Source organism: Orcinus orca, chromosome 2 (genome assembly GCF_937001465.1).
Source record: "Orcinus orca chromosome 2, mOrcOrc1.1, whole genome shotgun sequence".
In the NCBI taxonomy this organism is placed as follows: domain Eukaryota; kingdom Metazoa; phylum Chordata; class Mammalia; order Artiodactyla; family Delphinidae; genus Orcinus; species Orcinus orca.
Genome location: NC_064560.1, coordinates 146,867,210 through 146,989,105, shown reverse-complemented (window position 1 = coordinate 146,989,105; position 121,896 = coordinate 146,867,210). Strand labels below are relative to the sequence as shown.

At 35.4% G+C, this 121,896-nt stretch overlaps 3 protein-coding genes across 9 annotated transcripts in view; 1 reads left to right on the top strand and 2 right to left on the bottom strand.

Moving 5' to 3' along the window:
- Positions 1-390: 390 nt before the first annotated feature.
- TOGARAM1 (TOG array regulator of axonemal microtubules 1) lies at positions 391-82,486 on the bottom strand. Of its 3 annotated transcripts, XM_033428425.2 has the most exons (21): positions 80,258-82,486; positions 65,422-65,578; positions 61,889-62,023; positions 55,420-55,725; positions 53,873-54,135; positions 51,666-51,898; positions 48,758-48,858; positions 44,968-45,120; positions 34,071-34,169; positions 31,831-32,003; positions 31,201-31,345; positions 27,567-27,720; positions 22,471-22,576; positions 20,160-20,395; positions 19,598-19,756; positions 16,367-16,493; positions 15,022-15,140; positions 7,890-8,079; positions 6,103-6,322; positions 2,150-2,236; positions 391-1,524 (listed from the first exon to the last, which is right to left on the bottom strand). In XM_033428425.2, exons 1-21 carry the CDS (start codon positions 82,301-82,303, stop codon positions 1,271-1,273), a joined length of 5,463 nt encoding a protein of 1,820 aa, XP_033284316.2. In that variant the 5' UTR covers positions 82,304-82,486; the 3' UTR covers positions 391-1,270. The 3 variants fall into 3 exon arrangements, 2 of the variants coding, with proteins under 2 accessions (XP_033284316.2, XP_049562840.1); XR_007476030.1 differs by lacking the exons at positions 391-1,524; positions 2,150-2,236; positions 6,103-6,322; positions 7,890-8,079; positions 15,022-15,140 and adding an exon at positions 19,248-19,366 and having other exon boundaries at positions 16,366-16,493; XM_049706883.1 differs by lacking the exons at positions 391-1,524; positions 2,150-2,236; positions 6,103-6,322; ... (1 more) ...; positions 15,022-15,140; positions 16,367-16,493 and adding an exon at positions 19,243-19,366.
- Positions 82,487-82,737: 251 nt separating this feature from the next.
- On the top strand, positions 82,738-105,962 carry KLHL28 (kelch like family member 28). 4 transcript variants are annotated; one of them, XM_033428429.2, is made up of 6 exons: positions 82,890-84,585; positions 97,234-97,304; positions 98,657-99,555; positions 101,833-102,276; positions 104,245-104,453; positions 105,584-105,962. In XM_033428429.2, the coding sequence occupies exons 3-6, from the start codon at positions 98,657-98,659 to the stop codon at positions 105,745-105,747; spliced, it is 1,716 nt and encodes a 571-aa protein (XP_033284320.1). In that variant the 5' UTR covers positions 82,890-84,585; positions 97,234-97,304; the 3' UTR covers positions 105,748-105,962. The 4 variants fall into 4 exon arrangements, with proteins under 4 accessions (XP_004270054.1, XP_033284320.1, XP_033284322.1 ...); XM_004270006.4 differs by lacking the exons at positions 82,890-84,585; positions 97,234-97,304 and adding an exon at positions 82,738-82,873; XM_033428431.2 differs by lacking the exon at positions 97,234-97,304.
- A 15,141-nt stretch (positions 105,963-121,103) lies between these two features.
- Positions 121,104-121,896, bottom strand: part of C2H14orf28 (chromosome 2 C14orf28 homolog) — a 9,346-nt gene continuing 8,553 nt past the window's right edge. For both annotated transcript variants that reach the window (XM_004270005.3, XM_049706896.1), the window contains one exon: positions 121,104-121,896. This exon is cut by the window's right edge and continues 1,359 nt beyond it. The gene's annotated coding sequence lies outside the window, so the exon portion shown is untranslated.

The window sequence follows — 121,896 nt, the reverse complement described above, 5'->3', positions numbered from 1 at the left end:
ATATCAATACATTAGAAAACTAGTCAGTGACACAGAAGTGAAAAAGAATGAAGGTAGTTCACAATGGTAATAAAGTGATCTTAGAGTAAACTACAACATAGAATCACAGAATTTTAGAGCAAAATGGAACCTTAAAAATCATCTAGTCCAGTCCTCACATTTTAGAGATGAGAAAATTGAGGCCTAAATCTGGCAAGTGACTTGCCCAAGGTCACAGAGTGAATTTTCTGTAAAGCTAGAACTATAACCCAGGTCTATTGTTAGGTCAATAGAGATAGGTCAATATTGTATCAAGTATAACAAGTGAAAATGATAGGTCAATATCAGAATACATATTTTCCCCATTTTAACAAATATGGAGTTGGAAAAATAGGACACCTCTCACACATCTACAGAAATAAATCCTTTTATTTTATAACATTCCTTTTCGTTTTTAAGATGCATACAGTACTTGTTGCCCAAGAATTCTGAGAAAAGCTATAGAACACCTGGCACTATATTTGAGAATTACACAACTGGGCAGCAAAATAACACCTTTATAAATGTCAGGACATATAGAAATAAAATTTAGTGTTTGCACACAAAAATAGGAAAATTACATTCAACACGTTTTCTTAAACGTGCATTTAAAATATTTAAATGTTTTCTAAAACTTTGGTCGTCATGCTTTATTATAACTTGTTAAATTTCACAATTATATAGATGATTAAACCCAAATGGTAAGCAAATATATCACATTAACACAGCAGCAAAAGCAAGCTAATACTGCACAATCATATTAGCAGACTGATTTCAGAAATACATGTTTTTCACAAATAGCACACAAAACTTTGTGATAACATAGTTCAGTGACTTTTCTTCCACTTCATAAAATAAGGCTGAGTAATGAGACATAGCAAAACATGATTACATAATAAACAGTATATTTTTAATTAAAAGTCTAATTGTACATATAGGGCAACAAATTTCAGTTTCTACAAAATAGTGCAAATGAGCAGGACTTTTCTCAAAAATATTAAAATTGGATTCATTCCACATGCCTCAGATTTCATGAATATTAGATTAGATTATTTTAGATTTTTGTGTGATGGGTGCAAATGATAGGGTTGATATAGGACAGATGTGTACTCATAGGCTGCAAATAAAAAGAGCTATTGACTTAATTTACGGGATGAGAAGTACAGGCACTGAAAATCTAACTTTAAAAAACTTCCATTTGTCATCATGTAAACAGTTTTGTTCATATTTCATCAAAAATTCGTAATTCATTTCAAATTGTCATATCAAGCAATTCTTCTAAACTCTTTTTTATATGTGATGGTTGAGATGCAGCCTGATTTAACAGATTCTGACCCATCTGTGTAAAAAGTGCTTTTGATAATTTAGCTGTGGCTGTGCGTATATTTCCTCCAGCTCCAGGCAGCGAGCCACTATTTGTCATGTTCCCTAAGAGGTGCCATAAAACAACCAACACTTTCTGTTCTGTGGCATGGGGCTTCCTTTGATAAAGTTCCGTAACAATATCTGAAACACAAAAATATGGTAAACAGTGAGGTTAAAAAAAAGAACAAACAAATTCGAGTTCTGAGAATTAAAAAGCATATAAAATAAACGAAGCTTCTTCCCTATGCCATTTGCCCTGAAATGTTTGGTATCTTAAAAAAAAGTAAAGTCAGAAACTTTGCTCCCAAAGATTGGGATCTTCAAGTATTAGAAATCTATATATGACAGGCAAAAGTAGTAAAGACAGAAACCAAACCAAAAATTCATCACAATGTTTTCCAAATGTAGTTAAATCAAGACATATACAGTTTTAACTCATGGACCTTTTATTAAATACATAATTTGAAATAGTAGTTTTCCATCTGTACCAATATTTGATTTTAATGTCTTTTTATTTATCCTGTTTATTTCTACTAACAAGAAGACTAAACACTTACTGGGGAAAAGAGGAATAAAATTCTTTTGAAGAAAATTTTTGGGTAAAAGTCTTAAAAGGTCCTCTTTCGGATCATTATACAATTTATTTCTACTTCTTGGATAATGATATTGAGTTTAGTAGCTATCCTAAAATTGAATTGAAATGTCCATCAGTTTATCCTTAGTCAATAAATTATTTCTTTAGAAATAACAATTTAAAAATATTTACCAGCAAGCTTTTCGGTCATATCCTGTTTTGCCTTTCCATTTAAAAACTGGGCTTTTGTGCAAAATGGCTGTAGAAGTAAGTAATTATCTAAACAAAAAGAATAACACAGAGGCACATGTTTAAAGAGTTACAAGATCTTATTTATTTTCCATTACACAGCATTGAAAGGAAAAAAATCCATGCAAGTGAATGCAAATGTGTTAGAAAGATTTAATCTACATAGTTAAACACTTTTTTAAATTCTCTATAAACCTTAACAGAGTAATATTCTTACAGCAAATGAGAAATAAAAATAGCTCACAGAATATTAAAGGAGCTGTCATACAGTATAAAAAAGAAAAAGAACTGCCCATCTCCTAGGCATCTTATTCCAAATGATAGTACATAGGTTTATCAGAAAAAAAAAAAAAAAAGAATTGAAATTTTGGGGATAGTTTTTACCTTTACTGATTTTTTTCAAATCTCTAATTTCATAGCTTCACAGGAAGTTGCAAAGACAGTACAGAGAGGTCTTGTGTACTTTCACCCAAATGTTACATCTTACATGATTATAGTACACATCAAAACAAGGAATCTGACATTGGTACAATATGTGTATATAATTCTAAGTCACATGTATAGATTTGTGAAACTATCAGTACAATTAAGATACAGAACTATTCTATCACCCCAAAGATCTACAGTCACATCTAGCCACTCCTCCTAAACTGCCCTTAAACCCTGATAACCACTAATTTGTTATCCATCTCTGCAAATTTGTCATTTTGAGAAAGTTATACACATGGAATCCTACAGCATGTGACCTTTTGGCACTGGCTGTTTTTCACTCAGCATAATGACCTTGAGATCCATCCAAACTGCTTCATGTATCAATAATTCATTCCTTTTTATTGCTAACTAATATTTTATGGTATGGATGTATCAGTTTTTTTCACCATTAACACACTGAATTATATCTAGTTTTTTGCTATTACAAACAAAGCTGCTATGAACAATCATGTGCAGGTTTTTCCATGGACATAGGATTTCATTTCTCTGGGATAAAGGCCTAAAACACAACTGATGGGTAAGTACATCCTTAGTTTTTTAAGAAACAGCCAAACAATTTTCTAGAGTGGCTATGCCATTTTATTTACATTCTCACCACCAACGTAAGAGATCCAGTTTCTTTGCAACCTTGTTAGCATTTGGTGTTGTCACTATTTTTAATTTTAGCTGTTCTAATACTTGCTGTGGACTGAATGTTTGCATCCCCACTCAAATTTATATGTTGAAACCCAATCCCCAGTGTGATGGTGTTTGGAGGTGGGGCTTTTGGGAGGTAATAAGGTCATGAAGGTGGCACCCTCACGAATGGGATTAGTGCCTTTATAAAAGAGACCCCAAAGAGCTCCCTTGCCCCTTCCACCACGTGAGGACACAGCCAGAAGATGGCTATTTATAAACCAGGAAGAGGGCCCTCACTCAACACCAAATCTGCTGGTGCCTTGATCTTGGACTTCCCAGGCTCCAGAACTGTGAGAAATAAGTGTTTGTTGTTTTTAAGCCACCCAGGCTGTGGTAGTTTGTTTTAACTACCCGAACAGACTAATGTAATGATTACTTGTGTAATGATTATGGTCTTAATTTGTATTTGCATTTCCCTAATGACTGGGGATGTTAAACATCTTTTCATGTGTTTATTTGCCATCCATATAAGTGTTTCTTCACATCTTTTGCCCATCTTCTAATTAGATTTTTTTTTTTAATGTTGAGTTTTAAGACTTCTTTACTTATTATTTATTTATTTGTTTATTTATCGGCCAGGCCGTACCGTACGGCTTGCAGGATCTTAGTTCCCCGACCAGGGATCGAACCCAGGCCCCCTTACAGTGGAAGCCCGGAGTCCTAACCACTGGACAGCCAGGGAATTCCCAAGGGTTTTTTATATATTCTAGATATGTGTATTTATCAGATATGTGGTTTGCAAATATTTCCTCCAAATCTGCAGTTTGTCTGGGAGGATAATTGGGATGATGACATAGAGGATGACTTGTCCAATTAGTTACGAGCTACACTATAGAAATATGGTTCTACTCTATGACATAAATCACAGCAAGGTCCTTTTTGACCCACCTCCTAGAGAAATGGAAATAAAAACAAAAGTAAACAAATGGGACCTAATGAAACTTAAAAGCTTTTGCGCAGCAAAGGAAACCATAAAGAAGACCAAAAGACAACCCTCAGAATGGGAGAAAATATTTGCAAATGAAGCAACTGACAAAGGATTAATCTCCAAAATTTATAAGCAGCTCATGCAGCTTAATAACAGAAAAACAAACAACCCAATCCAAAAATGGGCAGAAGACCTAAATAGACATTTCTCCAAAGAAGATATACAGAGTGCCAACAAACACATGAAAGAATGCTCAACATCACTAATCATTAGAGAAATGCAAATCAAAACTACAATGAGATATCATCTCACACCAGTCAGAATGGCCATCATCAAAAAATCTAGAAACAATAAATGCTGGAGAGGGTGTGGAGAAAAGGGAACCCTCTTACACTGTTGGTGGGAATGTAAATTGATACAGCCACTGTGGAGAACAGTATGGAGGTTCCTTAAAAAGCTACAAATAGAACTACCATATGACCCAGGAATCCCACTACTGGGCATATACCCTGAGAAAACCATAATTCAAAAAGAGTCATGTACCAAAATGTTCATTGCAGCTCTATTTACAATAGCCCAGAGATGGAAACAACCTAAGTGTCCATCATCGGATGAATGGATAAAGAAGATGTGGCACATATATACAATGGAATATTACTCAGCCATAAAAAGAGACGAAATTGAGCTATTTGTAATGAGGTGGATAGACCTAGAGTCTGTCATACAGAGTGAAGTAAGTCAGAAAGAGAGAGACAAATACCGTATTCTAACACATATATATGGAATTTAAAAAAAAAAAATGTCATGAAAAACCTAGGGGTGAAACAGGAATAAAGACACAGACTTACTAGAGAATGGACTTGAGGCTATGGGGAGGGGGAAGGGTAAACGGTGACAAAGCGATAAAGAGGCATGGACATATATACACTACCAAACGTAAGGTAGATAGCTAGTGGGAAGCAGCCGCATAGCACAGGGAGATCAGCTTGGTGCTTTGTGACCGCCTGGAGGGGTGGGATAGGGAGGGTGGGAGGGAGGGAGACGCAAGCGGGAAGAGATATGGGAATATATGTATATATATAACTGATTCATTTTGTTGTGAAGCTGAAACTAACATACCATTGTAAAGCAATTATACTCCAATAAAGATGTTAAAAAAAAAAAAAAAAGAAATATGGTTCTAAGATGGAGACCTCATAGCATCCAGAACAAGTATGAAGCAACCTAAACTTGAATTGTTTACTAACTTCTAGGACAGAGAGCCCAGGATGGGACACTTAAAAAATATGTTTATTTCATTATCTGCTTGGATATATTTTTGTTTTTGTAACACAAAAATAAATATTTTCATGTAAAAAAAATGAGGTCTTTTGCAAAGTAAATGTTTTACATTCTGATGAAGTCCAATTTATAGACTTTTTTTGGATCATACTTTTTTCTTTTTTTTCACCAAGCACAGGTCCTAAGGATTTTCTCATGTGTTCTGAAAGTCTTACAGTTAAATTTTACATTTAAATCTGTGATCCATTTTGAGTTAATTTTGTATCAGATATGAAGTTGAGGTAGAAAATAAGAATTGAAAAAGTCAAAAAGAAGGGAAGAGAAAGTCAATTTAATGGGATGGTATTTAATCACTAAAAATAATTAAAACTTTTACTGAGAAAATAAAAAAAATTCTGTCACAACATGAATTGACAAAAATTTAACAGCTAGGTTTTCAGTATTAAAAAAATTTGTAGAATCAGAAAATACGAAAGTAAAGCCAAAATAATTTGAATGCCAAAGTAAGATTTCTTACCTACATGCTGACTCAGTGCCTGAACAACATTTGTGGCAGCAGCATAGATGCCTGGATTCTTGGAATTCAGATTGTTATCTACTATTGCTGGGATGAGCATGTTGATTATAGGAGATAAGTTGTCTCTAAGCAAAGGAATCATTTTGTGCATTGTTTCTAGAGCCACCAGGTTTACTTTACTATTGGAATCATGAAGTCGAGATTTAAAAGCATCAAAGATCTGGAAGTAAATTGGTAAATTATTTAAAGTGAAATAATGTTGATATCTATTATATTTAAATTCCTTATGACATTTCATAGTATCCATCCTACTAAAGGAGAAATGTACTATTTAAAAACACACACACATCTTACTTAACTTGAACTTAGATAATAGGAACTTTATAAAAATGTTGATGCTAAATCTAAGTGTCCAGTCTTCTTATAGCAAAAAGAGAAGGCTTCAAACATCACCTAAAAAGACATCCTACTAAATTAAGGTTGAGAAATTTGGTTCAGTACACAGATAAGTAATTTACTATAAATGTGATAAAAATGCTGTTTTCTGAAATGTACAGGTTTAGCTAACTTTAAAAACTTAAGAAAAGTTTCTATTCTTTTCTCTATTTGTAACAGAAGTAGACATGTCCGTTTTACTACAGAGATTTAATCTAGTTTCAGTTTAGGTTTCTCATGAGAATTTTAGATGCAATTTCAGAGTTAAGTTTTTATTATTACCTCTTAACCTGAGTACTTAAACAATTGTTCCTTGCTCTTTTAATTCTTAGCTTTCATAACTTCAAGATATAATAAAGTGAATGCTAAGCAATTCTTTACCTATATCAGGTGAGGGAAGAGCTATTCTGTGAAACCAAGACTATTAACTAATAATTCCTGATATATATAGATATAGATATATGAAAATTACTCAACAGATATCAGAAAATGTAACTTTCTGATTCCCATGACATGGTAACATGGTTCTTTTCTTCTGAAAATTAAGAGACACGACCACTAGAATAGAGTTGTTATAGTATGTTTGCCAAGTTTAATGAACCTAATACAAATTTAAAATGGAATTTAATGAATAAATTACTAATGGGATTAACTGAACTAAACTCTGATGAAGCATAAGTAATCTATACTCTGGTACCACTAACATTTATTAATTTACTACTGTCTCCCTTTCTATTGCTTCTTGTCTTCCTATACAAATTATAAAATATAAATATATATTTATAAATATATATTAACATAATATATAAAAATTAGCATACGCAGATTTCTAACCTACATATGAAAACTTTTATTAACTATTCCTTAGTAATATCAACTCTCTTAAATGCCCTGGTTTTTAAAATATTTATTGATTAACTCAGCAATTTTTTTTTTTTGGGTCATACCTCATGGCTTGCGGGGATCTCAGTTCCCCGGCCAGGGACTGAACTCAGGCCATGGCAGTGAAAGCCCGGAATAATGACCATTAGGCCAACAAGGAACTCCCTCATTCAACATATATTTACTGAATGCCAGGTTCTAAGAGCTCTGAGAATACAGAGCTTTCAAGGAGTTACCATCTAGTGGGACGAGTCAAACAAATAAACCTATTTTCTTACCTTTTTCCTCAATTACTTTCAATTGTTCTAGAATGCTTTTAACATTGCAAAACCTAAGCAGTTCATTCTTTTCACTAAGTTTAACACTTTACAGTAATATATATATAATATTAAGAAAAAGGGCAATTTTTTATGCTAATGAACCTTATAAACCACAGATTGAAAATGAAAATTAATTTTGACAGTCCTTACCTTCACAATGTTTCCAACAACAAGCTCTTGATTGTTTTCAGTATCTGATAAAAGCTGCTTAATCCCATTAATACGATCACGAAAGTCTTTTGCATTTAATAAACCTGTTATGACTTTAATGTACTCAGCACTTTCTAAGGAATTGCGGGGAACTGATTTTCTGGTGATTTCACGAATTTCAGTTACCTCTCTAAAGTGAAAGAAAGGTAAAACACAAACACAATGAATAATTCTCATCATGTATTCATTTTTGAAAAATTCAAAAAATGACTTAACCCATAGCCACGATACCTGTGTTGGGGGTCCCTAATATCTCCCCTGGGTTTGGTGATTTTCTGGGAGAACTCAGGATTCAGCATGTAGCTTTACTCATGGTTAAGATTTATTACAGCAGAAGGATATAAAGCAAAATCAGCAAAGGGAAAAGGTGCATGGGGTAAAAGTCTGAAGGAAACTAGATGGAAACTTCCAAGAGTCCTTTCCCTGTGGAGTCACACAGTATAAACTTAATTCTTCCAGCAACAAACTGTGACAACACATATGAAATGTTTTCTACCAAAGAAGCTTATTAGAGGCTCTGTGCCCAGGATTTTTATGGGTAGTTGGTCATGGGTGGTCCTCTGCCTTGGACATACCAAAATTCTAGACTCCCAGAAGGAAAGCAGGTCTTCAGCTTTAACCATACTGTTTGCCTAAATAATAGAGGCACAGTAAATTACTCTTATCAAGTTAAAGAATGGGGGGGAAATCCTCCTGAAATTCTAGTTTCCAGATGCTAGCCAAAGGCTAACCTCACAAGCTGGCCTTTCCAAGGATACCAGTCTCAGGCCCGATATGTCAATCCTTTTCTGAAAAATAGCCATGTGAATATGCCTGGGAAAATTAGAATCTCAAGACCAGTGGGATTTACTATTTCAATGACTTAGTATTAGTAACAATACATTAAAAGAATTATAGACAATGACCCAAATAGGATTCATCCCAGGGATGCAAGGATGGTTCCACATCCACCAGTCAATCAATATAATATATCACATTAACAACATGAAGGATAAAAATCATATGATCATCTCAATAGATGCAGAAAAAGCATCTGGAAAATTCAACTTCCATTCACGATAAAAACTCTCTACAATTTGGGTATAGAGGGAACATACCTCAAGATAATAAAGGCCATATATGACAAGCCCACAACATCATACAACAGTGAAGGGTTGAAAGCTTTTCCTTTAATCTCAGGAACAAAACAGGGATGCCTACTCTTTCCATTCTTATTCAACATAGTATTGGAAGTCCAAGCCAGAGCAATTAATCAAGAAAAAGAAATAAAAGGCATCCAAATTGGAAAGAAAGAAGTAAAATTATCTCTATTTCCAGATGTTATAATATTTTATATAAAAAAACTCTAAAGATGTCACCAAAAAATGTTAGAACTAATGAAAAATTCAGTAAGGTTGCAGGATACAAAATTCACATATAAAAATCAGTTGCATTTCTATATACTAACAACCAACTATCTGAAAAAGAAATTAAGAAAACCATCTCATTTATAAATGCATCAAAAAGAATAAAATACCTAGAAATAAATTTAACCAAGGAGGTGAAAAAGCTCCACACTCAAAATGAAAGAAATTGAAGAAGACACAAATAAATGGAAGACATTCCATGCTCATGGACTGGAAGAATTAAGATTATTAAAATGACCATACTACTCAAGGCAATTTACAGATTCAATGCAATCCCTATTGAAATAACAAAATTAGAACAAATAATTCTAAAGTTTGAATGGAACCACTAAAGCCCAATTAGCTAAAGCAATCTTGAGAAAGAACAAAACTGGAGGCATCACATTTCCTGATTTCAAACTATATTGCAAAGCTGTAGTAATCAAAACAGTATGGTACTAGTTTAAGAGAGACCCATAGATCAATGGAACAAAGTAGAGCCTAGAAATAAACATACAATTAATTTATGATATATGGTCAATTAATTTATGATAAAGGAACCAAGAATATACAATGGGAAAGCATAGTCTTTTAAATGGTGCTGGGAAAACCAAACAACCACATGCAAAACAGTGAAACTGGACCCCTATTTTACACCATACACAAAAATCAACCCAAATGGGTTAAAGACTTGAATGTAAGACCTGAAACCATAAAACTCCTAGTAGAAAACATAGAGGATAAGCTCCTTGACATCAGTCTTGACAATGATTTTTTGGATTTTACAACAAAAGTAAGGCAACAAAAGTAAAAACAAACAACTGGGACTACATCAAACTAAAAAGCTTCTGCGCAGCAAAAGAAACCATCAACAAAATTAAAAGGCAACTTACAGAATGGGAGAAAATATTTGCAAATTATATATCTGATAAGGGGCTAATATCCGAAGTATAAGAGGCACTCATACAATTCAATGGCAAAAAAACAAACAACCTGATTAAAAAATAGGCAGAGGAACTGAGTAGACATTTTTCCAAAGAAGACACAAATGCCCAACAGGTACATGAAAAGGTGCTCAACATCATTAATCATCAGGGCAATGCAATCAAAACCACAGTGAGATATTATCTCACACCTGCTGGAATGGCTACTATCAAAAAGACAAGAAATAACAAGTATTGGTGAGGATGTGGAGAAAAGGGAACCCTGTGCACTCTTGGTGGGAATGTAAATTGGTGCAGCCACTATGGAAAATAGTATGGAGGTTCCTCAAAAAAATTAAAAATAGAACTACCATGAAGAACTCCAACTGCAGGAAAGGGAGTGAGGCAGCCATTCACTGTTTTGGAAAATAACAACTGGGTGAAGAGGCCTCTAACTATGCCTCACCAGGGTCTTTAAAAAAAAAAAACTACCATATAATTCAGGAACTCCGTTTCTGATTAATATATCCTAAGGAAATGAAATCACTATCTCTAAAATATATCTGCATCCTCATGTTCACTGCAGCATTATTTACCATAGCCAAGACATGGAAACAACCTAAGTGTCCACTGACAGATGAATGAATAAAGAAAATGTGGTATATACATATACATTCAGCCCTAGAAAGCAAGGAAGTCTTGCTGCTTGTGACAACATGAATAGATCTTGAGGGCATTATGCTAAGCGAAATAAGTCAGAGATAGATAAATACTGTATGATCTCACTTAAACCTAAAAAACCAAACTCATAGATACAGAGAACAGATTGGTGGTTGCCAGAGGCAGGGGTTAAAGGGTGGGCAAAATGGGTGAAGAGACTCAAAAGATAAAAATTTCCAGTTGTAAGATAAATGAGTTCTGGAGATGTAAAGTACAGTATGGTGACAATAGTGTAGATTTGGAAGTTGCTAAGAGAGTAGGTCTTAAAATTTCTCAGGGAAAGAAAAAGAAATTGTAACTATGTGAGGTGACGGATGTTAACTAAATTTATTATTGTGGTAATCATTTCACAATATATTTACATATTAAATCATGCTGTATACCTTAAACTAATACAATGTTATTTTTCAATTGTATCGCAATAAAATTGGGGGAAAAAAGAATGAATGAAAATAGTTCATGGCAACATTATTAATTATACAATGTATAGACTATTCAAAGCAAATATTACAATAATGTATTGTGGGGATTATAGTATGTAGAAGTTAAATGCATGACAAAAATAGCATAAAAGGGGCTTCCCTGGTGGCACAGTGGTTGAGAGTTGCCTGCCGATGCAGGGGACATGGGTTCGTGCCCTGGTCTGGGAAGATCCCACATGCCGCGGAGCGGCTGGGCTCATGAGCCATGGCCGCTGAGCCTGCGTGTCTGGAGCAACGGGAGATGCCACAACAGTGAGAGGCCCACGTACCGCAAAAAAAAAAAAAAAAAAAAAAAAAAGATGATAGGCTTAAACCCAACCATATGAACAATAACATCAAATATAAATGGTCAAACATCCCAATTAAAAGGTAGAGATTGTTAGACTGGATACAAAAGCAAGACCTAATCACATACGATCTACAAAAAACATACTTTGAAAAATTTATTCTGAAACTTGATAACTGGGGATTTATAGCCAAGATTGAGAGGGTCAGTGGATGGAAGATTACTAAGAGTAGACATCAAGAGTAGGGGGTTTCTTACTAAGCTGGTCTAACAAGATTTTTGCTGAAGACAAGCCGGATACTTATATATCAAAGATGGAGGATGAGGAACCTGCTCAGATATCAAGGGTGATAAGTATGAAGGGGTAGAAGGAAATGACTTAGCAGGATTCTTAACTAAGACTAGCTTAGGCAGGCCAAGGACATGGCCCAAGGATGAGGCCTGGTGTAAAAGAGGGCTCAGAGGAGGCTGTCTAAAGTTTGTCAAAGAGAGACTCTTTGTCAAATAAGAAACCAGTTTACACCTACATGGAAAATAACAAGTATTGATGAGGGTGTGGTGAAATTGGAACCCTCTTACTATTGCTGGTGGGACTGTAAAATGGAGCCACTTTGGAAAACAGTCTGATAGTTCTTCAAAAGTTTAAACACAGTTATCTTACTACCCAGCAATTCCACTCCTTATACCCAAGAGAATTGCAAACATGTCCACAACAAAACCCAAATATCCATCAACTAATGAATGGATAAACAAAATGTAGTGTATCCATACAATGGAATATTATCTAGTTGTAAAAACGAATGAGGTACTGATATATGCTACAACTTGGATAAAGCTTAAAAACATAATGCCAAGTCTAAGGAATCAGTCACAAAAGACCACGTATCATATGATTCCATCTGTATGAAATGCCCAGAATATGCAAATCCACAGAAACAGAAGGCATATTGCCTAGGGCTTGGAATGGGGGGGTTGCAGGGAAATGATAGTGACTATTAATGAGCATGGGATTTCTTTTAGAGGTGCTGAAAATGTTCTAAAATTAACTGTAATGATGGCTGCACAACTCAGTGAATATACAAAAAACATTAAATTGTATGCTTTAAATAGGTGAATTATGTGTTATATGACTTACATCTCCACAACACTGTTATTAAAAAAAAAAGACATATCATGTAAACACTATTACAATAAAATGGTTAATACTAGACAGAGTAGACTTCAGGAAAAAGTGAGAGACTTCATAAGGATAAAAAGGTCGTTTCATCAAAAAGTCACAACTATCCTAAATACCTGAACATAAGCACATTGCATCAAAATACATAAAGAAAAAATGACAGAACTTAAAGTATAAATAAAAAAATCCACTACAGTTGGAGATATTAATACTCCTATCTTAGCAATTAATAGAACAAGTAGACAGAAAATCAGTTAGGGTATAGAAGACTTGAACAACAGCTACAGAAGGGCACACCCCATGCAGAGAAAACCCAGCACAGAGGAACTGAGGCCTTGGACATGGAGGTGAAGATGCCATGAGAGAAGAAGGGAGCTAAAGTGCAGTGAGAAAAGTGGCCAACTGAGGAAAAGCAGGACCCTAGGAGGCAAGAAATGGGGCAAAAAGGGCCCGCAGACTAATGAAGTCAATCAGACTGAGAAAGGTATTGAGGAGGAGAAAAGAGCTGAGGTGGCAGGTGAAATGAGCCCCTCATTGGTAAGGTCCTGGAAGTAGGCCCTATTTACTGCATGAAGAAGTCAGCGATTTCCTCTAGAGTCCTCATAAATTAAATAATAATTCATTCTAAAATAATTAAAAGAAACATAAATACACATCTTCTCTCACATTTTGTTTTGAAACTTTTGCCCCAAAGTGGTTTGGTCCTTCCAAGCTATAGAATAACGTGGCATACACAGTCTCTGCTCTGGAAGCAACCTAGTTCCTATAGTATATTATTTCCTCTAAAGAACTCTTTTAACATTTCTTGCAGAGCAAGTCTAATGGAAACAAATTCCCTCATTTTTCGTCTAAGCAAGCCTTTGTTTCTCCCACACTTTTTTTTCTTCCAATTTTATTGAGATATAATTGATATACAGCACTGTGCAAGTTTAAGGTATACAGCATAATGATTTGATTTGCATATCTCATGAAGTGATTATCACAATAAGTTTAGTTGCACCTAAAGAAACAGAAAAAAATGTTTTTAATAAATAACTTTTCTCCTTGTGATGAGAACTCTTAGGATTTACTTTCATATATAACGTACAGCAGCATTAATTATATTTATCATGTTGTACATTACACGTCCCTCTGTGAAGTACACTTTGAATAACAAAGTTCCAAAATTCCATGGATTTTTATTTTTTGTAAAATTTATTATCCAAAGACACACAAATATAGAAAATATGAAAGATACCTATGTATCTACTCATATAATTTTTAAAGTAATGTTTAAAATATATTTTAAAATATACCAGAGATCATAATAATTCTGAAAGATTTTTATAAGTTATATAATCAATCTATTAAATATTGCTAAATAGCTTAAACAGGTTATGCAATTACATATACAATTATATTTATAAAAATTTTAAGAGTAGTTTTTTTTCCTAGTTGGTGATATTATGTGATTGGTTAAATTCTTTTTTTTTATTTTAAATTTTTATTACATTATAGTTGATTTACAATGTTGCATTAATTTCTGCTGTACAGCAAAGTTTATCAGTTATATATATACATATATCCACTCTTTTCACTTACTTTTTTTTTCTTTTTTTCTTTTTATTTTTTTGAATTTTATTTTTCATACAGCAGGTTCTTTTTGGTTATCTATTTTATACATATTACTGTATATGTCAATCCCAATCTCCCAACTCATCCCACCACCACCCCCCCGTTAAATTCTTTTAATGTTTGTATTTTCTCAAGTGTTTTTCCCCCTTAACCATAATTATGTATTACTTTTATAATCAAGGGGGGAAGTAAAGCCTATAAATTGAAAAAATTAATCAGAGTTGTCCAACACTGGTCAACTATTGACAAGTTCAATAACACTAAAGTTTTACTAATGTTTAGCTCATGTAAAAGCAAGTTGCTGTGAATATACAATTACCTTATTAAATCTAACTACCTCACACTTTCTAAGTCCTTACCAACTTTTAAAACTCCATTAAATTTTGACAAATACCCCTGGGATAGTTCATGAAAACATTCAAATAGACTATCATCACTATTAGGGAGTAATTTCTGTAATAATGTGGACAAGCAAACGCTTCTACCTTTCAGCTGAATTGAAAGCATCTCTAGAAACAGATGATGACCTTGTATTTCCAACACTGCCAGTATGAGATCGTCTTCCTTTTGCTGAAGGAGTATCTAGTGGTATCTCTCCCAAACCCTATAAGAAAGGCAGTGTAATAAAAGTCTTAAAACTTGTAAAGTGAAAGAATGTGTACAATGGAATTTTCATAGCAGTCATTGTTGATCTCTTATGGTTGAAAGCATTTTAATAATCTGCTATACTTGTGCTTTAAAGGGTTTCAGATATGTAAACTATCTTGTAATTAGTAGTAAATTAACAAAATATGTACCCAACTACTAGGAAATGATATTGGCTTGGTAAAACTGTTTAAATACAAAACTTAACATCTATGTTTTGTAACTACTCTTCTTCAAGCTTAAAATCTATACAGAAAATATGAACACATTATATAAACAATGAATTCCTATGCAACACTAGTATGAAAATAAACATTTCGAAAGAACTATTTAAAACCTCTTTTTTTTCCTGATACCTGTACTTGAAATAACTCACAGATATAATCTGCCTCATTTTAGTAAGACAATCTTTTTGCATGGTTATTTTGATAAATTCTATATGAATTAAGCTGAAATCTTTAATATCAATAGGAAGAAAAAAATGCTCTAAAATGTTTACCACAATACATATTTGAAGTAGTATCCCTTCATAAATGAATCCTTTGCCTAAGCTTACCAGAGAGGAATAACATAAATTAACACAGAAAAATTCTACATTATTAAATTAAGCACATTTTTGCAAAAAACAATGTGTAAACAGATTACTTTTTTATAAGACACTTTTCACATTTCATTTCACTTGATATTCCCTCAGTCACGCATTTTACAGACATTTTTGAATCCCCATTATCTGTCATGATATATAAGACATGGGGCTTCCCCTCAAGGATCTCCTTATCAACACTCCACAGTGTGGTAGGAGCTCTAACGGTAGAACGTACAAGGTAAAGTAGGAATCAATTGTAATAAACATCATTATCCTCATTTTATAAAAATAAAAATTCTGGGTTAAAGAAATGATGTGCCTAAGATTATATAGTTGCTAATTCTGAGTTGTGATTCAAACCTGTCTTGTAATTCCAATAAACCACACTACATTCTACCAAATATCAAGCTTCTGTTCAATAAACATCTACTGACACTATGAATGTCTACTCAGTACTGCAGTTGTTGAAATGCTACTGTAGATATATTCTAAATGGTTAACAGAAATAATCAAAGAAGTAATTATTTCTATCCTTTACCTTCCTCAGCAAATGAACTTTGTTTTTAAAGTTGTTTATAAAATAAACTTCTTCTACATACCTTTTGCCTTAAGCTTTTAACAGATTCCTTAATATATGGCAAATCTTTAGATGGGACATACTTTTCAAGCATTTTATGAAAGTTAGGATGACACATCATGAGGAAAAGCATCTTTCGGCCATAATACCTATGGATATTTAAGAAATACATAAATAATTCTATAAATCTTAACAAGCTCAGTTTCTGTCCTTAGATACAATTTTTTTTCCAATAGAAAAAACCTATCAACATCAAGATCATCATCTCTATTTTAAATAAGTCATTGAAATGTAGTTACACTAACTGGATTAGAAAACACAGCATTCTCTTGCCACCCATCTTTAAAAAAACATGGCTTCAAATCTTTTAGCTATGTGTCAGATCAGAGCCAAAAGCTCTGACTATTTTTCAGGCACCCGAGGGTCCATATCAAGGCTGGCATTTGGCAGAACTATGAATTAAGAGAACTGTGTCTTTGTCCTGGGCTCCTTAGAACTATGAATTAAGAGAACTGTGTCTTTGTCCTGGGCTCCTTGCTCGGTGACCTTCTGCTGCTCACTTGCTGGCCAGATGTTCTGGCCTGAGACAACCTTCCAAAGGTTTTGTATTGCCGACCCTCTCTCTTTTCCTTTTCCTGCCAAAACTTACCTGGGTTTCAATTCTTCAAAAACCTATTCTTTGCTACTTAAAGTACAACCAAAGTTAGTTGGTAAATCGTGGCTGATATATTAATGAATGTCTAATGTTCTCCAAACTAGGTTTTTTATGCTATATGAATTTTAAAATAATTCTTTTAGGATAATACCTTAAGCCAAGATATCATTCTAATGGGTAAATGATATGGTGGAAGTGCATACTGGAGATATTTTTGGATGGGGTGGTCGGTATAGTACCTCATAATAAAAATACATTATTATTCTTCAAGGAGGCTTGGCCCTAAAATAATTACAGTTATACTTTTACCTACAACTTGGAATTATGACACTAGAAAAACTAGGGAAGGCAAGGCTTTTGTGGGGGAGATGAATAGGATGATCTCAGCATCATTTATATCAACCAGACTCCTTCAAATGTAGTGAAATTACAGAAAGGGAGGTTAATAACAAAGAATAAAAATTACTTTTCTTGCCCCACAACCAGAATAAGGTCAACACCCGGATAAGTAGCTCCTAATCAGTTATAGTTTCAAAGGTGACTCTAAAGTTTATCCCAGAATGTTAAGGACTGTAGGTCTATCATAGGCCTTAATGATATGGGAATGGCTAAAGCAAACAAGTAAACATGCAAAAGGGACACAAAGTGTAAGAAATACTAAAACTGGAAAGTTGTAATTATTTTGTAATTTTAAAATTTCAAATAAGAATCTAAGAAATGACAAAATGGATTAGAAAAGTTACTATGCCATTAAGGAAAGGTTAAGATGTACACAAAACAGCTATTGTAAATTTTATTTTGTTCCTAACTACTCTATTATGATCCAGCCCTCCTAAATTGTTTTGAACTTTACTGTAGTATGTAGAACTTCTAAAATGGTTCCCCCAAAGATGTCCTGCTCTAATTCCTACAATTTATGAATATGATGAGAAATAACTTCCAGGATTATGTTATATGGCACAGTTGACTTTAAGATAGGGGGATTGGGCTTCCCTGGTGGCGCAGTGGTTGAGAGTCCGCCTGCCGATGCAGGGGACATGGGTTCGTGCCCCGGTCTGGGAAGATCCCACATGCCACGGAGCGGCTAGGCCCGTGAGCCATGGCCGCTGAGCCTGCGCGTCCGGAGCCTGTGCTCCGCAACGGGAGAGGCCACAACAGTGAGAGGCCCGTGTACCACACACACACAAAAAAAAGATAGGGGGATTATCTGGGTGAACCTAATCTAATCACATGAACCCTTAAATGCAGAGAACTTTCTGTGGCTGGTAGAAGAAAAAGAAGTCAAAGAGATTCCAAGCATGAGAGGGATTCAACTTGCTGTTGCTGGCTTGAAGATGGAGTGGGTTGTGTGAGAAGGAATTCAGGTGGCCTTAAGGGAGCTGAGAGAGGACCCTCGCTGACAGCCAGCAAGGAAACAGGGACCTCAGTCCTATAATCACAAGAAACTGAAATTGGTCAAAAACCTGAATGAGTTTGTAAGCAGATTCATCTATAGAGCCTCTAGATAAGAGCCCAGCACTGTTATTACCTTGATTTCAGCCTTTTGAAACCCTAAGCAGAGAACCCAGTTGAGCATGCCAGACTTCTAACCTAAGAACGGTAAGCTAAAAAAATCTGTGTTGCCTTAAATCACTATATTTGTGGTTATTTGTTATGCAGCGACAGAAAATGAATATATCTACTTTCTATGTTAGCTTTTGGCATAATGACTTCCACAAGATTAACTGTAGTTACCTAAAGTACTGAATATCTTTGTCTTAAAATGTTAAAAGTTTGATATCCTTCTTTACTTTTTAGTCTCCATGAAGTCAGGATCCTACCTTCTTCCTTTAATCTATGATCATATATAACTGCCATAATTTTTAGATTTTGTATGGGACATTATAAATATCTGGTCCAACCTTACTAACTTGATAGACGAGGAAACAGAGGCTAACAGAGGTTAAGTAACTTGCTTAGGGCAGACAGTGACTGGAGCTAGGAGTTGAACCTAGGCTTCTGACTACTTCCAAAACTTCTGTCAGCATTACAGCTATAGTACCATCCACATCTTAATTATTTTGTTATCTTTCTCTGATTGTTCTTAACCTTCATAAAACTATTCTTCAAGTACAGACAGCAATCAGAAATTCATGGAATTTTCTAAGTGAACGTATCTCATGTTATCCATTTTGCTTCCTGTATTTTTCCTTGATTTTACCAGGCTACTTGGAAAATATATCATTTTCCCCTAAAGGCATTACCTTACATTTGCCCACAATGAAGTTCTTCAGCCACTTTTCTGCCCACTCATACAGTCTTGTGCCATTTTCATGCAGATCATCCCTGTGACACAGCATCTCACTACCCAGAAGTATGTAGTGTCATCTGTAAATTTGGAGAATTCACTGTGCACTCCCTCAAGACCATTTACAAACTGGTTAAATAAGATCATCCCCCAGCACTAATCCCTGGGGATCCCACTTTTCCATTTAGAAAAACGTTCATTCTTCTTTAGCCTTTGTTTAAGCCCTTAAAGTAAGACATTTAAGCCCTTAAAGTACGCCATTTAAGCCCTTAAAGTAAGAGATTCAGCAAATACTATTAGCAGCTACTCACCTGGTTTCTGGTGAGCTGTCCTGAGCAAATTTAGCAGCAGCTGGTAATATACGGTCAGCCATATCCTTTGTTCCAGATAGAATACGCTCTGGTTCCATAAATTTTACTACATCTGATAAGTGCTGGGCTGCACATCTTCTTACCGCAATGTGTAAATGGCTACAGGGAAACGTGGTCAATTAAAATAGAGTTGATGTATAAACAATTTTTCAAAGATATACCTTAAAAGTCAAATGATTACTCCTAAGCCTCAGCAATCATCCTTGCAGGCTAAAATGACAAATTATTTGCATTAGCTATCCCTCCCCAAGAAGTTAAAAACAAAACTCATAATCACTGACATTTATTTAGCTCCAGATGTATGAATGTAAGTAACATTAGAATAACAATATTATCCTCTGTATGCTTAGTACCTAATATGATGTTTATCATGTAGGAATTATTTAATACATGTTTTTTGACTGAAATAACATTGAAATTTGCTTGTTTTTTTCCTATACCCCAGATTACAAGCAACTGTATTTTTAGTTTAAGGACATGTCCAGATTATTTTGAACATTACCTTTGTCCTCCATTGATAAGAGAAACAACTGCACGTGCAGGAGTTACATTAGTGATCATAGCTCTCAATGCCTTGTCAACATCTTCTCTTATAAATGTATTTGATTCTCCTGATTTATGCAACAAAACTTTTACTGTATTATCTAGTTCTTGATCCATGCTCTTTTTCAGGTAAGTGAAAAGGTCACTTAAACAAACCACAGCAGCACGAGAAACTCCAGAGCGTAAATTTTTCACCTAAAAAAAATTAACATTGTGAAGAATTAACATTGTGAAAATGACTCTACTACCCAAAGCAATCTACAGATTCAATGCAATCCCTATCAAACTATCACTGGCATTTTTCACAGAACTAGAACAAAAAATTTCACAATTTGTATGGAAACACAAAAGACCCCAAATAGCCAAAGCAATCTTGAGAACGAAAAATGGAGCTGGAGGAATCAGGCTCCCTGACTTCAGACTATACTACAAAGCTACAGTAATCAAGACAGTATGGTACTGGCACAAAAACAGAAATATAGATCAATGGAACAGGATAGAAAACCCAGAGATAAACCCACGCACATATAGTCACCTTATCTTTGATAAAGGAGGCAGGAATGTACAGTGGAGAAAGGACAGCCTCTTCAATAAGTGGTGCTGGGAAAAATGGACAGGTATATGTAAAAGTATGAGATTACAACACTCCCTAACACCATACACAAAAAGAAGCTCAAAATGGATTAAAGACCTAAATGTAAGGCCAGAATCTATCAAACTCTTAGAGGAAAACATAGGCAGAACACTCTATGACATAAATCACAGCAAGATCCTTTTTGACCCACCTCCTAGAGAAATGGAAATAAAAACAAAAATAAAAAAAAGGGACCTAATGAAAGTTAAACGCTTTTGCATAGCAAAGGAAACCATAAACAAGACGAAAAGACAATCCTCAGAATGGGAGAAAATGTTTGCAAATGAAGCAACTGACAAAGGATTAATCTCCAAAATTTACAAGCAGCTCATGCAGCTCAATAACAAAAAAAACCCAACCCAATCCAAAAATGGGCAGAAGACCTAAATAGACATTTCTCCAAAGAAGATATACAGATAGCCAACAAACACATGAAAGAATGCTCAACATCATTAATCATTAGAGAAATGCAAATCAAAACTACAATGAGATATCATCTTACACCAGTCAGAATGGCCATCATCAAAAAATCTAGAAACAATAAATGTTGGAGAGGGTGTGGAGAAAAGGGAACACTCTTGCACTGCTGGTGGGAATGTGAATTGGTACACCACTATGGAGAACAGTATGGAGGTTCCTTAAAAAACTAAAAATAGAACTACCATATGACCCAGCAATCCCACTACTGGGCATATACCCTGAGAAAACCATAATTCAAAAAGAGTCATGTACCAAAATGTTCATTGCAGCTCTATTTACAATAGCCAGGAGATGGAAGCAACCTAAGTGCCCATCATCGGATGAATGGATAAAGAAGATGTGGCACATATATACAATGGAATATTACTCAGCCATAAAAAGAAACTAAATTGAGTTATTTGTAGTGAGGTGGATGGACCTAGAGTCTGTCATACAGAATGAAGTAAGTCAGAAAGAGAAAGACAAATACCATATGCTAATACATATATATGGAATCTAAGAGAAAAAAACAAAAATGTCATGAAGAACCTAGGAGTAAGACAGGAATAAAGACATAGGCCTACTAGAGAATGGACTTGAGGATATGGGGAGGGGGAAGGGTAAGCTGTGACAAAGTGAGAGAGTGGCATGGACATATGTACACTACCAAACGTAAAATAGTGGGAAGCAGCTGTATAGCACAGGGAGATCAGCTCAGTGCTTTGTGACCACCTAGAGGGGTGGGATAGGAAGGGTGGGAGAGAGGGAGACGCAAGAGGGAAGAGATATGGGAACATATGTATATGTATAACTGATTCACTTTGTTATAAAGCAGAAACTAGCACACCATTGTAAAGCAATTATACTCCAATAAAGATGTTAAAAAAAAAAATTTCCAAAATGTACATTTTGCTGAAATTCTGAAAGAAAATCAGTAATAATGACTTTGAAACCAAATTTACTATCAAAGTAATGTGCTTTAAATATGTATTGTATTATTTCCTAAAAATATCAACATTTTATCAATTTTTTCAAATGTGGCAAAGTAAGGCATGAGTTACTTTACATATAAGCCTACTGATTTCATTTAGTACAGCTTTTCTAAGGTCAAATAAATGTGGCATATTTATACTTTGTTATTCAAACAATCCTTAACTCAGCTGAAACATAGGATTACCTCTTGAAGTACTGCAAAATTTGTTTCATGCAACTTTGTGTTCAATATTTCAGAATGAAAAGCAGCTAAGCATCTAATAAAGTTCAGTCCCTCAATTTTCTTCTCCCTATGGGAAAAAGAAAGAAACAACAAAATCATGCATTAAATGGGGCTCAACTGGAACAGGATCTCAGATTTCTTCTTTTGTGTGTATGGAATACTGTCAACGAGAAGACCCTGGGTATTTTCCCTTATCATGTAGGAAGCTCAAATAAAAAGATATGGAAAGTTTTGTTCACTCCTATAGTTCTCTTTCATGATCCAGAACATCTTTTAAGAGCCAAAAGCACTATTGACAGTCAAACTAAGTTCATGCTTTATAAATAAAAAGGAACATTTCTCCACCAGTAAGAATGTCATATTCTTTTTAGAGAACAGAAGGGAAAGGAATGGCAAATCAAATGTGAGGGAATCAGTAAAACAAAAATGGAAGGAGATTAAGTAACTATGTATTACTTTGTTGGTGAGTATATAATCCAAGTGCAGAAAACCATCAAGAGATGTTTCTGTAACTTGTATTTCTTTTTCATTATCTTACCTAATGAGCCAGATGAAGGGTAGGTGAATACTAACAAGATGGTAGATTCAAGTGGGATTGGGATATAACATTTTAAACTTGATGGTTTCCATCTTATATGTTTGAAAAATGCAAGCTGAGTTTCCTTAGTTGGTAATATTGATGGTGGTTATTTTTCTAAGCATTTAAATCCCCTGAATAAGTTACGGAAAATAGGGAGAAAAGACCTAAGATTCCAAGGTGGCAAGAGTAAACCTATTTAATAGCTGTCTGGTTCAAGATTTTCATTTTTTGATTAAGCATAAAACTGTTACAGTTACTGTTCAGATGCACAAACAACCAGATTCTGTACACAAAGTAAATAACAGAAAGTGGAGTCAAGAGAGAGGAAAGCAGAAAAAGAAATTAAGAAATAGTGGCTGAAATTTTTTCATCAAATCTATAAATTCTCAGATCCAAGAACAAATCCTAAACAGGATAACCATAAAATAAACACAAAATGGAACATCATTATCAAATTACTAAAAAGAGTGTTGAAGGGAATATTCTTAAAAGCAGCCATAGAAAAAAGGGCAAATTACACACAGGAGTAACAAAGATAACAATGATAAAAGACTTTAGCTCAGAAATATGCAAGCCACTGAACAAAATTTAAGTGCTAAAAAGAAACGGACAAAAAATCAACTTAATTTAAGGAGGAATATACAAATCTTAAACTATAGTTGGAGATTGCAAAAGCCCAGTAACTGATGAAACAAATAAACAGGAAGTCAGTGAGGATACAGAAAACTTAACACTGTCAACCACTACCAACCAACCTGATCTTCTTAACCTTTATAGAACACTACAAACAACTTCAGAATGCAGATTCTTTTCAAGTTCATGTGAAACATGCATCTGCATGGTTTTGACATCAGGGTATACTGGTTTCAAAGAATGAGATGCGAAGTATACCAGCCTCTTCAATGTTCTAAAAGTTTGTATAGAATTTCTTTCCTAAATGTTTGGTATAATTCACTAGTGAAACCATCCAAGCATGGAGTTTTCTTTGTGGGAAAGAAACTCAAATTCAATTTCCTCAATAGATATTGGGTTATATAGATTATCTACTTTTTGAGTGAGTTTTGGTAGATTCTGTCTTTCAAGGAATCTGTGCATTTCGCTAAGTTGTCGAATTTATGGGCATAAAGCTGTTTATCATATTCCTTTATTATTTAATAGCTGTATGATCAGTAGTGATGTTCCTTCTCTCATTCCTGATATATTCATCTGTTTCTTCTCTTTTTTCTTCATCAGTCTGACTAGAGGTTTATCAATTTTATTTATTTTCTCCAAGAGCCTGCTTTTGCTTTCATTTATATCTCTATTGTTTGTTTTCTATTTCATTGATTTCCATCATGTTGTTTATTATTTTCTTTTTTTTTTTGCTTATTTTGGGCTTCATTTGCTCTTCTGTTTCAGTTTAAGATGAAAGCTGAGGTCACTGATATAATGTTTCATTCTTAATTTTATTAAGTTCAAAATATTTTCTAATTTCCCTTATGATTTCTTCTTACAGCCATGGGTGATTTATAAGTATGTTACTTAGTTTCCAAATATTTAGAGATTTTACAGGTATGTGTTCCTAACTTCTAATTTAATTCCACTGTGGTCAGAGAACAAAATTTGTATAATCTGAAACCTTTTAAATTACTTGTTTTATGTTCCAGAATATGGTCTTTCTTGGTAAATGTTCCTTGCAGACTTGAAAAGAATGTGAATTCTGTTGTTTTAGGTGGAGTGTTCTATAAATGTCAGTCAGGTCAAGTTGAAAGTCTTCTATATCCTTACTAATTTTCTTTCTACTAGTTTTATCAATTAATGAGAGGATTGTTTGAGTTCCAACTATAACTGTGGAGTTGTTTATTTCTTTGCAGTTCTACCAGTTTTTGCTTAATGTATTTTGAAGCTCCATTATATGGTAATATAATTTATATAATATTATATAATAAAATATGGTTCAGGATTGCCATGTCTTCTTGATGAATTAACTCCCTTATCAATATAAAATGGCCCTCTTTATTCGTGATGTGATAGAATTCTAAGATGGCACCGTGATTCCTGTCCCAGGTGTACATGCCATGAATAATACTCTCCCCTTGAGGGTGAATATGATGGGATATCACTTCTCTCAATCATGTTACATTATATAACTAAAGGGATTTTGCAAGTTGTCCTACAGCTCACCGATCCTCTGTTCATGTCTTTCTTCTAGTTTCTTTAACACATGGATTAGAATTATAACTATAGTTATAATGTCTTTGTCTACTAATTCTATCATCTATATCATTTTTGGATTAGTTTCAATTGCTTTCCTTTTTTCCTTTTCATTATGGGTTGTATTTTCCTGCTTCTTTGCATGCCTGGTAATTTTTTATTGGATGCCAGGCATTGTGAATTTTTATCTTAGATATTTTTGTATTCCTATAAATATTTTTGGGCTTCATTATGAGATATAGTTAAGTTACTTGGAAAGTCTGATCCTTTCAGGCCTTGCTTTTATGCTCTGTTTGGAGAAACAAAACTAGTCTTTAGCCTAGGGCTTATTCATTCCATAGATGAAGCAAAACTCTTCTGAGTACTCTACCCAATGCCATGTGAATTATAAGGTTTTCCACGCTGCCGGTGGGGAGAGAAAGTATTCTTGCCCTTGTATACATCCCAGGGAACATTCTTTGTAACTTCTATGAGTGGTCTTTGTTCTGGTTTCACAAGCATGCCTTGACCAAATACTCAGCTAAACATTTGAGAATAATCTTCTGAAGGTTCTTAGAGTTCTTTAAGGAACTGTATCCTCCTCTGGCATTCTGCCCTGTAAGCTCTAGCTATCTTGGCCTCCCCAAACTCCCAGCTCTATCTCTATCTCTGCTGGTATCTACATGGTTTTCCCCTCCCTAAGCTGTGTAGGAAGTTAGCAAGGGCTCACCTTTGTTTCTCAGGGATCACTGTCTTTCACTGCCTGGTTAACAATACTCTGAAAACCATTGTTTCATATATTTTGTATTATTTCTTTAGTTCTTTCTGATGTGAAGGCAAATCTAATGCCTGTTAATCTATCTTGGCAGGAAGTGGAATTTCAAGAGTTCTGTTTTGGCCATGTTAAATTTAAGATGTCTATTGGCATCCAAGTGGAAGTCAAGGAGGCAGTTCAATTACAAGTCCAGAGCTCAAGAAGATACCAGGGATTCAGATAAGCATTTATGAGAAATCAGAGTACGGATAGAATTTAAAGCTATTGAATTGAATGAGATCATTTAAGAAAGGGGTTGGCAAACTATGGCTCACAGACCAAATCTAGCCCCATCAGAGTTTACTTCTATAAGTAAAATTTTTATAAGTAAAGTTCACTGAAAGACAACCGTGCCCATTTGTTTTCATACTGTCTAAGGCTGATTTTGCACTATAACAGCAAAGTTGAGTAGCTGCAACAGAGACAAGTGGCCTGAAAAGCCTAAAATATTTTACTATCTGGCTCTTTATAGGGAAAGATTGCCAGCCTGGATCTATGGGATGAATGTAGATAGAGAACGCCAGTGGATTAAATTCTGGAGCACTCCTCAATTTTGAAATCAAACATTAAGTACTGAAGCAGGAAAAGAACCAAGAGTCTCAAATTTTTCCAGGGTGAAAAGAAAAAAAGTATATGAAGAAGGGAGTGTCAACTGTGTCAAATGATGCTGAGAGGCTAAGTATGATGAGGACTAATAAGTGACCAGTGTTTAGCAAATGGCCACTTCTGCAGTTTTAGTGAAGTGGCAGTCACAGTGGGGAGGGCTGAAAGCCAATCAAAGAAGGTTGAGAAGAGAACATGAGGTGAAAAAGCAGACACAATGAATTAGCCTTTTTGAGGACTTTTGCTAAAAAGGGGGGAGAAAAGAAATGTGAAAATGTGAAGAAGATGTGCAGTTTCGGAAGGAGTTTTAAAAACAGGAAATATTATAGCACATTTTTATGTTGATGAATATGAATCTAGAAAAGAAGCAAAACTGATGATGAGGTATAGGAGGTGGATGCAGAGAGAGATTGAAGATTGACTAGGGGAGGAAATGGGACAAGGGGAGCCAAGAGATGTTCCAGCTGAAGCAAGTGGAATGCCACTGTCTTTTTTTTCCCCTTGAGTTATTGGCTGGGTTGGCTGGGTGGCTGTTGTAGCTGTGGTAGGAACAGATAAGGATTTTCAGGATTTTTATAGGATATATTTCACAGAGAAACACTTGGAGAAATGATGAGATTTATACTTAATACCAAAAGGTTTGCATAATCCATAATAAAGCTAACTATGTCCTTATGGTATGTAAGTTATAATATAACAGGTAATACAGTGTTATTAGGACCAGAGTTCAGCTACATTAATAAGTTGGAAAAAACTCAGACTGCCTAAGAAGTAAAATAATCATTCCTAAGACTATTTTAATAGGAAATGTTTCAAGGTTTCTAAAAATAAACTTTCAGAAAACTTTTGGAACTCAGCTTAGTTTTAAGTTAAGGATGGTGAACTCACCAATCCTCATCAGCTAAAAGCCTCAGAGCTTCTGTCAGTGCTACTTCTGGTTTGGAAAATGGCCGTAGTTCTGATGAATCCATTATTTCTGGACTATGAGTGACAGAAGGCATCCTTTCTTTATACTGTGGAATGGCTCCAGGAGATGCTTCATCTAAAACAAAGAAACATACTAAATAAAGCATCGAATAACTCTGATACAAAGGGGTACAAATAATATTCTGACCATAGACTCTATGAATATTTCTTATAGAAACTAGTAACTATTAGTTTAGTCTCTAACAAAATTGTAATACCTGGATACCAAAGCTATTTAAAACTATACTTTTTATATACAAAATTATTAAATTACATTTACTGTAAGTATATAAGTGGTTTTGCAGTCATGAGTCATATAACAAAGTCCAGCTTTAAGAGCTAAAAGTCAGTAAGAAGCATATGATCCCATTTTGTAAAAACATGTGGATATATACCTGTTTCACTGTACAACCGATAACAGAAATGAAGCTTTGTGACAACTGTATATAAATTACCAATTTTTGCTATTGTTATTGAATTAATGGTATACTAAAAATCCTAAGACCATGTGTAGTAATGTGGTCGATGTTTCTTCCATAATCAAACATTTACTTTCCATTTTCTAGATGTAAGGCATTGGCCTAGATATTGGGGAAGCAAATCATCTGAGTGCTCAGGGTAATACCTTGAGGGCACTGCATAATGTAAGACACATGCAGTGAAGGTGTTAGAACGGAATAGACCAAAAAGATAAAATAGAATGTGTAATGGTTTTTGTAAATGGATAAAGGTTAGTTATTTTTTCATGTTAAGAGATAACTTTAAAAAGGTAATATTAAGCACTAGAAAATGACTATAATAAAAAGTATTTATCAACCATGCTGTTCTTAAGAAAATGTTAGATGAAACACATGAGATACACAAATATAAGAAATTACACTTGATGCTGTATATTAATTACATATTCAGATGCAATTAAAATCCAAAGGCAAGATATTAATGATATTAGTTAACACTTATTAAATACTTTGTGTTAGATGTTGTGATAAAGACTTTACAAACTTTACTACATTTAATTCTCTCAACAAAGGTGATGGATATTCTCATTATCTCTAATTTGCAACCGAGAGAAAATAACTGAGTTTTACAGAGGCTAAGAAATGTATTCAAGGTCTCAATGCTAATGAGTGGCAAAGGCAGGATTTTCATCTAGGTCTACTATCACCCTAGATTTTATACAAAGAGGTCTAAGACAGAATCCCTGCTTTCCAAACTTTATCACATACCCGATGAGAAGAGACATGCAAAAAGATGAATATGGTATTCTGGATTACTGTAGTGATAAACTTGTACCAGTTTTTGTTAGAGTAAATCACATACGAAGAAAATTATATGACAATTAATGAATATGATAAATAGACATCATTAATTTTTTTTGATGATTCAGATGCACCCTCATTAGGTTTCATATGTAAGACTGACATGTATTAAAAAAAAAACAACCCAAAACTCAACTTTGGAATTTTACAATCCAGAAAGAATAGCAAATAACAAAATAGCACTACTAACTGTCATTTATTGACATCTTGCCTGCATTGTGCTAAGTGCTTCACTTACATTATCCCATTTGATTCATTCAACAACCCTATGTGATGGTTACTATTATTCCTACATTACAGGTGAAGAAACTGTTGCTAAAGTTTTAAGGATTCCCTCTCTATATCTACTCCACCTCCATTCTCATGAGAGAATAATTCATTAGGAAGAGATGCAGATAAACACCAAGTTATCAACCTTGGGGTTATACCACTATTTCTACTGTTTTTACCTGAAAAAAGTGAAAAAAAACAAAACAAATACTACTCTGGAAAAGGAGGTGTACAGAGTATCAATCTAAAGCAGTGCTGCCCAAACTAAGGGTTTTTTGTTTAAACATCCCCTCCTGAAGCCTGCTACTTTTATAAAATACAATAAAAATGTTGTGGCAAGTCTCTAAAAGGTTACTCTCACTGTTTGTAGTTATCTTGTAAGCATATTCTTCTGTTCAAAATATAAGCATGATTTCAAGGAAGCACTCTCCTTATACTGCTTAGAAATAAAATCTGCAAAGCCTATATTATAGGCGAGAAAAATCACAAAATTAGTTGATGTCTCTAGCAAGAATGAATATGAAACAATTTATGATTTGCTACTCTTTGTATGATTTGCTACTATTGGTACTTCTATTCCTACTGTTAACTACTGACTTAGGTAAGAAGTTTTGTGGGTTTTTCTCCCCCTAGATTCTATGACAGTAATAATTAGTGAAACTATTTAAGAATGCTGAAAATAGGCTTAAATGTCACAAATGCCTAGATTTAACTGGTACTCAGGGCCGTGTTTAACCAGTAATTTTACAGGCTAACACCTCTCATCAGGCATACTCTCAATAATTACTAACTTTGAGGATACAGAATTTTTAAAACATTTTCTACACTTCCCGCATTATTAAAAGAAATACAAGCTAGGAAGAATTGCAAACATTTATCTAGTTCAATTCTCTTTTATATTTATCTTTGGGAGAGGTTAAGTATGTTGTCTAAGATCACATTTATAAATTTACGTTTTCTATACTTCTTGGGTTTTTTGTTCACACCTAGACTTCAGACCCAACATCAATTTAAGAATGTTTGTTATAGTTTATACAGTTTATTCCTTAGAAAAAAAATAACAAAAATAATAAGCAGTAATTTTTAATGTTTATTATAGTTCACACAATTTTTCATTTCAATTTCTGATTTTCCTAGCTGTTGCTATACCTAAGACCTATTCAATATTTTTTAAAATAGCACAGGAAACATGGAGCTTAATCTTGACCAGGTATAGAACCTATTAAGTACTCAATGACTAGCTGAATAAATGATAAATGCAATGATTTTTTTAATCATGATCTAATAAACCAGCTTCACAATCTCAGTTACCTTAGCTATAAAATGGAATACTACCCTCAGTGAAACAAGAATATTTGCAGGGAACAAAGACGAGATCTTTGAGATAATCTGGGCCTTTCAGATGGTTTAGATATTTTACATGGCCAGAAAATAGAGGCCTGTTTTCAGGTCACAAAGCTAATTAAAAGGCAGAACTAATATTAAAGAAGCCAGGTCTGTCTACTGACTCCTACTGGTTTAGTGTTCTTTCCATCACAAAATGCATTGAACCACATGTGGTCTCTTCAACTTAAATAAGCATTTGTGACATTACTCCCTATATTTAAACATATCTTACCTGAATCTGAAAACACTAAAGATGGTGACCTTTTTAAACTGGCCTCTTTTTTTCAATGGAGGGCTGAAGGCAATGTTTTCTAAAGGAGAACTTTCATTTTTTTCATATTCCCACCTCATCCCCCAAAATATTTAAGTCTAGAAGGGAGAAAAACAATCAATTAGCTTCCTTTTTATAAGAAACAATACTTATTACAATAGTTAGAAGTAACTGGGTCTTTCAGATTTCAGTGTTGTAGTTCAACATATTCCACTATTAGCGATATATCAACCTCAGTTAAACTATAGTACATTAGTTTTAGAATATTACGAGTTAAATAAAACCACAGCAAATGTTAAATTCCACTTACTTTCAGATGCCATTTTCTCAGTTCCTGTATGTTTCATTCGTTCCCAAGGATTCTTCTCACAATCTTTAATGTCAAAAAGTTCTTTTTCCTCTTTTCTCTTTTGTCTCATCTTGTCATAAGTAGATTTTGAAATAGAAACTTTAATCTGCAGGAAAAAGTTGAAATATCCGAAATCATTCAGGGAGTCTGACATTTAAAATAACTATCTTCATCTTAGATAACTGTAAGTTATACAAAATAAACTATACATTTCTTAGTCCTTATTTCAGTAATTCTAAAACTGAATAGAATTACCTAGTGCTAATCTCCAAATAAATTTGTGCCTGAAGATACTAGTTTGTTACTCCTTGAGGATATCCTAGGAAATTGTTGAATATATACATACACATACATATATGTATATAAAGTACATGTAGAGCATAAAGTACACTAGATACTTTATGCCAGAATGACAGCATATTTGGTGGGAAAGGAGAATAACCTATCATTTAAATGATTAAAGTTCAGGAATTTCAATTACACTGAGATTTAAAAAAATTTAATCAAAACACTTTCACTACCCCAAATCTGATATACACAAAACAATGATGCATCATTAAATTTATCCTAATAATTAGTAAATAACCTTACATCTTTTTCATTTTCAACATCAACACATGATGGAATACTCTGTTGGACTGCTCTTCCATAAATCCCTGATGGTGGTTCAGTACTTTTAAGTGAAAACGTATCCCCATTTTCCACAGAAGATATCACTGATTGGCTGCAGGTTGCTGGTGCTGGGACTGGACTTCCAAATACCCCTGAAAGCAACCAACCATCAAACTGTCATTAAGTATTTATGTGATGTTACGCTGGACAGCAAAGTTTTAAGACAAGGCTCTTGTCTTCAAGAAGTATACGATATAGTTAATAAGAAAAACATGTTAAATAATCACAAAATATAAAAACACTCTAACAGGATGATAATATGAGGTACCACAAGATATTTCATGATAATATCAAATGAGAACACCGTGTTGTAAGTTCTGAGTTCACAAGAAAGAACGGTTGGGTGAGCTGGGGGTTTAAGATGGTTTCAAAGAGCAAGGATTTGAGCTGGGATTAGAAGACACAAAGAATTTGGATAGACAAGTGAGGAAGGAGGGGAGGACGTCCTATGAGATGGGATGCTCATAAGCAGAGCTGAACAAGTAGAAAGCATGTATGTGGAGTGAATAAGTTTGGCTGGGCACAAGGCAAATAGAGGAAAAACAGAAAATAAGTTTACAAGGGTAGGTTGGAGCCAATCTGAGGAGGGACTTATTTTTTATTATATATTTCTTTTTAAATTTTATTTATTTATTTTTGTCTGCGTTGGGTCTTTGTTGCTGCGTGTGGTCTTTCTCTAGTTGCGGCGAGCGGGGGCTACTCTTTTTTTTTTTTTTTTAAAGAAGATGTTGGGGGTAGGAGTTTATTAATTTATTTTATTTATTTTTGCTGTGTTGCGTCTTCGTTTCTGTGCGAGGGCTTTCTCTAGTTGTGGCAAGCGGGGGCCACTCTTCATCGTGGTGTGCGGGCCTCTCACTATCGCGGCCTCTCTTGTTGCGGAGCACAGGCTCCAGACACACAGGCTCAGTAGTTGTGGCTCATGGGCCTAGATGCTCCGTGGCATGTGAGATCCTCCCAGACCAGGACTTGAACCCGTGTCCCCTGCATTAGCAGGCAGATTCTCAACCACTGCACCACCAGGGAAGCCCAAGCGGGGCCTACTCTTCGTTGCAGTGTGTGAGCTTCTCATTGCAGTGGCTTCTTTTGCTGCAAAGCACAGGCTCTAGGCACGCGGACTTCAGTAGTTGTGGCACATGGGCTCAGTAGTTGTGGCTCGTGGGCTCTAGAGCACAAGCTCAGTAGTTGTGGCGCATGGGCTTAGTTGCTCTGCAGCATGTGGGATCTTCCCGGACCAGGGCTTGAACCCATGTCCCCTGCGTTGGCAGGTGGATTCTTAACGTGATTTTAACCACTGTGCCACCAGGGAAGCCCTGAGGAGGGTCTTAAATTAACTTAATAAGACTCTATCAAGCAAAGAAGTTAGGAAAGCTTTCTGAGCATTTCATTCTATTTACCAAAAATAAGATGTACACCCTCAATGTCTATCATCATATTCTAGTTTCTCAACTAGAATTGAAATTAAAATTAAACTAAAATTAAATTGAAATTTAAATTAAATTTTAACTTAAATTAATTTTAATTTAATTAAAAAATAAAATTTAATTAAAAAATTAAAAAGGAATCTAGCTGGGTTGTGTTAATGAACTTGATGGGGAAATCCTTTCACAATGTATATGGATATCAAATCATCACACTGTACACTTTAAATATCTTACAATTTTATTTGTCAATTATACCTCAATAAAGTTGGGGGAAAAAAACGCTAGTTTTAAAGGATATTTGCAAATATGTTGTTCAAAGGTTTCCTAACTCCCCTAAAATATATAAGAGATATTAATTAAGATTTGTCTAGTCTTTGCATGGGAGACAATACAATTATATTAATTTATATTGATGACAAAGTCGATCAATAAGGACTACTATTTGAATTTAAACTGTGGTAAAATGGTCTAAGCTATCCTAAAAGTGTCTTAGAAGTACCTAAACTCCACCTGTCACATAATACATCTCTGAAAATTACTGACATGAATTTACTGTTGTTTCATTAGAGGATAGAAATGTCATGTTATGTATTCACTTTTAATTCTTTCAATTTAACGATTTTTTAAAAAGAAAGTTCTATTCAACACCTGAATCACACTCTTCTCTATTCTTTATTGATATGCTTTGCTTATACGTGAAGAACATATTCAATTAAAAGCTAAAAAACTTTGAAATACCTTTTCCAACAACTACTACTGAGTCTTCTGATAAGGTATTTGTAGACATGAAGTCAAAACTGGAAATTTGGTGGAAATTTGATGATGACCCTGTAAATCCTAAAGAAACAAAAAAACCCACATTAAAAAATACATATTTATATAGTATTTCAGGATATCATAACATGATCTTTTAAAACTGAAAACTAACTTCATACAAAGAATTTACAATTTATATATTTACGCATATTCATTAACTCAATATTTATTTATTTATTTATTTATTTATTGTTTTTGCGGTACGCAGGCCTCTCACTGTTGTGAACTCTCCCGTTGCGGAGCACAGGCTCCAGACACGCAGGCTCAGCGGCCATGGCTCACGGGCCCAGCCACTCCGCGGCATGTGGGATCTTCCCGGACCGGGGCACGAACCTGTGTCCCCTGCATCGGCAGGCAGACTCTCAACCACTGCGCCACCAGGGAAGCCCAACTCAATAAATATTTATAATTAGAATATCTGGTTTGTCCATTGTATATTCTTGCCTCCCTTGTCATAGATTAATTGACTGTAGGTGCATGGGTTTATTTCTGAGCTCTCTATTCTGTTCCATTGATCTATATGTCTGTTTTTGTGCAAATACCACGCTGTTTTGTTTACTGTAGTGCTGCAGTATTGTTTGAAGTCTCAAAGGGATATGCCTCCATCTTCATTCTTTTTTCCTCAGGACTGCTTTGGCAATTCTGGGTGTTTTGTGATTCCATATAAATTTTAGTATTATTGTTCTAGTTCTGTGAAAAATGCCATGCGTATTTTGATAGGGATCACATTATATCTGTATAGTTTGCTTTGGGTAGTATTAACTTTTAAACATTAACTCTTCCAATCCAAGAGCACGGGATAGCTTTCCATTTCTTAAAATCATCATCAATTTCCTTTATCAATGTTTTGGAGTCTTCAGCATATAGGTTTTTCACTCATTTCATTTCTTCATTTTGCCACACCATGAGGCATGTGGGATCTTAGTTCCCCCCCCAGTGATCGAACTCATGCCCCCTGCATTGGGAGTGCAGAGTCTTAACCACTGAACCACCAGGGAAGTCCAGTATTTTTTTTTTTTTGACGTGATTTTAAATGGGATTTTTTTTTAACCTCTTTCTGATATTTCATTGTTACTGTAAAAAAATGTAACAGATTTCTGTATATTAATCTTGTATCCTGCTACCTTGCTGAATTCATCTATTAGTTCTAATAATTTTTGTGTGGAGTCTTTAGGGGTCCCTATATAGAGTATCATGTCATCTGCCAATAGGGACAGTTTTACCACCTCCCTTCTGATTTGGATACCTTTTGTTTCTTTTTCTTGTCTGAATGCTTCCAATACTATGCTCAATAGAAGTGGTGAGAGCAGGTATCCTTGTCTTGTTCCTGAATTTAGTGGGAAGGCTTTTAGCTTTTCACCATTGAGTATTATGTTGGCTGTGGGTTTGCTGTAAATGGCTTTTGAGATATGTTCCCTCTATACCCACTTGGGTGAGAGTTTTTACCATGGATGGATGCTGAATTTTATCAAATACTTTTTCTGCATCTATTGCGATGATCATATGGCTTCCTGTTGATGTAGTATTGATATATCACATTGATTGATTTATTATGATGAACCATCCTTGTGACCCTAAAATGAATCCAACTTGATCGTGATGTATGATCCTTTTTACGTATTGTTGGATTCAGTTTGCTAATATTTTGGAAAGTTTTCTTTTTTGATTGATTGATTGATTTGGCTGCATTGGGTCTTAGTTGTGGCACACAGGATCTTTGCTGCGGCACATGGGATCTTTCATTGCAGCACGCAGGCTCTAGAGTGTGCAGGCTCAGTAGCTGCGGCACAAAGGTTCTCTAGTTGTGGCGCATGGGCTCCAGAGTGCGCGGGCTCAGTAGTTGCAGCAAGCAGGCTCTCTAGTTGTGGCTCATGGGCTCTAGAGCGTGTGGGCTCAGTAGCTGTGGCGCACGGGCTTAGCTGCCCCATGGCATGTGGGATCTTAGTTCCCCGACCAGGGATCGAACCCACGTCCCCTGCATTAGAAGGTGGATTCTTAACCACTGGACCAAATCAAAAAATATTTGCTAATATTTTGTTGAGGATTTGTACATCTATGTTTATGAAACATATTGATCTGTAATTTTCTTTTCTTAATGTCTTTGTCTGGTTTTGGTATCAGGGTGACAGTGGCTTCATAGAATGAATTAGGGAGTGTTCCCTCCTCTTCAATCTTTTGGAATAGTTTGAGAAGGATAGGTGTAAGGTCTTGTATGTTTGGTAGAATTTCCCAGTGAAGCTGTCTGGTCTGAGATTTTTGCTTGCAGAGAGCTTTTTAAATTACAGATTCTATTTCACTTCTAGTGATCAGTCTGTTCAAAATATGTTTCTTCCTGACTAAATTTTGGCAGGCTGTATATTTCTAAAAATTTGTCCAATTTGTTGGCATATAACTCTTCATAGTATTCTCATGAGTTTTTGTATTTCTGTGGTATCAGTTGTTATTTCTCTTTACCTTCTTATGTTTTTTTGGGGTCCTCTCTCTTTTCTTCTTGGTGAGCCTGGCTAGAGGTTTGTCAATTTTGTTTATCTTAAAAACAAACAAAAAAAACAGCTCTTGGTTTTATTGATCTTTTTATTTTTTTTGATCTCTATTTATTTCCTCTCTGATATTTATTTATTTCCTTCCTTCTGCTGGCTTTGGGTTTTGTTTGTCCTTCTTCTTCTAGTTCTTTTAGGTGGTAGGTTAGGTTATTTGAGATTTTTCTTGTTTCTTGAGGAATGTCTGTATCGCTATAAACTTCCCTCTTAGAAATGCTTTTGCTACAACCCATAGATTTTGTAAAGTTGTATTTTCATTGTCACTTGTCTTGAGGTATTTTCTGATTTCCTCCTTGGTTTCATCGTTTACCCACTGGTTTTTTACTTCCATGTTGCTTAGTATCCATGTGATGGGTTTTTTTCTTATTTTTCTTTCTGTGGCTGATTTCTACAGTTTCATACCATTGTGGTTAGAAAAGATGCTTGAAATAATTTCTATCCTCCTAAATTTGTTGAGGCTTGTTTGGTGACCTAGTATGTCATCTATTGCAGAGAATGTTCCATGGGCACTTGAAAAGAATGTGTATTCTGGGTTTTATCAATGTAGTGTTCTATAGATATCAATTAAGTCCAACTGGTCTATTGCATCACTTAGGATCTCTGTTCCCTTATTGACTTTCTGTCTGGAAATCTGTCCATTGATCTCAGTGGGGTGTTAAAGTCTCCTAGTATTATTGTATTCCTGTCAGTTTCTCTCTTCATGTCTGTTAGTATTTGTTTTATATAGTGTATTTAGGTGCTCCTATACTGAGTACATATATGTTAATGAGAGTAATATCCTCTTCTTGTATTGATCCTTTTATCATGATATAATGTCCTTCTTTGTCTTTCTTTATGAACTTTGTTTTAAAGTCTATTTTGTCTTTAGAAAATGGACTTGAGGACATGGGGTGGGAGGGCAAACCTGGGGTGAAGTGAGAATAGCATCAACATACATACACTACTGAATGTAAAATAGTTGGCTGGTGGGAAGCAGCAGCATAGCACAGGGAGATGAGCTCGGTGTTATGCGATGATCTAGAGGGGTGGGTTAGGGAGGATGGGAGGGAGGTTCATGAGGGAGGGGATATGGGGACATGTGTATGCATATGGCTGATTTGCTTTGTTGTGCAACAAAAACTAACACAGTATTGTGAAGCAATTATACTCCAACAAAGATTTATTAAAAAAGAAAAAAAAAGTCTATTGTGTCTGATATGAGTATTGCTACTCCCACTTTCTTGTTATTTCCATCTGCATAAAATATCATTTTCCATCCCCTCACTTTCAATCTTTATGTGTTCTTTGCTCTAACGTGAGTCTCTTGTAGGCAGCATATTGTAGGTTCTTGTGTTTTTATCCAATCTGCCATTCAGTGTCTTTTTTTTTTTTTTTTTGCGGTACGCAGGCCTCTCACTGTTGTGGCCTCTCCTGTTGCGGAGCACGGGCTCCGGATGCGCAGGCTCAGCAGCCATGGCTCATAGGCCCAGCCGCTCCGCGGCATGTGGGATCTTCCCGGACTGGCGAACGAACCCGTGTCCCCTGCATTGGCAGGCGGACTCTCAACCACTGTGCCACCAGGGAAGCCCCCATTCAGTGTCTTTTGATTGGAGTATTTAGTCCATTGATATTTAAAGTGATTATTAATAGGTATGTACTTATTGCCATTTTAAACCTTGTTTCCCAGTTGATTCTGTAGTTCTTCTTTGTTCATTTCTTCCTTTTGTTTTCCCTTTTGTGGTTTGATGATTGTGTATTATGTTGGAGTTCCTTTCTTTTTGGTTTTTGTGAATCTATGTATGTTTTTGATTTGTGTGATAAACTTGCTGGGTAGAGTATCCTAGGTTGTAGGTTTTTCCCTTTCAGGACTTTGAATATATCATGCCACTCCCTTGTGGACTGCAAAGTTTCTGCAGAGAAATTAGCTGATAGCCTTATGGAGGTTCCCTTGTAACTGACTCTTTGACTCTTTGTTTTTCTCTTGCTGTCTTTAGAATCCTCTCCTTAACTTTTTCCATGTTAATTATATGTCTTGGTGTGGGTGTTTGGGTTCATCTTGTTTGGGACCCTCTGTGTTTCCTGTACCTGGATATCTGTTTCCTTCTCTATGTTTGAGAATTTCTCAGCCTCTTCAGCAAGTGGTGTTGGAAAAGCTGGACAGCTACATGTAAATTAATGAAATTAGAACACTACCTCACACCATATTCAAAAATAAACCCATAAAGACCTAAACGTAAGACATGACACCATAAAACTTCTAGAACAGTACACAGGCAAAACATTCTCAAACATAAATTGTACTAATGTTTTCTTAGATCAGTCTCCCAAGGCAAAAGAAATAAAAGCAAAAATAAACAAATGGGACCTAATCAAACTTAAAAGCTTTTGCATAGCAAAGGAAACCATAAACAAGATGAAAAGACAACCTAGGGAATCAGAGGAAATATTTGCAATTGATGTGACCAACAAGGGTTAATATCCAAAATATACAAATAGCTCATAAAATTCAGTATCAGAAAAACAAACTCAAAAAATGGGCAGAAGACCTAAACAGACATGTCTCCAAAGTAGACGTACAGATGGCCAATGGGCACATGAAAAGATGCTCAATATTGCTAAGTATTAGAGAAATGCAAATCAAAATCACAACAAGGTACCGGTCAAAATGGCTACTATCAAAAAGTCTACAAGTAATAAATACTGGAGAGGAGGTGGAGAAAAGAGAACACTTGTACATTGTTGGTGGGACTGTAAATTGGTGCAACCATTATGGAAAACACTATTACATGATCCAGCAATTCCGCTCCTGGGTATATATCCAGAAAAAAATGAAAACACTACTTTGAAAAGATACATGCACCCTAATGTTCACAGCAGCACTATTTACAATAGTCAAGACATGGAAAAAACACAAGTGCCCATCAACAGATGACTGGTTTAAGAAGATGTGATGTATATGTATATATTATATATATATATGTATACATACATACATATATACACATACACAATGGAATATTACTCAGCCATAAAAAAGAATGAAATATTGCCATTTGCAGCAACATGGATTGATCCAGAGAATATCATACTAAATAAGTCAGAAAGAGAAAAACAAATATTATATGCTATCACTCTATGTGGAATATAAAAAATAATATAAATGAATCCATATACAAATCAGAAACAGACTCACAGACATAGAAAACAAACTTCTGGTTACCAAATAGAAATGGGAGGGAAGGGAGGAATAAACTAGGAGTATGGGATTAACATACACACACTACTATACATAAAATAGATAAGCAACAAGGATTTACTTTATAGCACAGGGAACTATATTCAATATCTTGTAATAACCTATAATGGAAAATAATCTGAAAAAAATATATATAATTGAATCACTTTGCTATATATGTAAAACTAATACAATATTGTAAATCAACTATATTTCAATTAAAAAAAGAAACCTAGTTCAGACTAGGCACTAGAGAGAAAAGAAACCTTTAAACACTTAAGGAGTTTATACATGCCAAGGTTAAGAGTGGGAAAGATGGCACTTCCCTGGTGGTGCAGTGGTTAAGAATCCTTCTGCCAATGCAGGGGCCATGGGTTTGAGCCCTGGTCCAGGAAGATCCCACATGCCACAGAGCAACTAAGCCCGTGTGCCACAACTACGGAGCCTGTGCTCTAGAGTCTGCGAGCCACAGCTACTGAGCCCACGTGCCACGATTACTGAAGCCTGCATGCCTAGAGCTCATGCTCTGCAACAAGAGAAGCCACTGCAATGAGAAGCCCATGCACTGCAACGAAGAGTAGTCCCCACTTGCCACAACTAGAGAAAGCCCAAGTGCAACAATGTAGACCTGACACAGCCAAAAAAAGAGAGTGGAAAAGATATACAAGAAAATAATCACCACATGATAATCAACCAACAAAAGGATAACTTTGAAGGAAAGCGTCTAACCCCCAGGAACAGATCAAGTCAATTTTACAGCAATCTGTACTTTCCTAGGTTAACTTCTAGCTCAGTTTGTGATTATTTAATTATCCTCTCTCCTACTAGACTGTAAGCTCTATGGGAATAGCATCTATGTCTAGTTTTGATTATCATTCTTTTCCAGAGACCGTTAGTACAGTGCTTGGCACATAGTAGGTGCTCAATAAATGTTAGATGAATGTTATAAGGCAGAAAAAATGGAAAGCAAAATATAATTAATTTAGGGTCAACTGACAGAAACATCAGGTAGCCCCAAAAAGTGTTTGGTGACAAAGAGAAACAAATCTCAGTAAATGGAACAATTTGCTCCACAATAGTTCACAAACATAAAATCTATACATAAACTATTAAGAGATGATTGATAATTAGACAAATCTCATGAGGAAACACATAAAAAACATATTTAAGTAGCTTAATTTCATTTATAAGAGAGGCTGACATAACACCATTTTTTGGTTGTTTTTATTTTTACCTTAACAAAACAAAGCTTTTTTTTTCAATCATATAATATTCATTCTTGAAACAGGGGAGAGGTTCTGCTCCATATAATCCTTACTCAAGGACCAGGGTTCATCACCTAGAACGTCAGAATCATAGTGGCAGGAGGAAGATGGAAAAAGAGAATCATGAACCTGTTCTAAAGCCCTTCTACCCACATGCCACTTCTGATTACGTTTCATTGGTTAAAGAAACTCATGTGATCATCTAACTGCAAAGGGTCAGAGAAGTGTATTCCTGCTGATTAGCCAAAAGGAGAACTGGAAATAATTAATGAGCAGCGATCATAACATCATTTTTAATGTTACTTTTACTTTTTACCCTACAGTTTCTTCTAAGCAAAGAATTACTGAAAGAAATATTGCTCAAATCTCAATTCTAACATATAAAGAAAAAATATGCTTAAAAGATTTTTTGCATATGAACTATCCTTATATAATCTTTTTTTGTTGTTATTTCTGTCCCATTCATTCAAACAGAGAAAGAGAAAATATTAACTCATGGAATCTAGTTTGCTAACACTCCAAGCATCCATCTTAATCACTTTCTCAAATCATTAATTGGGGCTCCAGGTTAATATGCTAGAAAATGGGCAGGTTCAAAGGGACAACCAGCAGAGAAAAGGAAGAAGAGGTGGTTCTGAGAGCTAATCCTAAAAAAGTCTGAAGTTTCTTGTAAAAGGAATCCATTCACATTTGCCACTCATTGCCAATATTTCTTTTGGAAGTTTTTTTATTCCTTTTAGCACTGCACTCAATATTTACTTTAACCTGATTATTTGAGGATGCAAGTTTTGTCTGATTGTGCCCAAGGCCACACTATTAGTTTTGGTTGGCTCATCACCACTCCATTCATTTAACATGTGGCATGAACACCATTATATACAAAGCATAATAGGGATATAAAGATGACAGTATCTTAACTTTATCTTATACTACTCCACACCAGAAACATGGGGAAAGCTTCCTAAAGAAATGGCTTTTAGCCATATTCAAAAAACAGACATGATCTGGACACATTAAGATTAGGAAAGGGCATCAATGAAGACTGTACATACAAACCAAGAAAACTTCTAGTATTAAGAATTCTAGAGCATTGGGCATGAAAAGAAGTATAGTGAGAGGTAATTCAAGAAAGGTAAGCTGAGGCAAGATTATTAAGGGTCTTAAAAATTATGCTACAGAGTAGGAAATTTATTCTGTGAAAACCACTCAAGGCTTTGAGTATGGAAGAGATGATGACTGTACCTTAGAAAGATAATTCTGCAAGAGTATGTAGCCTTAATTAAAAAGAACTGAAAATAAGTGATAAAATGTCTTACACAAGGCTACTGTAATTATCCAGGGAAGAAGTAATGAAAGCCCAAATTAAACTGAAAAGAATTGGTAAGATTGGTCACTGCCTGAACTTGGAGGATAAGGAGAAGTAGAAAAGATGACTGTAAAGTTTTAAGTCTCCGTAACTGGGAAAATGGTAATGCTGCTAATAAAAATAGATAAAAGAGGAGGAGGAGCAGGTCCAGAAAGGAAGGTAAGTTTGGTCTTGAACATATTTATTCTTGTTGGCCAGATAGACCTAGTATATGTTTGGTTTAGAGTTGGAAGTGTGAGTGTGAAGTAATTTTCTGGAATAGAATTAACTATTGATCAAAGATACAAATATTTTTATGAGTCTGTTGTCCAAAACAAAAAAAGCCACTGGCAGTAAATGAACATATTCAGCAATTATTTAAAAACAATTAAATTATATTACCTTTAGGAAGAAAAGTATTTTTACATTTGATTTTTTTATATAAGAAATAAAATATGTATGTAAATATGAAAAAACCCTGTCATTCTCTTTTGTAAAAACAATGGACAAATGATCTCTCCTAAAAAGAACAGATACTATGAATTATATTAAGGATTAAATTTTAAGAAATTTACCAAAAAAACAAAAACAACAACAACAAAACACAAAAGGTTTCTAATCAAGTTCCCTCTTACTGAATTTGTGTTAGCTCCACAAAAAATATACATGTCTAAAATGCCTGATTACCTGCACATGTATGACTTAAGGTGACCAGAAACAAGAGAAGTTGACCTTACGATAACCAAGATTGCTACACACAAAAAAATGACAGCTCCTTACCTTTACTGATAGGTCACAATGCTTAAATACAGGTGACTTCTATTTACTCTATTGAAATATTTATACCCTTCAAAATCACTCCCTCTTTGTTTTTTGACCCACCTCCTAGAATAACAAAACTAAAAGCAAAAATAAACAAATGGGACCTAATGAAACTTAAAAGCTTTTGCACAGCAAAGAAAACCATAAACGAGACGAAAAGACAACCCTCAGAAGGGGAGAAAATATTTGCAAATGAAGCAACTGACAATGGATTAATCTCAAAAAATATACAAAGAGCTCATGCAGCTCAATATCAAAAAAACAATAAATGCTGGAGAAGGTATGGAGAAAAGGGAACCCCTTGCACTGTTGGTGGGAATGTAAATTGATACAGCCACAATGGAGAACAGTATGGAGGTTCCTTAAAAAGCTAAAAATAGAGCTACCATATGATCCAGCAATCTCACTCCTGGACATATATCTGGAGAAAACTATAACTCGAAAAGACACATGCACCCCAATGTTCACTGCAGCATTATTTACAATAGCCAGGACATGGAAGCAACCTAAATGTCCATTGACAGACGAATGGATAAAGAAGATGCGGTATATATATACAATGGAATATACTCAGCCATAAAAAAGGAACGAAATTGAGTTATCTGCAGTGAGGTGGATGGACCTAGAGTCTGTCATACAGAGTGAAGTAAGTCAGAAAGAGAAAAACAAATACCATATATTAATGCATATATGTGGAATCTAGAAAAATGGTACATATTAACCTATTTGCAAGGCAGGAATAGACACACAGACGTACAGAATGGACGTGTGGACATGGGGGAAGGAGGAAGGGGTGGTGGGATGAATTGGGAGATTGGGATTGACATATATACACTACCATGTGTAAAACAGATAGCTAGTGGGAACCTGCTGTATAACACAGGGAGCTCAGCTTGGTGCTCTGTGGCGACCTAGATGGGTGGGAGGGAGGTCCAAGAGGAAGGGGATATATGTATACATACAGCTGATTCACTTCATTGTACAGCAGAAACTAACACAACATTGTAAAGCAACTATACCCCAATAGTAAAAAACAACAACAACAACAAAACAAAATCACTTCCTCTTTACCCTGAGGAAAAAAATTTAAATGCAGCTGAAATAGGATCTCTGAAAAAAACAGAGCAGTCACAGAAGTGCTGCTTGCTACTAAGTTTAAAAAAAAAAAAAAAAGGAATGTAAATTATTAACAATGGTTAGTGATAACAAGGAAGCTTCCCAGGTTCTACCACAGGGAAATTATATTCCTGTTTCCACAGTTTTACTCCATAGTTACAACCTAAGTAGGCACCTAGGAGTCTTTTGTTCACATGATTTCTCCGTTGCATTTTAATGGTAAAATGTCTGTATGTGTGTGTATGCGTGTGTGTATCCTGGGGCTAAAGGTCAGCAGGGAAACCCTAGTTTTAACCTCTTGGGTAACAGCTTCCCTGCATTGGCTCCTCAGACAAAACCATAAATTAATATGTGAACCTATGTGTTCTCCTATTTGGCAAAATTATTCAAACAACAACACAGCAGCAGAAGGGTAAGAAGAAAAATCTCAAAACTGAGACCTCAGTTAGTTTTTCTTTATTGGCATGCTTACAGAGAGACACTGAATCTTAAAAATGAACTTATGAAATTTACTAACCTTTTGTATGCTTATAATGTCTTGGGTGTTCCTTATTTTGTATTTTTAAAACACTAGGTGAAATGTCATGTGGCCTATCATCTTCAAAATCACCACATCCAAACCCATAGTTCACACGTTGACCAATTATGCTTACATTGGATGTTGTAATCCCTATAAAATAAATAAAATACATAAAAATATTTATTTGAATGATGTAATACCATAGGTACATAGCTCTTCTCTAAATCTATCTTGGCTTCTAAACCTTTAAAAAGGTTCAATAACATAATATTAAAAATTATAACATTACAGTAATTTTTTAAAGTTTTATCTTATTTAAAATTTTTATAATACTTTTTACCTTACTAGCAGATCAGAATATTTATTATAAGCCATACTATCACATTTTATAAAAGAGGCTTTAAAATTACAATGAAATACAAAATTCAATGTTTGAAAGAGATAATCAAATATATATATTTTAAAAACATGACAGGCATTTAATGTTTAAATGACACTTTACAGCAAAACAGAATTTTTTTAAATCTAGAATTTTTGAACTGCTTCCTGAGAGAGGCCTATATTCTCCATTTCTCTCTTTTCTCCCACTCTCATGGTCTGGATTGTGAGGCAATAAACTATATAGGAAAGGAGCTCAGAATCTGGAATTATGCTTCCTGGCTTTAAATCATAGCACTGCCACTTAAATTGCTGACAGAAGCTGGTCAAGACACTTAAGCTTATTTGTAAAATGGGGATAATAGTAGTAGCTCTTCCAGAACCTCTGTGAGGATTGAATGAAGAAAATGTAAAGGGGTTATTAGTACAGGGACTAGTGTACCATAAATATACAAATGTTATATTCCTAGTTAAAAACAAATCAAACCCTAATGTAGGCCTCCTTTTAATAAATATCTAAAATTTTAATCTACATTTGAATGTTTAAACTGAACACCCTATACTAATACTTTGCAGCTGTTAAAACCACAAAACTACTAAATGGAAAATCCTAGGCAATATATATTTAAGTCACCATCCATTTTTATGTATAGCTGCCATGTAAACCATTAAGTAATAACAATAAAATATAATTTGTTTTTAATACTGTTGAGGGTATTTTAATAAAAACAGGACAGCAGGGAGAGGAGGTGGCTGGTGGCCGCTGGGCTAGAGAGTACTGCAGAGTATAGGGCACTAAGTCAGATTCATTGAGAAAGATTTAAAAAATATCTGCTATTAAATGATAGAGACCTTCTGGGTGTAACATGGATATCTTTCTAAATTCTTCTTAATTTTGATAGTTAATTCATAAAGTAAGCCTCATAAAGATATTGGCTTTGGATGGAAATGCTTTCTACTAATAGTTGATACTAACGTAAAGCTACAGGAAAAAAGTTTGCTAAAACAACATTCAGGAAATTCAGCACAATGTGCTATAGTAGGTAGTAGTGGAATCTATGTGGAAATCTGGAAATGCTGATGTGAAGACAGAATGAATTTATAATTTTTACGTAATTATGTTTAGGTAGTCCTTATTCTGAGCATTACCATTTTTATGTTTCACCAATTAAACAATAAACTTGTAGAAATCACTTGCTTACTGAAAACAAAACAAACCCTATCCCAAAGAAACAAAAAATGTAAACCCAAATTTATAAAATCCTAAACCATTAGCAACTTAACATTTTGGAAGCATATTAAATTTAACCAAGAATATCTTACAGTAAATACAATAATAGTGTTTCTAAAACTTGATCCTAGAAATACCTAACTTATTTGTTAAAAATGCAGATTTCTAACTCTGAAGATTGATTCAGTAGGTATAAGGTGAGGCCCCAAAACCTGTATGTTATATGCATTCCTAGTGATTCCTAGGATTAGGCAAGTTTGAGAAACACTGACTATTAAACAAGTTTGGGAAACATTGAACATCGCATACAGAAGCGTGTATTACTGTAAGACCTATCACTCCACTAAAATTTAAATGACTCACAAGGTCATACAACTAGGGTCAGAGGGAAACTCAAATCTCGGTTTTCTAAATCTACCCTTCTCTAATTCCAAGAATATTCTTACAAAAGAGGGTTCCATTTTTATAAACTAGATATAACCTGGCAACAAAGTGTCTCTTCAAACTTATATAATTATTTGTAAAGTAATAAATAATTTATTAGGATAATCAGCCTTAAAAAAGAATTAAAGAATAAGTTTATGTATTATATTTCTTTGGGTCTTCCCTTTTAGGAGAACAAATACTTACCAAGTGCCCACTATGTACTAGGTGCTTTATATATGTTATATACTTAGATCTTCACTACCCTTCTCAAGGTTTACATCATCAGATGAGGGAACTAGTTTCAAAGCAATTAACTTTCACAGAGCAAGAATATGATTATTAAAATATCAAACTGGGATTCCAGCTAGAGTCTTTCAGACTCCAAAGCACATATACATTGCCTTCCTGTGCCTACTAGAATAACTATCTCTTAGTCTAACACACAAGCTTTGTGGAAGCCAGTATACCAGACACACATAGCTGAGTTGGGCTTTTATAATTATGACAGGCACTTGTTGGCAATCAGGGGTAAATAATCTCTGGGGATCAAGAATCTGAGAGTCCAAAAAAGTAAAACACTTTTTACTTATATAGTGCAATACCACTATAAAAATGTCAGTGCAAAATGTAATGATATTACAAAAGAGGTAATATCAATTTTATTTGTGAATTGGGAAGGCCTCCCAGAGAAAGCAACTGAGTTGTTTTCACAGCTGAATGGGGTGTGGTGTGGATTTGAGTTCATCCAGAAGAAACAGTACGTGCAACTGCAAAGAGATAGAAATGGTACTGAAGGTGGTTTGATTTAAATGGATCACAACATACAAAGCAGGAAATGAAAATGAAGCTGGAGATGTCTGCACGGCTCTGATCAAAGAAGAATGCTCTGAATAAATTTAGGCTAGGCAATATAGTCAGTTTTGCATTATGGGAAAGGGATTGTAAGTGGACGAGACTGAAGCTGGAGAGAAATGTTAGGCGGCTAAGTAAAAAATGAGTAAGAGTGATAGTGGGAATTACAAAGGGATGAAATTAAGATATATTTAGGAGGAAGAAATTTAAAATCTTAGCAAACAGTTAGATACACACACAGCTTTCTAAGAAAGTAATTATAAGGTAAACTTTAAGGTTGTTAGGACTTTCACACTGAGATCATGCGAAAATAAATATCATATCCCAACTTGCTACAATTAATTCATAATTCAATAGTTTTACAAATCATAAAGAAGAACATACAGTTCCCATCCTAAATTGATCAGAATTCAAATATTTTTCTAATTTATTACTAATACCTGAATCTATTTTCTAAGAACTGCTGTTATAAATTAGTGATTTCCAGGTTAGTTTACAAAATGCTTAACACAAGATATTTACACTAGCTAAATATTATTTTTAAAAGAAATTGTCTTTTGTGGCCCCCGGTGGTTTCTAAACTATTCTGCACCTAGAGAGTTCTCAAAAACTTTGATGGCCAGGTCACATTCTGTATCAATTAAATCAAAATGTCCTGGTGTAGGAGCCAGACTGGGTAACTTATGGGTTTAAAGGGGTATCAATTATTCAGGTAAGTATTTTTTCTTCCAAGAATAGTAAGTATTCTTGCCAAAATGGCCTTTTAAGGAGTTAAGAAGATGGTTAGTCTTAATTAGTAATTACAAAAATTCTAAATCTAAAATACATTTGCCATCATTTTTTAATCATTTAAAAATCATACTTTCTATAAAACATATTTATAAAACAGTCATAGAATACCTGCACTGGGGCTTTGTTCAGCTACCTGAGAGCTCTTATTCTTTGCAGAAGAAAGTTTTGTTAGACAAGGTTTTGATCCAAATGTTGGAAATATGTCTGACCTACAATGAAACAAAGTAATTTCAATAAACATTGAAGATCTAGAGCTATTCAGCATTCTTATATCAAACATTCTCTATACTTTTATTAACTCACTAAACTTTGATAGTGAGGCAGCAACAAGTATGATAAACTATGGCTAAGAATATTTCTTATTGGTATTCCTATTTCACCTTTTGAACTTCCAACCTTTTCAACATATGGTCAATCCTTAATTATTCATGAGAGGATTACCAAAGGAAATGAAGACACTACAATTTGTGCTGTTTAATCTTCCTTTGGGTAAGGGGAAAAAAAAAAAAACCTGACCCAAAGACAGTCCATTCCAGAACTAAGCCAAATGATTCTAATCATCTAGTATATTATCTACCTTCATATATAATATAAAAATAGGGACTTAATAATATTATAAGAGATCAGCAACAAGTGAGTTTTAGCAAATGCCGCTTTCTTCATGGACTATTTTTTGCTATACTTTCTTGACTTTATAAAGGCCTACAGGCCTTATTTCACAAAGAAAGTAAACTGAAGAATATTAAGTCTGTACATAAAGGGAACTGTTTAAAATCAGTAAGAGCTAAAATGCCAATAAGTCAGTGATGGATATTATCAAGAAGAGATTTTACAAAGGAGTACAATTCTTAGTAGTTGGGTAGGCATATTTGTTAATTGACCTAGTGAGAAATCAATGTTAAATATTTTAAAAGAGTAATTTCTCTAGACTAGATGACTGTCAATTTACATTTATATTGAGTGTATTTGACTTAGATGAAAGAAAATACTTCAGTCTCTAGAAAAGTGGTTCTCAATAATTTTTCCTTCCCAACCCACGTAAGGATGAAAGCCCTGCAGAAGTAGTAGTGACTTTCTTTGGACATGATTCTTAAGGCAGGATGTAAGCTGGTTGAGAATAATTGCTCTTAAACTAATAAAATAAAATGTGGAAATAGTAAATTCATTAAAGATAATTCAGTCCATAAATGAGGGTATACTGAATTCCTTTCTCACGGAGTTTAATATCTGAAGAGAATAACTCTATGAAACAATATTGCGAATAGTGAATTCTAAATGTTATATCAACAATATAAAATGAACTTTTCTTCCCAATTGCATTCCAGATTACTTACAGAACCTTGAAACTGTAAGAGTATGTAACATAGAATTTCACATTCATGTAAGATAAAGGAAAAACTTTAGGTCTAAGAGATAAATGTATATATTTTAAATGTCTGGTAACTTAATGTAAACATAATTACTTCATCAGCCCACATAGCCATTCCAAATTCATTTTGTAAATATATTGCATTATTCTACACAGGTAATTACAACAAAGGAATTTCCAGTAATAAAATATTTCCAACTGCAAAATAAGCTGCTGTTTCAGCTAAAAAATGTGGGGAAGGAAATCATGGAATGAGACAAACCTCTCACAATGGGACACAAAAATTTAGTTTAATTCTATGAACTGCTGAAATAAAACGCCCTTCTACATTAATGTTCAACAGAACATCATCTCTCCTTGGATTATGTAATCTCTACCTATTAGAGGTTCTAGTTCACTTAAGTAAAAATAATTTAAATTTGATTTTAAATATTTACCTCTATATGTAAACATGGTATGGATAAAATCAAAGGAAAATGAAATTAAACAGACTGACAACACCAAAGGTTAATAAGGATGTAAAACAACTGGAACTCTCATACATTGCTGACAGGAGTATAAAATTGCACAAGCATCTTAGAAAACAGCTTAGCACTTATTTAAAAAGTTAAATGTCCATCTACCCAAGACCTAGTAATTCTACTCCTAGGTTTCTGTCTAAAATAAAGAGGAATACACCTGAAACACAACACTGCAAATCAACTATAGTCCAATATAAAATAAAAAATAAAATTTAAAAATAAAATAAAATACAATAAAGAGGGAAAGGATTCCCCAAAATTCTAGAATAGGGTCACAGAGATTTTCAGAAATCAAGGTAGGATCACTGTTTAAGATTTAAAGGTTATTGAGGGGACTTCCCTGGTGGCGCAGTGGTTGAGAGTCCACCTGCCGATGAGGGGGACGGGTTCGTGCCCCAGTCCGGGAAGATCCCACATGCCGCGGAGCAGCTAGGCCCGTGAGCCATGGCCGCTGAGCCTGCGCGTCCGGAGCTGTGCTCCGCAGCGGGAGAGGCCACAACAGTGAGAGGCCCGCGTACCGCAAAAAAAAAAGGGTTATTGAGGTAATCTGGAAAAGTTCGTCCAATTGCTATGCTGTCAGTATGGGGTGACCAGGACTCTAATTCTAGCACTGCTGCGGTAAGGAAACTCCTGAGAGGGCTGCAAAAGCTACTGCATGGAGTCCTAAACTCGCACAAGATAATGGAATAACAAAATATAAGAAATAGTTGGGTAATGGCTGGGTGGAATTTATCCATCGATTAGAGGAAACTGGTGCTGAGTTTTAAACGAAAATCATTAAACGAAAACAGTAATATCAGCTATTGGTCAATCGTCAGAGTCAATGATACAGAAAAGAGCTAAAGGACAAGGAATATTAGAATAAATCTTAGGCATAAAAATAAGTGGGGCTTTGGGACTAGGATTTATATTAATTTAGTTGGGGTTGTGCTCTGTCTCTCCACAACCACCCCAAACCAAAGCCAACCAAGGTAATATCTGTAAATTTTCTGTTGTCTTTTAAATGTATTTCAACGTTTCAAAAACTAGAAAATGGTCTTAAAGTTTTTTTTTTAAATATGATATTAGAGCTTCAGACTACAAATTACAGATCAGAATTCATCTAACATATCAAAAAATAAAGTACATTATTCTCTTCCCCTGGGGAGTTGTCGACAGAGAAGAAGTCAAAGATTCTTGGCTGTAAACTCCACTTTCACTGTAAGAGCTGATGTTTGGAGAGGAAGATCGAGATGCAGAGTCCACAGTCAAATCGAGCTTAATTGCAGAATCAGGGCTTTCAAGATCAGAAGTACTGCCACTCAGTTTTGCTCTTTTCTTAGCTGCACTATTACGAAGGGACCTAAGAGAGCTCTGCATCTAAAAAAAATTAAAACAATTAACTTTACAAAATAATTATATAAGTAAAAGTTATCCTTAAATTTCAAACTCCAATAACTATACCTAGCTAGCCACTCTTCAATCCAATACTAACAAGATGGATGTTAACATATCTGTACATAGTATAAATACAGATTTCATCACTCAGGTATTTATTTATAAACAACTTCCTAGATTATAAGTTCCTTAAGAGGAAGGATCTCAAGATATTATTCACCATGGTACTTCCAGCACTGGGTACAACGACTAATATATTGTAAAAATTCATTCATAGGTGAATCATTGAATCAGATAGTAGCACAGTTAAAGTCACAGAGGTCCATTTAACCTTAGGTCAATAGTGTGCTGATGTGGCTATTTAGAAGTTCTATGAGAAGGTCAGCAAAAAGTAATCAGCTTTCTAAATTTGAAGTTTACATCAAGCTTGCCAGTGTTAGAGTTCAGAGAATAACAGATCATTGTATGTAACTTCTGAAGACAAGTATCTATAAAAATGCAGAGGAGAAATCTTTATCACATATATATTAAGTTTGGGAATAGAGCCTTGAACAAATTAAGGAACTCAGAAATATACATAAGCTGTGTTTTGCTTATATTTTGATTATAACAATTAATAGTTGATTTGATAGTACAGCCACTTCCCTAGTAAATCCTTGGAAGGTTGAATATCTAAAAACATTAGTATCCACCTATATTTACTAATAATTATAAAAAAGAAATTACCCTTTCAATTACCCACTAAAAGGACTATTTTTAAGTTATCATAAAAGACAATATGTAGGATCAGATGAAATTTATGAGTTACACAGGAAAATGCCTCTTCTGTAAGTTTGTTTCCTGTAAATAAATTCCCTTCATAGTACCACTGGACTATAACTGGAAAAACAAAAGCAAAAAGAAAAAAACAAGAAAAGATTTTACAAGCAATTAGAAGTTGGAATGACTAATTAATTCATTAAGAACCAATTTTGATTCTTTATAAGTTAGTTTTACACATGCTTAATGTTAAAGAAATGCTTTTTAAATGAATATGCATTAATTTTTTTTGAACAAACTATCAGTACATGATGCCTTACGTCTTAAAAACAGGCTAAAATAAGACCACAAAATATCATCACTGGGTGTTTCAGTTTACATATTTAATGTAAAACACTTTTCAAACTGACATCAGGCAAACTGAAATGATAAAAAGGAAGCATCTGTGGAAATACTGCTCTGAATCCAAAGTAACATAGCAGCCACATCCCTTCTCTGGCATAATTAATATGTAGAGTTATCATATTGGCAATACATTTTTATAGTATAAATGGAGTGATCTAGGATTCAAAGATAAAAATACAATATAATGTCAATTTCATAAACTTGCACATATGCACAAGGGACATGCTCAAGAATGTTTACTGCAGCATAGTTTGCAATAGCAAAAGACTAGAAATAAGCCAAAATCAATTATATGAGTACATTATAAATATATCAAAATACTACTATAGCAATATAAAAAGTACATAAAACACAAACTAATGGTAACAGTGGTGCCTCAGTGAAGAGGAAAGAGAAACTGGATTGGGGAGGGAACTATGTTATGTTTCATTTATTTAAAAAGTAGGAAACAAAAACGACAAATTGTTCATTTGGTAGGGGTTAGTGCATGGGTATATTGCTATATTATCTGTACTTTTAATTTGAAAAGGAATAATATATGCACAGATTACTGGAAGGAAAGACATTAGAGTGACAGTGATAAATTATTCTGGGTAGTGGAATTTGGTGTGATGAATTTTCTTCTTAATACTTCACTATAGTTTCCATGTCTTCTATTGTGAACATAAAATATTTTTACAAATAAGACACCATGTTATGGGATAAAAAGTACTTGATTTTTCCTTAAATAACAACTATTATTTATAGACAATTACAAGCATTTAAAAATTACTGAAAATATTTGGTTCTAACCTCTTCTTGATCCAAATCTTTATCCCTGATATTTAATTCTGAAAGATCAATTGTAAGACTATCTTTTTCACTCTTCCAAATGTCATCTGGCTCTTTCTTTTTGGGTCCCACTGTACTTAAATCAGCTTTATCAGGCAAAAGGCTGATGCCCCGTGGTATGGGAGGTACAGGCTTGGTCCCATTTAAGCCTCGTCGGGAAGATGGTGATCTCACCAAAGCAGGTGTAAGTTGAACTGGAGAAGGTTTCTCTTGAGAATTTTCTCCTGCATGAAAAAGACATATTTTATTCTTTTTTTTTTTCAACTTCAAGTTGAAAAACAGTTATCGATAGCGTTAAAATCACAAGTGTTTAGAATTAGGTGTTTTTAAATTAAAAAGCACATTATATTTTACTAGAAATAAAGATTGCTACTTGAGATAAAAATATCAGTGTCCCCTAAAAAGTATACAAAAATGGACCACCCAAAATCCTTTCATATCAAATAAAAATATTATATACCAAGTGAATCTTTTTTTTTTTTCGGCTGTGCCGCATGGCTTGTGACATCTTAATTCCCTGACCAAGGATTGCACCCGCGCCCTTGGCAGTGAAAGCATGGAGTCCTAACCACTGGACCGCCACGGAATTCCGTGAAATTTCTTCATACACATCATCATGATTAATACTTGTAAAGTCCGTAATAAGCTAGAAGGGTTAATTATCTGGCTTGATATAACTATGTAAGCAACACTTGAATGACTACTATGTGCAAAGCAGTAATACTGGGCACTAGGGAGAACAAGTTGAATAATGTCTCAGCTTTCAATACAATATCTGATTTTGGAGGAAAGACAAATACAGAAATAAATTAAAGAAGAGAATGAACACTCAGTGCTAAGAGAAAGTAATAAAATCAGCTGACTATGCAATAAATTGACCTTATGGTTATAAACTGGAACATCTGTGTTGTAGGGTAGTTTAAAGGTGAAATATCTGATCTCAGGGGCTAGGGATAGGAAAGCATTTGGGACATGGGGCTTGCCTTTAAAAGACTTCTTATTTTGAGACTGAATCTGTCTTAAGTAAGCTAACATGCTAATTTTATAATTTTGGACTGGGCTATTGTTAAGAAAAGAATATTTTAGTTAATAACAAGTAGTAGAAAAACCATCAAAATAATTTTAACAGAGAGTAAATAGTCAATAAATGTCGAATAAATACTAGACATTATAGTAAATATATGAATTATATTTTATATTTGTAAAGCTAAAACTTGTTAGTAGGATCTCAGGCTGTTCATGTTCATATACCTTATAAAGCATTATTATTTGTTTAGTTCCGAAAAAGGATTCTGAAGTGCCAATATAAGAAAAAAAAAGAAATGAGAATTTCAATTGAATTTTATATTACACATTTGATCTATTTAACTTTGTTAAATATTTTCTTAAATATTTACTAATTCAGAGAAATAAAACACAATTTACCAGCTTTTAAAGATCTAACAACCCGAACTTCAAAGTAATTATTCGAACATACAAATAAATTTGAACAAAGTATTAATTTTTACCATCATGTATACCTGTAGGATCAGATGACTTTTGGCTGACAAGCTTTTTCTGTGGACTTGGCTTTGAAACTCCTTCAAAGCTTCTAAGAGGCCAGGAATTTGAGAAATTAACAGAATTATCTTGGGACTTCTTTGGAGATACAGTAAGAGATGTGTGCTTTGGACTAGTTCGAGGTGATGAGAGAGGATAGGATGGAAGAATGAAGCCTCCTGAACTTGGATTTGGACCAGAGTATGATGAAGTCCGTTCTGTCTGACTACCAAATGTTTGCTGTGTCTTACTGCCAAAATTTAGGCTAGCATAAACTGTAATAAAACAAAAGAGAATGTAATTTATTTATACACATCTTCTAAGAGTTTTAAGTTTTTTTGCTTTTCACATTCAGGTTTTTAATCCCATCTGGCATTTATATTTTTGTATGATGTGAGGTAAAGACCTAATTTAACTTTCTGCTATAGAGATAGTCCAGTTTCCCCAGTGCCACTTTTTGAGCCACACATTCTCTTTCATCTATAAATCTCCCATATGTATATTTAGGTCTATTCTTAGGTGCTTCTTATTGGTTGCCTTAGTCTTTTTGTCTGTTCTTGCACTAGCACCACAATGTTTTATTTATCATCACACTAATAGGATGAGTCTCCTTCCATTTTTTTCCCAGTTTTATTGAGAGATGGTTGACATACATTACTGTGTAACTTTCAGGCACACACCATGATGGTTTGATATATATATATATATATATATATATATATATACACACACACATTGTAAAATGATTATCAAAATAGGTTCAGCGAACATCTACCTTCTGACATGGATACAATAAAAAGAAAAGAAAAAAGGAAAAAAAATTTTTCTCTTTATGATGAGAACACTTAGGATTTATTCTCGTAACAACTTTTCTGTATGCCACACAGCAGTGTTAACTATAGTAATCATGTTGTCTCCTTCCATTTTGATCTTCTTTAGAATTATCTAGGCCATTCTTGGTCCTCCATTCTTTCATATGAATTTCAGGATTAGCCTGTCAGGTTCCATAAAAGATCCTGTTGAGATTTTGACAGAAATGACACTGAATCTCCTTGTTTAAAAATATAGGATCTCTTTTAATTTATTCAGGCCTTCTTTCACGTCTCTCAAAAAAGTAACTTAGTTTTCATAATAAATGGTATGCAAATCTTCTGTTAGATTTCCAGATACTTACACATTTTGTTGATACTATAATTTTTCTTAAAAACTACATTTTCTGAATGTTGCTGGTGTCTGGGAGCTTTATTGACCTTTCCTTTCAGGTTTTATATTTGGCAACCTTCCTAAATTATTTATTATTTTAATAGTTTTCTGTATATCCTTTTGGATTTTCTACATAGATAATTAATCCAATAATGGTAATAATGATAATGATAAAGACTATGATGACAATAATGAGAGCTAATATTTATTGAGCTAATGTTTATGTGCCAGATGGTGTTCCAAGTACTTTATATGTATTAACTAATTTAATCCTCACAACAATTTTGTGGGGTTGGTACTATACTTATTTTATAGATAAAAAAATGACACAGTAAATTGCTAAAAATCGCACACTAGGAAATTATAAAGCTGGGATATGAACTCAGGCACTCTGGCTCCCAAGCCTGTGCTTTTAACCACTACATTGTATCATGTTTTATCTGCTTAGAAAGGTATAATCTCCCAAGACTGAACCAGGAAGAAATAGAAAATATGAACAGACCAATTACCAGTACTGAAATTGAATCAGTAATGTTAAAACTCCCGACAAACAAAACTCTGGTACCAGATAGCTTCACAGGTGAGTTCTATCAATTCACCTATCCTCGAACTATTCCACAAAATTACAGAGGAAGGAACACTGCCAAACTCATTCTATGAGGGCAGCATCACACTGATACCAAAACCAGACAAAGATGCCACAAAACAAGAAAATTGCAGGCCAATATCACTGATGAACATAGATATAAAAATCCTCAACAAAACACTAGCAAACGAAGTCCAGCAATACATTAAAAGGATCCTACATCATGATCAAGTGGGATTTATGCCAGGGATGCAAGGATTTTTCAATATCTGCAAATCAATCAATGTGATATGTCACATTAACAAATTGAAGAATAAAAACCTTATGATCATAGCAATAGATGCAGAAACAGCTCTTGATAAAATTCAACATCCACTTATGATAAAAACCTCTCCAGAAAGTGGGCATAGAGGAAACATACCTCAACCTAATGAAGGCCACATATGACAAACCCACAGCTAACATACTCAGTGGTGAAAAGCTGAAAGCATTTCCTAAGATCAGGAACAAGACATGGATGCCCACTCTTGCCACGTTTATTCAACATAGTTTTCAAAGTCCTAGCCACAGAAGTCAGAGAATAAAAAGAAATAAAAAGAATCCAAATTGGAAAGGAAGAAGTAAAACTGTCACTGTTTGCACATGACATGATACTATACACAGAAAATCCTAGAGACACTACCAGAAAACTACTAGTGCTCATCAATGAATTCAGTAAAGTTGCAAGATACAAAATAAACAGAAATCTGTTACATTTCTATACAATAACAACAAACTATCAGGGAATTCCCTGGTGCTCCAGTGGTTAGGACTCTACGCTTTCACCGCCAAGGGCCTGGGTTCAATCCCTGGTCGGGGAAGTAAGATCCCAGGAGCCGTGTGGCACAGCCAAAAAACAAACATGAAAAAACTATCAGAAAGAGAAATTAAGGGGCTTCCCTGGTGGTGCAGTGGGTAGGAGTCCGCCTAGCAAGGTGCAGTGGGTAGGAGTCCGCCTAGCAATGCAGGGGACACAGGTTCGAGCCCTGGTCCGGGAAGATCCCACATGCCGCGGAGCAGCTAAGCCCGTGTGCCACAACTACTGAGCCTGTACTCTAGAGCCCGCGAGCCACAACTACTGAGCCCGCGTGCCACAACTACTGAAGCCCACGTGCCTGGGGCCCATGCTCCACAACAAGAGAGGCCACCACAACGAGAAACCCACACACTGCAATGAAGAGTAGCCCCCACTAGCCGTAACTAGAAAAGGCCCACGTGCAGCAATGGAGACCCAATGCAGCCAAAAATAAATAAATGAATAAATAAATTTTTAAAAAAAAGAAAGAGAAATTAAGGAAACAATCCCATTTACCATTGCATCAAAAATAATAAAATACCTAGGAATAAACCTACCTAAGGAGGTAAAAGACCGATACTTGGAAAACGATAAGACACTGATGAAAGAAACTGAAGATGGCACAAACAGATGGAAAGATATACTGTGTTCTTGGATTGAAAGAATCAACATTGTTCAAATGACCATACTACCCAAGGCAATCTACAGATTCAGGGCAATGCCTATCAACATATCAATGGTATTTTTCATAGAACTAGAACAAAAAATTTTTTTAATTTGTATGGAAGCACAAAAGATCCCGAATAGCCAAAACAATTTTGAGAGAGAACAGAGCTGGAGGAATCATACTCCCTGATTTCAGACTATATTACAAAGCTATAGTCATCAAAACAGTATGGTACTGGCACAAAAACAGACACACAGATCAATGGAACAAGATAAAGAGCCCAGAAATAAATTCATGCATTTATGGTCAATTAATCCATGATAAAGGAGGCAAGAATAAACAATGGAGAAAAGACAATCTCTTCAAATAAGCAGTACTAGGAAAACTGGACAGTTACATGCAAAAGAATGAAATTAGAACATTTCTCTAACATCATATACAAAACAGACTCAAAATGGATGAAAGACCTAAATGTAAGACTGGATACTATAAAACTCCTAGAGGAAAATATAGGCAGAACACTCTTTGACACAAATCGCAGTAGCATTTTTTGGATCCAACTCCTAAAGTAAAGGAAATAAAAGCAAAAATAAACAAATGAGACCCAATTAAACTTAAAAGCTTTTATACAGCAAAGGAAACCATCAACAAAACGAAAAGACAACCTACTAAATGGGAACAAATATTTGCAAATGATATGACTGATAAAGGATTAATATCCAAGCGTATAAACAGCTCATACAACTCAACACCAAAAAAACAAACAATCCGATTAAAAAATAGGCAGAAAACCTGAATAGACATTTTTCCAAAAGGGAAATGCAGATGGCCAACAGGCACATGAAAAGATGTTCAACATTGCTAATCATCAGGGAAAGGAAATGCAAATCAAAACCACAAGACAATAGATATCACCTCACACCTGTCAGAATGGCTATCATCGAAAAGAACACAAATAACAAATGTTGGCAAGGATGTGGAGACAGGGGAACCCTCAGACAGTGTTGGTAGGAATGTAAATTGGTGCAGCCACCGTGGAAAACAGTAGAGAGGTTTCTCAAAAAATTACAAATAGAACTACAATATGACCCAACAATTCCACTCCTGGGTATATATCCGAAAAAAACCCAAAAACTCTAATTTGAAAAGAAACATGCACCCCAATGTTCACAGCAACATTATTTACAATAGCCGAGATATGGAAGCAACTGAAGTGTCCATCAACAGATGAATGGATAAAGATGTGGTATATATCTACAATGGAATACTACTCAACCACAAAACAGAATAAAATTCTGCCATTTGTAGCAACATGGATGGACTTGGAGGCTATTATGCTAAGTGAAATAAGTCAGACAGAGAAAGATAAATACTGTGTGATATCACTTACATTTGAATCTAAAAAATACAACAAACTAATGAAGGTAACAATAAAGAAGCAGACTCACAGATATAGAGAATAAACTAATGGTCACCAGTGGGGAGAGGGACGGGAGAGGAGGGGCAATATAAGCATAGGGGGTTAAGAGATACAAACTATTATGTATAAAATAAGCTACAAGGATATATTGTACAATGCAAGGAATATAGCTAATATTTTATAGCTATAAATGGAATATAACCTTTAAAAATTGTGAACCAGTATATTGTACACCTGTTTCTTACTTAACATTGTATTGGGTTGGCCAAAAAGTTTGTTTGGTTAATGAACATGCTGTTCAATAAAGTTCTTGGTGAAAACGAAAAATGTGTCTTTTATTTTTACTTAAAACCGAATGAACTTTTTTGGCCAACCTAATAAATCAACTATACTTCAATTTAAAAAGTCTATTTGTAATCTTTTAGGGGTTCCCTCAAATTTTCCTTAAATTTTTTTGAAGACTTTCTAAGACAACAGACCTAGCTTATGTATATAAGAAATAAAACATTTTTCTGAAGACTTAAATGACTATGTATATCATGTATCATTTACTTTTAATTCATATCTGACATGCTTAGGACCTCTACTTCTACCTAAATCTTATTGGAGACTTAAGTGGTCACAAATTGACATACACAACCTACTAGTAAGTTAAACCTTGACCTTAGAAAAACATGATATTCCTTTAGTAGCTGCTCTAACAGGTATTCTGAGAGGTTATAAAAACCAGAGCTACTATGAAGATCTGATTAAACACTGAGAGTGGAGGTAGTCTACAAAAGTAATGTAATCATTCAGGGATATCCAAAACAGGAAGAGGCTAAGCAACACAGAGAAGCCTCTCTGTTTCTACTAATCACCAGTCACAAAGGTATCTCGTCAAGATTTGGGAAAAAAACCTATATCATTAAGAAAGATAAACTATTTTATTGGGAATAACACCATAAAGAAAAACTTTATGGAGTCATGTGGCCCTTTGGAGTGGGTGGAGGAAAGGATGGCTAAAGCGTAAGTGCTATACTATTAACTAAACCTTCACTAATTTCTAATGAGCATTATTTTTTCATCAACAAATAAAGACAGAAGTACAACCCTATCACTCAAAAAATTTTAGTAAAGAATATACAACAAAATCAAAATATCTCTAGAAATATTTGATTTGATTCTACTACTAAATAATAATTGATACAGCTATTAATTAGCATATAAATTGAAGAAACATCTTCATAACCAAAATTCATATGACTGACAGCCAGCCTCAAACCCTCCCTTTTGTTCTATATCTTATAAATATGTAAGATACCTGAAATGATAGCTAGTCAGGAAGTTATGGTTCCTAACAGGAGATATAATAGATTATTTAAAACTGTTATGGAAAATAACTGTCTTCTGCTAACACAGTAATCCTTAATGGATATTTAGGATATTATCCTAAATGGATAATTTTATTTTCAATTACTTGGTATTAAAATACTCATCTCTACCATGAGTTTCTAAGCTCTCTAATTTTAATTAGTCATATATAAATATATATATATCAAGATTACTAAATCTAACATCTTAAGATAACAGTTATAAAAAATTTGATTAAAAATTTTTAAAAAAATACAACATCCTTTTCTTTTCTGTAATGAGTATAATTACCCAAAATAACACATAAGGTAGATTTGGAAACCCCACATAATAATTATAAATCATCTGTATACAAATAAAGTTGGAATTTAAACCTTTATCTTGATGACTGTTAGTTGTCCCCAGGTACTGTAAGTCAGAATCCACACTGCCAGTTTTACCACATATCTGTGAAAATCCAAGTTGTCCACGTTTCCCAGAAAGATTTGTCTGATGAGTTCCAGTGGTGCCTTTGGAAGGAAGGAAGAGAAAAACATAAAATCAAAAGTTAACTTTATTTCATGAACACATCTAATTTCACAAATGTTGGTATCATTTGTGTGGGAATAAATACAGGAGTATATATACACTGAGCCAGGCAGGCAAGAAAGGGATAAAGCTTTTGCTATTGGCAGATCTGATTAGTGACAGGGGTTAAATGACAGAAGACAGACTGGTAAAGTACAGAGAAAAGAAAAATATATTGAAAAATATGTACAAAGGCAGTTTCTTCCTACATGCTCCCTTCTCTCACCATGGAAGGTTTCTCCAGACCTGGCTTTCCTTCTTCCCAGTATTTGTAAGTACATTTACACTCTACCCAAAAAGGTCTACTGCAGGACTCTTCTTTCTTTCCTAACATGTAACTCAGCATTTGCACAGCTTCGAAGCTTATCCAGGCATATTTCCCAGATCCCTTTCCCCTTCCTGTGGCTGGTTAAGGTTATTCCTGGGCAGGGGAATAAGTCTGAAGAAAAGAAGGTGATATTGACCTCTTTGGTATTTAGTTTATTCATCTATAAAATCCTTTGTATGTATTTCTAAAATTCTGATTTTTATAACTCTTCCTCTACAATTTCAAGCCCCTTTACCCTTCATGTACTGGACATCTTCTAAGTTAATTCTTACCTCCACGCTTCGGTTATACTTTCTCCTGAAATCTTGCCTCACTGCCAATCACAAACACTTCCCTTCTTTAAAATTCAGCTCAAGTCCAACCTCTTTCCTGGAGTTGTTGTAAACCACTTCCATACCTATGATCTTTTCCTTTCTTGAATCCCTATAGTACTTATAATTCATATCATTCAATCTATCATTAAATTACATGTTGTCTCAGTTATTTAAAATCTGTAAAATTAGGTAAGAACTTCCAGATGGTACAAAAAAACATGAGCCTTATAAAAATCCCAAGTAATGGTACAAGCATAACGATATATTCTTGCATTTTTTTGTCTATTAAATAAACATTCAACTATACAATCATTATAACACTTCATTCTTGTATGAAAATATTATGGAATTTTACTGCATAAAGGTCTATAAATTCTCCTAGGGTAACAATGTTTTCTAAATATTGTGTCTGAACTCATAGCAAACAAATTTCAATAACGGATACCATTTGGATCTTAAATAAAAAACAAAGTCAATCTTTATCTTATACTCCATTTTCCCTTCCTAACTGGTTTCGTTCTGTCAACACATTACCATTTTTCTAATTACCTGGGTACTAAGTCTTGAAATTTTTATTCCTCTTCTTTTTTATTTTATTTTTTTTTGCGGTACGCGGGCCTCTCACTGCCGTGGCCCCTCTCTTTGCGGAGCACAGGCTCCGGAAGCGCAGGCTCAGCGGCCATGGCTCATGGGCCCAGCCACTCCGCGGCATGTGGGATCTTCCCGGATCGGGGCACGAACCCGTGTCCGCTGCATCGGCAGGCAGACTCTCAACCACTGCGCCACCAGGGAAGCCCTTCCCTTCTTTATTTTATTTTTTTATTTTTTTTGCGGTACGCGGGCCTCTCACCGTTGTGGCCTTTCCCGTTGCGGAGCACAGGCTCCGGACACGCAGGCTCAGCGGCCATGGCTCACGGGCCCAGCCGCTCCGCAGCATGTGGGACCAGGGCACGAACCCGTGTCCCCTGCATCGGCAGGTGGACTCTCAACCACTGCGCCACCAGGGAAGCCCCGGCCCTTCTTTATTTTTTATATCCAGTCATATTTTCCTGATTATTCATTTCTATTCAATTTGTAAACAACCTTGTAACCCTAGCTTCTATTTTCCTTAACAGAAAAAAATCTCTATTAGCTCCCTATAGCTTATAAGCACAAGCTCAAATTTTTGAATCTAGCACACAAGGGTTCCCCACATCCCAATTTATCTTTGACCATCTAAAATGAATCTTGTCTTTACACAGTTGCCAGAACATCTCAAGCCCATTCCTAATGTGAGCCTTTGCTCTCTTCATACCTCCCCTCTAACATCTTAAATCATATATATCCCAAAAAGATGCAGTTCAAGTACTATCTCCTCTTTAATGCCTTTTCTATCTGATAAGGCCCATGATAGTGACCATGTTCTCTGAACTACATAATATTTACTTTCTGTAACACTTACTTAGGCAATTAAACACCTTTCCAATTGTTCTGGCCAAAAAACCTTAGAGCACTCTTGACTTCCCTCTCACACTCCTACACACCCCATCAGCAAATCATTATCAACTGTACCCTTGACATATATTCAGGATCCAATCACTTTTCACTACATTTACTGCTACACTGGTCGAAATCTCCATCAACTCTAGCCTGGATTACAACAGACTCCCTGTTTTCTCCCTTGCCTCCTTTAATCTATTTCAAATGTAACATCCAAAACAAGCCTGGAAAACAAGGCAACTGATGTTACTTCTTTCATCAAAAATATTCCTCACTCAGAGTAAAAGCCAAAGTTCATTCGAAAGCCCATTAGGCCTTAAAATAAGAACCCCTATTATCTCTTCAAGTTAATTTTCTACTTCTCTTCCCCTTAACGCTTTTCATTCCAGACTTACTAGCTTCTTTGATCTTTTTCAAAAGTGTCCCATACTCTGCACTGTTCCCTCTTCCAGGAATTATTTGCTGTTCTCTCTTGATATCTATGTGGTTGCTTCAAATATTCCCTCCTGAATATGGCCTTCTTTCATCACTTTATTTAAAGTAGCCCCTCCTCTATATTCCTCTTTTTGAAAGCTTTTTTTTTTTTCCATAGCATTTATCACCATCTAACCTACTCTGTTTTGCATTTATTTAATGTTTGCTTTGTCCCAACTAGAATGAAAGACCCATTAGGCAGAAAATTTTCCCTCTTTTGTTGACTGCTATATCCCTATTACCTAGAAAAGTACCTGCATATATGGGCTTCCCTGGTGGCGCAGTGGTTGAGAGTCCGCCTGCCAATGCAGCGGATATGGGTTCGTGCCCCAGTCCGGGAAGATCCCACATGCCGCGGAGCGGCTGGGCCCATGAGCCATGGCCGCTGAGCCTGCGCATCTGGAGCCTGTGCTCCGCAACGGGAGAGGCCACAACAGTGAGAGGCTCGCATACAGGGAAAAAAAACAAAAGTACCTGCACATAGGATATACTCAGTAAATACGGGTTGTTGATTAAGCAAATATTGCCTTACATTACTACTTAAAGGATTTCAGTGAGAAACACTCCCAGGGTCTTATGAGACAATTATGTCAAACTGTCCATTCTTATCAGATCTTTAACAAATATTTATTGAATCTGAACTGTCTACTAGATTATAAGTTCTATGAGCTCTTAAAAGAACCATGAAGTTTAGAGGAATCTTTAACTTGGTTCAAAATTTCCATTACCTGCAACTTTCACTTACCAGTAGCACATGTAGGAAGAGAATCTGAGTTAAATTCCCAACTCTTCTGAAATAAGTTTCTTGACACTCTTTTTCTGCTAAAACATAAACCATCATTGACTGGCATTCCTTGAGAGGGCTTTAATTTTGGAGATGGAATGAAATCATTGGCTGAAAACTATAAGAACAGAATAATAAATTAGCAAATGTGGGTTAAGTCTACTTGGCAATAAATATGACACAATTTAGACCTAATTATGAAATTCAGATTAAAAGAAAAAAATTAAATTTATCAAATATACAATGATACAAATAAATGTCCATATACAGTATGGTACACTAGCAGTATTTTTTCATGCCATGATAGAAATGCTAATTTTTTTCCTCTTTCTTATACCTCACCCCAAACCTTTTCTGTACCTTACCTTCCTAGAGTACACACATGGCAGCTAGGAAGGAAAGAAAGCAAATGACAAAAACAGTGAAATGACAACTTGAATAGAGAAAAGGACATTTCTGATTCAGCAGCATGGCCAGTCACACTATGCCATCTTTGAGCATTGGACAATAAATGCTAATTGAAGATCACTGAACCTGTAAGCATCCCATTTTACTATTCTTAGTGAGACAAATTTACTATCCATAATTAGCCGCCCAAATGTAAATGTAACCTATGTCACGGTTCCCTTAGGAGATTTCTGTATGATAGGTCTTTCAGTCAAAACCAAGTACATAATACTTTATATACGTCTAGTACTGTATAGTTCCCAATTCCTTTTCCACATACCCACTTTGATCCTTAGGCTACAAAAGTGCCAGGATAGAATTTTGAATTTCTACCTAATCATAGTTAAAGAACTAAGTGAAAGCATGATTCAAGTGTTCAGAATTCTTCACCAACCACAGCCTCAATTGCTTTGGATCATTTCACATTGACCATAGCTATAGAACATTTTAAAAATTGAGTGAACACACAAGAAATTATACTTACTGTCCATATATTTATTTGGCGCTTACAGACACAATCAAATCTACACAGGCAGTGAACTATAAGTCTTCTCAGGTATCCTCTACAAGCTTTGTCAAGTGTCAAATGGCAATGAAATACAATAAAATTAAAGATACATCTATTTGAAAACCTCTTAGCCACTTGACCATTACAAGATTAAGACTATAAACTACTAAATATACCTCAAGTAACTTCTTATTCCTCATCAAATTTTGTGAAAAACCTGTTAACTCCTTCAAAAATTAATCCCAAAACACCAGTGAGAAATAATGAATGCCTCAGCTGAAAAAGGCCTGACTTTACTTTCTCAAAATCCAATGTTATAATTTCTGTGACTGATTATATAGAAGGCAGTATGAAAAGGACACAATGGAATAAAAATGAAACCAATTACAGTCAACTTTTGATTAGATACATTAAAAGAAGGTATACTAACCCAGTTAAAATCATGAGTAATCCAGAAATAATTCTCCAGTATGGAATACACTTACATTAGAATTACTCCATAATTAATTTCTGCTTAGAGAATAGAACATGAATATGTATGACAGTGAATACAACAGCTAGTGGTAGTGGTGGTGGGGTGGAGATAATGGGGGCAGTGGTAGCAGTGGAGAATATGTCTGTGAATCTGGCATTTTCAAGAATCTAGAAGTCAGGAATTACATTTTGCTGTAGAAAAATCTGCAAATATTTGAAAGCAGACTGTAGACACACCAATTATTATTAACATGAGAGGTCTCTTTTGGTCTCTCTTAAAAGCAGTCAAATGATTTTCATCAGGATAAGCTTTGATGGGACTAAACAAAAAAATAAAGGGAAAGGGAAATGAGTTAGCATAAAAGAGAAAAGTACACATATTTTGAAAATGTTGTGAGCTAAATTTACAAAATACGAAGCAGTCTGTTTAGAGCACTTTATGACTCAGGAAACTGAGTTTTAAGTCTTTGAAGTTAATATCTTAAAATTTAATTCACTTAATTCCTTACAGTAAATGAAACTGTTATAAAAGGCAAGTTTCACATTTAATATTAACAATGATTTGAAATTCACAGTCTTATCTACTATTTTAATCTTGCTGTTTATTATCTCTTAACCTTTACACTTGATTGCTTATATATTTTTCATAAAAACATTTCTTTGACCTAACACATCTTAGTTCAGCTTTTGGCAAGGTATGTTAAGGACATCACAAAAATAGTTGTTGTTTTTTTCTTTCTTTTTTGGCTGTATGTGGGCTTTTAGTTCCCTGACCAGGGAAAGAACCCATGCCCCCTGCATTGGGAACACAGAGTCTTAACCACTAGACTGCCAGGGAAGTTCCATTACAAAAATAGTTTTAATTCCACTTTGGTATAGTTAGTAGCAAATTATCAGGAAAAGACTTTTTAATAGCTAATTCTCTCAGAAACCACCTACACTCCTGCCTTTATTGAGCTTGTACTAAATTTATCCTAACCTCCGGCCTCCAGGTTTGGACCTATTCATATTCTACCAGTTCTTTCTGGTTTTCCCTGGACTCCAACCTTGTCCCTTAATGGTGGCCATTAAAAAAGTTTATTCCAATTACCTTCCAATTACCTCCAAAGTCACCTTCTGAAACATCTTTGTGTGTTTTTTCAAATCATTTTCTATGCAACCTTTAAGAAAACAGAGTTGTGATACCATATATAACAAGTTTTATACCCCAGTTTTGCACTTAACATTATAATGAAATATTATTATAAACATTATATTTCCCATGTTATTAAAACCTCTCATAAGTGCTACAAACTTTCATTACAAAAAGTAGTAACTACTTATAGTAAAAAAAAAAAAAAGATAAGTCAAATTCTTCTTTGGCACCCTTTTCACTAGAATCATGTGGATAAACTCTGTTAACAGTTCTTTCTCAATATATGTACATTTTTCAACAAGCAATTTTAAAAAGAAACAAAAGTAGATCATATACTACTCTGGCACATAGTTATTACTCAGCATATTGTAGACATCCTTCCATGTTAATCCGTACAAATCTTCTTACTCTTTTTAACTGTTGCCCAGTATTCCACATTATGGTTGGACTCATAGTTCCCAACTGATGGACATTTTCCTTGTCACAACTTTTTACTATTACAATCTTGTAGTGAACATGATTATGCACATATCCTTGTGCATTATATGCTCTACAGAAATATAATATATATAAAGAGAAATATATAGTTCTACAGAAATACTAAAAATGGAATTGCTAGGTCTAAGGACATAAGCTATGCTTAAAGGCTGCATAATATTCCATTGACTAGATATGCCATTCTCCTATTATTGAACATTTGGGTTGCTTCCAAATTTTTTTTGTATATTGATAAGGAATTTCAATGAGGGAAATGGTACATACCTAGCATACGGTACCAGTGCTGATGGAAGGAGACTAGCAGACCTTAGAAAGATTGTTGCATAGTAAGTATTTTTTAAAAACAACTAAAATGGTTTCTTTGAAATCCTTAGTCTTCCTACATAAGAAAAGAATACCCAGACTGAACTCTTTGTAGGTATCAGCTAACCAGTTTACCCACAAAATGTGCAAACAAGACTTAAATATGTCTAGTCTGTAATAATTTTTTTCTCTTTTCTCACTCCTGGTTTTTCCTTGATTTAGCCTATTAGCTGACTCTCTCTCATGTAAGAAAACAAATTGCAAAATAACAAACCAAATGCTTCTGACTGCTCTTTGATGTCTATTTCTGGAGGTGTCAGTAATATACTGCCCTTCTGGGTCCTAACTTGAGAATCAAACACATGGCCTCAAAGCGTACCTTTTCTGAGACTTGGACCGTTGAGTCCTCAGTGAACCTTTCCTCACGTAACTCACTGAGCAATAGGGCTCTTGCAGTGGATCTGATTCTTGATAAAGTCTGTTTCTGGTTCTGATTTTGACTGGGCACATGGACAACAGTTTCCACACAGATGGCATCAATGGTGGAAATGGGTTTTGATTTAATGGTCTATCAGGTGATTTCTGCTGGATAGCAGTCTGCTTGTCAGGTGGCAGCTGACAGGGAATCTGGAATCTCGTTTCCTTATTGGTATGTTGTTTTTGCTTGCTTTGTAAATGTATGGATTTGAGCTCCTGTACTCCAATAACCAGAGTCCTCTTCCTCCATTCAAAATTAAGGTTTTCTTCATGTTTACTTATTATGGGCCCAATACCTGACAATATCTGTAAAAATCAAATTCTTATACCAAAAATAAAGAAAACAAAATCCTTAACATTCAATGGTCAGCTTTCTTCGATTTTGCTAAATAAATAACTGCAAGTTAACATTATTTTAGAATTCTAAAGCTAAAGAAAGGACAGTAAAGAAACGTAATTATAAATTAGAAAAACTTAGGAAAATGGTGGCTTCCAAAAGCCAAACAGCACAATATTTAATAGTTTTCCAAACCTTAAGCAAGTTTAGCCTTTAAAAAACTTAAGAAAATTTAATGCCATTATTGTAAAGGATATGGACATTGGGGAAAAAAAAAAGTCTCACCAAATTCCTGGGAACCACAATTCTCAATCTAATAGTTATCTATTGCTGTGTAATGAGTTATCCCAAAATACAGTAGCTTAAAACAACAAACATAATTGTCTCTCTTTCTATGGATCAGACATTTGGAAGCAACTTATTAACTGATGGTTTAGATATCTCTGAGGCTGCAATCAAGATGTTGGCTAGGCTGCTGTCAACTGAAGGCCTGACTGAGACTGAAGGATCACTGAAGTTCATTCAGGTGGCTACTGGTAGGAGGCCTCAGTTCCTTGCCATCTGGGCCTCTCCAAAGGGCTGCTCACAACATAGCAGCTGAGTTCCTCTAGAGCAAGTGATCAGAGAAAGAGAGCACCCAAGATGGAAGCTAAAATGCCTTTTTATGACCTAGTTTATGAAGTCACACACCACCATTTCGACTTTATTTGTTAGAAGTGAGTCAGTTAGTCCAGACACATTCAGGGAGAGGGGAACTGGACTCCAGTTCTTCAGGTGAAGAATTTCAAAGTATTTGTGGAAATATATTTAAAACCAACACACTCAACAATGATGCTTCCTTGATGAACCTACTGAATCTGATTATATTTTTGTTTCTTCAGCTGCTCAATATTCTTAATAGATTGGCACCTGCTTCTACCTTAAATTCTATTGATTTATCATAATTAGATCCTCTAAGTTATGTAGAAAGTAAAAAAATTTTCCATTTTATGAATATGAAATTTTTTGAGCAAATTGGTATATCTCGTTTCGCTCTACACAATATTAATCGATCAGGATAATATCAACTGGAACAAACTCTTGTTCCAATTGGCTTATAAAAATCATTATTATTAGGTTAAGTGCTTATATCACATTAAACTAAGTAAAACCCAAAAAGAGAATTTAAGATTTTTTAAGATTTAAATGTACTGGTTCTTTAAGGAAAAAAATGGTCTTGCCAAAAGTTATACATTCAAGGGAAAACACAGACTAGCTGTGGGTTTAATTAATGACCGTGGTTACTAGGTTAAAGAACAAGGAAAAAAAAAGTTCTTAATCTTAAAAGTTTTAATACACTGCATATACTTGTATAGAAAAAATTCACATAAAAATTCTATTTAAGATGGCTCTTTGGACAAATCAGACTCATTTGAAAACAGCTTTTTGTCTTTGCCCAGATTTTATCACCATGTAAAAATAATATTAGGGGGCTTCCCTGGTGGTCCAGTGATTAAGAATCTGTCTTGCAATGCAGGGGATGCCAGCTCGATCCCTGGTCAGGAAACTAAGATCCCACATGCCACAGGGCAACTACTGAGCCCATGCCACTAGAGAGAAGTCCATGCGCCAGAATGAAAGATCCCGTGCACCCCAATGAAGGATCCCACGTCCCGCAACTAAGACCTCATGCAGCCAAAAAAAATAAAATAAAATAAATAAATAATATCAGTATGATATAATTGTTTGTGCAAACTTGAACTCATCCTCTCAGGAAACGCCTAATTAACTTAAATTTCTTAAATTTCCTCTACTGGTTTCACTGGTTGGATACATTAACATCACTCATTTTCAAAATATAAAATCATGTGTTCAATTAAATTTTATAATAGATAATATCTTTATTAAAAGGCATCAATTCTTATAATGCCATAAATCTTATAATGCTTAATACATTAGCTTACATTATAATTTCTAGACTCAGTTAAGATTTTAGAATAATACAAAACTGGGGAAAAAAACAAAAAACTGGGTCTTCCCTGGTGGCGCAGTGGTTGAGAGTCCACCTGCCGATGCAGGGGACACGGGTTCATGCCCCGGTCTGGGAAGATCCCGCATGCCGCGGAGCGGCTGGGCCCGTGAGCCATGGCTGCTGAGCCTGCGCGTCCGGAGCCTGTGCTCCGCAATGGGAGAGGCCACAACAGTGAGAGGCCCGCGTATCGCAAAAAAAAAAACCCCAAAAAAACTGAATTAATGAAAAATCTTTAAAACCTAATTTCTAATTAAGATAAAAATGCAAATCACTGATCACAATACTTTTAAAAAAATTTTATTGAAGTATAGTTGTTTACAATGCTATGTTAATTTCTGCTGTATAGCAAAGTGACTCAGTTACACATATATATATTCTTTTCCATTATCATTTACCACAGGATATTAAATATAGTTCCCCATGTTAAATTTATCCTTGTCTGTTATACATTACAGGATAACCATCAAATAAACAGGTTAAAGTATATATAAATGCCTTTGGATGATGACAAATGCATGTTTATTTTTGCCACTTAAATCATTATGAAAAGGATATATATACTCATGGAGAGAATAAAAAGACAGTTCTTGGTTACATGACTTTTAGTTTTTTGTCTGTGAGGAAACAAAAGTTGGTGTCTTTGGGTAAGGTTATATTTAATATATATAGCTGATGCTGCCTTAGGTTAAAAAGTTACAGGGCAATAAAAATATGTATACAAGGGGGCTTCCCTGGTGGCGCAGTGGTTGAGAGTCCGCCTGCCGATGCAGGGGACACGGGTTCGTGCCCCGGTCCGGGAGGATCCCACGTGCCGCGGAGCGGCTGGGCCCGTGAGCCATGGCTGATGAGCCTGTGCGTCCGGAGCCTGTGCTCCACAACGGAGAGGCCACAACAGTGAGAGGCCCGCGTACAGCAAAAAAAAAAAAAAAAAAAAAAAAAAAAAAAAAAAAAAAATGTATACAAGGAAATGGGTATGTTTCGTCCATTTATCAAGGGAATTGTTATAGCGTTTTTTTAGATCGTAAAATCAATATAATACATACGTTGTCTTATTTAATATGTTTTTTAAGGTTTATTTTTATTTACTATATTATTTATTTATTTATTTTTGTGGTACACGGACCTCTCACTGTTGTGGCCTCTCCCGTTGCGGAGCACAGGCTCCGGATGCGCAGGCTCAGCGGCCATGGCTCACGGGCCCAGCCGCTCCGCGGCATGTGGGATCTTCCCGGACCGGGGCACGAACCCATGTCCCCTGCATCAGCAGGCGGACTCTCAACCACTGCGCCACCAGGGAAGCCCTAAGGTTTATTTTTAAAAACTTATTTTTAAATTATTTTTAAGTTTTTAAATAGATTGTTTACTCTGAGAATAGATATGCTTTGGGGTTACTCATGATTTTGACAAGCATTAAAAATAAAAGTTTTTTTTGGAATTCCCTGGTGGTCCAGTGATTAGGACTTGGCACTTGCACTGCCCTGGCTGGAGGTTCAATTCCTGGTAGGGAAACTAAGATCCTGCAAACCACGCAGCTTGGCCAAAAACAAATAAATAATTAATTTTAAAAAATTAAAAGTTTTTCAAATACTTCAGATATCTCAATAAAATTTTAAAAAGAAAATTAATGACTATTTATTGGAAACAATCCAACATCTACATTGATATTAAATACGCTTTCAGGATTGTTTATGATTTTGACATGTTTTAAAACTAAGGGTTTTTCTCTTTCAGATATTCCAATTATATATATATATATATTTTGGCTGCATTGGGTCTTCCATTGCTGTGCACGGGCTTTCTCTAGTTGCAGCAAGCAGGGGCTACTCTTCGTTGCAGTGCATGGACTTCTCATTGTGGTGGCTTCTCTTGCTGCGGAGCACAGGCTCTAGGCACACGGGCTTCAGTAGTTGTGGCACATGGGCTCAGTAGTTGTGGTTCATGGGCTCTAGAGCACAGGTTCAGTAGTTGTGGCTCACGGGCTTAGCTGCTCCACAGCATGTGGGATCTTCCCAGACCAGGGCTTGAACCTGTGTCCCCTGCATTGGCAGGCAGATTCTTAACCACTGTGCCACCAGGGAAGCCCTCCAATCATATTTTTAAAAGAAAATTAAAGACTACTTACTGGAAACGATGTACTATCCAAGGAAAATTTCAATTTTTAGGATTAAGTTCACACCAAATACATTAGTGCAACTTAATAATTTGCGATTTTCTATTATGTTTAAATTTGTCACATTAAGTATTCTAAATCTTTCCCACATTCTTCAAATCCCTGATCCTCTATTTTCCATTCTCAGCTTGCCTCTTAGTTTACCAGAATATGGAAGCCTAATATTAGAGCCCTGCCCTCAAAATGTGAATCACAAATCAGCAGCAGCAGCAACACCTAGAAGCTTACTAGACATGTAGTCTCAGAACCCCTCCCAAACTGAACCAGAATCTGTATTTTAACAAGATACTGAGGTAATTCATATGCACATTAAAATTCGATAAGCACTATTCCAGAGCTCATGTCTTCCTCTCGACTTCAAAAAAAATTTTGCTGTCTCAAAATTTTTCTGAATCCTAAGTCATCTTCCTTTTATTTTTCCTCCAGTTCTAGAAGAAAAGACTTCTGCCTCTATTCCAAAGCTAACCTCTCTATATACCTGTGTTCTTGACTCACTCAGTATTTAGGGACATTAATTCCTTGCCTTTCTCTCTCAAATTTGATTCTCAAATATGATTACAGGGATCAAATCATATGTTCCTTGCAAATCTAAAATCTACCACAGTACAAGACAGAGTAGGCAAGTTGAAGTCACTGGTGGCTTCTTTCTCTGCTTCTTTCAAATCGGGTGATTCCTATTTAAAAATAAAACATAGTAATAACTCATCCCACTACATCCTGCCATACCTTGCTTGGTCTTTTCTTTCACCCTCAAACACTTAGATTCTATTTTGTCACTTAACAGATATTTGTTGATACTGATTGTAGGCACAGCACTATGTTAGTACTGCTATATAAACAAACAAACAAAAACAGTCCCTATCAGCACAGTGCTTTACCATCATGGAGAAGAAAGAAGACATGGCTCACGTGCTAAATACCAACAAAGGAAAAAAATGCTAGGCAGTGCTTTAAAGAGTAATCTATAAGCTCGAACTTGGCTTCACACATAGTGGATGATCAAAAAGATGTTTAGTAAATGCTTACTGCCTGTATTTCCTTATCAATTCATCTCATAAACTTATAAATTTGGTCTGTCTAAAACCACTTTCGTCCATGTCCCAATTACCTTCCAATAACCAAATCTTCTACCTTGAAAAAGCTACAGACCTAGTAACTACATACACATAAAGCACGTATGCTCCTTACTTTTCAGTCTAGGTTACTGTAACTCTTAATATGTTGTAGAGAAATCTGTTAGGAAAAATATAGCTAACACGGCAGCCAGCTAGTGATGCCTGATTACTGGACCCCACTAAACCATTAAAAGTCATAAAAGCACAGAAAGAGATGCAAAGTTTCTGATAACCAGAATACCACAGGAATCTGGTTATCAGTCTATATGTCAGGGCACAAAAATAATCAACTAAATGGTGGAAATAAAAACAGAATTAAAAAGCCTAAATATTCAAAAGTAAGAGAACAGCTAAACAGACTTATATTATATGATCTAATATTAAACAGCCAATAAAGATCCTACTACAAATTATTTATTTTCAAGAAAAAAACGTTCATGGTAAAGTTAGTGAAAGGGGGAGACGTTTGTGTATGGAAAAAATAATCTACATTTGTATAAATAAATTGAAATGATACTTGAAGAACAGGCAATAAAATATTCACAGGAGGCCTCAGTAGTGAGATTGCTGAAAATTTTAAATTTCTTCTTTGTGCCTTTTTATATTTTCCAAATTTTCTATAATAAGCACTATAATTTTTTACAATCAGAAGGATTATTAAGAGGAAATTAAGAAAGATAAAATTATGAGAAAAGTACCTTCAAAAATTATTTTATAAGTAGCAGGCTGAATCTATAAGAACAAATCATGCTTTTTCAGATTTAATTCTCCTCAATCTCTCCTGCATTTAACAGTACTGATGTACTTCATGAAACACTTTCTTTACTTCACTTCTAAAACCTTTGTTCTTTCTTGGTTCTCTTCCAACTCTTAGGCACTCTTTCTCTTTGCCTTGTATGGTTCTATCTCCTACTGCTATTCCTGAAATGGGCCTGTAGGCTAAAATTGAGTCTTAAGCACTCTGCTCTTACTCTAAATGCCCTTCATTGGAGAGCCCCTCCAATCTCACAGTTTCAACAATTACTTCTCAATATGGGACTTCCAAGTTCTACATCTCTAGTTCTTTCCTTGTCTCTTGAATAGTGGTCTTCAACAAACTAAGCTGAATGTTCTATCTTCCTCTACCTAAAGCTCATTTTCCCCCAAATTAACTTCCACTTTTTTGGGTCTTGCTATTCATGGATTTATTATGCATTTTGTTACCTCATTCAAATTTGAGTTTTCTCTCTTTACCTCCCTCTCCTCCTCTATATTTTAGAGCAGTTTTAGGTTCACAGCAAAATTGAAAGTACAGAGGGTTCCCATATATCCCCTACTCACACCCACACATATAGCAGATACCCACCCTCCACTAACACCATCCCTACCAGGGTGGTACATTTGTTACAAATGATGAACCTACACTGACACATCATTATCATCTAAAACCCATAGATTTATATTAGGGTTTACTTTTGGTGTTGTACATTCTATGGGTTTGGAGAAATATATCCATGACCAGTATCCATCACTGTAGTATCATACAAAATAATTTCACTGTCCTAAAAATTCTCTGTGCTCTATTCATCTGCTTGAAAATATAGTATTTATTAATTTTTAAAAAATATATGTACTTTAAAAAACTGCACACATAAAAATATTTAATCCATGTCCTCCATTAAGATAATTTCCAATGTAGTTCTTCTACAGACCATTTCTGATCCAGAAAGTACAGTCAGCCCTCCAAATTGGTGGGTTCTACATCCACAGATTCAACCAACAGTGGATGGGAAATGTTTTTTAAAAAAAAAAAATTCCAGAAAGTTCCAAAAAGCTAAATTTGAATTTTCCATTCCTTGGCAATACATAGCATTTACAACTATTTATATAGCACTTACATTGTATTAGATACTATAAGTAATCTTGAAATAATTTAAAGCATACAGGAGGAGGTTATATACAACTAAAATATACCATTTTATATAAGGGACTTGAGCATCTGCGGATTTTGGTATGCTTGGGTGTCCTGACACCAATCTCCCTCAGATACTGAAGGACAACTGTATAACTTAATTTCTGGGATAATTTTTAATTTCACCATAACTTCTTTCAAAAGCAATATATACTGGGCTTCCCTGGTGGCGCAGTGGTTAGGAGTCCGCCTGCCGATGCAGGGGACACGGGTTCGTGCCCCAGTCCAGGAAGATCCCACATGCCACGGAGCGGCTGGGCCCGTGAGCCATGGCCGCTGGGCCTGCGCGTCCGGAGCCTGTGCCTGTGCTCCACAACGGGAGAGGCCACAACAGTGAGAGGCCCGCGTACCGCAAAAAAAAAAAAAAAAAAAAAGCAATATATATCTACACTAGAATTTCAGAAATGTGTTAATTTTTAGATTCTTGGTGCTTTAGCCAGCATTAGAATCTTAATACATTAACTTGTTCTTTTTTTAGGCCACACCACGCAGCTTCTGGGATCTTTTTTTTTTAAATTTATTTTTGGCTGTGTTGGGTCTTCGTTGCTGTGAATGGGCTTTCTCTAGTTGCAGCGAGCAGGGGCTACTCTTTGTTGCGGTGTGTGGGCTACTCGCTGTGGTGGCTTCTCTTTTCGTGGACCACAGGCTCTAGGCATGTGGGCTTCAGTAGTTGTGGCACGCAGGCTCAGTAGTTGTGGCTTGTGGGCTCTAGAGTGCAGGCTCAGTAGTTGTGGCGCACAGGCTTAGTTGCTCCGCGGCATGTGGGATCTTCCCCAACCAGGGGAAGTCCTGGTTGAACCTGTGTCCCCTGCATTGGCAGACGGACTTTCAACCACTACACCACCAGGGAAGTCCCAGCTTGTGGGATCTTAGTTCCCCAACCAGGGATTGAACCCGAGCCACAGCAATGAAAGCACCAAGTCCTAACTATTGGACTGCCAGAGAACTCCCTACACTAACATTTTAGATTTGACACATAACAAGCAGTGTTAAAATAAATGCTTACAGAAAATCATTCATTGTCCGGTAGTTATATGAGAAATACATGAGAAAAACCATATGACTAAATTATGTAAATACGGAAAAATTATTTAAAATAAAAATGAAAAATTTTAGAATTAAAAGGAACAAGAGAGAACACAGTTCTCCTCCATCCATTCTGAGAAAGGCATGAACTACTTATTTACAAAAATGATCTCCATACTTGGTCCTTGCCTACATTTCTAGTTTCATCTTCTGTTGCTTCCCACCAAACTCATTGTTTCAGCTGTTTAGAAATTCACCACTTTTTATTAACTCACTAAGTCCTTTTATAATTCAGTGTCTCTGAACATATATATTTTCAGTCTGAAATTCACCAGGATGCATCCACACTTAGCAAATTCCTATTCATCTTTTATCATACCATTTCGATTATAATCACCTATAAACCAATTAATTTAAGAAAAGTTTGACCATATGACTGTTGGATAATTCTAAGCATAAAAACAACTGCAAAGAAATCTTGAACTTTATTTAATAGGTAGGTAGTTGTTGTATTACTGGTGTAATAATTATATTTTGTGTACTGTAGGATACAGCATATGAATAAATATAACTGATATTGGGGACCAGGGTTATACTGTGGGAGAAGGGAGATACAAATATGGACTAAAGGAAGATGAGTAAGAACCTTGTAGTGCTGGATTTGAATTGGAGGTATCAGTATGAATTTGTTTTAAAAAAATTAAAAAGGTATTGGGACCTCCCTGGTGGTACAGTGGTTAAGAATCCGCCTGCCAATGCAGGGCAGACAGTTTTGATCCCTGGTCCGGAGAGATCCCACATGCCTTGGAACAACTAAGCCCGTGTGCCACAAATACCGGGCCTGCGCTCTAGAGCCCATGAGCCACAACTACTGAGCCCATGCCCCACAACTACTGAAGCCCGCACACCCTAGAGCCCATGCTCCACAACAAGAGAAGCCACCACAATGAGAAGCCTGTGCACTGCAATGAAGAGTAGCCCCCTCTCGTCGCAACTAGAGAAAGCCCACGCGCAGCAACGAAGACCCAATGCAGCCAAAAAGTAAATAAAATTAAAATAAATAAATAAATAAATAAAGGTATTCCCTGGTTCTATCCACTGAAAGGACCAATGCATAATGATAAGCAATAGCAGTGAGCACATGTATACCCAGATTTTGGTTTTAAAATTCCACTCTCCACGAAAAAAAGCAGTTCTTGGGCTCTTGGAAAAAAGGTTGATTCCAGGTCTGGAGCAAGAAAAATACAAGGTAAGGCTGGGCATCATATTATGTTTAAGTTAAGGAAGTGTTCAAAGACTAAAGAGTCATGAGAAAGGACACAGGAGCCAGCCACTGGTCAAATCAATTTTAGCCTCAAAAGGAATACTAATGTATTTAATTATTACACATAAAATAAAAAAGAATGCCAGGTAACAAATACATAAGGACCATTAGAATTTTCAGAAGTGTCACCCTTTTTTGTAGTTCCCAATGTAATAAATATACAGGTAAGGATCATTAGTGGATGCTAACAACAGGGGTGGAAGGTCGTTGACATATCCATAATGTCTCAAAGTATCATCCTGCAGATCATGTGCTAATTATAAAGAGGAAAGTAAACCTTTGCAATGGAGTGATATGGTTATCACCACCTTAACCAAGTGATAAAACTTAGCATCACCAATAGTGGGACACCTGATATTACATGCCTCATGAGGTGATGTCATGTAAAGTTCATCTCATTATAGATGGTAATGTGGTAAATACAGATGAAGCATATGAATATTCGCTGTACTATTCTTTTAAACTACAGATTTGAAATTTTCAAAATAAAAACTTGAGGAAAAAAATCTCAGTTCAGATGTCATATCTTATTGGAAGGTTTTTTTTTTTACTTTTCCAGTGGAATTATTTTTTCTATTTTCAGTATTCCCACAGGACCCTTTATATTTCTATTTTAGCACTTAACAAATTTGTAACTGCCTGTTTATAGGTCTGACCTTTTCCCTAAACTCTGCAGAACTGGTCTCATCTTCCTTCCCAGAACTTGGCTCTTTATCTGGCACCTACCAGGTATTCAGTGTTTGTTGTATGAATGAGATAACTAATATGCCAAAGTGACAGGCCAAAACTGAAATCCAAGCATTGTCTATATCAAATTGTGCCTCAAATTTAATCCAATCAATCAAGCAGGAAATCTACCTAACCTACCAAACCTCTCTCATTATAATAGATACATCAGCAAATTGACTTAAAAACAAAGCATACAGCCCTCAAGGAGCCTCACCTTTAAGTCATTACAAGCATACTTTCATTTTAAATTTTTTCATTGCTTCAACTCAAGGAAATTAGGGAAGATGCATACCTGTTCTATATCCTTTGAATTGGAGGTCTGGTTTTCTCCCGTGACTCCAGGCTGCTCATTTTCCCATGGTAATTTATTTTTTCCTTTTCCTGCACTTAGTACCCTTCGAGTACAGATAGTTGGACTATAAGATCCATAAATTTGCATGCTATCACTTGTGTGGTCACCACAGTGACAGTGTGCACTCTGAGTTCTGTTACCCGCCAAAAGCCAGTCTGTATCTGCTCCATGTGCCAAATGGCTTGATCTACCCTGGGCAGATGATGGCATGAGTACTGCATACTCCACAAATCCCTGTTCTGTTAACTTTGGGAGGGTTTTCCTAGCCAATCTGGCCTGCACAGCATTCATCACTCCATCTCCGTTATCTTGCAGCTCAACAGTATCCACAGCTTTGAAAAGGATGCTGGTTTTACCTGAGCCCATTGATGATGCCAACACAGCAAAGGCTTCAAGAGCTGCTTGGCGTACCCTGCGTTTGCTATCTACAAGAGCTGGAGCAAGATCAAAAGACAGTTTGGATAAGTCAAAATCCTCACTGGGATAGGTCAGGAGGGAGGAGATGCAAATGTTCACCACTTCCTCTCTCACTCTGGAATGCTTATGTTTGAGATGTTCCAGGAGTAAGCAAAGCACCTGTTGAGGACCTACTTCCTTCATTAGCTTGAGGAAGATTTTCATGTATTCTTGTTTGATCACCAACTTGTTGTCTGTCAGCACTTTGACAGAAGCTGCTATAACTGGTCCCAAGAACTGTTGTACCTGCTCTCCAAGACGAACAACCAGTAAATGCAGGACTTGAAGTGTGCCATAGACCACTTTGAAGTTAGAATCGTCTAACAAATTATACATCAAACTAATGAAACCGACTAGGCTAGAATGAGAGGTGGAACTAGGGTTAAAGCGTCCCATCACCTGTTTTAGCTCCTCAATAGCCTGAGTCCGGTTCTTATAGTCTTCCTGATCTAACAACCTTGAATGCAGCTCCTGAGGAATAATCCCAAATTTAAGATTGCTGTTGGAAAGAGGCACTGCACTGGGAAGGGGATCTTCAGGAAATCCAGAGGCTTCAAGTTCCAAATAATAAGGAACCTGACTTCCAAACTGGGACTCCAGGCGGCGATTGTAGTGTCTCCTCAGGGCAGAAGGCAGGCGAGAGATATATGACTGAAACCTCTCTTGGCCAAGACGCTCCCCAATTTGTTGAAGTGCAGAGAAGGCTGTCTCAGATTCTTCTTCTATCTCCTGACCACCAAGCTTTCGGGCTAAGGATATTATCACCTCGGTGAGATCTAGGCGGAGCAACAAATCCTCAGGAGTAAGCAAGACAGGGAACAGTAGTGCCGTGGAAGCTCTAAGCCGGGCATCGGTACTTTCCAGTCCTTGTTGTATAAGCATTCTCAGCACCTGTCCAGAACTACGTTTCAAACACACGTGTAAGATCTGCAGCGCATCTTTCCGCAGAGCTGGATTCTCTTCTCGTAAGGAGACAACTAGCTGAGGCAGAAGTGCTAGGCTAAAGGCCTCTTCCAACTGGTCTGCCTCCCCCTGACCCCGGAGAACGTCCGAGAGGAGTTGCAAGCAGAGTCGCTTCTCATCACTACCTCCTTCCACAAGCACTCGGCCCACGGCCCGATACAATGCTTCCTTTCGTCGGGGGAAGCCAAGTCTACCGCCCCGGCGCGGCAAAGCAGCCTGTAAAGCCTGAAAGGCCTCGGAAGGATCCGGCGCGGTCCGGAGTTGTTGAAGGAGCCGAGTCTCCTCTTCATCTCCCCCTGACAAACCACCTCCAGACCCAGACCAATTACTTGAGATTGCCTCCGCGGGCATCAAGAGGGTCGAGGCCAGAGGCGAAGGCGTCGGGGGGCAGGAACCGTGGTCTCCGGCAGCTCCACGGCAGCAGTAGTTTTTCTCGCCTCTCATGGCGCCCCCACCTCGTCTATCATCAGTCTCTGGGGCGGGAGGACGACTGCGGCTCTGGAGGCGATAGGCACAGAGGGCTGGAAGGGGCGGCAGCGGGAGCAGCGCGAAGGGCGCAGCCGCCATGAAGGGTCATCAAGTGGCGGAGCCTGTAGGAAACCATCATCTCCGAAGGGCTCGATGGAGCCCAGTGTTCCTGTCCTTCTCCAAGCCTCAAGCTGCAGAGGAGGAAAAAGAACAGCTTAAGCCCCCAACTCCAGGAGACTGCCTTCGGCAAAATGGCCCCCGTCTGAGCCCCAGACCCCGCAGCTGCCTCCGGGCGTAACCAGGGGCACCACGTGACCAAACCGATCGCTTCCATGGTGATGTACCCAGAGCGGGCCTCTTGACCCGGAAATCAATCTGCCGTGATGAATGCTGGGTCATGTAGTCCACATCGGAAGATCGGACTAGGCAGAAGGCCCCTGGAAAAGGAAGTGAAAACGTTGCGAACGTAATGAGCGAATCTGGAGCGGAGAAGGGCGAGGAAGAGAGAAGGCATTAAGGGGAAGTGACGCTCTCCTCGCTCAGGGCGGAAGTTCCCCGCCCCACCCGTAAGAACTGGGATGTGACTAAAGGCAAAAGAGGATCTTGCACGGGTTCCCGTTGTCCACGGCTCCTCCTCCTGTTACTGCGGGCGTGATTCCTGGGACTCAGGTATTTTCCTTTTGCTGTCCTGCGGCGCAGGCTTTGGCAGAGTTCTGCTGGAGTGCCGCTGGTGCTGGAGTAAGATGTAAAGAAATGAACGGGAGCAAGCAGGGAGAGAGGCGACATCTTCTTGTGCAGGGCTCAACCGTTGTAAACGCGTTGCTATCTACAGCCCTAAGTGCGATCCTTTCCGCCTGCCGTCCGCTTACCGGGACGGGAGATCCGGTTCAAGGCCAAGCTCAGAGCTCGCGTACTTTTTTTCAAATCCTGGTGTTTTAGGCCTTTACTCTCCTCGCCCTCCCCCCCAACCCCCTTTTCCTATTTCGCTTACCCTCCGGTTTTGGAGGGTTAATGGTTTTCTGTCATTTTTCCTTATCCTCATCACTTTAAGTTCTCTTTGAAAACGAACTTGATCTGGAGATAAATCTGTTTTTCCTTGCAGCTAATCTTCTTTCCCTCATAGGTTCTCAAAGTCTAATGCAGTTCCTCTGTGGGGCTCACCCCTTCCCCTCTCCCGCTCCCTCCGCAGCCCCAGCCTCCCTGCAGGATCCTCCCGCGTCTCTGCAGCCTTTCAGTATCCTGGAAACCGAGACTGCAGAGAATTTCAGCTGCTGTTGAAGTTCTTGGCATCACGGTCCTAAGAGAATTCTGCCCTGTAGATTTAGAGTTGATAATAGACGTTTCTTTGTTTTAGGCGAACTGTGAATTTGGTGAGCATTTTTTCCTTCTTGTAATTAAACTTAAGCGGAAACAATTGAAGAGCTGGAATGCCTGGTGTGAGGCTGAGTTCTTTGGAGTGTGGAAGAAAATATTTTTGGGAAGGAATAATACAGTTGCTTTTGAATGACCCAGTGAGAAAAGTCTGTTATCATTTGAAGTCCACAATTTATGCACTTAAAATGCAAGTGTTCCTACCCTGTTCTGTACCACATGTCTCTTAAATACTTTTTTAAGTCTTAGCATACCAAACCACTTTATAAATAATTTTTGCTGGACAATGGAAGTTCAAAAATAACTTCTGGGTGTTGTCTTAAAGCACAATTTGATTATTATAGGTTTTTCTTTTTTCTTTTTCCCCTTTCTTTTGGGAGTAGAGTAAATGTAAATGGGGCTTGTGTAAACATGCATCCTTCTGTTTTGGTTTAAGTTCTAGGTTGTTACTTTGATTTTAATTAGTCATTTTGGTGTTTAAATGAATTTGCCTAAATTTGGTTTAACTAAAAAGAAAAAAAATTTTTTTTAAATTTTAGAGGCAGGGTAAGGGCAGGGGAGTGAAAACCAAGAGATGATTTTAGAAGTTGTCAATGAGAAGGAATGTCTAGTTCTCATATTTCCAGCGTAAGAAGTTCAAATTTATACTTTTACTCATGTATGCTCAGACTTCAGGAACTCAATTCAGACTTAACTAAAAGAATGATGTACCCATCAGAATGTACACATTAGAATGCCAGTTTATGTTGGAATAGAAGATAACCCTTTCCAGTAATCAGAATTTTCAGGTTGAAAATCCAGTGCACTCTTTCCTGTATGCAAGAACTTGGGAAGTTGTGTGGTAATCGTGGAACAAAGAAAGTGAACTTGGAAAGTCCTGAATTATATATCATCATCAAAATTATGGTAGAAGCTTAAGAATTACCCCTTCTCTCTATAAAGAATACTTTTTCAAGGGGCTTGGATACTTAAATCAACTAGTTATATCCTTTTCCTTGGAACAAAGCACGGTGAGTTTTCATTTTGACCACTTTTCTCAGGGCCCTGTAGATCACTATGTTATAGATTGCAGTCTATTTTATATCTGTTACCTTTAATTTCCTTGATGAAGACTTGGAAGATGCATTAGTCTTCATGGTGGATGGGACCAGGAAATGGGACCTTATCAGCACCCCATATATTACTATCTTTTAGAGTTATTTTGTGGAAAATAAATCTCATCCAATTAATGTATATTCTGTTTATTTCTATTATGAAGTAGATTTTTAAAAAATCTTATTCTTGAATTCTAGGAATTGTGTACTGACTAGAAAAGTCTTTTATATTTAACCATATAGAGAGGTAGGATAAAAATTTTTAAATCAAATTCCAGAACAGTGGAATACACTATTAGGTGTATTAATAGTACACCTCTGAAAGTTGAAAGGGAGTAATTAAGAATACATTGAAAATAGCAAATTCAGATAAAAGAAGTTAAAATAATAATTTCAAAATAATTTCAGTAAGTTCAAGAAAGTTTACTTAAATTAATGGATTAGTTAGTTAAATTAAGGAATGTTTCTGATACATACCTTAATTTTTTGAGCTGAAGTTAAGGTAAACGCAATTGCCCTAAAAGCATCCTTTATTTCCACAGTCAGAATAAAATATTAATTGGTTGGATGAACCACTATAGTTTTTTCCTTGTTCTTACTCAGATTTTACAGACATCCAGGGATATTGGAAACCAGTTTGAATTCTGTAAACTGTTAAGAATTTTGTATAGTTTAAGAAATTATTGTGAAGAATTGCTATGGAAATGAAAGGTGCTATTAACATTAACAAGTAATTATAATTACAGTATTATTTGAGTGTTTGCTGTGTGCCATACACTTTGCTGGGTACTTAATGAATATTAACTCATTGAATCCTCACAACAATTTTTTGAGTTTACATCATCTACATTTGTACTGTGGCACATTTTGTGGGTATTTGCATCAGAAAGTAATTACTCAAATGAGTCAATTTAGCTGTTTGCTTAGAGCTTTGGAAAACTTTTGGTGGGGGAGAGTGTTGAAACTATAGGATAAAATTAGATTTTTCCATCATTAATCACTCATATCTATTATTATGTATTATTTGATTATATGTATTTTAATCTTCGTCTTTGGGTTTATGTTCTGAACCCTTTTGGTTTCTTGTTTGAGTCACAACTTTAATAAGGTTAAGAAATTATGAGCTTATTTTTATACATGTAGGATTAAACAGTTCTTGATGTGTATCAGTGTTATATTTCATTTACTTAGGTTTATGCTCCAAATCCATTGTGCATTTCTGAGTCAAAATGCTACTTTTAAACACAAAAAAATTTTGGTTGCATTTTAAGCACTAATCTGTTTGTTAACAGGATTTCACATTTTTTGTAACCAGTTTTTCAGTAGATGGTTTAATTATGTAACTTAGAGCTTTTAGTGGATGTAGTAGTGGCTTTGGGGACTTGCTTTCTTCTGTGTTATTTTGGAGCCTATGATATAATGACTGGTATTATAACAGGCTTCTAATTTTACTTTTGTTTCTCTAGATATAATGAAAGTCAATCTCAGAGAAAAGGAAAATATGCCAACTTGTTCCATAGGCTCACTGTCAAAATTATTATGCCATCATTAGTTGAATTCTTCTGTGAGGAAAATTGAACTGTGGGAAAGAAATTTAAACAATTTTTATTTCTCTTGACCATTTATTTGCTCTCTTTGTAGCAGATGATTGCCTCCCAGCTGATTTCAGCACCACTGTTTTGGAGCTTAGGTGTCAATTAAGTATACTAACTCACAACTTGACCTTTAATAGCTTGATTTCAGAATCTAAAATTGTGAAGCTGCTGTAGACTATGGAATGTTTGATTTTATTTTAAACTTATCTAATGTTATCTTTATATTGTGGATATTTATGTAATAAGAATGTGATTAGAAGTGAAGTACAATGCTATTACCTTTTTAAAACTTTTCAAATGGATACCATTTATTCAATTTTGACTAATCAATCCAGTTACCTGGATTTAGAGTACTCCTAAGTATTTGTTTTATGGTACCAAAATTAAAAACAAAAAAGTATGGCAGGGATTTGGGGAAAGAAGAATCAATCCTACTATTATATAAATAACAGAAGGGAATGATTGTTCCATGGACCTCTCTTTATTTCATTTTAAAGCTCTGATGTATTCTTGTATCTGATCGACATAGTGTGTGTGTGTGTGTGTGTGTGTGTATTTTATATATATGTATATGATCTGTCCTTTATGGGTTTCTGTTCTGTACCTTTCTAGTTTCTTGTTTGAGTTAAAACTTTAATAAGATTAAGAAATTATGAGTTTTGGGGCTTCACTGTTGGCGCAGTGGTTGAGAGTCTGCCTGTCGATGCAGGGGACACGGGTTCGTGCCCCGGTCCGGGAAGATCCCACATGCCGCGGAGCGGCTGGGCCCGTGAGCCATGGCCGCTGAGCCTGCGCGTTCGAAGCCTGTGCTCCGCAACGGGAGAGGCCACAACAGTGAGAGGCCTGCGTACCGCAAAAAAATAAAAAATAAAAGAAATTATGAGTTTATAAGTGAGGCAGTATAACATAGTATTTAAGAACTCTGGAGACAGAGTGCAAAGGTTTAATCTTGCCTTAGGCTTAATTTCTCTGTGCCTCAGATTTCTTCATCTGTTATATGGGGATAATAATAATAACGGTGCCTATCTCATGGTGTTACTCTGAGGATGAACGGAGTTAATACATGTAAAAAGCTTAGAACAGTAGCTGGTACATTATGGCAATCAAAGATATTCTAGATGCTCTTTATGGAATAATTTAGTCTTATCAGGAATAGCAACAATTATAAATTGGTTCAGTAAATATTTTAAGCAGGTCAACACTGATCAGCATTGTAATTTTTTTAATGTAATATGTAAAGAACATTGTTCTAAGGTTAAGAAAATATTATAGTCCCAGTAACGTCTTAACTAATTGTGTGATCTTGTTAATTCATCTAAACTCTCTGAACTTCAGGTTCTTCATCTGTAAGTCTTATGTGAAGTTTAGTGCCATATATTTTTTTTATGTCTTTTTTCCTGTACAAAATCTCATAAACATGCAATTGTAGAATAATGTAATGAACCCTTATGTACCTGTCACCCAGCTTCAGCAGGTATCAACTCATGGCATCATATCCATTTCTATCCAATCCCTCATCCTATATTAATTTGAAGCCAGTCCCTGACATTATTTTATCTACCGATATTTCAGTATGTATTTGTAAAAGATAAAAACTCTTAAAAACAAAACTATGGTATTACTGTTCAACAACAAAGAATAAAATAACAGTGATTAGTTAATATAATCAATAATACAGTCAGGGTACAAAATTCCCAGTTGTCTCCTAAATGTTGTGTGTATGTGTGTGTATGTATATATGTGTGTGCATGCACCTGTATGAATCACAGGTTGTATTTGGTTGATAATGTCTTTTAAGTTTATAGTAATCTGTAGGTTCATTTTCATCCTATTTCTTTCCATTTATTTGTTGAAGCCGTCTACGTTATTTATGCCATAAAATTTCTCACAGGATGTTTTTGCTGATTGCATCCTTCTGTTATAGTTTAACATGCTTTTTCTGTTTTCTTTATATCTTATAAATTAATAGTTGGATTTAGTCTGTTGACTACATGTTTGATTTTGGGGGGTGTGTGTGTGTGGTGAGTGGGAGTATGCAAAAGTATTTATAGGTGGTATTATGATCTTCCATCAGAAGACCCTGATGTCTGGTTGTCTCTGTTTTTGTGACATTAGCAGCCCTTCATAATCAATGCCTACCTCTATTAATTCATTAAGATTGTAAAATGGTGATACTCTACCATTCCTTCTTTAATAACTGGAGTACTTTTATAAAGAAGAACTTATCCTCATCTATTTGGTAACCCAGTGGTACATTTGTTATAGGAAAGGCATGATAAATGCTTGATTCTTTCCCTTTATTTGCTAGGTTTCAAATGATGAGTTGATTCATTAGCATCCTCCAGTGGTGATCACTTTTTTTAAATTATTGTAATTTTATTATCATTATGAACTCATGGATTTAAGCATGTCTGCTGTGTTTTAATCAATTGCAGTTACTATAATTGATGATCAGTTTGTCCCATCTCTTTGACTAATGAGAAGCCTATTCAGTTTGGCTCCTAAGTTTTTTATGACCTTAGACATCATTGATAGCTTTATTGCTACCTAGTATGTAAAGATTCCAAATTTATGGTGACATTTTCTGCCCCAGGTCTGGAATCAGCCATTTTTCCAAGGAGTTCTGTTCCCTTGGAAGGAAACAATATTTAGGGACCACATCTGGTGCTAGGAGGAGTGTTCTTTGCTACTGGGTTGGTTGTAATTTCTAGCCCTTTTCAGTAGAGCTAGGAAATACAACTTTTTTCTTAATGCACATTTGTATACCTCATATATTTCATATGTATATACATATGTATTAGTGTATATAATGTTGTTTCTCTGTATATTCTGATATTTTTAATTCAAAATCAGACTACAAGGTTTATATTTAATGTCTCAGTCTTACATCTTTCTCTTCTCCCATATTGAGAATCCCAGATCACAAATGACTCTAGGGACGATAGAATTAGAAATGTCATGTAATTATGCATTGTGGCAATGCACAGTAACAGTTTCAGAATACAAATAACACTCTCACCAACAATGTGATTACTGAAAGTGGTGTAAAAATTTTTAGGGCATACCCCACTAGGGATGGACTATCAAATTACTGTTTTAAGGTTATTTGGAATGGTATGGTTAGGCTACTAACTAGATGAACATTGGGTTCCTTTGCTTCCTTTTATTTTCAAGTTTCTTATGGATTGTGTTTTTAAGGTTTAATTTTGCTTTATAATTGTGTAAAATAATTCCCTAATTCCACAGTCAAATCAATAAATGGGATATATTCAAAGATGTGTAGCTTCTATCTCTATCCTCTCCACTCTTTTCTCTCCCTTCTCTGTTAGGTAACCTTTTAAAAAATATACCATGTAATATTTCCTTTTTTAAAAAAAAAATAAGTAGGTATGTATATTTGTAACCTCCCCTTTCTTAGATAAATAGTGACATACTATACACACATTTCTCTTCCTTGCTTGGATCAGGGAGATCCTGCAGAATTGTATATGCAGAGATTCCTCATTTCTATTCACAGCTGCATAGTACTCCATTGTGTGGATGTGCCATAGTTGTAAAATTCTTGGTCAGTTGCCTCTTGGTCTCTCAAATATGAAAGTACAAAAGCATAAGGTATTATTCTTTAGCTTGTACAAATAGACCTACAATTATTACCTTATGCATTTGTCTTTATATATTTTTTGCCAGTGTATTTTTTGGATAAATTCTTAGAAGTAGGATTGTTGGATCAAAGGGTAAATGCAAATGTAATTTTGCTAAACTTACCAAATTTATCTCCAGAGGTCTGTATCATTCAGCATTCCCACAAGGATGTATGAGTGTGCCTCTTTCTTACAGCCTCACCAAGAGTATATTGTCAGGAGAGAATTGTTAACTCCATATAGTTTTAATTCATTTGATTATAACTGAAGTTGAGTGATTTTTCATATACTTAAGAACCATGTGTATTTTTTAACCATCTGTTCATTTCTTCAGCCTAATTTTTCTATAGGGCTAGAGTATTTTAGGAATGTTTTATTTATTGCTGATACATCTTTTATATAGTAATTTTTTTCTCAATCTCATTTATACTTTGTTCTTTGCTTATGTTTTTTTAGCTATTCAAAGTTTTTTAATGTAATTGATTTGATCTACTTTTTAACTTACTGCCCCTGGGTTTTGTACCATAGCTAGGAAACTGTTCTCTAATCTCAAGTTATAGAGGAATTCACTCCATTTTATTCTAATACTTGTATGATTCCATTTTTTACATTTATACCTTTGATCCATAAGGAATTTATCCTGGCATAGATATGTGGAAGGGATCTGATTTTATCTATTTTCCTGAGGCTCAGTTATCCCAACATGTTTATTTAAAAGTCCCTCTTTTCCTCACTGATTTTGAGATGCTGCCTTTATCATAAACTAAATTTGCATATATTAAATTATCTATTTCTGTATTTTTTATTTTTCACCATTGATTTGTTTCTCCAAACCAAACATTCTATTTAATCCACAACAAATTATACAGATGAGAAAGTTCAGGTTTAGAATAAGTAATTTGCCCAAAGTCTACAGCTATTAAGTAGTCAAATGTTGACTTGAACCCACTAATCTCTCTGGCCCTGAAATTCACACTTTTCCTCACTGTTCTTTCCTGTTTTCTATGGTACTTGTTCTTCATTCTGCACAAGGTTGTTATTGAGATAAATGAAACTGCCAGTGTAAAACTGACAAAGGTTAGGTTTTGAAGATTAGGAATTATTGCTTCTGTGAGTTATCTTTAGCCATTTACGGGTAAATAGCTAAGAACCAAGTATAGTCACAGTTGTAATTCATAATTTTGAAGGAGTAACAGTTATAATTTGCTATAATTTTTAAGCAGTTACACTTGTGCTGGAAATATTTTAACCAATTCTCAAACATTAGCATGCATAAAAATACTAATGCATTCTTAAAACATAGATTGCTGCCCCTTCCTTAGTTTCTGATTCCTTAGATGTGTGGTTGAGCTCTAGAATTTGCATTTCTAGCAGGTCCTAGGTGATGCTGATGCTGTTGGTGCAAGGATCGTATTTGGAGAACCATTGTTTTAAAGCTCTCTTTTTTAAAGTTCTGTTAATTTCTCTTAAGTCAGATTTCTTGAGAGAGAAAAGGAGTCAAATTTAAAATGTTAAGAATGATGTTATGGCAAACCTCCAATGTAATTCATTTTAAGTTCCCTATATTTACCTTGCCCTTTTAAAGTTCTTAGTTCAAATTGTTTTGGTTACATGTTAAGAGTATAATCTCTTAAACTTTATTCTCAATACTTAAAGGGATTAAACATCATGTCATTTGAATCCAGTACAATGATAGAAACATGTATGGGTTTTCTTTTATGAAGTCATCTTTACCAGTATCCTTCTTGAGTGGTTTTTAAACCTTTGATCATTTTTATTATTTTGGGGGGTAATAGGAAAGTGAGATAAAGGAAAAATACTACAGAGGGTATAAGTGTAGGGGAATAGCTTCATCGTGGCATTCTGGTGACATTGCATGTGTCCACATAGGCAAAAGCTTGGACTGTGGGACTGAAGCTTATCTGAGTCTTGGAACACCTTGCGATTCTCCTGGAACATGAGAGGATGGATGGTCTTTAAGGAGCTGCTGCAAGGTCATCTCTGACCTACCTCTCTGTCACCCCTGGGAGTGTGCCGTGAGACAATTTCTCTTTACCTCCCTGGTGTGATGAGGTATGGGACTTTCGTGTCCCGCTGCCCCGCAGAATAGAGCTCCAGAATATAAAACTGCTGCTGCTGTAGTTTGGGTCCTTCACAACTTGTATTGCTGCCGTCCAGCCCCTTTTGTTTCTATGTTGTCCTTTTTAGTATGTGGGACAAGGATCCAGGGAGCTTAGTCTTCTTTCACTGTCTGTAAGTAATAAACTGTTTAAATTTAAAAGTGGCTCGCTGTATCTTTTCTGGTCAAATTAGTCAGGTTTTGGCCTTGCCCTGTTTGTATTTATTCATTTGACAGTAAGTAAGCTTTGTTCCGTTTTTGGTGAGTGTGGAAGGGAGTCACATGGGTTTAGCTGGCAAAAACCGAGTCTTCTTAAGGAAGATAATGATAATAATAAATAGTACCTAATGATTATTGAGTGCTATGTGTACTATTTTGTCTGTGCTTTACAGATGAGAAAACTGAGACTTTAAGACCACTTTCCCAAGGTCACATAGCTATTAAATAGTACAAACAATATTGTAACCCTAGGAACCTGATTCCAGAGCCCAGTCTCTTAAAATTATACCATCCTGCATATCTGGATATGTGTCATATATACACAAACATATGTTCTTTTATGTGTTGCATGTGTACATATATATGTGTGTGTATGTATATTTACAAATCAATATTGTAGTATGCTTTTATATCATGTTGATGGTAATTTACCAGTCTTGGATATACAAAAATTAGTATAAAGATCTATTACTGTATGATTTCTATTTATACTAAAAATGAATCTAACCAATAACTCATTAACTTGATTTGAGAATCAACAATTCTTCAATACTTTGTGTGGTCCAAGATGTCCACTGACATCTTGTACAAAGATGGTACCTTGTACAAAGTAGATTTCTTACCCAGTAGTAAGAGATGGTACAACATAGAAAGCAAAATACCTCTTAAGCAAACAATGTAAAAAAAATCACTAGTAATAAGATAACTTATTAATAAATAAGATATTTATCATGAGCTTACTAAGTGATAGGCACTATTCTAAGCACTTTATATGCATAAATGCATTTAATCCTCAAAACAATCCTATATTATTGTATTATTACTGAGTAACTTTCACCCTTTGGTTTTTCACATAACTCTCAGATTTCCTTTTTTTTTTTTTTTGACTCAACACCCATAAGATGTCTTGAATTTCTTCTCTTCATCAGGCCTTTTACTTTGTTTAGATCCCTTTTAAAGGATGGTACTCCAAATCTGTATTCCAGATGTGGTCTGACATTTGCAGAGCCAAGTGGAATGTCTCCTCTCTAGTTCTGTATATTATAGTTCTATTAACGCACCTTAAACCTCCATAAGATTAGTGTGCTAAAGTATTACTAAAATTAAAATCCCTAAACCCTTTAAACACATCCTACAGATGAGTCTTTTCTCTCTTTTTCTGTACTTGTATAGTTGTTTTGGAATCCACTATAGAATCTTAACATTTATCCCTCTTAAATTTCTTCTTATTAGATGTCAGGTCTTTTGGGATCCATGTTTTGTTAGCTGATGTATTTGCTGTCCTCTGCAGCTTCATATCATCTGCAAAGCTGAAGAGCCTGCCTGCAGTATCTTCATCTAGGCCTTATGATATACCATCAGAAACCTCCCTCCAGGTGGACCTCATTTCATTAAGTAGTATATACTCTGGTGTGGTTGTCCAACCACTTGCTAATTTAGTTAACTGAACTAGCTTATATTTTTTGGTTTTGTTCTCAAAATCATAAAAGCATTATAAAATTCTTTACAAGTATCTAGTTAAACATTGTATATTTTTCTGATCTGCAAGTCTTCTAAATACATCAGAAAAAAAAAAAGATTAATCTGTGACACGTCTTCTTGTTAACTCATGCATCCTAGTCTTAGAGATCACTACATCCTCTTCTAAGTATTCACATTATCAAACCTTTGATCCTTTGTTTTAAAGTGTTATCTGAAATTAACATTAACCTTACCAGAATTTTAGTAGAAATTACACTCTTAGTTTTGAAAATAGTCTCCTGTCTTGTGGCACTGGCAATGATTCAGGGATCTCATTCACAGGTTCTTTTAAATATCTTGGAACATAATTGTTTGGTCTGGGAGAGATGTGAACTTATAAGGTAGCTAGGTCTCCTTTTTTTTTAATTTACTTTTTTAAAAGACTATTTTTTTTGAGCAGTTTTAGGTTCACAGCAAAATTAAGAGGAAGGTACAGAGGTTTCCCATTTACACCCTTTCCCAACAGATGTGTACCTTCCCCCATTATCAACGTCCACCACCACGGTGGTGCATTTGTTACAATTGATGAACTTATATTGACATGTCATTATCACCCAAAGTCCATAATTTACCATAAGGTTCACTTTTGGTGTTCTGTATTCTGTGGGTTAGGACAAATATATAATGATACATATCTACCATTATAATATCATATAGAGTAATTTCACTGTCCTAAAGATCCTGGGTGCTTTGCCTATTCATCCTCCGTCCCCCTTAACTCCTAGCAACCATTGATATTTTTACAGTCTCCATAGTTTTGCCTTTTCCAGAATGTCATATAATTGGAATCTTGCAGTATATAGCCTTTTCTGATTGGCTTCTTTTACTTGATAAGACATTTTTTCCATGTCTTTTCATAGCTTGACAGCTCATTTCTTTTAGCACTGAATAATATTTCATGGTCTTGTTGTACCATAGTTTATCCATTCATCTACTGAAGGACATATTGGTTGCTTCCAAGTGTTGGCACTTCAGAGTAAAGCTGCAATAAACATCCATGTGCAGGTTTTTGTGTGGACATAAGTTTTCAATTCATTTGGGTAAATACCAAGGAAGGCGATTGCAGGATTGTATGGTAAGAGTATGTTTAGTTTTATAAGAAGCTAACAAAGTGTCTTCCAAACTGGCTGTACAATTTTGCATTCCCACGGCCATGAATGAAAGTTCCTTTTGCCCTACATTCTGTCCAACATTTGGTGTTCTCAGTATTCTGGGTTTTGACCATTCTAATAGGTGTGTGGTAGTATGTCGTTGTTTTAATATGCAGTTCCCTCATGACACATGATCTTGAACATCTTTTCATCTGCTTAGTTACCATCTGTATCTTCTCTGATGAGATATCTGTTAAGGTCTTTATTCCATTTTTTAATCAGATTGTTACTTTTCTTGTTTAATTTTAAAATTTCTTTGTTTATTTTGAATAACAGTTCTTTATCAGTTGTGGTTTTTTGCAGATATTTTCTCCCAGTGTGTGGCTTGTCTTCTCATTCTCTTGACATTGTTTTTCCCAAAGTAGAAGCTTTTTTGTGGTTTTTTGTTTTGTTTTGTTTTGTTTTATAGAGACATCCAACTTATCATTCTTTCTTGTGTGGATTGTACCTTTGGTGTCTTATCTAAAAAAAATCATTGCCATACCCAAGGTCATCTAGAAGTTACTCCTGCGTTATCTTCTAAGTGTTTTATGGTTTTGCATTTTACATTTAGGTTTGTGATCCATTTTGAGTTAATTTTTGTGAAGGATATAAGTAAGGTCTGTGTCTAGATTCATTTATTACTTTACATTCCAGCACCATTTATTGAAAAGACTATCTTTTCTCCATCGTATTACCTTTCCTGCTTTGTTAAAGATCAGTTGACTGTATTTATGCGGGTCTGTTCCTAGACTCTCTGTTCAGTTCCATTGGTCTGTTTGTCTGTGCTTTCACCAGTACCGCACCATCTTGGTTACTACAGCTTTATAATAATGCTTGAATTTGGGTAGTGTCAGTTGTTCAACTTTATTCTTCTTTTTCAATATTGAGTTGGCTATTCTGGGTCTTTTGCCTCCCCATAAAAACTTTAGAATCAGTTTGCAACATCCACAAAATAACTTGCTGGAATTTTGATTGGGATTGCATTGAATCTGAAGTGCAAGTCAGGAAGAACTGACATCTTGATAATGTTGAGTCATATTATCCATGAACATGGAATATCTCTCCATTTATTTAGCTAGTTCTTTGATTTCTTTTATTAGAGTTTTATAATTTTCCTCATATAGATCTCGTACCTAATTTTGTTAAATTTATATCTAAGTATTTCAATTTTTAGGTGTTAATGTAAATGGTTATATGTTTTAAATTTCAAATGCCACTTGTTCGTTGCTGGTTTATAGAAAATCCATTGACTTTTGTATATTAACCTTGTATCTTGCAAACTTTCTATAATTGCCTATTAGTTCCACTGTCTTGGGTTTGTTTTTTTTTTTAATTGTTCTGGATTTTCTACCTAGACAGTCATGTCATCTGCCAACAAAGACAGTTTTGTTTCTTCCTTTCCAATCAGTGTGCCTTGTATTTCCCTTTCTCATCTCATTGTTTTAGCTAGGTGTCATTTTTCATTTCCTTCTCTTATTTTCTGTATCATTCACCTTTCCTGTTTGTTCACTTTTCATCCTGAATAACATCTTCTTGTTGAATCAGACAAATGAGAGTTGAGAGGGGTATGTTTCACAAAACAGCACTTATAATTAAATTAATTGCATGTAAAGGAATTGAGTACTTAAATGTTTATAGACTTTCAGATGAAGTTAATTTTGAACCAGCCTTTTGAAAATTTGAATTGGATGAAAAGAACACGGGAGAGGAGAAAGTTTATAGGCAAAATCTGGCAAATGTAAGAAAATATTTATATAGAGCTGTAGTAATTACATGAGCTTTATTGGAATGAAAGGTCATTATGGAAAGAATGGGAAATAGTGAAAGTGGGGATCATGAGAAGAGAATGAGACTTAAGTGCTGTATTCATAGCACTTCAAGTTGTGTGGAACTTTAAACTTTACAGAACAATTTTCATGTAACCTTCTGAGATAAGTGGGAGGTATTCTTATTTTATGGATGAAAAAATTAATACTTAGATTAAGAAATGTACCAATTCCATATAATAGTATATGACCCAGTTAGAACTAAAACTCATTATATTTCCAAGGTCCCTGTTCTTCGCTGATACTGTTACATTTCTGTTGCCTCACCATAGTACCCTGTACTCATAACTCTTACAGTTTGTTATATGTTCCTGTGCATTATCTAATTTGATCCTCAAAAACCTTGTGAGATATATATAGTTCAGGTATTATTATGATCTCACTTTACAGATAAGGAAAATGAAGATAAGGTAAAGTTAATGATGTAAAGTAGCTAGGACTACTTTCTTAATCCTGTCACTTATTTGCTATATCTACTTGCTTTCCTGTTGTTCATTTTTCTCTTTTCAGTCTAGATGTTAACTTTTTCCATTAAACTGAGGCTAAAAGAAGTTAAACAAGTTTAAGAGGTCAACACTATAGTAAGTAAAAAGAACAGACCCAGATCTAAACATGTACCTTCTGGTTGCTGTTTTCTTACCAATATTCTGTTCTGGAATAAAGTACCTACTGGAAGACCAACAAGTTTCTTGAGACTTGTCGATACCCTGATTGAGAATTATTCTGTTAGATGTGTGCAAGATTAGTTGGAGAGATCAGAAGTGGAGGCTGGTGATATCAGCTATAATGTGGTCATGTTAACAAAATTTGTTAATGGACATAAAATTCAAATGAAACAAGTGTGAAATGATGATGTTCTTAATGAAGATAAAAGTTTTAATATTTGTATATTTGCACTTAAAAATGCATAGGAATGAAGTGCTATACTCTCCCAGTCCTACCAAGATTTATTTTATTTAATAATGTTCAGAATTTTTAAGTCTATTTGATAATACTTTTAAAATAGGAACCAAATTTTCTGCTTTTTAAAATTATCCCCATTACTTGTATTTGAGGTATGAATGAGAAAGGAAAGAGTTCATATTGTGTAGATGTCTTATATTCCTTTCATCTATTCTAAGCAACTGCTATGAGCCATTCTGAAGTATCCACGTGTTGATTTCTTATGGCTGCTATAACAAATTACCACAAACTCAGTTGCTTAAAATAACAGAACTTTATTCTGTCACAGTTATGGAGGCCAAACGTCTGAAATTATTATCACTGGGCTGAAATTAAGGTGTTGGCAGGGCTCTGTGCCCTCTGGAGGTTCTAGGGAAGACTGTGTTCCTTGCCTCTTCCAGCTTCTAGTGGCTGCCAATGTTAATTGGTTTATGGCTGCATCAGTCCAATCTCTTTCTCTGTGGTCAGATTACCTTCTCTTCTTCTGTCTGTGTCAAATCTCCTTCTGCCTTCTTACAAGGTACATGTGATTGCACTTAGGGCCCAACTAGATAACCCAGGATAATCTTCCCATTACAAAATCCTTAATCATATCTGCACAGTCTTTTTTTTTTTTTTGCCATAAAAGTACCATTCAGAGTTTCCAGGGATTAGGATGCAGATGTCTTTTGGGGGAACAATTATTTAACCTACCCCAGTCCTTACTGCCTCTCACTTTTTCTTCTTTTCTTTCTAGTCTCTTTTCTTCTTTTCTATTTTTAATCTTGTTCATCTTCCAGAAGCACGGAGTGTGCTTAATATCTATAATAAAGGAGTTGAATGATTGTTAACTTCCCTTCTAACTCTAAAAGCCTCTGTCTAGTATTTAGTATTTAAAAAACAACAAACATGCAGATAAACAACAAATCTTAGTTATTTTGTGTTACCTGTAAAAGTAATCATTTGCAAGATTATTTTGAAATAACTATTCATGCTTTTTGTTTTTCTGTAGATGGACCACACATCCCCGACCTACATGCTTGCTAACTTAACCCACTTACATTCTGAACAACTTCTACAGGGCTTGAATCTTCTTCGTCAACATCACGAACTCTGTGACATCATTCTTCGAGTAGGTGATGTTAAAATCCATGCTCACAAAGTGGTACTTGCCAGCATCAGCCCATATTTCAAAGCTATGTTTACTGGAAACCTTTCTGAAAAAGAGAACAGTGAGGTTGAGTTTCAGTGCATTGATGAAACTGCTCTCCAGGCCATTGTGGAATATGCCTATACAGGGACTGTTTTTATTTCACAGGACACAGTTGAATCTCTCCTTCCAGCAGCAAACCTACTCCAGATAAAACTTGTCCTGAAAGAATGTTGTGCATTTCTTGAAAGCCAACTTGATCCTGGTAATTGTATTGGAATTTCTCGCTTTGCAGAGACATATGGTTGTCATGACCTTTATTTGGCAGCCACTAAATACATATGCCAGAATTTTGAAGCAGTTTGCCAGACTGAAGAGTTTTTTGAGCTTACGCATGCTGATTTGGATGAAATTGTTTCCAATGACTGTTTGAATGTAGCTACTGAAGAGACTGTTTTTTATGCACTTGAGTCTTGGATCAAGTATGACGTCCAAGAACGCCAGAAATACTTAGCACAGCTACTTAACAGTGTACGATTACCATTGCTGAGTGTTAAGTTTCTCACTAGATTATATGAAGCAAATCATCTTATTCGTGACGATCGCACTTGTAAACATCTTTTGAATGAAGCTCTGAAGTACCACTTTATGCCTGAACACAGACTGTCTCATCAGACAGTCTTGATGACACGACCTCGCTGTGCTCCCAAAGTACTTTGTGCAGTAGGAGGAAAATCTGGACTGTTTGCCTGTTTGGATAGGTAAATAGAAGGCTTTTAAAGGATTGATGCTAATAGATTTTATACTCTTAAAATTTGCTAATTTATTATATTTTTAAAATAGTTTGATTTTCCTGTTTATTTGCTTCTTTTTGTTGTTTTCTTTTTAAATCACTTACCTGATTATTTTAATCACATTGTCGTCCATTCTCTACAACACTCTCAATTTTAAACACCTCTCCTCCCTCCCAGTGCACAAACTTTATCCATCCTGGTTATTCATGAACTTTTCTTCCATTTTATGCCCTTTCTTCCTTTGTGAAATCATTTACATCTTTCTTTATATGAGTCAGACCAGGTCAGAGGGGATTTATTATTGCTAGCTATATCAAAAAATGCTAAAGAGGAGAGCTAGGAATTTGTGATGAGAGCAGACTGGGACAAGAATATGTTTGAATGAATACAGTTAATCAGAGTAACCACCAAAAAAATAAAAAAAACAGGATATTGATATAAATCATGGACTTTACATGCAATTTATTTTCTTCAGCGTAAATATTTTTTTAACAACAGTAGTAAAAAGTGCTTTCTTTTCTGATAATTTAGAGTAGGAGTTGTCAGACTTTTTCTATAAAGAGCCAAATAGTAAATATTTTAAATTTTGTCGCCGTCATATGGTCTCTGTTGTAACTACCCAAGTCTGCCATTGTAGTGCAAGAGCAGCCATAGGTAATACATAAACAAATGAGCATGGCTGTGTTCCAATAAAACTGTACTTACAAAAGTAGCTGGTGGGCTGAATTTGGCCCATGGCCATCATTGATTTAGAGCATTCTACAAGTAACTTTTTTTGTTTATTTGTTTATTTGTTTAATTTTTATTTTATATTGGAGTATAGTTGATTAACAATGTTGTGTTATACAAATAACTTTTATACATTGAAAATATAGCTGGATGTTACCTTCCTTTTCCCTTAAATGGGATTGCTTTATGAAAACTTTTATGTTTAATTTATTTCTTTAATATTTAATATTCTAAATATTAGAATAAATATTAGAATATTTAACATTCTAAAATATTTTGAAACATTGGGTAGGTTGCATTTCTTTCCTCCAATAGGAGGAAACTGTTGATGTTTTATCAATGTCAATTGATATGTCCTTTATCTTTTAAAAAGTCTCAGTGTACATTTTAATTGTGGTCTAAAACTAGTATTGTTGAGATTGGGCTAACAATAGCTTTAAAGTTCCCTTGTGCCCCTCCTTGATGCCATCTCCTTCTCTCCCCCAGAAGTAACCAGTATTCTGAGTTTTTAATGTATTATTCTCTTGCTTTTTGTTATAATTTTACCACATATTATATGTGCCCCAGTATATAGTTAGGTTTTACACATTTTTATGTAAATGCAGTGGTACCATGTATATTCTTCAGAGATGTGTTTTATCATTGAGCAGTAAGTTTATGAAATTGAGATTGCATGAGGAAATAATTCATTTAGTTTCGTTGGCGTATGGTATTATAGTAGATGGACATAATACAACATTTTCTTTCTACTATGAATATGATGACTGAAAATTAATTGAAATGTTTCACATATACAGAAAAGTCCACAAATTCCAAGTGTACAGCTCAATGAATTATCACAAAGCAAACATTACAAACCATTTCAAGAAAAGAACATGAACAACACCCAGAAACCACCCTTAAGGTCCCTCCCTGTCCTCCCCAAAGGTAACCACCACCCTCATTTCTAATCTAGAGATTAGAAGTGTTTTTGAACTTGATAGAAATGAAACTATACTGAATATATTCTTTTGAATTTGGCTTGTTTCCCTCAACATTATATGTGTAAGATTCATCGCTGTTACATGTAGTTGTAGTTTGTTCATTTTCATTGCTGTATAGTATTTTCTTATATGATATGCACAATTTACTTATCCATTTTATGGTTGATGAAAAATTTGGATTGTTTCCGGTTTTCAACTATTACAAATAATGCTACTGCGAACACTGTTGTACATATACATATGTGTGCATTTCTGTTGGGTGCATATCTAAGAATGGAATTGCTTTGTCATGGGGTGGGTATACCACATCTTATTTATCCATTCTCCTTTTGATAGATGACTGTGTTGAGCTGCTGTAAACCTTTCTCTATTTGTGTTCTTTTGCAAAACTGGCTGTAATAGGCATTCAGTAGAGTAGATACACAGGAATGAAATTGCTGTATCAGAGCATACGTGTATCTTCAGTTTTGCCAGATATTGTTTATGGGCCATTTTGATGTTTTAAATTTAATTTTTTCTGCTTATTCTTTAGTGTGGAGATGTACTTTCCTCAGAATGACTCTTGGATTGGTTTGGCACCCCTAAACATTCCTCGCTATGAATTTGGAATATGTGTTTTAGACCAAAAAGTGTATGTTATAGGTGGTATTGAAACTAACGTGCGTCCTGGCATCACTATCAGAAAACATGAAAATTCAGTCGAATGCTGGAATCCTGATACAAATACCTGGACTTCTCTTGAGAGAATGAATGAGAGCCGAAGTACCCTTGGAGTAGTGGTACTTGCAGGAGAACTTTATGCTTTAGGTGGTTATGATGGACAGTCTTATTTACAATCAGTAGAGAAGTATATTCCCAAAGTAAGAAAGTGGCAACCTGTGGCACCAATGACTACAACAAGAAGTTGTTTTGCCGCAGCTGTGTTGGATGGAATGATATATGCCATTGGTGGGTATGGTCCTGCCCACATGAACAGGTATTTAACTTAATCAAGTTGTAGATGCTTGTAGATTTTTTAAAGTATCATTAACAATGATTTCTGGATTTTAAACAATTTGTGTATATGAATGAACTTCCCTTTTTAATTTTTAAAGTAATATTGATAGACATTTGGGAAACTTAACCGCTCCACAAGTATAATTGTAATTGGTTTACATGGAGATTTAATACAAACCGAAAACTCAAATCCCTTTTATTAAATTTTACATTCATTCATTCAATATAAATGGACTAGATTTTAGAATTCAGAAATCTGAAAATAAGATGAAGTTAGATAACTTTAGATTTGGGGTGGTGTGTGTATGTATAAATGTGTGTGTCTGTATGTGTGTGTATGGATGGATGATCTGTTACTATGTTGTTTAGTAGAATAAAAAAGTGGAAAATGTAATTTCTATATGCTTACACAATATTATAACACATCATAAACTTTAAGCCTTATTTAAATATTCCGTTCTGGATTCTTATTCTGTAATCATACATGTATCATTATGTATCTGAGCTGTGCTGAAATTTAAATGTGAGATTTCTGTATTTTATAGTATTCTCTGAATAAAGGAGAAATATATATATAAGAAAAACAAAAGCATAAAGTGCTTATATGGAAAATTAATCATAATTCTGAACCTTTGTTGAAAGTCGATCTTCCAAAGATTTTATCTCTAATAGTATTATATCTCTAATAGTGGTATGTGTTTTATTTATCGTGAGCATTTTAATAAAAGAGAGTATGTGGTGGTTTGTTAACAGGCTGAGAAAGTAATGACACAACAGCATTTCATCTATAAATTTTTATTTCTGTGTAGGCTAAATTTTTCTCCCTTTTTATTGTTCCTTTAGTTGAAGGAAAAGTATTTGGGACCCAGACATGCATTTCTATTTTTAAGCTGCTAACAGAAATTTCTAAGATAAAAGGTTAAGTACTTTAATTTTGAGATAATGCTTTTGAAGTTTGAGTTCTTGTTACAGTTTTTCACAGGATTTTTCTTGTCTAGTGATTTTGCTCTAACGGTTTTTATCCTGGTGTCCTTTCAGAAATAGTTGTAGTTTAGTCTTCTAGTCTAGTCTAGTCCCTATTCTGAACTTACTCTCAAATGCTTTAGGCTTTCTTGAGAAGTTAGGTTAGGACCAGAACAAGCTCAAGCAACTTGCCTTTGCACCCCTTCAGGGAAAGTGTAGGCTTAAAGACCTTCTGGGATTTTCCAGGAAAGCTTATTTGGAAATTCTGATTTGATTTGAATTTCCATAATGCAACTTGGAAATGCCAAGAATTCTCTGGCATACAGACTTTATTTAAATCTGTGAATTCTCATAAATTACTCTGATTATTATAATCATTACGATAATCATTATGATTAGCCGGTTTTTGTTATGAAGTATGTAGTGTTTGCTTTACAGTTAGTCACCATGAATTCACCTATAAGAAAAAAATTCCTTTTCTTTCCTTCTCTTCATCTTCCCTTTTCCTTAACTGTGTGGAAAATCCTTAGTATCTTTAGGAACCATCTATATTCAGTTTGTGATTTTCAGAGTCCTTTCACATGCATACTCATTGGACTTTATTCATGAATCCTTGAGGTTATATTATTCCCATGTTTACAGGAAATGACTTATCCAGGAGAAACAAATCCAAAGTGATAGGTCTAAGTATGTAATATTAGTACTTGAACCCAGATTTTCTGACTTCAGATGCTCCATGCTTTTAATACACCTTGCTGCTTGTACAATATAATAGAGTAGGGTATGGCTATTATTGCACCAGTCTACAAGGTAAGCTTTTATCCCTGTGATTTTATCAGCAAAATCTGAACATTTGGGACAAACTACTCTTGTTTTATATCTGTCCGTTTGCACTTTTAAAACTCTGGTGGGTTTTAGTTGCTTTAGTAGGAAGAGTGACACAAAGGATATGTGAATTAATTCTTTCTTTTGTGAATATTTGCAGTGTGGAGCGTTATGATCCAAGTAAGGACTCCTGGGAGATGGTTGCATCTATGGCAGATAAAAGGATTCACTTTGGTGTGGGTGTCATGCTAGGCTTTATTTTTGTGGTGGGTGGACATAATGGTGTTTCACATTTGTCAAGCATTGAAAGATATGACCCTCATCAAAATCAGTGGACTGTGTGTAGACCAATGAAAGAACCCAGAACAGGTAATAATAACATACCAATTTCTAAACATATAGGACAATATTTTTTATAGTGATGTTCTTGAAAAAGTAGTTTCTTGGGATATAACAGTAAGAGTATTATTACTTGTCCAGAAAAAACTTTTCTTGTGATAAACTTGACTGACAACTTGATTAGACAAAACTATATAGATTTTTTTACTGTGATTTTAATATGCCAATGTGCATATTGTTATTTTTTAAACTTCTACAACACATCTTGAGAAATGCTCATAATAGAAAGTATCTTATAGAAGCTCTTTGTGTCCATGTAACAAATGTAATTGTTTTATATGTTACACACACACGTGCACACACACCCAGGATCCTAGGGTTGTTCTATTTTGTTTTTTATTGTACATCAGCAGTCTGTATATTACTTTCAAATGTTCTCTCCTCCTAAAGGGGTATAGTTATAGTTGATCTAGAAAGAGTTGGGTTTCAGGTTTCATAAAGAAAAACAAATACACCTTTGAGGAAATTATCCTTAAACCCAAACTCAAATCACATTATTTTAAAAGGAACGTTTTAAGTTACTGGTGGAAATGCTTTAGGAGTATTCCTTGCATTTATGATTAAAGAAACTCCTGAAAAGTAAACATACGAAGGAAATTGAAAGGCTTGTTTACTAGAATTAGTTTCTGTGGTACCATTGAGAAGGAAAACCATAAAACAATGAAAATGTAAAATATTTGGGTAGCCTTGTTCTTTTTAGAACTATATATATATAAAGTAAAATTTTTAAGCATAAATTATATAGTTTATATATATTTAAAATTTTAACACATTTGAAAACAAAAATTAATGAATTTTGAAAAATATAAATATAAATTGAGAAGAAAGCATATGGGAAGATATATACTACATTATTAATATTTAACTGTGGTGGAGAGAGGGAGAGTAGGATTGAGGAGAGATGAAGGAAGACTTCAGCTCTTTTACATATACTAAGGGATTTTTTTCCACTAAGCACATATTGCTATATTGCTTGTATAATTAATAATAGGTTATTGAAATGTATTTTAAGAAAACATTTAAATGCAAATTTAATTTAGTGCGAAGTCTGCTTCATGGTTAACATATTTTTTTCCCCTATTTTTACCCACCTTTCCTAGGAGTTGGTGCTGCAGTAATTGATAACTACCTTTATGTAGTGGGTGGTCACTCAGGGTCTTCCTATCTGAATACCGTGCAGAAATATGACCCTATCTCAGATACATGGCTGGATTCAGCTGGCATGATATACTGTCGCTGCAATTTTGGATTAACTGCACTTTGACAAGTGTGGACTTGTGGAAATAGCGTAGTGATGAACCTTGTGCTGCATGAAAGGATGCCCAGTTTTCTGAAGCCCAAAAGCTACATTGCTTCCTTTTTAACTTGAAATGGCATGAAGACTCAAAGTTTTGTTGGGTACTTTGAACTGACAAGTAGCTTTGGTTGCTCTTGATTATACAGTGAATCGATAATCCAAGAAAAAAAAAAAAAAGGAAAGATCTTGCCAATTGAATTGTGCACTTTTTTTCCCTAATACTGGGATAGAATAGTTTTATGTTCATAAGTGTACATGTGGAGAAAACCTTGCTGCTTTTTAAAAAAAAATTAGCTTTCTTCCCCCTCCTTGTTCTGCACCGTTTTTTACCGGGATGAGAGATACTTAGATGCTGGAGTATACTGAGTGACTAGACAGAGTGCTGATACTATCTGTTGGATATAAATTCATATGCTTCACATTTTAAACAAAGGGCTGCTTTTTTTTTTCTGGTACTTTTAAGAGTTGTAAATTACATGCCATACTGAGTCACCTGGATATTCTTACTGCTAAATGGCTTTACGGCTGGGGATGTAATAAGTTTGCAAGATAAATGCATTTACTGTCATGATTTCGGGTCCTATTTTAAGCAATCAGATACTTACTGTGTATGCCTTTTTTATATGGGCAGGTTAATGCTGGATGAATTTCGTTACCCATCTATGGTATGCTAAGCATGGATAGAAAGAGTTAAGCATATCAGTTTCAATTTTTTTTTAGTAGTCCAGCAGGCTTCCCAGTGTTGATGTAAATATTTGACAAATGTTTAGTACCACTCTTAGTGCACATTGAGTTTTTTCGTATATGCTTACAATAATTTTAGTTTTTTTAAGACTTTTGTTTGCTTTTTCAAAGTATTCAGATATAAAAATGGTGCTAACTGTAGGATCTGTAACAAGGCTATACCAATGTTCTTTTGGATGTTAAATATGAGATATGCATGACATGTTTTGATAGTATTTTTCATTTTTACCAGCTTGGTTCATTTGTGCTTATTAAAAATGTTAGTGTTTATACTAATATTTACATCCAAAAAAAATTCAGATGGCCTGTTATGCTTTTCATGGTTCCTGAATAGTGATTTAAAGAAAGATACATTTTATCTTCTTTCTTCTTGTGCTAGATGTTATATGCCCTTCTTAAAAACAGAAATATATGCATTAAATATAAAGCACTAGGCAGTTAAGCATTATTTTGTACATTTCTTAGGTAACTGAATATTTTAAAGTTATTGAGGAAAACTGGAACTTGATGTTTACTTGAGTAATGGTTCTAAATTCAGTTCCACTTTGACTAAAGAAACGATCTTTTAAAGCAAAATTGTTTGCTTTACCCAGGTGACAGCTTATTTAAAAGAACTGGTTAATTCATTTTGTTTTGCATGTTTTAGTAAATGTCTCTTAATCTTGAATACATTACTTTGCATTTTATTAGGATGTTGGTACTTGTATTTTTGGTACTGTAGTCATTTTGTTTTCCTTCCCTTGATTTTTTCTTTCTCTTTTCTTTTTTTTTAACTTCCCACTATCTCTTTATAGTCTCTACAAAACTATATTTGTTTCCTAAGAAAAAGTTCATATTGCATTCTTAAGTGCCATAATGTTCAGAACTATTGTTAAGAAGCCATTTGTAATTATAAAACATAGGTTCATTTCTTAGCATATATGTTATATCTTGAAAACTATTTATAGCCAGGCAATTTTCAGTTTTCCTTGTTCTTCCATAAACTGCCAGTTGTAGACTTAAGTATATACTGCAAAACTGTGTGAACTCATCTTTAATCATATAAGTAGTTTCATGCTTTATAAATATTTGCACAGATTATAAAACCTTGCAAGTGATTTTTAGTCTCTTTCTAATTAAGAACTCAACAGGAGCTACTAATAATATTGACAGTCTGAATATTTTCTATGTTGCTTGTTTGAATAACTTAATGATATATAGCAATAACTTTATAATTGATTTGAATAAATCTGTTGAATAGAAACAAGGTGCACTATTGTGATTGGCCTAGACTTTATTTAAAGAAAGCAATTTAAAATAGATTCCATCACATACTTAATTTTAAATCCCCATCTCAATTTTCTTTCTGTTTATATCAATCAGAAAGAATTGTTATTCTTGATAACATTAACAATGTTAATTATTAAATACATCCTATTACACTGTTTTTAAGCCCCTCTCCCCAGAAGATAAGGGAATTTGAAAGACTATAGAAATTTATTTTAATTGTAAACAGATCTATACTATACATTTTATTTTCACAATGTTTTCCTCACATATCATCCCCACTATCAAATTAGTATAAAATATATAATCGTTTGGTAAATTAGACCAAAGACATAAGTTGATCATTGTTTTGGAAGAATCCAAATTTCATCTCAGTGAAGACTAAATATGAAACATTTGGGGCAGTAGTAAGAGCAATATACTAGAGAACAAATTATGAAACCCTGTGAAAGGAAAAGAAAAAAAAACCCCAAATTTAGAAATATTTATTTTAGGTTTGCTAAACCTACTTAATTGTGCATAAGAACCAGAGGTATTATGACCTGACAGCTGGTAACTTTACAATAGAGCCTTCTCATTCAGCTTGTGAGAAGTTTCATCATGAATACTTTGCTGACAAATTGTGAATTTAACGCCACATTTCTAGTGTTAACAAGGTTCGAAATGTTTGATTATAAATTCCCAGGGTTAAAGATTTTAGAAATAATTTTATATACTCAGGCAAGGAGGAGAAAGCTATTTAAGATTGCCCAGAACTATTTTGGAAAAAAGTAACAGTGGGAAATAGAAATTAATTTAATCATTTAGAAGATAATTGCCTTCTATAATTATGTTATGAAGACTTAATCTGTTAGAAATGTTTGGCTATTTAATATTTGTTAAATATAGTAATAGAACTCAAGTGATTTTTAATGTAACCCAAAGGATAGTTATATAAATTCCATATATTATTGATAATACTGTTTTAAACATGAATGAATATTACATTTTAGGACGTGGTATCAAAGTAATAGGAGAATGGCATTAAGTTTTTGTTTTTGTTTTTCGCGGTACGCGGGCCTCTCACTGCTGTGGCCTCTCCCGTTGCGGAGCACAGGCTCCGGAAGCGCAGGCCCAGCGGCCACGGCCCACGGGCCCAGCCCCTCCGCTGCCCACGGGATCCTTCCGAACCGGGGCACGAACCCGCGCCCCCCGCATCGGCAGGCGGACTCCCAACCACTGCACCACCAGGGAAGCCCTGGCATTAGGTTTTGAAAAATTATTTTGATAACTTGACAAATATGGAGGGTCTACTATATGGGATACTGTGCTAGATGCTATGGGGGCTAGAAATATAAATAAGATATAGTCTTTTCACCCAAAGAGTAAAATATAGTAAGGGAGACCTGTACCCAAATAACTATTATGGTAAAGTGTGAATCTAATTCCTTATTTCCGACATCATGAAAAGTGATTGGAGATCCAATTTATGTATAAACATTTGTGTCCTCTAGCGTCCAGAATTATTTTAAAAGCTAATATTTATAGAACTCCAACTTTCCTAAAATTGGATAATATATTTTCTAGTAGAAAAACAGAATTATAGAAACTTAAAATAATATTATGTTATCAAGGCTCTGGCTAACATTGAAGGAAATATATGTAAATATAATGCTGTTTGTTTTCAGTTTTGGTGTTTGATTTCTGGTATTGTCACCGAAGTGCTCATTTTCAGGAAAATCAGATTCTACAATAAATACACTGCTTAAAGTTCAATAAACTTGTGATAACCTCTATAACCTCTGTAGTTTGAAAGTTAATAACTTATAAAGATGTCACACGTCCAGTTAACATCCAGTTCTACTTCTTAACCTTTTTTTTCCTTTGTAAGACAGCACTTTAGTTAGACATGATTTAATTAGATACAATTATTCTGTGGCTGGATGTTTATTAGATTTTCACTTACAGTATATTGACTCAGTATTGATTCACATTTGAAGAGTGAGGAATACAATAAATTTTAAATATTACAGGTTTACAGGTTTTCTTCCTGGTGTGAATATGGAGTCAAAAATCCAGTTTACATCTCTGCAGAGAGAAAAATTGTTATCCATATCTTTTTATTTTATACATATTTAACTAGAGATAATTTATTGTTAATTTTGTCAAGTTATCATGTGTTAAGTCCCATTTATTTTAAAATCCTAAGCAAAAAGTTCCAAGTTTGCCTTAAAAACGAGTGAAATTAAAGAACTGGGTGATAATGCCTATATTTTTGCCTTACGAATTGTGCTGTATCATAAACCAGAGATGGTTTTGATTTTAACAGGATTTTGAAATTTTGTAGATGTAGAGTACTAATATCTGTACTCTCTTGCAAAGAATGTGATCTAGTTGTGGATTATGTTAATGTTTAAATGTTTTTGTATATGTATTTTACCTCTGAATATGTATCTTTTTAGCATCAGGGTTTTATTTTTGTTTACATAGTAAAGTGGCATTTAACTTGTTGAAGGTTGTATTCTTTTGTCTTTTATTTTTAAAGTTCTTTGTGTGTACTATTGTGGTAATGCTCTGTACTGAGTATGGTTAAATTTCATTTAATGTGAAATATTAAAAATAAATTTGAGAAACAAGGCTTTGTGTGTGTCCATTGTTGTGAATTGACCCAAGCTAACTTTGTCATGCTTAACTCTTAGGTTCTTTTAGGTAGATAGTGGCCACAGAAGTTGAATTGGATTTGGGATAGCCACTCCTTTACATCCTGATTACCAGGTTATAATGAAAACATGTCTTAGGCTAAATACTGCTGCACATTTAGACACTTATTAAAGAAACATTCATTAACAAAGCAGGCACAAAAGAGTTCAGTTGATAAGTTCATTGCAGTCCCAGCTTTTTATCTTTTTAGATTCTTGAACCAGCCTTATAAGAGGGTTTACTTGAGGCAGACATGGCAACATTCTAGAGGTTTCTGTTATTTTTATGGCCAGCATCAGATAACCAATAGACCTCCTAAAGGAAGAGGTGTAAACCTAGGTACTATCTTTAAGGAAGTTGTGAACTACAGGCCTGAAAGGATTCTGATAACCTGTCCATACAAGGGTTGGAAATGTATTTGTAGACAGTCTACATATCTTGAAACTTTAATTTCACCAGTAAGAGCAACTTTTTGGTATCATGTTAGGCTACAAGCCACTATTTCCCAATAAATATCCCTGACATTTAGTATACTAATTAGCAAAACATTGGATACTGATCAAATTATGGATAAGAGATGTATTTGTAGCTGCCTTGAGAATGGGTTTCCTGGTTAGCATGCCAGCTAACCATCCCTCAGATGCATTCTTAATAAGGGCAACTCCTAGAGTTGAAGTAGAAACTTAACACATATGCTGAAGTATTTAAAGTATTATAGATGACATATGTTAATACATGTTTTGAGAGTGCATATTAAAATATTGGATTTAGATTTCGTGACTGGATGCCTTTGAAGTTCTGCTTTTTAATTCTAAGACATGCACAGATAGCTCTTACATTACCCAGAAAATCTGTCAGCAGACAGTTATTAAGAGCTTAATATGTTTAAGACATGATGGAAGGTATAGAGGAGTAACAAGCCTTATCTTACAATCTGCTTGAGGAATGAAAAAGACACCTCGGTTGCTTTTTGGGGGTTTTTTTGTTTTGTTTTTTTCAGGGAGGGAGAATTGAAGAGATAATGCTACTCTAGCAGAGCTCTACTGGTGCCTCTCATGTTCTTTCTAAAATTACTAGATGCTTCTCTTGTTTGGGGCCAGTGCAGTAATGGAAGTAGAAGTTTCAACTCAGTTTGGAAGACTGTGATGAGAGGATTGTAGGAATCAGCAATAGACTCATAATGGGATAAAAAACCCGTTCCAGGTGTCCAAACTCAAGGCTAGGAGTAAAATTGAGTTCTGCGTCAAGGTAGTATTAAAACAGTACACATGGGTTTTGATATGTCTTCCAGGCTTTTTTTTGAGGTGGGGGGGTGTTGTGTCTTCGTTTCTGTGCGAGGGCTTTCTCTAGTTGCGGCGAGCGGGGGGCTACTCTTCGTCGCGGTGCGCGGGCCTCTCACTGTCACGGCATCTCTTGTTGCGGAGCACAGGCTCCAGGCGCGCAGGCTCAGTAGTTGTGGCTAACGGGCCCAGCCGCTCCGGGGCATGTGGGATCTTCCCAGACCAGGGCTCTAACCCCTGTCCCCTGTATTGGCAGGCAGATTCTCAACCACTGCGCCACCAGGGAAGCCCCTTTTTTTCCCCCTCTTTTTAATAGAAATGGAATCTGCATGTACCCATCACCCAGCTTCAACAATTAAGCACATTTTGTTAATCCTACTTTTCCTTATCTATTCACCCTTTTATTTTTTTTGGCTGAAATATTTTAGAGAGAATCCCAAACATGCAATATAATATGACTGGTAAATGAGGCTGCATCTATAAGTGATAAGGACACTTAAAATTTTCATTCTGTAAGCTACACCAATATAATCACACTTAAAAATTGAATACTTTTATTTAGTATAGTCTGTATTCAAATTTCCCTTATTGTCTCAAAATTTTTTTCTGTTAGTTGGTTGAGTCAGGATCTAAATAAGGTTTATACATTGCATTTGACTGTTACATCCCTAAGTCAATTTTAATCTCTACCAGTCACTGCCCTCCTCCCCCTTTTCATGCCATTTACTTGTGAGTAAATGTGATTGTTTGTCTAGTAGTTTGTCCCACATTCTAGATCTGGCAGATTGCTTTTTGTGTGTTTTGTTTGACTTACTGTCCTATTCTGCAAATGTTCTATAAACTAACTGATGGCTGCAGAGTCTTCATTAGATTCAGGGGTTTTTTTTGTTTTTTGGTTTTTTTGCAAGCATAGTTGATGCTGCATATACCTCCTATTGTATTGCATCTGAGGCATATTATGTCTGGTTATCCCACTTTCAGTGATGCTAACATTAATCATAGTTTGGGTTCAGTTGTCAACCTGATGCCTTCGTTATCAAGTTCCCCATCAAACTCTCACCAGATGGTTTTAGCAGCTATTAGTGACTACTGCTGGATCCATTATCATATTGAGTTGTAAAATAGTAGTTTTCTAACTCTGCCATTCCTTCTGCATTTATTAGCTGGAATTATATAAAGGAAAGCATTTCCTCATCACTTATTTGGGTACCTTGAGACAAGGTCTATTAAGGAAAGGCTGGGGAAATTGTGCGATTCATTCCTTTATCAATCTTTAATGAATTAGTGCCCTAAAAAACTCCAAAGGTGATCGTGTCATGAACTCATGATTTTTTTTTAATATATTTGTTTGAATATATGTGTTTCAATCAACACATCTTAAGCCTATGTATAAGATTAAGTTCCATTGAAAGCCTCCTTGCTTTTAAAGAATTATTTTCACATAATTTAAAATAAAGACAAACTTAACAGAGAAATTGTAAGAGTAATACAAAAAATTACTATATACCTTTCTCAAGGTACACCAGTTTTTGACATTTTGCCACACTTGTTTTATCATCCTTTCATCTTTTTCAAGCCATCTGAAAGTAGGTTGCATACATTGTCTTTTTATCCCTTAAGCACATATGTCCTAAGAATAAGGATATTCATTCTCTTATTAACCACAGTTCAGGTATCAAATTCAAGCATTGTTGTGTTTTGGCTTTTCCTTTTCCTTTTCTTCCTCAGATCTAGAATCTCTAAATGGTATTTAGAGGTCCCAAGGTTTTGCTTGTGTTTTCTGCTACTGAGTTGTCCTTGCTTGTAGGCTATTCAATAGGCAGAGTCAGGAAATGCCTCCTTTAAAATTTTACTTTATTTTATTTAAATTCTTTTATTTTAATCGTTTTTTTCTTAGCTTGAAAATCTTGGTTTCTATCAACATTAACATAATTTAATTACCTATTTGATTTGTTTTACAACATACTTATAATGTTTTCAGAATAATACTGGTATAAATAATAAGACCAATGAATGTAGTTGAGTCCTTTGTGACATTTTTTGTCCTTAGAATATATTTCACAAGGATCAAAAATAAAAACACTGGTTTTAGAGTCAAATGAAGTAATATTTTTATTTGGTTAAAGCATAATTGATTCATGTACAGTGAGGCTATTTTAACTGAGGTTTTAATTTTTAGAAATATACTTTCTAATCTAATTTTATTTCTAAATTATATGGAATATTTACTTGACTACAAAGTTGAAACTATATGAGAAGGTGCATTCGCGGAAGTTTTGTCTGCATTTCCATCTCTTTCACTCTGTTCATTTTTATTACTGTATAGGTAATCATTTTTATTAGATGCTTGTTCCATTATTTCATTTTGAAAAAATCCTTCCCCATTTCCTTACCAAAAAAATAGCATACTATAAAAACACTTTTTTCCACTTAAAATATTCTGGAGATTATGTCATGTTAATATATTGAGATAATTCTTAATCTTTTTTACGATTACATAGTACCTCGCTGTGTAGATATACCATAGGACTTTTATCTAGTCTTGTGCTGATGGACATTTGGGTTGTTTTTAGACTTTTGCATTTACAAATAATGCCACAATGAATCGCCTTGTGCGTTTGTGTTTTGAGCACAGATTTTTAGAAGTGGGATTTCTGGGCTGTAGATGATATGCAATTTTCCTAGATCATGCCTCTTTTAGTTAAGGCTGCCATAGGCTAAATACCACAGACTGAGCAGAAATTTATTTCTCATAGTTCTAGAAGATGGAAGTCCAAGACCAGGGTGCCAGCATGGTCAGGTTCTGGTGAGAGCTTCTTCAGGGTTGCAACCTGACAACTTCTCATATCGTCACATGAAAGAGAGTAGAGAGGGGGAGTAAGCTCTCTCATGACTTTTATAAGGACACTAATCCCATTAATGAGGGCTCCATCTTCGTGACCTCATCTAATCATGATTACCTCCCAAAGAGCTCACCTAATACCAACACGGCAGCGGTGTGTGTGGGGGGGCGGGGGTAGGGTTTCAGTATTTAAATGTCGAAGAAACACAAACCTCCCGTCCATAACATTGCCCAATTCTCCCAAGACGTACCATTTTCCATTCCCATCAACAATAGAAAAGAGTACCTTATAGGCTGTTTTATTAGTTCACCTACTCAGGGTCCTATTAACAGGTAACACTTGGGGGCTTCCCCGGTGGTGCAGTGGTTAAGAATCTGCCTGCCAATGCAGGGCACACGGGTTAGAGCCCTGGTCTGGGAAGATCCCACATGCCGCAGACCAGCTAAGCCCATGCACAACTACTGAGCCTGCGCTCTAGAGCCCGCTAGCCACAACTACTGAAGCCCATGTGCCTAGAGCCCGTGCTCCTCAACAAGAGAAGCCACTGCCATGAGAAGCCCACGCACCGCATCGAAGAGTATCCCCCGCTGGCCGCAACTAGAGAAAGCCCACGCGCAGCAATGAAGACCCAACGCAGCCAAAAATAAATAAATAAATAAATAAATTTATACATAAAACAAAGGTAATACTTGGTCTCATGTTCTTTTTGGTTCAAATTATGTCTAACATTAAAATATAATTAAAGACATGAAAAGCTTCTTATTTTTAGAGTACATGAAAAGTGCCTTAAACCTTATTAAGGCAGGATCTAAATAAGGATGAGCCAATCACTTTTGTTGTCCTGATTAGAAAGAAAGTATTGGAAAGGATATTCTTGTGTGTGCCCTGAGGACAGTTAGAGTTTAAGTAAGCAGGGGTCCTAGAATCTAATAAAGTAGGTGTTTTCAATGAATAGAGGACTATGTCTCAAAAAGTTTTAGAGCCAGATGGCAGATAAACTATTTTGGACTGTATCTGGTGGATAAACGATTTTGAGCAGGAACAAGATATGATATTTCATTACTATTTAATATCTAGGAAAATTTAAGCTATTCACTTTCCTCCAACATTTTTACTTTTGCTTTATTTGTTTTTGCTTTTCAAACTAATTCATGAATTTAACTTTTTTCTTTTACTTTTCTGATATTATAGTTTGTTCTGTGAGCTTATTTGCCACAGAAAGAGCAACAATGGTTTTCAGTGTGAACTGAAAACTTCATTGTGAACTTGAAATCTTCACACAGAATTTATTCATCTCCTGCAGCAGCACTACTTATCTACTAATTTAATTTCTTAATAGAATATTGAGGACCTCCCTGGTGGTCCAGTGGCTTAGACTCCACACTCCCAATGCAGGGGGCCCGGGTCTGATCTCTGGTCAGGGAACTAGATCCCACATGCATGCCGCAACTAAGAGTTCACATGCCTCAACTAAAAGATCCCTTATGCTGCAACTAAGAACCGGCGCAGCTAAACAAATATTTTTAAAAAATAGAATATTGAAAGAGGAGTCAACAGTAACTGTAGCGGGACTTCCCTGGTGGCACAGTGGTTAAGAATGCGCCTGCCAATTCGAGGGACATGGGTTCCAGCCCTGGACTGGAAAGATCCCACATGCCACAGAGCAACTAAGCCCATGCGCTCTAGAGCTTATGCTCTAGAGCCCGCGAGCCACAACTACTGAAGCCCATGTGCCTAGAGACCATGCTCCGCAACAAGAGAAGCCACTGCAATGAGAAGCCCGCACACTGCAAGGAAGAGTAGCCCCCGCTCCCAGCAACTAGAGAAAGCCTGTGCGCAGCAACGAAGACCCAACACAGCCAAAACAAAAAACAAAAATAACTGTAGCAAACACTTTTATGGTGCTTACTGTGTGCTGGGCACTAAGTGCTATAATAATAATTCATCAAATCTTCACCGCAACCTTATGAGATATATTCTATTATTATCTCCATTTTACAGTTAGCAAACTGGGAACAGAAGAGTTAAGTAATAGGACCAAAGCCACACAACTAATGACAGAGTCCAAATTTGGACCCAGGCAATTTGGTTTCAGAGTCTAGGCATTTAACTGCCATACTCTTGCCCCTAATTGACATCAAGAAAATCAGTAGTCGAGAACTGATGGTAATAAAGAGAATCCAGTGGTAATGTGATCACGTAACACGATTCACCTCAAAAGTCTGAAATTCCATTATTTTTTTCCTAGGTGAAAAATGTCAATCTTGAATTAAGTCTTCTGGCGTTTTCCATAAACTCTCTAGGGACGGGAATTCCTAACCCTTTTCAAAGAAGAGCTGAAGAATACAGAGAGGAGGCCAGAAACATGAGGGTTGTGGAAGTGATGAAGAAATCCCAGAAGTCAATTTACAGGTATAATTTGAGCTGGGTTGTTGTTGGCAGAGAGCATAGTCAGCCTCACCAAAGACAACACCATTGTATGTTATCCCCAAGCTATGAGTGCTTATAGTGTCGTAGAACTGAGGGAAAATTGTGCTTGCCTTGCCCAAATTTTAAAGGCCAGAAAGTTCAGGAATGGGTCTCGCTCCATCCTGTACATTCTATATTGGGGAGCTTCTGCCACCTAGTGTTCATGTAGAAAATGGCAAGAGTTTGGAATCACCAATCCTGTCCCTCCACAAGTCCAGGAGTATTTAAAGAAGACTGGTCCCAATGGCTGTCTCATTTTTTTCTCAAGTTATCTTCCCTCCAATGAGAATTAGAAAATATTTGATATTATTAATTCTTTGTGGAAGAAAGTATTAATAGAAAGAAAGAACTTCAGCTACAATAAATTTCTTCTAAAATTTGATGGGGTTTGAAATTTGTTTTATCTTTAATTTTAGGAGTTATAACTTTCTAATGGAAGTTTAAAATGGTTAGGCTTTGTAGTTAGACGTAGAGGCAATAATGAAGCAGACGGAAAGGGGACAGGGCACAACCTTTAAAAGAATGACATAGCCATTGAGGACACAACAAAAACTGGTTGGAACCAACTAGGTCCAAGATGGTAAAAGATTCAGCTTCCAGTAGAACTTGAGCCTCATTATACATTCATTGTAATGTATTAGCATGCTAAATGACACACCCACAGGCGCCATGACTGTTCTGAGACCAACCATAAAAGGCCAAAAAGTGGGTGGTGGCCCAATTCCTGGAAATCTCCACCCTTTCTCCAAAATAGTTGGAATAATCCTCCCACTCATTAGCCTGTGAAATTATCCAGCTGATAAAAACTAACCACCCCATATTTTGGGGCCTCTTGCCTTCTGAGATGGCCCACACTCTGTCTGTGGAATGTGTTTCTCCCAAGGCTGTTCTTGCCTTTTGAGATGGACCACATTCTATGGAATGTGTATCTCTCTAAATAAATCCACTTCTTACCTATCACTTTGTCTCTCACTGAATTCTTTTTGTGACAAAACATAAAAAACTTGAGCTTCATTAAGTCCTGAGACCTGGTGTGTGATCTCAATTAAAACGCAGTGGTTCAAGTCCCAATCTGAGTTGTGCAGTTTCAATTGCCTTTGAAATCACAAGTTGAACAATCTGTAGTCTCTTTCCTCCAAAACCTCCTCCAGGGATGCTAGGTAGCAACTGGGAAAGGACTGTTTCAAAGACCTCACAGCAGTTGTCTGTAGAACCGTCCCTCCTCTGTACTCAGAGCCTGAGGTGCTCACCCTGCCATAGTACTTCCCTCTGTACAGTCATCATTGATTGACTCACCGTTCCCCCTTTTTAGACATGTGCATACCTCCAGGGCAGAAATCATTTCTAATTCTATTAGCAAGTAGTGGATATTAAGTATTATTAAATGGATGCTGTAGAGAAAGTACGTCTGCTATTAACTTGTTCCAGCTTGTAGCCCTCAAATCAAACTTAGCCTGCTTGGGCAAAGATTTCCCTAACCAGCTAACTATTTCATTTAAGCTTTAACCTGGTGTCTTCTTTTTTTTTTTTTTTTGCGGTACGCGGGCCTCTCACTGTTGTGCCGTCTCCCGTGGCGGAGCACAGGCTCCGGACGCACAGGCTCAGCGGCCATGGCTCACGGGCCTAGCCGCTTCGCGGCATGTGGGATCCTCCCTGACTGGGGCACGAACCCGTGTCCCCTGCATCGGCAGGCGGACTCTCAACCACTGCACCACCAGGGAAGCCCTAACCTGGTGTCTTCTTGACCTGAGCACAAATCAACTCTCCTGTGTTTCTTGCCTTCACTCCTCTCCTCCTTTCCTTCCTTCCCGTATGTTGGTTATGCAGAACTATTTATCGTGCTGGTTCCCCCACTCTTCACAAACTCTCTCAGCCAACTTTTTCCTACTCTACTCTTAAAGCAAGCTAATTATGCTCAGTGTACTTTGATTTTTCTTTGTTACACTCTCTGTTAGATTAACAGGGAAATATAGAAAATCTATTTGGTTGTATCTGTTTGGGAACAGTCTATACCATCAGGATCTTCTTGCTTCCCGACTCTGGCACCTGGGATACTAGTTTTGAAATGTAGGTAGAGGAACATAAAGGAATGACATCTTTCATAAAATAGAATGAGTTCTTGAAAATTTGAGAAAATAAAAGCATCTGAAGGCAAGTGTCCAGGTAGAAAGAAATGTCTGAACAGGTGGCCACTGCAGTTTCCTTCAGAGTCTCACTTTCCTGTACACATTTTGTCAAGCTGATTACTTCTATCACTGCTATGCTGGCCCCCAGGAGTATACACGTCTTTCTTCAAAGCCGGAACTCCCTGGTTCTTGGTTTTCTTCAGTACTGTGGAGCCATGGTGGGCTTTTCAAAAAGTCTTTACCAGTATGAACCAATGATTATCATTGGGTGGAGAAATCATGGATGATCATTTTCTTCTTTACAGCTTTTTTGGTTTTATTGATTTCTTACTGATTTATGTATTATTTTTATAATCATCTGAAAAATTAGACTTTACAAAATTCAAAGGGAAAACAAGCAAGTAATAAAAATATAGCTAAGCATACAAACAGCAGGTTTCTAATTTTACCACACTGTTGTCTGCACAGCTCATCGGCTCCCCAAGCTCTTGTTCCATACCACATCATTTTTGAGGGCCTTACCAGAGTAGCTCACTTTTTAATTTTCAGTGGTACTCCTTTTGATACCTTATAGATCTCATTGAGAAAACAATGGATGGACTGTGGAACTGATTGCTCTTTGAGGGTAAATAATTTTATATCCTCAGGTAGATATCAGAATATAAAGAAAGCTTCTAGCTACAGAGGCCTCCCCACCAACTTCCTCAACTTCCCAGAAATAAAGTAAAAGCGTGTATTTCCTGAGATCAAATTAAATTTGAAGTTAAAGGCCATCCAGTTGACTAGACAGTGAACCCTGGGCCAGTTGGGTGGGTAGGAACCCTGTTTGTTAGTAAGGGATCAAGTGGTTAAAATGAACTTCAAAAGCTATGTGATCTTAACTTTTGATTTTAACAAAGGAAGGTGAGAAGAATATAAATGTTTGCTTAGGCTGGAGTTTAGTAGTAGTAATTGCAGTCATTTTTACATGAACTGTTTACCTTTCCTGCTTAGGTATAGTGCATTACAATTATTGTCAAATAATTAAATGTTATTAACTCATTTAATTATAAAACTAAACTGTTGATATATGCTCAATACGTACAGCTTTTTATGTGTCACAGTAGTCATCTGCTTATATAGCTTAGTTGTTTGCTCATACTCTTAAGAATGAAATAGAACCTAGGATTCACCCTAGTAAGCATGCCTGTGGTAGTGATCTTTGTTCCTCTTTCTCTTTGATTGGATCCGATCCAGTGACAATGCCTCAGATGTTAAGTCAACCCTAATAATGAAAAGCTACTTTGAAAGATAAATCTAAGATTATTTGTTAAGTTTTGGGTGGCGGGTGGGTAAAGCTTCTTTGGCTGAAGAGAGGTTGGAGACTTCTTAAATGTTGGACATTTCCCCTTAAATTTGCTTTGTTTGTTCTTTTTCTCCCTTTGATTGAGGTGAGGGTTTTAAAATCATTTCTGCTCTCCCCATAGGTATAGTTGTGATTTGTGGCACTTTGATTAAAAACATATTCTGATTATTCCCTCATATCTTTTGCCCATCCCCACCCCCAGGATTCCGATTTCTCTGTTTAAGGTTATAAAAATACCCTCACCTTCCGTACCCTCACCTTCACATTTTGTGATAATCTTGTTTACTTCATATTTTTTCATCCCTTTTCTACTCACTATTTGGTCAGCAGGGAATAATTTCTTCAATTACCACCATAACAGCAAAATACCTATTATCCTTAAATCCTAACCATCTGGGGTCCAGAAGCCATACTTAAATTTCATTACACATTAATTCCGTTACTGATATGATATGTAGAAAGAAATGTCTGAACAGGTGGCCACTGATATGGCCATTACTGATATGTAGCTAATGACCTCTGAAAAGGTCATTAGTAATAGAGAATCAAGGAGACTTGCCTGTACATGAAAGAGGTAGAAAAAATATTTTTTATTAGCATGTTCAAGGTAGTCAAGATATTAACAAACATTTTAATCCTCACAACAACCCTGTGAGGTAGGTAAGTCATTGTTTCGTGACAAACTAGTATTATTCCAAATAAAGTGCAATTTATAAAAGAATAAATCTGCATCAGGAATAATTTTGTTAATGATACCATTTATGTATATGCTAATATTTGTGTTTTTGTGTACTTTGATTCATGCAGTTGATTCATGCAGTAAGGTGTCCCCAGAAAAGTTTACTATAAATCAAATCCTATTTAAATACATGTGGGAACAATTTAAATAAACTCTGGGGTGAATTTTTTTAATAAAATAGATCACTTTTTGAGCAAATACTATGAATATTCCTTTCTTACACAAAATAAAAAGGCATCCTCATCAACGTTGCACTCACATTTATTCATTCTTCAGTAAGTTATCTCAACATGGCACCAATGCAATGCAAGACTTAATTTATTGAATTAAACCTTAGCAATTTGGTATATGGCAGTGAACTGTGTTGCTGTATAGAAATCTCCAAATATATTGCGCTCAATCTCAACCCAAAACCTAGGATGGACTAATTATTGAAAACACTAAAATAAATGATGACAGATTTCAAAAAGTATTGTCCCTTGAGAACATTACTTATTTTTTTCCTTTAAATTGCAAAAGGAAAAGAGATCTTAGGGTCTTTGAAAAGAAACATAATATTCTGATAACTATCAACTTCTGGTGATTTATATTACAAATCAAAGAAAGCCTCATGCTATCAATTTAC

Excerpts from the sequence above, each read along its gene's own strand:
- TOGARAM1 (XM_033428425.2), bottom strand. The coding sequence starts at position 82,303 with ATGGCGGCTGCGCCCTTCGCGCTGCTCCCGCTGCCGCCCCTTCCAGCC. Across the intron at positions 31,346-31,830 it reads ATGTTGAAAATGAAAAAGAT|ATTAAAGTTTCTATTTCAAA; the intron begins GTAAGGTTATTT and ends TTTTTCCTGCAG. Across the intron at positions 8,080-15,021 it reads GCTTTCAATTCAGCTGAAAG|AGAGGTAACTGAAATTCGTG; the intron begins GTAGAAGCGTTT and ends CTTTCACTTTAG.
- KLHL28 (XM_004270006.4), top strand. The coding sequence starts at position 98,657 with ATGGACCACACATCCCCGACCTACATGCTTGCTAACTTAACCCACTTA. Across the intron at positions 102,277-104,244 it reads GGTCCTGCCCACATGAACAG|TGTGGAGCGTTATGATCCAA; the intron begins GTATTTAACTTA and ends GAATATTTGCAG. Across the intron at positions 104,454-105,583 it reads AATGAAAGAACCCAGAACAG|GAGTTGGTGCTGCAGTAATT; the intron begins GTAATAATAACA and ends CACCTTTCCTAG.